General features: G+C 32.9%; 7 protein-coding genes and 1 non-coding gene across 8 annotated transcripts; 1 reads left to right on the top strand and 7 right to left on the bottom strand.

The window, feature by feature from the left end:
* Positions 1-7,991: 7,991 nt before the first annotated feature.
* LOC125058344 (circadian clock-controlled protein daywake-like) lies at positions 7,992-12,974 on the bottom strand. The gene is made up of 5 exons (XM_047662423.1): positions 12,820-12,974; positions 11,601-11,817; positions 9,642-9,775; positions 8,721-8,876; positions 7,992-8,393 (listed from the first exon to the last, which is right to left on the bottom strand). The coding sequence occupies exons 1-5, from the start codon at positions 12,878-12,880 to the stop codon at positions 8,239-8,241; spliced, it is 723 nt and encodes a 240-aa protein (XP_047518379.1). The 5' UTR covers positions 12,881-12,974; the 3' UTR covers positions 7,992-8,238.
* Positions 12,975-14,469: 1,495 nt separating this feature from the next.
* On the bottom strand, positions 14,470-17,837 carry LOC125058364 (circadian clock-controlled protein daywake-like). The gene is made up of 5 exons (XM_047662445.1): positions 17,706-17,837; positions 17,013-17,229; positions 16,074-16,207; positions 15,213-15,368; positions 14,470-14,867 (listed from the first exon to the last, which is right to left on the bottom strand). Exons 1-5 carry the CDS (start codon positions 17,764-17,766, stop codon positions 14,713-14,715), a joined length of 723 nt encoding a protein of 240 aa, XP_047518401.1. The 5' UTR covers positions 17,767-17,837; the 3' UTR covers positions 14,470-14,712.
* A 5,426-nt stretch (positions 17,838-23,263) lies between these two features.
* On the bottom strand, positions 23,264-27,746 carry LOC125058354 (circadian clock-controlled protein daywake-like). Its single transcript, XM_047662435.1, has 5 exons — positions 27,612-27,746; positions 26,946-27,162; positions 24,923-25,056; positions 24,014-24,169; positions 23,264-23,661 (listed from the first exon to the last, which is right to left on the bottom strand). Exons 1-5 carry the CDS (start codon positions 27,670-27,672, stop codon positions 23,507-23,509), a joined length of 723 nt encoding a protein of 240 aa, XP_047518391.1. The 5' UTR covers positions 27,673-27,746; the 3' UTR covers positions 23,264-23,506.
* Positions 27,747-30,755: 3,009 nt separating this feature from the next.
* Positions 30,756-44,830, bottom strand: LOC125058414 (circadian clock-controlled protein daywake-like). The gene is made up of 5 exons (XM_047662485.1): positions 44,709-44,830; positions 43,969-44,185; positions 32,344-32,477; positions 31,522-31,677; positions 30,756-31,233 (listed from the first exon to the last, which is right to left on the bottom strand). The coding sequence occupies exons 1-5, from the start codon at positions 44,767-44,769 to the stop codon at positions 31,085-31,087; spliced, it is 717 nt and encodes a 238-aa protein (XP_047518441.1). The 5' UTR covers positions 44,770-44,830; the 3' UTR covers positions 30,756-31,084.
* Positions 44,831-47,445: 2,615 nt separating this feature from the next.
* On the bottom strand, positions 47,446-50,534 carry LOC125058375 (circadian clock-controlled protein daywake-like). The gene is made up of 5 exons (XM_047662455.1): positions 50,402-50,534; positions 49,560-49,776; positions 48,992-49,125; positions 48,206-48,361; positions 47,446-47,855 (listed from the first exon to the last, which is right to left on the bottom strand). Exons 1-5 carry the CDS (start codon positions 50,460-50,462, stop codon positions 47,701-47,703), a joined length of 723 nt encoding a protein of 240 aa, XP_047518411.1. The 5' UTR covers positions 50,463-50,534; the 3' UTR covers positions 47,446-47,700.
* A 6,270-nt stretch (positions 50,535-56,804) lies between these two features.
* Positions 56,805-77,408, bottom strand: LOC125057714. The gene is made up of 11 exons (XM_047661551.1): positions 77,352-77,408; positions 66,471-66,606; positions 64,370-64,586; positions 63,248-63,381; positions 62,601-62,756; positions 61,027-61,172; positions 60,117-60,216; positions 59,183-59,399; positions 58,427-58,560; positions 57,527-57,682; positions 56,805-57,160 (listed from the first exon to the last, which is right to left on the bottom strand). The coding sequence occupies exons 1-11, from the start codon at positions 77,391-77,393 to the stop codon at positions 57,009-57,011; spliced, it is 1,590 nt and encodes a 529-aa protein (XP_047517507.1). The 5' UTR covers positions 77,394-77,408; the 3' UTR covers positions 56,805-57,008.
* LOC125063094 lies at positions 63,806-63,924 on the bottom strand. Its single transcript, XR_007119469.1, has one exon. It is a non-coding gene; the product is annotated as a 5S ribosomal RNA (ribosomal RNA).
* A 25,139-nt stretch (positions 77,409-102,547) lies between the features above and the next one.
* LOC125058331 (toll-like receptor 7) lies at positions 102,548-107,010 on the top strand. The gene has a single exon (XM_047662403.1). It carries the CDS (start codon positions 102,843-102,845, stop codon positions 106,734-106,736), a length of 3,894 nt encoding a protein of 1,297 aa, XP_047518359.1. The 5' UTR covers positions 102,548-102,842; the 3' UTR covers positions 106,737-107,010.
* The last annotated feature ends 17,726 nt before the right edge of the window (positions 107,011-124,736 follow it).

Genomic DNA, 124,736 nt, shown 5'->3' with positions numbered 1-124,736 from the left:
AATTTACTGTTTACGTTGGTTGGCGTTAGGCAATCTAATAATCATCAATCGTGACTTGTATAATACTTATTGTTACCTTTTACATCACTATTCGCTGTTCATGTATTTGTAAGATTAGCTTTTAAGTTTTTAGTTTGTTATTATTTTTTTTTTTGTATTACTTTAGATTAAGGATTCTCCACTTCTCGCACGCATCATGTTTCTTTTTTTAGTTTTTCTCTTAACTAGGGTTGCCTGGAAGAGATCGCTTAATATTAGCGATAAGGCCGCCCGTTGCATCCCTTATAATTTTTATGTATTGTGTTTCTGTTATTTGCAACGAAGTGTAAATAAATAAACAAAAAGTATACTTAGCGATAATATTAACGTCCCGGAAGTAGGTATTCTTTTAATCCTATCCAACCATCACGCAAATACGCGGCCTTGCCGTTTTTCACCGATGTTCTTGTATGGATGAATTTGCAAGGATGTTAATTTATTAACTTATTTTATCTGAATTTGTTTGCATGGAAAATGGGTTTCTTAATTATTTACATTTTCCTTGTACTTTTACGTTAATATGCACATTGGCACCGATATCCTTTAAATGGACAAAAATGCCTCGATGTATAATACGTTGTGTACAAGATATTTTTAAGACTCCTAAAGCTTGGAAGCTACAGGAATCGTAGAACTTTCGCCAAATACGCATTCAAGACTTGATTGAATCGACATTTAATACTTTAAATTACATTGATTTTTTAACAAATAAAACTGTGCTGAGTTTTTTAAATTCTCGTTCGCGAATTTGTGAGCCGCGTCAGCTGAAAAGCAAATATCTTGATATAAATACGTAGTTCTGCCAAGACTTAGTATTCTCATACTAATACGCAACTAATCACATTAATCAATATATTAATGTTAAGGAAGCATAGGAAGTAAACAATTTATATCTATGGCGAACTAATTTTGATTGCAATTTGCAATACATACTAAGTTTTAGCTGTTTTGTATATTGTTAGGTCAACGACTAAATTTTAAGTATTAAATAATATGCATCTAAAAACAATGATAGTAAAAATTCTATATAAGAAGCAAAATTAATAATTTATGTAATAAATCTCAGGTCTTCGTTTGAGGCTCCTTTACGCCTAAACAACTGATTGTATCGACATGAAACTACTGCCATCGATGCGAAATTTTTCCTAGATGGTTTATGGCTATTTATTTTTTAAATTCCAACGTTCCTTCATTTTTTTATTGCTGTTTTACTTTTATTAAAATTTATACATACGGACTTCACCGCGGAAAGGCTTCGGGGAGGCTTCCTAGAACCTCAAAACGTCTGTTAAAAACTCGACTTTCAAAGATTTTCAATTCTCTTAGCGGGAAGTTAAAAAGAAGAATAATAAAAATATGAAAATAAATAATAATAAAGAAACATAATAATTTTATTTATTTTCTATTTTTATTCGCCCAGCGAAGCGGGCAGGAAACGGCTAGTTAATAATAATTATTTTTTTGTAATAAATATTATCTTTAATTATTGCCTATGTAGACAAAAAAGATTTTATTTCATAGAATGGGTTTTCACAAACAATTCTGTGTGATTTGTGAATAATTGAATTGTGAATAAGTAATAAAGTTTAACTAAGAGTATATCATGTAGGTATATATATATATACTTCTGGACACATCTATTGGCCCACCTTGCATTTTCAGTTACTTTTGGTTATATATCTACCTAAAAATTTATATTAGGTCAAGTAAAAAGTTTTTATGCAGTTTTGAACCTGGCACATTCATAATTGCATTCAATATTTTTTTTTTAATTTCGAACACAGAATTTAAAGAAACAAAAGATAATTTGGAGCCTGCTCATTGATATCAAACAATCGAATATTAAGAAAACTTGATTTTATTGGTTTAGTTGGATTTAATTCTTGAAAGTGTGATTTTTCTCTTTTGTTTTGCAACAAACATTACTTATTCTTAACATTAAGATGAAGTTCTATCAATAACCTACGGATACTTCGCCTGAAGTCGCCGCCCAAGCTGTGGCCCTTATCCGGGCCGGACACATCCAAAGAATTGTGAGTGATCAACTTAATTTAAGTTGATCTGCGGTCCGAAACGTTTAAAATAAAAAAAAATAAAAAAAATATGTTTATTATGGAACATAAAATACATGTATCACTTATTCCACGTCATTAAATTTGAAGGCATCCCTACTCATCGGCAAAGAAGACAGAGGGGGTAGGCCGAGAGAAAAAGCCGGCGTAAAAAACTCTCGGTACTCTTTTAAAACAGCAAATCATCAAACAACACTTATTAAAACAAATATCGCAAATTAATTAGAAGTAGCCTGTCTAGCACTAGTCCCAGGCCCTTTTATCAACTAGATAATCGTTGACTTTATAGTAAGCCTTTTTACAAAGCTTTTCTTTAATACATTTCTTAAATTTATTGAAAGTCAGTGATAAAAGAGCCTCTGGGATTTTATTAAAGAAGAGTATCCCTTTCCCCAAAAAAGAATTACTAACTTTAGATAGTCTAGTACGGGGAAATTGCAACCTGCGTTTGTTCCGTGTATTAACATTGTGCGTATGTTCTAGTCTAGTAAACTTATCACTATTTTTGTATACATACATAATATTTTCATAAATATATTGCGAGGGAAAGGTGAGTATATTAATTTCCTTGAATTTATCTCTAAGAGATTCCCTACATTTTAAATTATAGATTGCACGAATAGCCCTCTTCTGCAGGATGAAAATAGTTTCGACATCAGCAGCATGACCCCATAATAATAAGCCATAAGTCATTAAGCTATGAAAGTAACTAAAATAAACAAGTCTAGCTGTATCGACATCAGTCAGTGAGCGAATTTTTTTAACCGCGTAGGCTGCAGAACTAAGTCTCTTCGCCAATCCGTTAATATGAGGGGACCACTGAAGTTTTGAATCCATGGTGATTCCGAGAAATACAGTTGTATCATCCAGATTCAATTCCTCACCGTTTATAATTGGTCTAGTATCCATAACCCTTGCATTTTTTGCACAAAATTTAATGCATTTTGTCTTTTTTGCATTAAGTAGAAGGTTATTCATACTAAACCAATGGACAATCGAAGACAGAGCATTGTTCACATCGTCAAAATTTGTTATTTGTCGTTTGATTTTAAAAATCAAGGACGTGTCATCAGCAAACAAAACTATCTGATGTTTTCTCTCTACCATGAAAGGTAGATCATTTATATAAACAAGAAAGAGGAAAGGGCCAAGAATTGAGCCCTGTGGTACCCCCATATCTACTGCCGACCCAGAGGACCTCTTACCATTCACTTCAACCTTCTGAGTTCATCCGTGTAAATAGGAAGTCAGAAGATTCAGTGCGGTATTCTTGATGCCATAGTGACGGAGTTTCCCGATTAAGGTCTCGTGTTGGACACAATCAAATGCTTTGGATAAGTCGCAGAAAACACCTAAAGCGTCATGCGACTCCTCCCAAGCCTTAACTATATATCTATATAACTCAACACCGGCATCGGCTGTCGAGCGACCCTTGATAAAACCGAACTGATTATTATGTAATAATTTGTTTACGTTAAAATGACTTACCAGTTGATTTAATACGTCATATATAATTCGTCACCTTACCTCCATTGAGATACAAAACCAACTTCGCGACTTCCATGGAGTAAATGTGAGCGCTCGAACTGTTCGGAGAAGATTAAAAGAAGGCGATATAGTACCGCACAAGCCAGCTAATGGCCCAAAACTAACGCGAGCCCACCGAATAGCTCGCCTTCATTTCGCGCGCTCGCACTTAAATTGGACTCAGCAGCATTAGAACGGTGTACTCTTTTCTGATGAGTCTAAAATTGCGTTACATGGCAATGATGGAAGGAAGAAGGTCTACCGACGTAAGGGAGAGCGTTTTGCACAATGCTGCTTTAAGGAGAGGGTTGCTTATACCGGTGGCTCATGGACTGTCTGGGGCGGTATATCCGCGAGCGGCAAAACTCAACTTAAGGTTGTTACGGGACCACGACTGCCAACATTAAATGCTGAAAGGTCTCAAGAATGTACCTTTCAGCATTTAATGTTGGCTTAGAACCTCACGTGATGCCATACGCGGACTATGTGGGCCCAAATTTCCTTTTTATGCATGATAATGCAAGAGCCCATACGGCCGGCATCGTCAGAGAATATCTTCGGGATGTGAACATCGCAGTTATGGACTGGCCAGCCAGAAGCCCAGATATGAAACCCATTGAGCACATGTGGGACGAGCTAAAAAGACGTGTTAGGGCTCGTCAGCCAGTTGCCCAGACGATACAGGAATTGAAAACTGCCATAGAAGAGGAATGGGAGATGATCCCTCAAAATTTCATTGAGCGGTTGATAAACTCTATGCCTAATCGTATGAGAGCTGTCGTAGATGCAACATGGAGGCAACACGCGTTATTAAATTAAACCCTTATTTGATAAAACACGTTTTTTATTTAAAAATCAACTGACTTCATCAAGGCGCATACCCGACTTGTTAGGCGTATCTCCATGTGGTGTCGTATTCTAAATTCAAATTTAAAACAATCCGATCGAAAAAGATGGTAAAATGTATCAGGTTCAAAACTGCATAAAAACTTTTTACTCGACCTAATATAAATTTTTAGGTAGGACCAAAAGAAACTAAATATGCAAGGTGGGCCAATAGATGTGTCCAGAAGTGTATATATTATATTGTTATTCTTTGACAAAATACATCGAAGTAAGCTTACGACAATTAATGGGAAGAAAGTTTAAATGATAAAAATTTAATTAAAAGTGCAATATGATTATAAAATAATGGTTGTAACTAATTTGTAGAAAATATTAAAACTAATACTTAAACTATAAAGTAATAATAAAAATAAATAAAATTAAAATTAAAACAAATTTAAAAAGTTTGGTTGCAGTGTACCTTTAACGCTGGCAGCATTTCCTCGCTGTATTACAAGACTTATTCTTTGAGCCAGGAAAGTGCTAGCTCTGCGGTCACCGGTACTATCTACCAGGCGCCAACTTAAATCTTTAATAAGCGCCTGTGCACTTGAACCCCACGGCCCAAGAGTCTCTACCCCAAAAGGAACAAAATTGAAGTTGGAGGAAAGACTCTTATATTTGTGCCGTTTGTTATTTTCTGCCTGCTCTGCGGCCGCGCCAGCTTTTTGGCTTGTCCGAAGCAGATGAAATGGGGCAAAGGTGTCTACACAGGTAGCATTCCATACTAAAGCCCGTCCCATTTTCCAAGGGATCAAAGACATTCCATCTGGCCGCTTGCCATCGTCTCTTGCGATGCCTGTTGGCTTCAAAATTGCTGGAACATTGACGGAGGCAAGAGAGCGGCGTATAATGTCGTTTAGCGCGTCATGGCGAGAAAAACGACCTGCACTCTTTTGGCAGTGTAGGTCATGGTGTCCAAGGCTACTTACTTCAAAATCACAGGGACACTTATGGGGAGTACATATGGGTACTCCTAAGCGGAGGCTGATGGCAATTCGAAGTGATTCAGGGTCTAAAAGGGTGCCAGTGTTTGGCGAAGGATAAGCATTAAGCCAATGTCCAGCTTCCCTAGACCCCACAGCCATCAACCTTGCACGGTCTGTTATTGGAATGTGACCTAATAACTTTTTGAATTCACATTTGCAAAGAGGATCATCCCAGCTCCTTTGAAAGTTGACGCTAGAAGGCAAACTCAAGCCTGGGTTGAATGCTATCCACACGTTTCTTGCATCTGTTAAATCCGCAATCTCGTAGTTTGTAGAATAAGATCTAAGTATTTTACCTACCAGACTGCTAGATTTGTGAGCAGATGAGAGAAACGCTGGAAGAGATACACTTGTTATCTTGCGTACTCCTAATCCGCCAAAGCGAACAGGAAGCGATGCTTGATTCCAAGAAGGTGTATCAAAACGAACATTTAAAATAGATTCCAAAGAAGTTTTTAAAAGATTATCCAAATCACTTAAAATAACTGAATGACTCCATAGAGGGCTACAGCGAAGTACGTAAGTTCATTTGGGAACAAAAAGGCAGAATTTTAAAATGAACAATGCTGAGTGTGCTGTAATATCCAGAAGACGGTGAGAAAGATCATTAAATTTTGATATTGTCAAGTTAATGTATTCTTCAAAACCTTCTTTGAAAATCGGTGCTCCTAAGAGGTACAGCGATTTTTTATTTATTATTTTTATATTTGGGGCTAAGGTATTAATTTTTTTTATTGTATGGTCGGTGTCCATATTCTCACCATGGAGATATATTTCACATTTATCAAAATTTAAAGTTAGACCCATTGAACTAAAATCTGATATTATCTTAGATAGATCTGAAAGTACTACATCTGCGTTACCTCCTAGAGTACCATCGTCAAGATACCAGACGTTAAAATTTGATTTTAAATTTTGTATGCAAGAATTTATTGCGAGACTAAAAATAGCCGGCCCAAGAGGATCACCTTGCTGACAACCAACTTCTGAAGAGAGTTCGTAACTCTTGTATGTTAATTTTGATGGCTCTGAGTAACACTGTAAAAGATAGTTATATATTTCTGGAATGTTTTCAAAAGACTTAGTCAGCAAGGTGTCCCTGCTGATTGAATTAAATGCATTCTTGACGTCAACTTTCAACAACACATCAAATTTTTCGTTAGAAAAAAGAGTGCGCAAAGCGTGTATAGCAGCTTCACAGCCGCTTTTAGTGCCAAAACCAAGTTGTGTTGGTTCCAAAATTTTGTTCAATTTACTAATTATATGTTTTACTGCAATTTTCGAGGTTAATCTGCGAAAAGTGCTACCTACAGCAATTGGCCTCACCCCACCATCTTTTTTGGTAAGAGCCACCAAGTTTGCCCCATATAATATAGGAGCAATAGCTTGGTTTATCTCCCCGCAAAGCATTTTATTGACGAGTTTTTTAAGAGCTTCTAAAAGACGAGCACCTGTATCACCAACACTGAATGAAGTTAAATCTTTAAGATGTTGGGGTGACAGCCCATCCAAGCCTGCAGCTGATCCTGGTTTAAACGAATTTATAGCGTTTAGAATTTCATCCGTAGACTGAATTTGAAGGCAGGCCTGGACGTCTGTGGGAGGGTCTAAAAAAAAAGGTGTGTCTTTAATGCTTTCCTAATATTTATTATACTCTTTGATTTATGACTATTGTTAAAATAATTGATCCATGCCATCGTAAAATACTATTGCTAATGATTACGATTGAATCTCCTTAACAGACAAACACGTATCTGCGTCCGTTTCATTGATATTTCCAGTAGGTGATATTTTTGTACGTAGGATTTTTCAAAGGTAATCAGCATTCTGTTTCTACCAGGAATCGAACCCTGGACCTCCTTAAATATAAGTCAAATTAAAAAGGTGGTATTATAATTTGGTTGTATTAAATTATCTCACCATAATAGACAAATATATTTTGACGATTATATTTGGTATAATTTGTAATATTCCAAATTACCGAACCGAATAACATTGCAATTAGGAAAAACCAGACCCTAAGTAAATCAATGCCTTATTTTTTACATGTCGAAGAGATAGTCCTACCAAGCACGAATTTCCAAGTTTCGTCTTAACTATTGGAGATTTGCTCCCCCGTTTGTGGCATAAAGTTAGATTGTACATTCCTTGTATCTAGACAAGAATTTAGACTACTATATAAGTTATTAAAAAACTTTTCAGGCTATTTATCTGTAAGACTGTACTGCGCTGGTGCGCACTATTATTCTCTAATTCATGAATAATTCTGATTATTCCAAAATATGACAATTCTATTTTTTTTTAAATTCGATTGCAGGCATGTAAATTTCCTCACGATGTTTTCCTTCACCGTATTACATACTAAATGTACAAAGAAGATTATGTCCCCTCATTATATTTATAAACTTTCGGTTGATATGCTACTTCTAATAATATAATCGTAGTTATATATTTTAGGTGTGTAATGAATAAGTACCAATGATAGTATATAATAGTTTATTTTTAAAGTAAAAATATAAAGAATATGTTTAAAACTACGGTCTTTTTCATATGAGCCCTTTAAGTTTAAAAAACCTACTATTATAGTGACTGATAGCCGAAGAATATTTTCATGTAGATAAGAAACGAAATACATGGGTTATACGAGTATATTCTACTAATGTATGTGTATTCATTTGTTACTACTAAAATATGTAACAAATGTATAGTATTTTTACTTTAACAACCTAAGGTGATATGAACATTTGATCAAGGGGTTCAGTCCTTAAGAGTTTGTTGCCGGTAGAAACGATTTTCTTGATGTTTTCGTTCCAAATAGGTTCCTGCAGGAGATGGAAGACCTGTTTCCAGTTCTGGTTAGCAAATGTGAGGACATTGTCCGCTGAAATTATTAAGTAATATATACAACGCCATAAAGCCAGTATTATCATGCACCCTAACATATTTTATTTCTTTACAAATATGTATATCTATGAAGAGACGATATATAAAATAAACTTGGTGGCACGAAAAGTTTTATTTGAATATATCGTAAAAATCAAAGGTAAAAAAGGTTTCACTTATTTAAGGCAATGCGATCACTGTATCTTAGTTAATCAAATATTTCTTTGGAAATTCATCCAATTATTATGATTTGGAAAAATAAGTAGTTTTTAAGTATTAAGTATCAGTAAGTTTTAAATATCAGAAAATTTAATAAAATTCATACCCTGATCCTTTTGTCCATTAAAAAGGTTTTTGAAGTCGAAAGAAATTGGAGCTGTTGCTTCGTTTTTCTGTTTGTAAGATTTGAAGGAGAGATATACTTTGTTGTCATCTCCAACTACAGTTTCCAAATCAAAATCGAGGATGATATTGTATGACCCTGAAAAATAGTAGGTAATTATTATATATTATTATGAAATACGACCAACCAGAACTTTTAGGAGTGGCGCTGTTTTTGGAGGGTTGGGCCTAGATAGTGGCCCGCTTGTGTAACCCAAGCCTAGGTAGCCGTTTACGGGGCTAACGTTAATAAAAATATATAAAATAATATTTTGACTCCTGCAGATATAATGAGATCTTTCAGAGATCGTGAAGACTCGCGATCACATAGAAATGTTTAATCAATATCTCGACAGAGTTTTACAGTTAATTATAATCACGATTTGAAATTTTTATAGGACTTGGCAATGTGACAACCCATTGTTAGTATTGAAGTATCTTTTAATAATGTGAACGCGAGAATTCTGTACTATTACCACTACTTACTTTAAATTTTAACAATTTCATATAATTCTCCCATGCATTGCCAGTTTTATCAGGTACTAAAAAGTTAAAAGCGAAACGCCTGCGTAAAAATGTAACATTTTATTCTTTACCTGGTAAATAATATTACTCTCGCCACGATAGACCAAAGAGTTGTGTACCTGGCTGGTATCATACAATAAGGTAAGTGCAATTTGACATCAGAATACATTTTTCTATTTATTATAATATCACTTATTACATGAACACATTACAGAATTTTCATAGAATGTATACGTACGTAAACCATTTCATATTATGTAAAACTTTCATCAAAGGATCTAATAGTGATATTGACTTAACTTTGATGTTGATGTTATTTTTAGATAATTTTCATATTCACCAGCAGAGATTTTGAAGTCTCCACTTCCCTCAATTGGTAAAGTGATGAGACGTCCAGAGATTTCGTATTTGCCAGTTGTTTCTAGATTCGGACAATCAAGCTCCTCGTGTAAGGTAAGTGCATCTAAGTTCATTCTGGAAATAAGAATAAAATAGGCTGGAGTATTTCTGTTCACATGGGTTCGAGCATTGTATTGATGCATGTGATACATGATTTGACTTAATCAAAAAGATATGGAACTTTCAAGTATTGACCCATGCTAATGCTTACTTAAGATGCCCTAGATTCCAATAATGGAATAATAAAATCATTACAAAAAATCAATTATAGAAATGACACTTCGATCTGATGAAGCCACGATAGCATATAGTATAGAGACAGTTCTAAAATATTTATTGATTGTGTATACATATTAAGCTTAGAGTTCAGACAAATTCTTACATTGTTTATTAATACTATTGTCTTTTTTTTTTTCTCAAGATAAACAATGCGCGAAAATAGAGGACACCGTGAGCCATTTCTGCCAAAACCCTCCATCTTTTAGTCGATACCAACCCCGAAATATATACAGATAACACAACTTTTTCTACAGCTGTGATACTTTTTGACATTCAACACCTTTTGTCTTCAGACACCGTGACCACGCACGCTGTAAAGCACGCGAAACGTCGGTTGAATTTAAAATTATGTAAAATAATTGTAAATTTATAATAAAACATAACTTCAAATCCGTTAAAAAAAGTGTTTTTCAATGTTTATTAAATCAGATAGCTTAAATCGTAAGATGAACGTACCTTACCGTACCGTATACTTGTTTTATTTATGTTTTGGCAATTTATATTGATTTGTTTTTATATAACAGGGGGCAAATGGGCAGGAGGCCCATGGACACTCATATTGCCAGAAGGCTCGCAATTGCGTTGCCAGCCTTTTAAAAATTGTTACGCTCTTTTTTTGAAAGACCCTAAGTCGAATTGGTTCGAAATACTTCTGCTTTACAGCTGGTTCCGCATAATAGTGATGCACGGCAAAAACTGCCTTAATAGTAGGGGAAACCAAGAGGGGATTTCGGGGTTTAGTACAGCGTGGCAGATATATATACACTGAGATGCCTTGTACCCGGTTAAGTGCCTCTACCAAATATGAGCCCCAAATATATGGCCCGTCAAGGATAAAGGATCAGATTAGTAAAAAATTATAATCATCAGACTTTCTCGAGCGCTTCAGATTAAGTAAAGGTGAGTTAATTACATGCTAAGAAGTGTATATTTCACTAATCTGACAATTTGCAAGTAACGTAAAGAAGCGAGTGTGGCTGATTTTTTTTTATTTTGAAGGAAATAATTCAAGGATGACTAAAAATATATAAGTCGTCGATAAATTGTATTCTGTGGCGAAACAACTTTGCAAAAATCAAAAAAATTACATTATAAATATGAGAGAAATTTTTAAATATATTAGAATATCGTCGAAAACTGGTTCTTCCGCTTTACACTTTTTGCTATTTTCAGAGCTTATCAATCAATTAAGTTCAATGATTAAATTTTTTTTTGTAATTATCATATTAGGCGAATCCCTCCAGATAATCGACAGATTATGAGACATCACGTCTAGGACATAAAGATGAGCTATATATATCTTAATCTGTCGCGCTTGAGTATGTCAAAATGGCACAGTTTTTTTCTTACATTTTTGAAAATTTATTGCCGCTCCCACCACCGATGAAAAGGTGTACATTTCTTTCTTATTATTATCCAAACTTCGCAACCCAATATGTCTCTATGACGTTCGAGTAAATCCCCGTTTAGCATCGTGGGCTCCTCTACTATAAGAAACGCTCTGTTGTGAAATGAAGGACGTCGAGGTGATACGGATGGAATTTTGTATTCTAACTCAGCTGCAGGTATTAAACCTTACTATAGATATATATACATTTTAAAATAAGTATAAATCACTTACTTCACATTTTTCACGACACATTTCTTGAATCCCGTAGTGATTGGGGAAATAAACTTAAATTTAATATCGGGCATGTCGCCCTCAATTAGGTCAAGTTTCAAGGGATCAGATGATTCGATCCCAAGAGCTTTGTTTTCAGAGAAGATCGCAGGCAGGGCATCGTTGATGGACTTCTCAAAACAGACATTGTCGTTACGATGGCATGGCGCTAATAATTCTGTAAAAAATGGAATACATAATTATGATTGTTAAAATATTTGGCTTGGTGTAAGGTCACCCATCGTTATGAGACAAAACTATTTGATACATATACTCCATATTCTACAAAAAAAATTATGTATTAGCTTGTGTTATAAAGCTTGATTTAGTTTTATAAATATAGTTCGATAAATCCCCTATTATTTTTATTATAGCCTCTTTATTTCCATAATGAATAATATATTAAACAAGCATGTGATATGATTAACTATTACATATGTGCATGCATTAAAAAACATTCTTATAATAATCCTTAAATTCCAATCATAATTTATAATTTCAATATATATAAATTTTAAATGATAAATAAATTAAAAAGAAATAATCACGTATACTCGGACGTAATAATGTATAATGTAACCTTATTCTTGTTTGAATAATTAATACTTTTAGTTTTTACGTTTTTACACTATTTTGAGAGACCTGTCAATTTGTAACTCAAATTATATGAAAGTATAATAAGTTTTTTCCTAGAAATATGAATAAATTCGACGTTTGTTATTCAAAATATTTCGTATTTTGGCTTACGTCCCTATTTAAAACTAAATCGCAATTGTCTATACTCTATTATGTTAATCTATTGTACCTATTTAAATTCTTATTTTAACAAAATTCAAATGTTAGATAACTTGATGAATATGTGCTAATTTCGAAGGATTAAACTTGTGGCTCTGTTAATGAAGCTTCATATTGATCCAGGTTTCGATTCCTGGGATACAGTAATATATAGTTTTGTAACGGACATGCTACTCCATGTTTAACAGAACAGTATTATATAAGAACACACTTATACAACAAATATTACATACGCATTACGGGAGTAAACATTGAGAGTTACCATTCCACACCTTATCCTTCAATTCCTTAGACTTAGTCCACTAAATTCAAATCAAAGGCTTAACGTGAAAATGCTCCAAGTCTTATAAAAAAGTCAACATAAGGTATTAAAAATAAAACTTACCACTTTGAGCGACACTAGCGCACAGTGTCGTTAAAGCTAATATTTCAAAAATCGAAAACATAATGGAATTTATCACAAGTATACTATTCCAGATGTAGCACTGTAGTGTTCACAATACGGTACTTCGTTGCATTTATATGAAATCTTTCGCGGTGATAATAAGTATTAACATTTATATTGCATATAAATGCTAAAAAATATAATGTTTACTAGTGGACCTGACAGACGTTGTCCTGCATGATATTTCAAGCAATTAGTAAAGCAAAGTATGAAAGTACCGACTGCAGCGCCATCTGGCGGGCTGATTTGTGAATCTAAACCATTTCCAGATCCCCTTGAACACACACAAATTTCATCAAAATCGGTCCAGTCGTTTGAGAGAAGTTCAGTGACATACACACTCACAGAAGAATTATATATATAAAGATAAGTAAAATGTTTTGGGAAGTTGGGTGATGCATATAATATGTATTATCTAATTCAGCGTTGAAGGGAAAACTAGTTTTCGTTGACAAAATAGTCAGTGAAATTGAAGCTCCTAATATTGTCTTGTGTACTGTACATTTCAAAATGTAAAAATTAATAGACAACTTAATCATATATGTATAATAATTAAACAATCGTTTATCTATACTTTCATAGTTTGCCCAGTGACTAAGATGTATTATGAAAACTTAACAATCAATTTATATTATATTCTTTAATATACAAACAATTTATTATTAAAACATCTCTTGCTCTTATCATGCTATGCTAACCTTTACCCTAAATGTTTATGTGAAAAAGAATGTTGAACTCACTGTCTGTGTTTTTATATACAATGTGTTTCATAGGTTATCACATTAAAATGATAACGCACAAGAGCTCAACGATATTAAACGATATTCAAAATTTTGAATTTAATCTGTTGCACATACAATGGTTAGTTCCCATTGATAATTTTTACAAGCAACGATGCCATTTTGTGTATATATTTTGTAAGAATAGCGTATCTGCGAAAGGTAAGGAAATATCATTCTATCACTTGCCCTGCCCTACTTACTTACCTATTGACCCTTCACTCGAATTATCGCTGTGACCGAAACTGATTATGTTATTTGTCCAAGCGCAGGTCGTCTGACGTCCTCTACATTAAGGTTCCGATGGAGGTCGTTATTGAAAATGTACCAGGGAGCATTGACCCTGAGCACTTTATTTACAAATATTATCTTCTAAACATATCTAAATAGATTTTAAACAAATTTAACTTTAAAGTTAATATGTACTAAGTATAGGTGCCAACTATTCCAAGTTTCGTATTAACTATTGGGGATTGCTCACCAGTTTGTCACAAGAATTAAGACTATTGTATAAGTTACTAGAAAAATGTTCAGGCTATATATCTGTGAAGCTGTAAATATATGTTTAACTGTAATGCGCTGGTGCGCACTAGTATTCTCTAGTTCGTGAAAAATTATATTTATTCCAAAATGTCACAATTCTATTCTTTTTTAAATTCGATTGCGTGCTAATTTCCTCACGATGTTTTCCTTCACGGGAAATGATTATTGATTATGCCCCTTATTACATTTATAAACATTTGATTGATATGCTACTTCTAATAATATAATCGTAATTATATATTATAGGTGTGTAATAAATAAGTGCCAATGATAGATATATAATAGTTTATTATTAAAATTAAAATATAAATAATATGTTTAAGACTACTCACTACGGTCTTTTTCATTTGGGCTCTTTATGCTCAAACCTACTATTATAGCGACTGATAGCCAAATAATATTTTGTCATTAATGTAGAAAAAACATGGGTTATTTGCAATTAATATATGTTTACATATTACATTACATACTAATATATGTTACAAATGTATAGTATTTTTACATTAACAACCTAAGGTGATATGAACATTTGATCAAGGGGTTCAGTCATTAAGTATTTGTTGGCGTTAAAAATGATTTTCTTCACGTTTTCGTTCCAAATAGGTTCCTGCAGGAGATCGGAGACCTGCTTCCAGTTCTGATTAGCAAATGCGTGGGCATTGTCAGCTGAAATTGTTACGTAATATATTATACAACGCCATAAAGCCCAATATTAGCATGCATTATTAGCATTTTATTTTTTTCAAAATTTTTAATGTTAAATAAAGGAAGATACCATATATATTACACATATGCTGGCATAAAATGCGGTTTTATTTGAATATATCGTAAAAACCAAAGGTAAAAAAAAGTTTTAACTTATTAAAGGAAACGAGGTCTTAGTAAATCGAATAATTCTTAAGAAATTCATCCAATCATTTGATAATTTGGAAACTAAAGTTGTTTTTGAGTTTATGTATTAGCTTTAAATATCAGAAAATAATAGAAAGAAAAATGTAATGTAATTCATACCCTGATCCTTTTGTCCATTAAAAAGGTTTTTGAAGTCGAAAGAAATTGGAGCTGTTGCTTCGTTTTTCTGTTTGAAAGATTTCAAGAAAAGATATGCTTTGTTGTCATCTCCAACCACAGTTTCCAAATCAAAATCGAGGATTATATTGTATGACCCTGAAGAATAGTAATTATTATATATTATGAAATACGACCAACCAGAACTTTTTTTAGAGGGTAGGGCCTAGATAGTTGCCTGCTTGTGTAACCCAAGCCTAGGTGGCCGTTTACGGGGCTAACATTAATCTGTTAATGAAAATATATAAAATAATAATTTGACTCCTGCAGAGATCTCTTAGAGATCGTGAAGACTGGCAAACACACAGAAATGTTAAATCAATATCTCGACAGAGTTTTACAGTTAATTACCATCACGATTTGACATTTTATAGGATTTGGCAATGTGACAATCCACTGTTAGTATTGAAACAACTTTATATATTGGGCACGCAAGAATACATAATACTTTATATATTAACATTTTCATATAATTCACACATTGCAAATTTTTTCAGGTACTAATAAGTTTAAAGCGAAACGCCTGCGTAAAAATGTTAATTATTCTTTAAAATCGCTGGTAAATATTATTAATATCACCGCGATAGACCAAAGGGTTGTGTAACTGGCTGGTATCATACAATAATGTCAGTGAAATTTGACATCAATATACATTTTTCAAAGTTTTTTAAAATTAAAATATAATCACATATTACATGACACATTATAGAGTTTTCATAGAACTTAAATACACCATTTCATATTATGTTAAACTTCCATCAGTGATATTGACTCATATTATTATTAGGTAATTTTCATATTCACCGGCAGAGATTTTGAAGTCTCCACTTCCCTCAATAGGTAAAGTGATGAGACGTCCAGAGATTTCGTATTTGCCAGTTGTTTCTAGATTCGGACAGACAAGCTCCTCGTGTAACGTAAGTGCATCTAAGTTCATTCTGGAAATAAGAATAAAATAGGCTGCAGTATTTCTGCTAACGTGTGTATGAGCATTGTGAAGATGCATGCGACACATGTGTATGATGCAGAGTTTTTGTCGAAGAAAAGGGAGAGAGCGCTTGAGACCGATTGAGAGAGAGTGAGAAGAAGGTGAAGCACCTCATAGAAAAACTATTTTTAAAATTAATATTTCGTAAAGAGAAAATATGAAATATTAGGATATTTTATTATATAATTTATTGAAATCGAAAAACGAATCGTAAATAAAAATTTCACGTATTTTTACTATCGAATATTAAATAAAAAAAATAATAATAATTTGTATAAAATTTCGACACTTTTTATATTTTAATGACAATTAAATTCATTAAATTGCTAACAAATCTTGCTTTTTCCCTCCCTCTAAGTCTCGGAAATCTAAAGTTTTAGAATTGTATAAGTATGAATGTGTACTTTGTACGCACACACTTTTTAATTTTTTTTTAAATAACAGAGGGCAAACGGGCAGGAGGCCCATGGTCGCTCATAGTGCCGGCTCGCAAGTGCTTTGCCAGTCTTTTGAAAATTGGTACGATCTTTCTTGAAAGACCCTAATTTGAATTTGTTCGGAAATACTTCCGTGGGCAGCCGATTCCACATAATAGCGGTTCGCGGCAAAATCTGCCTTAAGAATCGCTGTTGTGGAATGAAGGACATCGAGGTGATACGGATTGCATTTTGTATTCTGCCTTGACATCCTATCATGAAACTGAGCTGCAGGTATTAAACGTTTATACATTTGAAAATAACTAATAATTCACTTACTTCACATTTTTGACAATACACTGCTTGAATCCCGTAGTGATTGGGGAAATAAACTTAAATTTAATATCGGGCATGTCGCCCTCAATTAGGTCAAGTTTCAAGGGATCACATGATTCGACCCCAAGGGCTTTGTTTTCAGACACGACCTGAGGCAGGGCTACGTTAATGGACTTCTCAAAACAGACATCGTCGTTAAGATGGCAAGGCGGTAGTAATTCTGTAAAAATGGAATATATAATAATGATTGTTTAAATATTTGGCTTGGTGTAAGGACACCGGTGATTATGAGACAAAACTATTTGAAACATATACGCCATATTCTACGAAAAAAAATATTGTAACACAAGGTTGATTTAGTTTTATATTAAATCTTCTATACTCGGACGTAATAATGTATAATGTAACCTTATTCTTGTTTGAATAATCAATACATTTTGTTTTTACGTTTTTACACGTTTTTGAGAGATTTTGAGTGCTACTCCGTTTTTAAAAGAACAGTATTCTATAAGAATAACCTTATACATCACAGATTATGTACTCGTTAAATTAGGTACGGGAGTAACATTTAGAATTAGCATTCCACACCTTATCCTTCAATTCCTTAGACTTTATCCATTAAATTCAAAATGAAAGGCTTAAAATGCTACAAGTCTTATAAAAAAGTCAACATAAGGTTTTAAAAATAAAACTTACCACTTTGAGCGACACTAGCGCACAGTGTCGTTAAAGCTAATATTTCAAAAATCGAAAACATAATGAAATTTATCACCAGTATACTAATGCAGATGTTGCACTGTAGTGTTCACAATTCAGAACTTTGTCGATTTTATACTAAATTTTTCGCGATTATAATAAGTAATTAACTTTTATTATTATTGCTTATAAATTCTAGAAAAATATAATGTTTATCAGTAAAATATTGAGTGACGCATTTACGAATTACCTAATTCAGTGAGGGAAAAATTAGTTTTAGTTGTCAAGATAGTGAAATTGAAGCTCCTAATAGTCTTGTAATTATATAATTTTAAATTGGTAACGATCTTTCTTGAAATACCCTAATTTGAATTGGTTCGGAAATACTTCAGTGGGCAGCTGATTCCACATAATAGTGGTGCGCGGCAAAATAAAATTAAAAAATAAATAATTATTGTATCATTTTAAATTTTACCAATTTAAAATGATATAATTCATTGACAACTAAATCATATATTTTAGTGAAATGTTTAGAGTTGCGTTTATGGATTGAAGTAAAAAATTATAGTTAAATACCCGTTCTCTGATTTTTCATAGTTTATCCAGTTATTAAGAAGTATTATAAAAACTTAACAATTAATTTATATTATACCTAGGTTTTATTTTTGTTTTTGTTGTATCTGCTTCATGGCAATCTGCTTTCCAGCAATAAGCCACTTGTTTGTTTGATTTTACTCAGTTCATGTTTTCCTCAAGAGCCATACTTGTATGAAACTTTTCACACGACTCTCTTGATGTCAAGAGGTAAATCTTTTATATAGGCTCAGTATGTCCCTTCTCTTTAGCCGCTTATGCTGAAGACTGCCTTCTCCGCTCAGAGCGTGTGCCAGTTTATTTACATGGGCGGTCAGCTTCTCCTGGTATTTCAGGCTGTTTTGAGTTATTTCCTGTCGAACTGTTTTTAGGCCGAGGTCGAGGTATATGTATCTATTATTTATACAATGAGGGATGCCAAACATTGTTCTCAGAGCTTTGGTCATGAATCTCTCCAAGATATCTATTTTACTGTTGCTGGCCGTTCCCCATAGTTGTATCCCGCAAGTTTAGATTGGTTTTATGGTGGTTTTGTACACTAGCATCTTGCTGTTAGGATTTAGTTGTGATTTGCGTCCCAGTAACCAGTTCAGTGTCCGCAGTTTTCCATCTAGTTGTTTGCGCTTTGTCCAAATATGTTTTTGCCATGTAAGTTTCCTGTCTAGTTGCATGCCCAAGTATTTTGCGTTATATTCTTGAGGGATAACTTTGCAGTTTAGCGTTACCGGAGGACATACCGGAGAAGTTGAGAGGTGGCTGAAGCATTGGAAAATTAAAGCCAATGAGAGCAAATCGGTACATGTAACGTTTTTACTCTTAGGAGAGAAATACTTAGGAGAAAAATACCTAGGTAATACTGAAAATGTTTAGAAAACGAAAAACGGCTTAATGTAGAAAGTTGTCAATACTTTTATTGTTTTTCGAAGTAATGTCCGTTCCTCTCCACACATCGTCGCATTCGATGGAACCACAGAGAAAAGCAGTGGGCCCATTCTTCTCTAGGGGTCTCGTCTATGGCATTTTCGTACGCTTTCACCGCATCTTCAGGGCTCGTAAAGCGAATACCTCGAATTATATCTTTAGTTCTTGGGAATAAATGAAAGTCGCAGGGCACCAGGTTAGGACTGTATGGCGGATGACTCATTATCTCGACACCTGCCATAGACAAATATTCAACAGTCCGTTTTGCTGAGTGCGCTGAAGCATTGTCATGGTGAAGGAGGATTCTGCTTCGAGGGCGCTGCTATCGAATTTTTTTCCAAGACAACAGGCAAAGAGTGATTGACATACAAGTCTGCAGTAACTGTCCCTCATCTTCTAGCACAACTGTCGCGAAATGATATTTCCGACCAAAGAATGAGGCATCATCTTTTTTCTTTGACTTCTTCCTGTCTTTACCTTAGTTGACCGATCCTCGAAAGGAAACACCAACTGAGCTGATTGTCTTTTGGTTTCGGGTTTGTAGCAATATATCCAGCATTCATCACCTGTGACAATGTCAAATACAGCATTTGAGTCACCGCCTTTGAACTTATCTAACATTTGGCGACACAAGTCCATGTGAAAGTGTTTCTGGGCTTCGGTTACATACTTCTTCGGCCCCATACTTTATGGGGAATCCATCTGGTACAAAGCTTTCTGACGCCTAAATGTTCGTGTAATATTTTTTGAAATAATACCAATGCCTAGGCTTGCCCGTATCTGCTGATAGGTCACTCTCTTATCTTCCTCTAACAAGCGTCGCACATCACTGATGTTATCTTCAGTAGTCGCTGTTAAAGAACGTCCCTCGCGCGGATCATCATTGAGATTGCTACGTCCACGCTTAAACTTGTTAAACCAATTGTAAATAGTGGCACGAGATTGGGCTTCATTTACAAAAACCATCACATAGTACTATGTAGTAAAAATACAATGGTTAGTTCCTATTGATAATTTTATACAAGCAACGTTGCCGTTTTGTGTTACCCAATATGAATTAATAAGCGATGTGATAATAGTACCTTAAAAACTTAGTAATAGAAAAACCCAATTAACTGTAGGTACAAACCAATACAAATTTGCTAACAACAAATAGAATTTTCTTAGACATCACTAAAAGTAAACCGTTAAACTGAAGTGCCGAAGAAACAGCAGTACGTTTCTTACCTTAATATTGTATTTAATTTTATTTCAAAGACGCTTACATTTTCTTTAACAAGAGCTCGTACTTCATAAAATAATAATTTCCATACACAAAATAATCGTCGTACATGCAACGTTAAGTAGATTGAGTCATTTGTTATGATAGGTTATACTATTTATTATAACAAATTTTAAACAATGCACAAAATTCTTTGGTGTGGCCGACAGCTCTAGTTCATAGCTTGCCGCTTCATGCTTTGCACTTACACCTAAGACTGTAAGATCTAAATTACCATATTGTGCATATGGTTTTCACATTAAGTTTAATAACGTGAAATAACCCAATTTAATCAAACGTGAACCTATTTAATTTATTACAAAGATACATTTATCATAGGCTACATGGCACATTTAAGATATAGTTGAGATTTATTGAATAACTAGCGGACCCGACAGACGGTGTCCTGCATGATATTTGTAGCGATTAGTATATTAAACGAAGTATGAGAGTACCATCTGCTGGGCCGATTAATGAATCAAAACCATCCAGAGCGCCACCCAAATGCATACAAAAAAAAACATTCAAATCGGTCCAGCCGTTTAAGAGGAGCGCACTGACACACGTTCAGCAGAATTATATATTCTTCTTCTTATAGTGCCATCTCCTTGCGAAGGTTGGCGATCATCATGGCTTGGAATTATATAGGTATATATATAATGATATTATGTATCTACATATTAGCACATACAGTTTCTTCTTGTCTCCCTTTCTAAAAGTTTTTTGATTTACTGTGCTGATCTAGTTATAAGAATACATATTTTACCCTTTTTTAAATAAATTTATTGATTATTATTTTATGTGTGTTTTATCAATATAATAACTCCATTTGTTTTAAACGATATTCATTTTTTTTACATCCTCTTTGACGATATTTGCAGCACGCATTCTGTCAATGTTATGTCCAACGCCATAAGGTTACATCAAAAAAGTTTGAAATTTGTGTCTGGTTAAGTATTCTTACATTTTCTAATTTTCCTCGCAATTTTCTTATTTCTTTTTTTTCTCCTGACAAAAAAAGAATTATCGAAATCGGTCCAGCCGTTCAAACATGATGCCGTGACACTTCTGAACATGTAAAAAGTAAACAATGGTGTCCCATTAATCATAATTTGTTAAGATTTCGACACAAATGAACTTAGCGATAAAAATGAAAAATAAATGAGGAAAATGGGTTTCTTAATTATTTGTATTTCCTTGTACTTGTACATTAATGTGCACATTGGCACCGATATCCTTTAAATGGAAAAAAATTCTTTGACGTATAATACGTTGTACATACAGGATATCTTAAAGACTCCTAAAGCTTGGAAGCTACAGGAATCGTAAATACCCATTCAAGACTTGATTGATCGACATTTAATACTTTTAATTACATTGATTTTTTAACAAATAAAACAGTTCTGAGCTGTTTAAAATCTCGTTCGCGTATTTGTGAGCCACGTCAGCTGAAAAACAAATATCTTGATATAAATACGTAGTTCTGCCAAGACTTAGTATCCTCATACTAATACGCAACTAATCACATTAATCAATATATTAATGTTAAGGAAGCATAGGAAGTAAAAAAATTATATCTATGGCCAACTAATTTTCATACTAAGTTTTAGCTGTTTTGTATATTGTTAGGTCAACGACTAACTTTTAAGTATCAAAAAAACAAGTGTCAAGCTCAATTTACTATTAATTTTAGGTCAAATTTACCTTTTCTAATAGGCAAGTAGAGCAGCGTTCTTTGCCCGACACCCGACATCAACTCTTTGGGTCTCTCATGCTCTCACGATTTTTTCCTTACAGTATGAGCGTGTGTTAAATACGCACATAGAGAGAATGTTTAATGGGGTACAGGCGGGAATCGAGCCTCAGAAATGGAGTCGCTGAACCCACTAGGCCAACACTGATCCTTGTTCTTATAAAACATGATCCCATACTTTAAGGCGTTATTTTGCTAAAGAAAACGTTATAACATACAAAAGAAGGTAGGTATATTATTTCTTCGAAGTCATGTGTTATATGTTAAACATACATAAATACGTTTTACTAAGAATTAAATAAAGTTATATTATGAATCTACAAACAATTATAGTAAAAATTATATACAAGAAGCAAAATTAATAATTTAATTTATAATTAATTAATAATAATTAATTTTTATAATAAATATTATCTTTATTGTGTATGTAGACAAAAAAGATTTTATTCCATAGAATAGATTTTCACAAACAATTCTGTGTGATTTGTGAATAAGTAATAAAGTTAAACTAAGAGTATATAATGTATATAAATATTTTGCTATTCTTTGACAAAATACATCGTAGTAAGCTGACGACAATTAATGGGAAGAAAGTTTAAATGATAAAAATTTAATTAAAAGTGCAATAGGTATTAGTATAAAATAATGGTTGTAAATAATTTCTAGAAAATATTTTAAAACTAGACATGATTGAGATAATATTTCTAGTAAATCTAATCTTTAATGATTCCCTAATATTTATTATACTCTTTGATTTATGACTATTGTTAAAATAATTGATCCATGCCATCGTAAAATACTATTGCTAATGATTACGTTTGAATCTCCTTAACAGACAGACACGTATCTGCGTCCGTTTCATTGATATTTCCAGTAGGTGATATTTTTGTACGCAGGATTTTTGATAGGTAATCAGCATTCTGTTTCTACCGGGAATCGAACCCTCGACCTCCTTAATCAAAGTTTTATTAAATTATATTACCATAATAGACAAATATATTTTATAGGTGTGTAATAAATAAGTACCAATGATAGACATATAATAGTTTATTATTAAAGTAAAAATATAAATAATATGTTTAAAACTACGGTCTTTTTCATATGAGCTCTTTAAAGCTCAAAAAACCTACTATTATAGTGACTGATAGCCGAAGAATATTTTCATGTAGATAAGAAACGAAATACATGGGTTATACGAGTATATTCTACTAATGTATGTGTATTCATTTGTTAAAATATGTAACAAATGTATAGTATTTCTACTTTAACAACCTAAGGTGATATGAACATTTGATCAAGGGGTTCAGTCCTTAAGAGTTTGTTGCCGGTAGAAACGATTTTCTTGATGTTTTCGTTCCAAATAGGTTCCTGCAGGAGATGGAAGACCTTTTTCCAGTTCTGGTTAGCAAATGTGAGGACATTGTCCGCTGAAATTATTAAGTAATATATACAACGCCATAAAGCCAGTATTATCATGCACCCTAACATATTTTATTTCTTTACAAATATGTATATCTATCAAAAAACTGTAATGTTAATAAGTGAAGAGACGATATATAAAACACACTTGCTGGCACAAAAAGTTTTATTGGAATACATCGTAAAAATCAAAGGTAAAAAAGGGTTTCACTTATTAAAGGCAATGCGAACACTGTATCTTAGTTAATCAAATATTTCTTTGGAAATTCATCCAATTATTATAATTTGGAAAAATAAGTTGTTTTTAAGTATTAAGTATCAGTAAGTTTTAAATATCAGAAAATTTAATAAAATTCATACCCTGATCCTTTTGTCCATTAAAAAGGTTTTTGAAGTCGAAAGAAATTGGAGCTCTTGCTTCGTTTATCTGTTTGTAAGATTTGAAGGAGAGATATACTTTGTTGTCATCTCCAACTACAGTTTCCAAATCAAAATCGAGGATGATATTGTATGACCCTGAAAAATAGTAGGTAATTATTATATATTATTATGAAATACGACCAACCAGAACTTTTAGGAGTGGCGCTGTTTTTGGAGGGTTAGGCCTAAATAGTTACCCGCTTGTGTAACCCAAGCCTAGGTAGCCGTTTACGGGGCTAACGTTAATCTGTTAATAAAAATACATAAAATAATAATTTGACTCCTGCAGATATAATGAGATCTTTCAGAGATCGTGAAGACTCGCGATCACATAGAAATGTTTAATCAATATCTCGACAGAGTTTTACAGTTAATTATAATCACGATTTGACATTTTTATAGGACTTGGCAATGTGACAACCCATTGTTAGTATTGAAGTATCTTTTAATAATGTGAACGCGAGAATTCTGTACTATCACCATAACTTACTTTAAATATTAACAATTTCATATAATTCTCTAAGTTTTCTAATAAGTTAAAAGCGAATCGCCTGCGTAAAAATGTTAATTATTCTTTAAAATCCCTGCTAAAAAATATTACTATCGCCACGATAGACCAAAGAGTTGTGTTTGACTGGTATTAAACAATAAGGTAAGTGAAATTTGACATCTCATCATTTTTATATTTAAAATAATATCACTTATTACATGAACACAATACAGAATTTTCATAGAATGTATACGTACGTAAACCATTACATATTATGTAAAACTTTCATCAAAGGACCTAATAGTGATATTGAATTAACTTTGATGTTGATGTTATTTTTAGATAATTTTCATATTCACCGGCAGAGATTTTGAAGTCTCCACTTCCCTCAATTGGTAAAGTCATGAGATGTCCAGAGATTTCGTATTTGCCAGTTGTTTCTAGATTCGGACAGTCAAGCTCCTCGTGTAAGGTAAGTGCATCTAAGTTCATTCTGGAAATAAGAATAAGGCAGGCTGGAGTTTTTCTGCTAAAATGTGTTCGAGCATTGTGTAGATGCATGCGATACATGTGTTTGACTTAATCAAAAAGATATGGAACTTTCAAGTATTGACCCATGCTAATGCTTACTTAAGATGCCCTAGATTCAAATAATGGAATAATAAAATCATTACAAAAAAAACAATTTTAGAAATGACACTTCGATCTGATGAAGCCACGATAGCATATAGTATAGAGACAGTTCTAAAATAATTTATTGCTTGTGTATACATATTAAGCTAGAGTTCAGACAAATTCTTATATTGTTTATTAATAGTATTGTACTTATATATTAAATTATTATTAATTTGTACTTTATAATAAAACATAACTTCAAATCCGTTAAAAAAAGTGTTTTTCAATGTTTATTAAATCAGATAGCTTAAATCGTAAGATGAACGTACCTTACCGTACCGTATACTTGTTTTATTTATGTTTTGGCAATTTATATTGATTTGTTTTTATATAACAGGGGCAAATAGGCAGGAGGCCCATGGACACTCATATTGCCAGAAGGCTCGCAATTGCGTTGCCAGCCTTTTAAAAATTGGTACGCTCTTTTTTTGAAAGACCCTAAGTCGAATTGGTTCGAAATACTTCTGCTTTACAGCTGGTTCCGCATAATAGTGATGCAAGGCAAAAACTGCCTTAATAGTAGGGGAAACCAAGAGGGGATTTCGGGGTTTAGTACAGCGTGGCAGATAAATATACACTGAGATGCCTTGTACCCGGTTAAGTGCCTCTACCAAATATGAGCCCCATATATATGGCCCGTCAAGGATAAAGGATCAGATTAGTAAAAAATTATAATCTTCGAGACTTTCTCGAGCGCGTCAGATTAAGTTAAGGTGAGTTAATTACATGCTAAGAAGTGTATATTTCACTAATATGACAAATTGCAATTTGCAATCTCGACATTCTCGAGTGTGGCTGATTTTTTTTTATTATGAAGGAAATAATTCAAGGATGACTAAAAATATGTAAGTCGTCGATAAAGTGTATTTTGTGGCGAAACAACTTTGCAAAAATAAAAAAAATTACATTATAAATATTAGAGAAATTTTTAAATATATTAGAATATCGTCGAAGTAAACTGATTCTTCCGCTTTACACTTTTTGCTATTCAGAGCTTATCAATCAATTAAGTTCAATGATTAATTTTTTTAATTTAATTTCAGATTCAGATTAGGCGAATCCCTCCAGATAATCGTCAGATTTTGAGACATCACGTCTAGGACATAAAGATGAGCCATATATATCTTAATCTGTCGCGCTTGAGTATGTCAAAATGGCGAATTTGTTTGCACATTCTTTTAATGACCACGAGTTTGCGTCACATCCAAATTGTCAGATTATTAGATGAGACCTTTTTTTAGGTTCCCTTAGAACATCTGATGCGCTCGATTTTTTTTTTCATTTTCAACCTTTACGTACGACCACCCCACCATTCAAACAATCAGATTAATATACGTACATTATTAAAAATACGTAGGACATGGATACTTTCAATATCTGACGCGCTCGAGTATGTCCATGGCACAGTTTTTTTCTTACATGAAAATCTATAGCCGCTCCCACCACCGATGAAAAGGTGTACATTATATAACATTTCTTTCTTATTATTATCTAAACTTCGCAACCCAATATGTCTCTATGACGTTCGAGTAAATCCCCGTTTAGCATCGTAACCCCCCTCTTACTATAAGAAACGCTCTGTTGTGAAATGAAGGACGTCAAGGTGATACGGATGGAATTTTGTGTTTTTGTGAAACTCAGCTGCAGGTATTAAACGTTACTATAGATACCTATATATACATTTTAAAATAAGTATAAGTCACTTACTTCACATTTTTCACAACACATTTCTTGAATCCCGTAGTGATTGGGGAAATAAACTTAAATTTAATATCGGGCATGTCGCCCTCAATTAGGTCAAGTTTCAAGGGATCAGATGATTCGATCCCAAGAGCTTTATTTTCAGAGAAGATCTCAGGCAGGGCATTGTTGATGGACTTCTCAAAACAGACATTGTCGTTACGATGGCATGGCGCTAATAATTCTGTAAAAAATGGAATACATAATTATGATTGTTAAAATATTTGGCTTGGTGTAAGGTCACCCATCGTTATGAGACAAAACTATTTGATACATATACTCCATATTCTACAAAAAAAATTATGTATTAGCTTGTGTTATAAAGCTTGATTTAGTTTTATAAAATGAAGCTTCATATTGATCCAGGTTTTATTCCCGGGATACAGTAATATATCGTTTTGTAACGGACATGCTACTCCATTTTTAACAGAACAGTATTATATAAGAACACACTTATACAACAAATATTACATACGCGTTAAAATAACGGGAGTAAACATTGAGAGTTACCATTCCACACCTTATCCTTCAATTCCTTAGACTTAGTCCACTAAATTCAAATTAAAGGTTTAACGTGAAAATGCTCCAAGTCTTATAAAAAAGTCAACATAAGGTATTAAAAATAAAACTTACCACTTTGAGCGACACTAGCGCACAGTGTCGTTAAAGCTAATATTTCAAAAATCGAAAACATAATGGAATTTATCACAAGTATACTATTCCAGATGTAGCACTGTAGTGTTCACAATACAGTACTTCGTTGCATTTATATGAAATCTTTCGCGGTGATAATAAGTATTAATATTTATATTGCATATAAATGCTTAAAAAAATATAATGTTTATAATGGGGCTTCTAAACGGGGCATGTTTTACTGCAATTATTGGCTGCACTGTTGGCAACTAATTGCCCGGCCATTACAAAAATATTTTAATGCAGCTGATGGACGAACAATCTATGGCTGGGTAATGTGTTGCAATATGTCTGCAATAGTATGGCCCATGATGCAGACTCCTAAACGGGCTACACAAACCGGCAACAATGGCCAACGAAATCACACTTGTCGCAGCAGCTTATATTGTTTTAAAAAAGAAACAGAAAAAGAAGAGATTGTGGATTCGACCTTACTTAAATAGGCGTGAAACTGTAGACAATTTGAGTTTAGAAATAAGCCTTGATAATAAATTATTCAAGAACTTTACTAGAATGTCAAAAGCAGTCATTTTTACGTAGTTACCTAACGTCAAAATGCAGCTGATCGCAAAACACAGAATATAGCAACAGGCAAACTTCACTCATAGCAAACTTCATGTCGCGTAGAAAAGGATACACTGTGCCATAACAAAGAGAGTGACTGAAACAACAATAGAACTGGCTGTGCAATATTGCAGTTGAATTCGATCGTCCGGCAACCCATCGGGGCAACATCGGCCATATGTGGCTATACAAAACATGTTTGGATGTATGGCCGGAACATTACTGCAATATTGCATAGTGTAGCTGCTATTGTTTGCAATGTTGCCGGGCCACAGTGTTGCAGCCATCAATTGCAGCAAAACATGGCCCGTTTAGATGCGCCATAAGTAAAATGTTTTGGGAAGTTGAGTGATGCATATAATATGTGTTATCTAATTCAGCGTTGAAGGGAAAACTAGTTTTCGTTGACAAGATAGTCAGTGAAATTGAAGCTCCTAATATAGTCTTGTGTACTGTACATTTCAAAATGTAAAAACTAATAGACAACTTATTCATATATACTAATTAATTAATCGTTTATATATACTTGCCTTGTTACTAAGAAGTATTATGAAAAATTAAAAAATTAATTTATATTATATTCTTTAATATATAAACAATTTATTATTACAACATCTCTTGCTCTTATCATGCTATGCTTAACCTTTACCCTAAATGTTTATGAGAAAAAAATGTTGAACTCACTGTCTGTGTTTTTATATACAATGTGTTTCATAGGTTATCACATTAAAATGATAACGCACAAGAGTTCAACGATATTAAACGATTTTCAAAATTTTGAATTAAATCTGGTGTACATACAATGGTTAGTTCTCATTGATAATTTTTACAAGCAACGATGCCATTTTGTGTATATATTTTGTCAGAATAGCGTATCTGCGAAAAGTAAGGAAATATCTTTCTATCACTTGCCCGGCCCTAATTACCTATTAGGGTAGACTCGAATTATCACTTTGACCGAAACTGATTATGTAATTTGTCCAAGCGCAGGTCTCTTATGCGCGCGTATTAATTTTAAGTCTAACGATTAAATAAGTTGTGATTTGTAAGTACCCAATATGAAATAATAAGCGATGTGATAATATGGCTTAAGAACTTAGGAACAGAAGAACCAATTTACTATAGGTACAAAGAAATGTAAATTTATATATGCTAGCAACAAATAGAATTTTGTTAGACATCACTAAAAGTAAACCGTTGAAGTAAAGTGCCGAAGAAACAGCAGTACGTTTCTTACCTTAATGCTGTATTTGATTTTATTCTAAAGACGTTTACAATTTATTTAACAAGAACTCGTTCGTCATAAAATAATAATTTCCATACACAAAATGACTCATTTGTTATTATAGGTTATACTATTTATTATAAAAAAATTTGAACACTGCACAAAATTCTTTGGTGTCGCCGAACGGCTCTAGTTCATAACTTGCCGCTTCGTGCTTTGCACTTTACACCTAGGAATGTAAGATCAAAATTACCATATGATGCTACAAATGGTTTTTACATAAAGTTTAATAACGTGAGTTAACCCAATTTAATCAAACGTGAACTTATATAATTTATTACAAAGATAAATTAATCGTAGGCTACACATTAGGTATAGTTGAGATTTATTGAAATACTAGCGGACCCGATAGACGGTGTCCTGCGTGATATTTCAAGCGATTAGTATATTAAACAAAGTACGATAATACCGACTGCAGCGCCATCTGCTGGGCTGATGATTTATGACTATTGTTTAAATAATTGATCCATGCCCTCGTAAAATACTATTGCTAATGATTACGTTTGAATCTCCTTAACAGACAGACACGTATCTGCGTCTGTTTCCTTGATATTTCCAGTAGGTGATATTTTTGTACGTAGGATTATTGATAGCTAATCAGCATTCTGTTTCTTCCGGGAACCGAACCCTGGACCTCCTTAATCAAGGTTTTATTAAATTATCTTACCATAGACCAATATATTTTGCGGTCTATTATATTTGGTATAATTTGTAAAATTACAAATTACCAAACCGAATAACATTGCAATTAGGAAAAACCAGACCCTAACTAAATCAATGCCTTATTTTTTACATGTCGAAGAGATAGTCCTATCAAGCACGAATTTCCAAGTTTCGTCTGAGCTATTGGAGATTTGCTCCCCGTTTGTGGCATAAAGTTAGATTCATTATATCTAGACAAGAATTTGGACTACTATATAAGTTATTAAAAAACTGTTCAGGATATTTATCTGTAAGACTGTACATATGTTTAACTCTACTATGCTGGTCCGCACTAGTATTCTCTAGTTCCAGAAAAATTCTGATTATTTCAAAATATAACAATTCTATTGTTTTTTAAATTCGATTGCAGGCATGCTAATTTCCTCACGATGTTTTTCTTCAACGTATTACATACTAAATGTACATGAGAAAATTATGCCCCCTTATTACATTTATAAACTTTCGGTTAATATACTACTTCTAATAACATAATCGTTATTATATATTATAGGTGTGTAACAAATAAGTAACAGTGATAGATATATAATAGTTTATTATCAAAGTAAAAATAGAAACTATATGTTTAAAACAAACGTCTTTTTATATGAGCTCTTTAAGCTCAAAGCACAAAACAGCTACTATTATAGCTACTGATAGCCAAAGAATATTTTGTCATTCATGTGGAAAAAACACGAGAGTGAAACAAATCATTTAATATCTATTTGATGCTTACAGTACATGAAAAAGAGAGTGATATATTATTAGATTATATGTCCTACTAATGTATGTGTAAAGTGTTTTTTTTTGTAACATACTAATTTATATAACAAATTTATAGTATTTTTACTTTAACAACCTAAGGTTATATGAACATTTGATCAAGAGGTTCAGTCATTAAGTATTTGTTGCCGTTAGAAATGATTTTCTTCATGTTTTCGTTCCAAATTGGTTCCTGCAGGAGATCGGAGACCTGCTTCCAGTTCTGGTTAGCATATGTGAGGACTTTGTCCGCTGAAATTATTAAGTAATATATAAAACGCCAAAAAGCCAATATTAGCATTTTATTTTTTCCAATTTTTTTTAATGTTAAATAAAGGATGAAACCATATAAACAACACACTTGCTGGCACAAAAAGTATTATTTAAATATATCGTAAAAACCAAAGGAAAAAAAGGTTTAACTTATTAAAAAATTTAAAATTAGTAAATATAATAATTTCTTTGAAAATTTTAGTAGAAGTATCAGTAAGCTTTAAATATCAGAAAATAATAGAAAGAAAAATTTCATGTAATTCTTACCCATATCCTTTTGTCCATTAAAAAGGTTTTTGAAGTCGAAAGAAATTGGAGATGTTGCTTCGTTTTTCTGTTTGAAAGATTTCATGGAGAGATATGCTTTGTTGTCATTTCCAACCACATTTTCCAAATCAAAATCTAGGATGATTTTGTATGTCCCTGAAAAATAGTAATTTAAAATTATGAAATACGACCAGCCAGAAATTTTAAGGTTCCTACTTTGTGGCGATGTTTTAAGATGTTTGTGTAAGCCAAACCCAGGTGGGCGTTTACGGAAGTAACATTAACTTGTCAATGAAAATAAATAAATAATAATAATTTGACTCCTGCAGATATAATGAGATCTCTTAGAGATCGTGAAGACTGGCAAACACATAGAAATGTTTAATCAATATTTCGACGGAGTTTTACAGTTAATAACAATCACGATTTCACATTTTATAGGATTTGGCAATGTAACAATCCACTGTTAGGTTTGAAACAACTTTTAATAAGTTGAACGAGAATTCTGTACTATCTACATTACTTACTTTATATATACTATTTCATATAATTAATCATATAATTCACCCATGCATTGCAAGTTTTATTAAGTCAAAAGCGAAACACCTGCGTAAAAATGTTAATTATTTTTTTAAATTCCTATAAAATATTACTATCGTCACGATAGACTTATTACATGAACACATTACAGACTTTCAAAGAATTTCTACACACTTGAACCACACTTGAACCATTTCATATAATGTAAAACATTAATTACAGAAACTATTAGTGCTATTGACTTTTATTATTCTTAGGTAATTTTTATATGGTAATATTCACCGGCAGAGATTTTGAAGTCTCCACTTCCCTCAATTGGTAAAGTCATGAGACGTCCAGAGATTTCGTATTTGCCAGTTGTTTCTAGATTTGGACAGTCAAGCTCGCTGTGCAATGTAAGCGCATCTAAGTTCATTCTGGAAATAACAATAAAATAGGCTGGAGCTTTTCTGCTAAAATGTGTTCGAGCATTGTGAAGATGCATGCGATACATGTGTTTGATATTGTTACGAGCTAGGGGATCGGTTAGAAACGCCGTATAGGGTCAAAGGTTTATTTTTAAATAAATCAACGAGGACTTTGTTAACACTAAAAAGCCGCAAATTACGCGTATAAATACACTAATTGCCACACACAAAATCGGTCACTAAATACTTCAATTACGCGCACTTCTCACAATACTATTCGCACTTTGTCTCTTAGATGTTAATCTCTTGTAATCGCACTCGAAACTGAATCTGAATTGGTTGCGTTTTTGCTCGCTTATATGTTCCTGGGAATAATCTTGAACGACATTCGAGAACTTTCTAGGCAGGAGTGGAACTAAGTAGCTGGTCTATCTTTATAGCACAATTCTCGAACGTGCCTTTATCTCTTTCGCACATTACTCCGTCTTTGTCGTACGGCGTTCTAGAATGTTCTCTTTGGCTTCGAGAAGGTTCCGATCTTTCCTCTCTTTCGCGTATCATTCCGTCCATGTCTCACACCTAGAAAGTTCAGTCTTGGATATTCCTTTATCAAAGGGGTATAACCAATCCTGAAAATGCCTGAAAACTGTCTCACGACTACACTTGTTCTGAAACGGTCATAAATCCACATTTCAGCTTGCCGAACACGTCTCTAACTTGTGGTAAAATTCAGAAATATTTCATTCAACCCGTCTTCGTAACAATATAATCAAAAAGATATGAAACTTTTAAGTACTGACCCATGCTAATGCTTACTTAAGGTGCCCTAGATTCTAATAATGGATTAATAAAATCATTACAAAAAACTATTTTAGAAATGACACTTTGATCTGATGAAGCCACGATAGCATATAGTAATGAGACAGTTCTAAAACATTTATTGCTTGTGTATACTAAGCTAGAGTTCAAATAAATTCTTACTATGTGTGTTAAATCAAATGGCTTAAATCGTAAGATGAATGTATGCGTTTTATAAGTTTCCCCTTAACCAATTAACCATGCCTAAGATTGATATACAAACATATACTTGTTTTATTTATGTTTTGGCAATTTATATTAATTTGTTTTTATATAACAAGAGGCAAACATGCAGGAGGCCCATGGACACTCATATTGCCAGAAGGCTCGCAAGTGCGTTGCCAGACTTTTAAAAATTGGTACGCTCTATTCTTGAAAGATCCTAAAAAAATACTAAAATATAGTAAATGCAGTAAAAATAATTCAGTGGTGCCCGGCAAAAACTGCCTTAAGAAACGCTCTGTTGCGGAATGACAGACGTCGAGGTGATACGGATGGCATTTTGTATTCTGCCTTGACGTCTTATCATGAAACTCAGCTGCAGGTAATAAACGTTAATATATATATATATATATATTATATACATTTTAAAATAAGTATAAATCACTTACTTCACATTCTTGATAACACATTTCTTGAATCCCGTAGTGATTGGGGAAATAAATTTAAATTTAATATCGGGCATGTCGCCCTCAATTAGGTCAAGTTTCAAGGGATCAGATGATTCGACCCCAAGATCTTTGTTTTCAGACAAGAACTGAGACATGGCATTGTTAACGGACTTCTCAAAACAGACCATGTCGTTAAGATGGCATGGCGCTATTAATTCTGTAAAAAATTAGAATATATAATTATGATTATTAAAAATATTTGCCTTTGTGTAAGGACACCGGTTTTTATGAGACTAAACTATTTGAAACATATAAGAAAAAATTAATGTAACACAAACACATTTAGTTTTATATAAAATCTCCTATACTCGGACTTAATAATGTATAATGTAACCTTATTCTTGTTTGAATAATAAATACATATTGTTTTTACGTTTTTACAGTATTTTGAGAGACCTGTCAATTTGTAACTCAAATTATATGAAAGTATAATAAGTTTTTACCTAGAAATATGAATAAATTCGACCTTTGTTAATCAAAATATTTATTTCGTAATTAAATCGTAATCATCTTATATTTTAATATATTGTATTAAAATACTTATTTAAGATAATTTAATATTTGGAGAGTTACCATTCCACACGTTATCCTTCAATTCCTTAGAGTTAATCCATTAAATTCAAATTCAAAGGCTTAACGTGAAAATGCTACAAGTCTTTTAAAAAGTCAATATAAGGTATTAAAATAAAACTTACCACTTTGAGCGACACTAGCGCACAGTGTAGTTAAAGCTAATATTTCAAAAATCGAAAACATAATGGAATATATCACAAGTATACTAATGCAGATGTAGCACTGTAGTGTTCACAATACATATTTCGTCCAATTTATATTAAATTTTTCGCGATGGTAATAAGTAATTAACTTTTATTATTATTGCTTATAAATGCTAGAAAAATATAATATTTATATGTAAAATCTTAAATGACGCATTTATGTATTATTTATGCGACGGAAATAATAGTTTTAGTCTTGTATACTGTACATTTTAAAATGTAATGATTCATAGACAATTTAATCATATATTTTAGTGAAATGTTTAGATTTGCGTATATGGATTGAAGTAAAAAATTATAGTTAAATAGACGTTCTTTGATTTTTCATAGTTTGTCTAGTTATTAAGAAGTTTTATGAAAACTTAACAAATTATTTATATTATATTCTTTCATATATAAACAATTTTCACAATAACTTATGCTTATGCAAATATAGCCGTTCTAAAACTACCATAACTGACCATTCATCTGTGTTTTTAATACGATGTGCTTCATGGGTAATCACATAAAAATGTTAACGCACAATATCTCGACGATATTAAACGATTTTCAAAATTTGAATAAAATCTGTTAAGCCGTTTGGTCACAATAATGTTCTTTTGTTTTTCTACAAAAAACATCACATAGTATGTAGTATACAATTTAATTCAAATGTTAGTTCTCATGGATAGTCTTTACAAGTAACGTTGTTTTTTTGTGTTACGCTATTGTGAAAAGTAAGGAAATATCTTTCTATCTCTTGCCCTACTTACCTATTGACCCTTTACTCGAATTGTCGCTGTGACCGAATCCGGTTATGTAATTTGTCCATGCGCAGGTCTCTTATGCGCGCGTATTATTTTAAGTCTAACGAATAAAGAAGTTGTGATTTGTAAAAACCCAATATATAATAGTAGCTTAAGAAATAAGGAATAGAAAAACAATTAACTATTGGTACAAACAACTGTAAATACATATTTGCTAGCAACAAATAGAATTTTCTTAGACATCACTAAAAGTAAACCGTTAAAGTGAAGTGCCGAAGAAACAGCAGAACGTTTCTTACCTTAATTTCTTTATTTTACTTGATTTTATTTCAAAGACGATTACATTTGATTTAACAAGAACTCGTACGTCATAAAATAATAATTTCCATACACAAAATAACCGTCGAACATGCGACGTTAAGTAGATTGACTCATTTGTTATGATAGGGTATTTAATATAACAAATTTTGAACAATGCACAAAATTCTTTGCTGTCGCCGACAGCTCTAGTTCATAGCTTGCCGCTTCGTGCTTTGCACTTTCCACCTAGGAATGTAAGATCAAAATTACCATATAATGCTACGTATGGTTTTTACATAAAGTTTAATCCAATTTAATTAAACGTGAACCCATTGAATTTATTACAAAGATACATTTAACATTGGTTTCATGGCACAGATTAGGTATAGTTGAGATTTATTGATATAGTAGCGGACCCGACAGACGGTGTCCTGCATGATATTTCAAGCGATTAGTAGGTATATTAAACAAAGTTTGATAGTACCGACTGCAGCGCTATCTGCCGGGCTGATTTATTAATCAAAACCATCCAGAGCGTCACAAATGCATACAAAAAAAATCAAATCGGTCCAGTCGTTTAAGAGGAGTTCAGTGACATACACATGTTCAGCAGAATTATATATATATAATATATATATATATATATAATTATATAATTCTGCTTATAATTTATATATATATATATATATATATATATCTTAATATGCATAAATTACGTGTCACGATGTTTGTCTGCTATGGACAAACATCGTGTCATATGCTCCTAAACTACCGAACCGATTTCAATCAAATTTGCACACCGTGTGCAGTTTGATCTAGCTTAAAAGATAGGATTACATCTCAATGTATACCTACAATATTATTTTATTTCCAAATATTTGTATCAAATAATAAACAAATATTTTGAAATAAAAGTCACAATTCACAATTCTAACGGATGGCGCTGTGTTGAAAGTACCAACGTTTCACATAAGATACAATTTAAACGTATGAAATTGGCGTATTTCGTAATGGCCACTTTAATCACGATTTTCTCCTGTTTGGTAAGGAATTCCAAATTCAAATTTGAACAGCTATTTACTCATGTATTTGTGCTTCGATGACAGTCATTCATTTGTTTTTTCTTCTGTTTTTTTCGATTTGCGTCACTCATTTTACAAAATGGAAAACTTAAAGTATCGCATTATTTACGAGTACAAGTTCCGCCGTGGCACTAGTGCTGCGGAAACGACTCGACGGGTGAATTATGTGTATGACGGTCATGTTGCAAAAGAAAACACAGTTCGTTTGTGGTTCCAACGTTTTCGTTCTGGAAATTTCGAACTGCAGAACAAGCCCCGTGGACGGCCTGAGACCCAAGTTGATAATGAAGTATTGAAGGCTATTGTTGAAGCGGATCCATCGCAAACCACGTACGAGTTAGCTGCAGGCTGCGGTGTTAATAATAAAACTGTTTTAATTCACTTGAAGCAAATTGGGAAGGTTAAAAAGCTTGAAAGATGGGTACCTCACGAATTGACTAAAGCAAACCGGCAAGTACATTACTGAACCGGCACAATAATGAAGGTGTTTTAAACCGAATCATTACCTGTGAAGAAAAATGGATTATTTACGATAATCGGAAGCGTCCAGCGCAATCCTGGCCAGCCAGCCTAATCCTGCCCCAAGCGAAAATTAACCCCAGAAAAGTTACTTGTAAGCGTTTGGTGGACTAGTGCATGTTCAGTGGTATTGTTCATTGTTCTCATCAGTTTTCTCAAATCTGGCCAGACTATTACGCCTGATGTCTATTGTCAGCAATTGCAAACCATGATGGAAAAGCTAGCGGCTAAACAACCTAGGCTGGTCAATCGCTCCACGCCACTGCTACTTCACGACAACGCTAGACCACACACTGCACAACAGACGGCTACCAAATTAGAAGAGCTTCAATTGGAATGTCTAAGACATCCTCCGTACTCCCCGGAAAAAAAAATCGCCTTCACAGTTTTTTTAGTAAAGGGATCAATGAAATACCTATGAGATGGCAAAAGTGCATAGAAAACAATGGTTCATTCTTTGATTAATTAAATATATTATATTTAAAAATATTCGACATTTTGTTCCTCCCATACAAAACGCCAATTTCATATGTAAGGACCTAATATTAATGTAAAGGAAGCATAGGAAGTAAATAACTGATATCTATGGTGAACCTATTTTAATTTCAATACTGAGTTTCAGCTGTTTTGTATATTGTTAGGTCAACGACTAACTTTTAAGTATTAAAAAAACAAGTGTCAACCTCAATTTACTAATAATTCAGGTCAAATTTACCTTTTCTAATAGGCAAGTAGAGCAGCTTTCTTGGCCCGACACCCGAAATAAACTTTTTGGGTCTCTCATACTCTCACGATTTTTTCCTTACAATAAGAGCGTGTGTTAAATACGCACATAGAGAGAATGTTTATGGGGTACAGGCGGGAATCGAGCCAGCTTTCTCAGGAATGGAGTCGCTGAAGCCACTAGGCCAACACTGATCCTTATTCTTATAAAACATGAACCCATACTAAGTCGTTATTTTGCTAAAGAAAACGTAATAACATTTTTTTTATAGAACAGGGGGCAAACGGGCAACAGGCTCACTTGATGGTAAGTGTTACCGCCGCCCATAGACACTCTCAATGCAAGAGGGCTCGCGAGTGCGTTGCCGGCCTTTAAAGAATTGGTACGCTCTTTTCTCGAAGGACCCTAAGTCGAATTGGTTCGGAAATACTTCAGTGGGCAACTGGTTCCAAAGTGGTGGTGCACGGCAAAAACTGCCTTGAAAAACGCTCAGTTGTGGAACGGCGGACGTCGAGATGACGGGTAGAAATTCTGCCTCGACGTCCGATGATGAAACTCAGCTGCAGGTATCAATCCGAACAACTCCATGGTAAATGCGGTAGAAGATGCAGAGTGACCCCACATCTCTATGCAACGCCAAAGGATCAAGCCGCAAACATACAAAAAGAAGGTATATTATTTCTTCGACGTCATGTCTTATATCTTAAACATACATAAATACGTTTTACTAAGAATTAAATAAAGTTAATTTAATTAAATAAAGTTATAATATGAATCTACAAACAATGACAGTAAAAATTCTATAAAAGAAGCAAATTAAATAAATTTCATATTTTATTATTGTGTATGTAGACAAAAAAGATTTTATTCCATAGAATAGATTTTCACTAACAATTATGTGAGATTTGTGAATAATTCAATTGTGAATAAGTAATAACGAGTATATAATATTTCAGAATCTTTAAAGTCATAATTATCTAATACGAGTATTTATTATATTATTTAATTTCTGACTATTGTTTAAATATTGATCCATGCCATCGGAAAATACCTACTATTGCTAATGATTACGTTTGAATCTCCTTAACAGGCAGACACGTATCTGCGTCCGTTTCATTGATATTAGTGATATTTTTTTACGTAGGATTTTTGATAGCATTCTGTTTCTACCGGGAATCAAAACCTGGACCTCCTTAAATATAAGTCAAATTAAAAAGGTGGTATTATAATTTGATTTTATTAAATTATCTCACCATAGTAGACAAATATATTTTGCCAATTATATTTGGTATTATTTGTAATATTCCATATTACCGAACCGAATAACAATGCAATTAGGAAAAAACCCTAAGTAAATCAATGCCTTATTTTTTACATGTCAAAGAGAGAGTCCTATCAAGCACGAATTTCCAAGTTCGTATCAGGTAACTATTGGAGATTTGCTCCCCCGTTTGTGGCATAAAGTTAGATTGTACATTCCTTGTACCTAACTAAGAATTTGGACTACTATATAAGGTATTAAAAAACTGTTCAGGGACACTATTTATCTGTAAAACTGTACATATGTTTAACTGTACTGCGCTGGTGCGCACTGTTATTCTCTAGGACTAGTTCGAGAAAAATTCTGATTATTCCAAAATATGACAATTGTATTTTTTTATAGAACAGGGGGCAAACGTGCAGGAGGCTCATCTGATGTTAAGTGATGCTAATTTCCTCACGATGTTTTTCTTCATCGTATTAAATACTAAATTTACATGAGAAGATTATGCCCCCTTATTACATTTATAATCTTTCGGTTGATATACTACTTCTAATAACATAATCGTTATTATATATTATAGGTGTGTAATAAATAAGGACCAATGATAGATATATAATAGTTTATTATTAAATTATAAATAGAAACTATATGTTTAAAACAACAGTCTTTTTCATATGAGCTCTTTATGCTCAAAGCACAAAACAGCTACTATTATAGCTACTGATAGCCTTAGAATATTTTGTCATTCATGTGGAAAAAACACGAGAGTGAAACAAATCATTTAATATCTATTTGTTGCTTACAGTACATGAAAAAGAGAGTGATATATTATTAGATTATGTCCTACTAATGTATGTGTAATGTGTATTCATTTGTTACATACTAATTTATATAACAAATTTATAGTATTTTTACTTTAACAACCTAAGGTGATATGAACATTTGATCAAGGGGTTCAGTCATTAAGTATTTGTTGCCGTTAGAAATGAGTATACCTCAGCTCCTACCAATAAATCTATTTTACCTGGTACAGTATAACCTGGATCAGCTAATTCTAACGTAGAAAGTTCCTTCCAATCAGGTAAATCAATTCTATCACAAGGCAGCATATCAGTGAGTGACCGTAACACATAAGCATTAACTCGAATTAAACATTCTGGATTATGGCGAGATTCTAAATACAATATAACTAAATATTTTACATGCATTTGACCATCTCCCAGACCTGAAACATTACTATTAACAGATAATTTTTTTAAATTTAATAATTGAGCAGCTGCTTCTGTGATAAACGAAGCTTGCGAGCCTTGATCTAATAACACCCGCAATATACTCCTATTTCCACTCCTGGACTGCGCCTTGACAACAGCTGTTGCCAGAAGCACTGGTTGATTGTGCCCTTGACGTTTTGCAAAATTTGCTACAATCGATGTACTTGGCACCGGATTCTCTTCTCCGTTTTGAACTTCCTCCAATACATTATTAATGTGTGTGTCACTTCCTTCCCTCTCAATATGCAGCAAAGTATTATGTCTTCTGCCACATTTCTTACAACATGTCGGTTGTCGACATTTATTTACTACGTGAGTCGTTTGTAAGCAATTGTAACAAAGTCCTTTCGACTTAGCAAAATCTCTTCTTTGTTGAACAGTACGAAATCTAAATTGCTTACATAAATTAATATAATGACTTTCTCCGCATAAAGGACAACTAAATTCCGTTCTTTTATTATTCTCTTGAACTGCCGCGTGAAACGTTTTAGGAACATGTTTTTTCACTTGAAAACTAGGTTTAGGTAATTGTTTTCCAGTCTCAACCATCTCTAGACTCCTAAATCTTCCCTCAAGAAACTCAACAAATTGCGACCATGTTGGCAAATCATCTGACAAATTATTTATGTGATTTTCCCACTGTTTATGTGTTTCTAAGTCTATTTTCGAGACTGTCAAATAAATTACAATAGAATCCCAAGAAGCCGTAGATATGCCCATATTATCCAAAGCCTTTAAACAAGAAGTTGTTGTATCTAATAATTGTTTAATTGCTGATGATGATTCACTTATTGTTTTCTGTGAAAATAAAGTCTTTAGGATTGCATTACTATTATATCTTTTGTTGTTATATCTTTTTACTAATTGATTCCACGCTTCTTCATAGTTGAGATCTGTGGTCGAATAATTTCCTATTAAGTTTAAGGGTTCTCCTACTATACTACTTTTTAAATAATGCAATTTCTGCGCAGGCGATAACTTTTCATTATTATGAATAACAGAACAGAACAAATCATAAAATGTCTGCCATTCACTATATTTTCCAGAAAATGAGGGTAGTTGTATCCGTGGTAATTTTATAACATCTACAGAATGAGCCTTTGCTTGATTTTCCCTACATGTTGAACTCTCAAACTGTTCTAACTTTTCTTTTAAATCTGTCATATATTCAGTATATATTTCTTGAAACGAATCACAAATGTCTTCTTCAAAATACGGAAACGACTTTATTTGTTCTGGAACAACTATTTGTATCAACTGCTTATGATTATCCATAAATTCCTTCAGTAACCCATCTAAAGTATTTATACGTGTTTGGACATATGCTTTTGTTATTCTCACTCTTGGACTTTTCTTATAATTTGAATGCGCCTTTTGTAGCCTTGAATGTAAATCCTCTTGATTTTTTATAATGTTAAAAGCCATTATTTCAATTTAAAATTACGTAAAGTCTATTAATTCAAATCACTAATGTATTAATTATTTAATTTACAACATTTTTTTTTTAATTAGTTCAAGATTTGTTGAAATTATTCTAAGTCCAAGATTGGTTAAAATTATTCTAAGTCCATAGTCCATACTAATTACTATAAAATTTTACAAGTCCAGTTGCCACTAATGAATAAATATTCTAAGTCTTTTGCATTAACTCACGAGTCCAAAGTCCATCTCGGGTTTCGGCACCATGAACAAAAACCTATCACGGAATGACACACACAACACAATTTCACTGTTTATTTATTACTTAAAGAGAGGGACACTTGATTTATACTATAAAAACTTCAAAAACTTCATTATATTAAATAAACCTTAAATCCTATATAATACCAATACGTTGTTACGCCATCGCGTTTTAACACACACCTAACGCCATCTATTACTTAAACAAATAATTAATTTAGACACTTTAGACTTAGATGTTAATCTCTTGTAATCGCACTCGAAACTGACTTGATTGGTTGCGTTTCAACTCGCTTATATGTTCCTGGGAATAATCGTGAACGATATTCGAGAACTTTCTAGGCAGGAGTGGAACTAAGTGGCTGGTCTATCCTTTTAGCACAATTCTCGAACGTGCCTTTATCTCTTTCGCACATTACTCCGTCTTTGTCGTTCCGATCTTTGTTCTATTTCGCGTATCATTCCGTCCTTGTCTCAAACCTAAAAAGTTCAGTCTTGGATATTCCTTCATCAAAGGGGTATAACCAGTCCTGAAAATGCCTGAAAACTGTCTCACGACTACACTTGTTCTGAAACGGACATAAATCCACATTTCAGTTTGCCGAACACGTCTCTAACTTGTGGTAAAATTCAGAAATATTTCATTCAATCCGTCTTTGTAACAATATAATCAAAAAGATATGGAACTTTTAAGTACTGACCCATGCTAATGCTTACTTAAGATTCCCTAGATTCTAATAATGGATTAATAAAATCATTACGAAAAAACTATTTTAGAAATGACACTTTGATCTGATGAAGCCACGATAGCATATATCATAGAGACGGTTCTAAAATATTTATTGCTTAGTATACTTAGCTGGACTGGACCTACTGGAAAGAGATGTATAGGACGACAAAGGAAAAGATGGACCGATGACATTGTAGAACCAGCCGGGGAAAACTGGATGAATGTTGCCCAAGACATAGAGAAACGGAAAAATATGGAGGAGGCATTTACCCTAAAAGGGGCCATACAAAAACTAGACCACTAAAAAATTAAAATAAATCTAACTTAAATTTTGTTTAAAACTCATACTAACTTAACTAATACTATTTTCTAAGGAATGTAATCTAACCAATTGTTGTATGTATTAATAAAGCTTTAATAATAATAATAATACTAAGCTACAGTTCAGATAAATTCTTACAATGTTTGTTAAATTAAATGGCTTAAATCGTAAGATGAATTTATGCGTTATATAAGTTTCCCCTTAACCAATTAACCATGCCTAAGATTGATATACAAACATATACTTGTTTTATTTATGTTTTGGCAATTTATATTAATTTGTTTTTATATAACAGGAGGCAAACGGGCAGGAGACCTATGGACACTCATATTGCCAGAAGGCTCGCAAGTGCGTTGCCAGCCTTTTTACCTTATGTATGTGAGAGAAGAAAATAAAGATTATTATTATTATTATTACTTCAGAGGGCAGCTGGTTCCACATAATAGCGGTGCCCGGCAAAAACTGCCTTAAGAAACGCTTAGTTGTGGAACGACGGACTTCGAGGTGATACGGATGGCATTTTGTATTCTGCCTTGACGTCTTATCATGAAACTTACTTCACATTTTTCAAAACACATTTCTTGAATCCCGTAGTAATTGGAGAGAATAATTTAAATTTAATATCGGACATGTCTCCCTCAATCAGGTCAATTTTCAAGGGATCACAAGATTCCACCCCAAGGGTTTCGTTTTCAGACAAGAACTGAGGCAAGGCATTGTTAACGGACTTCTCAAAACAGACCATGTCGTTAAGATGGCATGGCGCTATTAATTCTGTAAAAAAATAGAATATATAATTATGATTATGAAAAATATTTTTGTGTAATATCTTTGTGTAAGGACACCGGTGTTTATGAGACTAAACTATTTGAAACATATAAGAAAAAATTATTGTATTACAAGCACATTTAGTTTTATATAAAATCTCCTATACTCGGACTTAATAATGAATACATTTTGTATTTACGTTTTTACAGTATTTTGAGAGACCAGTAAATTTGTAACTCAAATTATATGAATGTATAATAAGTTTTTACCTAGAAATATGAATAAATTCGACCTTTGTTAATCAAAATATTTAGTTTTTTGGGTTAAAACTAAATTTTAATCATCTATTATTTTAATATATTGTATTAAAATACTTATTTAAGATAATTTAATATTTGGAGAGCTACCATTCCACACGTTATCCTTCAATTCCTTAGACTTAATCCATTAAATTCAAATTCAAAGGCTTAACGTGAAAATGCTACAAGTCTTATAAAAAGTCAATATAAGGTTTTAAAATAAAACTTACCACTTTGAGCGACACTAGCGCACAGTGTAGTTAAAGCTAATATTTCAAAAATCGAAAACATAATGGAATTTATCACAAGTATACTAATGCAGATGCAGCACTATAGTGTTCACAATACAGTATTTCGTCGAATTTATATTAAATTTTTCGCGGTGATAATAAGTTATTAACTTTTATTATTGTTGCATATAAATGCTAGAAAAATATAATGTTTATAAGTAAAATCTTAAATGATGCATTTATATATTATTTATGTGAGGGAAAAAATAGTTTTAGCCTTGTATACTGTTCATTTTAAAATGTAATAATTCATAGACAATTTAATCATATATTTTAGTGAAATGTTTAGATTTGAGTATATGGATTGAAGTAAAAAATTATAGTTAAATAGACGTTCTTTGATTTTTCATAGTTTGTCTAGTTATTAAGAAGTATTATGAAAACTTAACAAATTATTTATATTATATTCTTTCATATATAAACAATTTTCACAATAACTTATGCTTATGCAAATATAGCCGTTCTAAAACTACCATAACTGACCATTCATCTGTGTTTTTAATACGATGTGCTTCATGGGTAATCACATAAAAATGTTAACGTACAATATCTCGACGATATTAAACGATTTTCAAAATTTGAATAAAATCTGTTAAGCCGTTTGGTCACAATAATGTTCTTTTGTTTTTTTACAAAAAACATCACATAGTATGTAGTATACAATTTAATTCAAATGTTAGTTCTCATGGATAGTCTTTACAAGTAACGTTGTTTTTTTGTGTTACGCTATTGTGAAAAGTAAGGAAATATCTTTCTATCCCTTGCCCTACTTACCTATTGACCCTTTACTCGAATTGTCGCTGTGACCGAATCCGGTTATGTAATTTGTCCATGCGCAGGTCTCTTATGCGCGCGTATTATTTTAAGTCTAACGAATAAAGAAGTTATGATTTGTGAAAACCCAATATATAATAGTAGCTTAAGAAATAAGGAATAGAAAAACAATTAACAACAACAGTATATTAAACAAAGTACGATAGTACCGACTGCAGCGCCATCTGCTGGGCTGATGATTTATGACTATTGTTTAAATAATCGATCCATGCCATCGTAAAATACTATTGCTAATGATTACGTTTGAATCTCCTTAACATACAGACACGTATCTGCGTCCGTTTCATTGATATTTCCAGTAGGTGATATTTTTTAACGTAGGATTTTTGATAGGTTTCATTCAGGCATTATGTTTCTACCGGGAATCGAACCCTGGACCTCTTTAATCAAGATTTTATTAAATTATATCACCATAATAGACCAATATATTTTGCGGGCTATTATATTTGGTATAATTTGTAATATTCCAAAGTACCGAACCGAATAACATTGCCCCAAGTAAATCAATGCCTTGTTTTTTACATGTCGTAGAGATAGTCCTATCAATCACGAATTTCCAAGTTTCGTATTAACTATTGGAGATTTGTTCCCGCGTTTGTGGCATAAAGTTAGATTGTACATTCCTTGTATCTAGACAAGAATTTAGACTACTATATAAGTTATAAAAAACTGTTCAGGCTTTTTATCTGTAAGACTGTACATAATAGGTTGGGGAAAAAGTTTCTTCGCATTTTTCAAGAAAATTCACAACATTTTTTAATATAGTTTATTTACATTTAACTAAAGTATGTAGGTACCATTTTGTTCGATAACTTTTTGCCATCTTGTAGGTCCCATTATCCCATATGATCCCATTGCTATAGAAATTTTTGGGCTTCTGATCAAAATACCGCGACAATCGGTTTTGGCAGTCCTCTCGTGATGTTAACCTGACACTGCCTAAAGAATTCTGAAAAGACCGAAACAGGTGGAAATCTGAAGGTGCAAAGTCAGGTCTATACGTCGGATGCATTAACACCTCCCAGCCAAGCTCTCTAAATTTTTGCTGAGTGACTAAAGATGTGTGAGGTCTCGCGTTACCTTGATGAAAAACCACACCCCTTCTGTTGATTAATTTCGGCCGCTTTCTGTCAACTCCTTGCTTTAATCTCATCAGTGTTTCGCAGTAGAGTTCAGAATCGATGATAAAAAAAAAAAACAAAAAAAAAAAATTGAAAAAGCTTAAACGAAATTTGTGCTACTCTCACAGACACTGCCCTAGGTCCATAAACATTGCAAAATTTTTTCGCGGCTTGCGTTGCATATTTACCTTTTTTGTAGTAAAATTGTAAAATGTATCGAATTTCTTCATTAGATTCACTTAATATCTTGACGGTACGAAAAATAAATAAAAATCTCACACATTATCCTAATATGAATTTGGAATTATCTTCTTTAAAATCTCAACTTTCAATGATAACAAAAACAGGCAAATACATATAGTATAGCCAAAGAGATTTTATTACAAGTTCATACATAGTATAATGCGAAAAGACTTTTTCCCCAACCTAATATGTTTTAGTTTAACTGTACTCCGCTGGTGCGCACTATTATTCTCTAATTCATGAAAAATTCTGATTATTCCAAAATATGACAATTCTATTTTTTTTAATTTGATGTCAGGCATGCTAATTTCCTCACGATGTTTTTCTTCACCGTATTACATAATTAATGTACATAAGAAGCATATGTCCTATCATTATATGTATTTATATTTTCGGTTGATATGCTTCTAACTACTATTTCTACTTCTAAGAATATGATGGTAATTATATTTTATAGGTGTGTAATAAATAAGTACCAATGATAGACATATAATAGTTTATTATTAAAGTAAAAATATAAATAATATGTTTAAAACTACGGTCTTTTTCATATGAGCTCTTCATACACAAACCTCAAAAGAGCTACTATTATAGGTACTGATAGCCGAAAAATATGTTGTCATTCATGTAGAAAAAACACGAGATACATGGGTTATATATGCTAGTAAAGTAAGCGTATTCATTTGTTTTAATGTGATATATGTGACAAATGTATAGATTTTTACTTAAACAACCTAGGGTGATATGAACATTTGATCAAGGGGTTCAGTCAATAAATATATGTTGGCGCTAGAAATTATTTGCTTCATGTTGTTGTACCAAATAGGTTCCTGCAGGAGATCGGAGACCTGCTTCCAGTTCTGGTTAGCAAATGTGAGGACTTTGTCCGCTGAAATTGTTAAGTAATATATACAACGCCATAAAGCCCAATATTGCATGCATTACTAGCATTTTATTTTTTCCAAAAAAAAAAATAATGGTTAATAAAGGAAGATATCATATACATATATAACACACTTGCTGGCACGAAAAGTTTTATTTAAATATATCGTAAAAACCAAACGTAAAAAAACAGGTTTAACTTATTAAAGGAAACAAGATCTTAGTAAATAGAATAATTCTTAAGAAATTCATCCAATCATTTTATAATTTGGAAACTAAAGTTGTTTATGAGTTTATGTATTAGTTAGCTTTAAATATCAGAAAATAATAGAAATAAAAATGTAATGTAATTCATACCCTGATCCTTTTGTCCATTAAAAAGGTTTTTGAAGTCGAAAGAAATTGGAGCTGTTGCTTCGCTTTTCTGTTTGAAAGATTTGATGGTAAGATATACTTTGTTATCATCTCCAACCACATTTTCCAAATCAAGATCGAGGATGATATGGTATGACTCTGAAAAATAGTAATCAATATTATGAAATACAACCAGACAGAACTTTTAAGAGTCCAACTTTTTGGCGATGTTTTTAGAGGGTAGGGCCTACTTGTGTAACCCAAACCCAGGTAGCCGTTTACGGGACTAACATTAACTTGTCAATAGGCGGATCCACACAGAGCGAGCAGCCTCAAGCCAAAAATGCCTCACGAGGAAACTTATCGCGAGGCGGCCGCGCGCGGTAAGTCCTCGGCCGAGGCAAGCGTGCATGTTATAAATTAAGAATTTCATATAATTTACCCATGGATTGCAAGTTTTATCAGGTACTAATAAGTTAAAAACGAAACGCCTGCATAAAAATGTTAATTATTCTTTAAATCCCTGGTAAATAATATTACTATCACCACGATAGAGCAAAGAGTTGTGTACCTGGCTGGTATCAAACAATAAGGTAAGTGAAATTTTACATTAATATACATTTTTCAAAGTAGTAAAATAAAACCACTTATTACATGAACACATTACAGACTTTCATGGAACTTATACATACGTGAACCATTTCATATTATGTACAACTTTCATCCACGGAACTATTAGTTATATTGAATCATATTATTATTAGGTAATTTTCATATTGTAATATTCACCGGCAGCGATTTTGAAGTCTCCATTTCCCTCAATTGGTAAAGTCATGAGACGTCCAGAGATTTCGTATTTGCCAGTTGTTTCTAGATTCGGACAGTCAAGCTCCTCGTGTAACGTAAGTGCATCTAAGTTCATTCTGGAAATGAGAATAAAATAGACTGGAGTATTTCTGCTAAAATGTGTTCGAGCATTGTGAAGATGCATGCGATACATGTGTTTGATATAGTCAAAAATATATGAAACTATTAAGTATTGACCCATGCCAATGCTTTCTTAAGATGCCCTAGTTTCTAATAATGGATTAATAAAAATAGCATATAGCATAGAGACGGTTCTAAAATATTTATTGCTTGTGTATATTAAGCTAGAGTTCAGACAAATTCTTCCAATGTTTGTTAAATCAAATGGCTTAAATCGTAAGATGCGTTTTATAAGTTTCCCCCTTTAACCGTGCCTAAGATTGTACCATGCCTAACACATAATATACTTGTCGTATTTATTTTTGGTATTTTATATTATTTTTTGTTTATTGTAGAATGGTACCTTAATTTTGTTTTATAACTCACTTACTTCACATTCTTGATAACACACTGCTTATATCCCGTAGTGATTGGAGAAAAAAGTTTAAATTTAATATCGGGCATGTCGCCCTCAATCAGGTCTAGTTTCAAGGGATCAGATGATTCGACTCCAAGGGTTTTGTTTTCAGAGAAGACCTGAGGCAGGGCTTTGTTAAGGGTCGCCTCAAAACAGGCCATGTCGTTACGAGGGCATGGCGCAAACATTTCTGTAAAAAATGGAATATATAATTATGATTGTTAAAAGGCTTGGTGTAAGGTAACCATTGGTTAAGAGACTGTTTCAAACATATATACAGTATTTTGTCAATTTTAACTCAAATTATAGGAAAGTTTAATATGTTTTTATCTAGAAATATGAATAAATTCAACATTTGTTAATCAAAATATCTCGTATTTTCGAAAATATTTAAAACTAAATCGTAATAATCTATTATGTTAATCTATTGTATTTAAATTCTTATTTTAAGAAAATTCAAATGATGGCGTAAGATAGCTTGATGAATATGTGCTAATTTCTAAGGATGAAACTCATGGCTTTATTGGTGAAGCCTCATATTGGTCCTGGTTTCGATTCCCGGGATACACTAATCGCTATAGTTTTGTAATGGACTTTCTACTACATTTCTAACAGAACAGTATTATATAAGAATAACCTTATACTTCTAAGATTATGTACTCGTAAAATTACGGGAGTAAACGAGAGTTAGCATTCCACACCTTATCCTTCAATTCCTTAGACTTAATCCATTAAATTCAAATTCAAAGGCTTAAAGAGAAAATGCTACAAGTCTTATAAAAATGTCAACATTAGGTATTAAAAATATAACTTACCACTTTGAGCGACGCTAGCGCACAGTGTAGTTAAAGCTAATATTTCAAAAATCGAAAACATAATGGAATTTATGACAAGTATACTAATGCAGATGTTGCACTTTAGTGTTCACAATACATACTTTGTTGAATTTATAGTAAATCTTTCGTGGTTTAAGATAATTAACTTTTATTGTAATTGCTTATAAATGCTTGAAAAATATAATAATTATAAGTAAAATCTTTTGAGAAGTTGAGTGACGCATAATATGTTACCTAATTCAGTGTTAAAGAGACAAAATAGTTTCGGTTGTCAAGTCAGTGAAACGAATTCAAGCTCCTAGTCTTATTATTTATACTGTACATTTTTAAATCTAACAATTCGTTGAGACAACTAAATCATACATTTTTGTGAAATATTTAGATTTGCGTTTATGGTTTGAAGTAAAAAATTATAGTTAAATAATAACTTTTATTTTTCATAGTTTGTCTAGTCATTAAGAAGCATTATAAAAACTTAACAATTAATTTATATTATAATTTAATTATTATAATAATTCTAAATTTATTTAACAAAATGTTTTTACAATTTTATTATCCTCTATTAAGCTGCAATTATGTGTGTGTGAAATTCTATCTCATCATTTCATCATTTACCTATTCGAAAGAAATATTTTATCACCGAGGATGCCAACTGAGTCATAACTACGGTAGGATATAAAAAAATTAATAGGAATATGTAATATAATAGCAATTTAAAAGTATTTATTATATTTACCAATTTAAATCAAACAATTAGATAGAAGGGTATCTTTGAGACGCCTAAAGCTTGGAAGCTACGGGAATCGTAAAACTTTCGATAAATACGCAAGATTTGATTTTTATATTTGCATAATTTTTTATAGTTTTATTTATTATTTATTAACACTTCGTTGCATATACATTAATATAGTACAATTGACATAATTAAATAAAAAGGAGAGCAACTGGCGGCCTTATCGCTTTCGAGCGATCTCTTCCAGGCAACCACTGTGAGAAAAGAAAAAAAAAGTATTAATTTACATAAGGTAGGCAAAAATACATGTATTACATATAGTGGTTCAGAAAAAGAAACTAAACAGGAATAAAAAAAAAGTAAACTAATAAAGGATACATGAAAAAAAATAAAAAAAAAAAAAAAACGTGCACATTATAATATAATTTAAGATCAGTCTCACGTCAGTTAGTAGGTATTATTAGGGATACGATATGGACAGGTAATGTTTGTACAGAAGAAATTTAAAGGAAGATACATAGTTAAGTTAATGAAGTTAGTAATTTTAATTAAAATAAATTAATTGATGAGAGATAAGAGAAGATTAAGATACCCTGGACCAGTTGCAAGTATCAATGAATCATCCTATACTTCTAAATACATATATCTAAATTAATATTAAGGAAGTATAAATTAAAAACTTATATATATTATTTTGATTCTAATACTGAGTTTTAGCTGTTTTGTATATTGTTAGGTCACTGACTAACTTTTAGATATTAAAAAAACAAGTGTCAACCTTTTAGGTCCGGGCCTCAGGTTAAAGTATCTGTTTCGTGATCATTTCTGATCAAAGAGCTCTGTTGAAGGTGATGTGTTTCAAGAAGCGGACTTATTCAGATTTATATAATTTAAGCAATCTTCTTACCATCCGCCAATTGTTTATCCTTAGATGTAACATTCCCTAATGGACTTTAATAAAGCACTTCTGGAAAGGCTTAGGAAGGACCTAGTGTACCTCAATGTAAAACTAAATTAACTAAAAAAATTAAAAAAAATTAAAAAATTAAAAAAAATATAAATTACTTTCTTTGAGTACTAGGCGTAATTTGACAGACTGTGTCACTATTATAAAAATATGTGTAAATGAAATAACTTGTTCCCATCTTCTCGAACTGATACCATTTAATGTTCCTGCCAGATCTCTGAGCTCGCACAGAACTTTTAACCTTCCGACTCCCAGAACCAACATTGGGTTCCGTGAGCCTCTTCACAGGATGTGTTCCACCTTGGATTCTATCACTAACATCGACCCTTTTTCGCACTCCTCTACTGCTTCATTTAAGAATAAGTTAAAACTCTTAATGTTTTAAGCTTTGTATCTTCCTTGTATTTTTTTATAGCTGCTAGTTTAGTGTTAAATTTTGTGCTGTCATGTTTTGTCTTGTTTTAATTTGTATTGTATTTTTTATAAGTGAAACTTTTTTTGTGGATATGTCCAATGTGTCTATTTATTTTATGTTTTACTTTTATTTTATTTTTTCTGTATAGTGATGTATCTGTTTAGTTTCCTTAATAAATAAATAAATTCTCACACCGCCAATTTCCTTATCTATCTAGTCAGTTATACAATAAACTTAATCGGATCCTCAATATTAACCCTAAGTTATTATACGAAATTAAAAAAAAAAATTAAGTAGTGAGTTTGTGCACTAAACTATGAAGAAATTGATTCACTAGTTCACTCTTTTACACTAGCACTTGCCACCTCCCATCTCATCCATCCCTCTCCTAACATTATCACAGTCATTCACTTCTGGTGTGTCAACAACAAATGTCTCAACCATGTAAACCTGTGTCTTTATTTTAGTAATAAGTCTTAGCTTTCTTTTCTTTGTATAGTATTTTGGTAACAATTGTTAAGTTACAATTTCATTAAACCGTTGGAAGAGCGGAATACACTTATATACAGCCTTGCGATTCTGTAACTCGCTTTTCGAACTCACACAGCGGTTTTCACAGCGGCGGTCGCGCTCAAATCAGTCGTGAAGCAGTAATTTTATGATTTAGCATTCTCATAAGGAGGGAGCTTGTAGTTTATTGTTGTGAGTTACAGAATCGCAAGGCTGGTCTCCCTAGACTTAGTTCAGGCGCTCCAATATCTGCTTAAACAATGTAACTTGTTATTGAATAAAGAAATTACGAGTTTTGAAAATTTTTGAAATCTGCCTTTTCTTATATGCAAGTAGATTATCTTTCTTTGCCCGACATCCGACATCAACTTTTTGGGTCTTTGGCATACCGGTTCTCGGCGTGGTGATCAGTCCATAGAACGCCTTGTCGTCCAGGGGAAGGTGGAAGGCACTAGACCGCGCGGAAGGTCTCCTACGCGTTGGACTGACCAAATTAAGTCTGCCGTAGGAGACTCTCTCAATCAATGCAGCAGGATGACCACTAATAGGCAACGATGGCAAAACGTCGTGAAGCGCATCACATCTGCCCCTACTACTACAACTACTTCCCAGCGATCACGACCGCTCTGTCAAGAGTGCAACTGATAGGAAGAAGAAGGCATACCGGTTCCCACACGATGATTTCCTTAGACAGAAAGTCTATTGGGGTAAAGATGAGCATCGAGCCTGCTAAGGAATGAGAATGAGAGTCGCTGAAGCCATTAGGCCAACACTGATCCTTCATATTAAAAAAACGTGACCCCATACATTAAGTCGTTAGTTTGCTAAAGAAAACGTACGAAATAAGGCGTATTATTTCTTCGGCGTCTTGTCTTATATCTTAAACAAACATAAATAGATTTTATTAAGAACGAAATAAAGTTAATTTAATTAATTCAAATTATAATATGTATCTGCAAACAATGATAGTAAAAATTCTGTATAAAAAGCAAAATACATAAAAAAAGTTTTACTGCGAACTCTATGATCGTTGGTATAGGTTAAATTTAAAGTTATTTTTTGTTGGTACATGTTATTTTATCCCCATCAAACTTCATAAGCAATATTGTGGTCGCTTGATTTAACATAGTTATTTGGACTTAGGTTTTTTATATAATCCAAAGAAATAAACAGTCAGTACTTACCGTTTTGTAACAATTTCGATCGCGATTATGATTTCAACTTGTTATTGGAAAAAATCTAATTAATTAAATTTAGAAGCAATAATAATAATAAATATATAGGTTATGTTATAATCAAATAATTCTAAAAATAATTCAACTAACTTATATAATTAATCGCTAAGCCTATTCCTACAATAGTTAAAATAAAACCCTTAGCTTGCATAATCTTACATATCACAAATTTAAAACGACTTTGAACCATTGTCTTGGTACACTCAAATACAAAAAAACAGAAGCACTAAATCCTCTATTATAAATTTTTCCTTCACGCATGTTTTTCATACACACTTTCACTTAATTTTGATTTGTCTTTCAATCACACACACAATCACACAGTCATTTTTTTTATTATTTTTCATTACCCTCGTTTTAAAACCAATTGTGTTAGTTATTTTGGTAAAACATTGTTAGTTAAAGATGAACGAAGAATCCCTGTCACAGGTCTTTGAATTACTAGGGAGGAGTTCTAGAATTTTCTATCTGTAAATAATTATTGAATTTAAACTATACACTACATAATAAATTTGTGAAAAGCACGTGTTTATATGTATAATATAGCACTTACTGTGTTTAAGTCTGCATGATTGGTCATGAGTTCAATTCCCAATGACAATTCATATAAAATAATAGCTTTGAAAGCTAATTATGGAACATGGGGCGTTTGCTGAATAGGTACTTGCACATTTAGCTTTAAGTCATATCCATCATGTGCGTGCGACCCACAAACAAGTCCGACAGGGGTGCATCTCACTATAGAATGTCCTATATTATGAGCCTCCAGGTGCGATCTGGAGCAAGAAATCGATATAAAGGTAACTACGGAACATTTACCCGAAATAAAAAGAAGCTTCAGATCGCAACTGGAAGATTTCTGCATTAAAATAGTGCGTCACTCACTGCAACAAGACCGTAGCAGAGGCGAGATGACGGGCTCCCACTCATCTATGAATATAAAATAGGATTAGTAATATATATGTTTATATATATATTAGGAAATTTCTTAATATATATATCTCGACTTAATATGTGTATAAAATAAGGTCCCGCACCAAAAGAGTCCGGGATATTGGGAAATTTATAAAAACTAATAAGTAATTTAAATCTAAACTAATTTACTATTAAGGGTATTTAAATAAGATAGTATCCAATAATACTACTTACAGTCTCTATCATAGGAAACACACTCTGTTCTTGTGTTCAATTTTTTTCACTTACCAGTGTTTAGTACTTAAGACTAACGTGCACTAATACTAATTCAGTAGTTCAAATTGTTTTTTTTTTCGTCTTCTCACTAGGCCCGTGGTGTCAAGGAGTAGAATAGCCTCGATATTCACATGATGGTGGAGCCTATGCTCGTGGGCTCCAGCAGTCTTTTTTATTATATTTGCGACGTCCTCTACATTAAGGTTCCGATGGAGGTCGTTATTGAGAAAGTACCAGAGAGCATTGACTATTCCCCTGAGCACTTTATTTTGGAATCAATACGAATTAATGATTATAAATATACTCTTCTAAGCACAAGTAAATAGACTTAAGCGAATATAACTTTCAAGTTAATACTGAGTGTAGGTGCCAACTATTTCAAGTTTCGTATTAACTATTGGAGATTTGCTCACCCGTTTGTGGCATAAAGTTAGATTGTACATTCCTTATCCATTGTATCTAGACAAGAATTTAGACTAATGTATAAGTTACTAGAATACAGTTCAGGCTATATATCTGTAAGACTGTACATATGTTTAATTGTACTGCGCTGGTGCGTCAACAATAACTATTTATTCTCTATGACAATTCTATTGTTTTTTTAAATTCGATTACAGGCATGCTAATTTCCTCACACTTCACTTCAGGTTTACATACTAAATGTAAGAACATGAGAAGATTATGTCCCCTTATTCTATTTATAAACTAGTGACCCGCCCCGGCTTCGCACGCGTGCAATGCTGATACTAAATTCAAACTGCTCTGTAATATCTTCGAAAATATTCATTTAAATGATATCCTGTAAAGGGCCACATAAATCTATATTAAATCAACAATGTATTTAATTTGGATAAGTATTAAACTTTATCGGTTAATATCGCTTCGAAAATTACCCATTATTTGTCGTAAAAAGTAAATGACAATTTTTTTATGTGGGATATCCATAAGAGATAGACTTATTATACCATCGCGGAGTTTTCTGTAGACCTTTTCAATGAATACAATACTTAGTACATTTAATAAATCTTGTAGGGTTCAGCCTGCGTTTGCAATACAAGCGGAAAAAATTTAATTATTTACGACATCAGATTAGAAACCTCAAAAATATCATTATTTCTTCACTATTTAATGAATGTTATTATACATATAAACCTTTCTCTCCAATCACTATATCTATTAATAAAAACCGCATCAAAATCCGTTGCGTAGTTTTAAAGATTTAAGCATACATATTATACATACTTTGTAGTGATGATATTCGGTTGATATGCTACTTCTAATAATATAATCGTCATTATATATTATAGGTGTGTAATATATAAGTACCAATAATAGATATATAACAGTTTTTTATTAAAGTCAAAATATAAATAAAATGTTTAAAATTACAGTCTTTTTCATATGAGATGGACTGATAGCCGAAGAATATTTTGTCATTTATGTAGAAAAACTCGAGAATGATACATGGGTTATATGTGCTACGAATGTACACATGTACATATATTAGTATGTAATAGTATTTTTACTTTCACAACTTAAGATAAGAAAAGTTTATCAAGGGGTTCAGTCATTAAGTATTTGTTGATGTTAGAAATGATTCTCTTCATGTTGTTGTTCCATATAGGTTCCTGCAGGAGACCGGAGACCTGCTTCCAGTTCTGGTTAGCAAAAGTGAGGGCATCGTTCGCTGAAATCGTTAAGTAATATATACAACGCCACAAAGTTAGAATTAGCATGCACCCTAACCTAAATTACTTCTTTACAAATATATCTTTTCAAAAATTGTAATGTTAAATAAATAAAGATACCATATATATAACATACTTGCTGGCATAAAAAGTTTTATTTGAATATATCGTAAAAAGCTTTGGTTTTTGCGATAAAAGGTTTAATTTATTAAAGGCAACGAGATCACTTTATCTTAGTAAATCGAATAATTCTTTAGAAATTAATCCAATTATTATATTTTGGAAACCTAAGTTGTTTTTGAGTTTATGTGTCAGTAAGCTTAAAATATCAGAAAATAATAGAAAAACATTAATGTAATTCATACCCAGATCCTTTTGTCCATTAAAAAGGTGCTTGAAGTCAAAAGAAATTGGAGCTGTTGCTTCGTTTTTCAGTTTAAAAGATTTGATGGAGAGATATGCTTTGTTGTCATCTCCAACCACAGTTTCCAAATCACCATCGATAATTATATTGTATGATCCTGAAAAACAGAACTTTAATATTATGAAATACGACCAGCCAGTACTTTTATGAGTCTTTGTGGCGAGGTTTTGAAAGGGTAGGACCTAGATAGTTGCCTGCTTGTGTAACTCAAACCCAGGTGGCCATTTACTGGATTAACATTAAATTGTCAATGCAAATTAATATTAAAGAATATTTTGACTCCTGCAGATATAATTAGATCTCTCAGAGTTCGTGAAGACTCGCGAACACATAGAAATGTTAAATCAATATCTCGACGGAGTTTTACAGTTAATTACAAGACATTTTATAGGGTTTGGCAATGTGACAATCCTCTGTTAAAATTGAAACAAATTTCAATAATGTGAACGCGACAATTCTGTATTGTTTATATATTTTCATATAATTAAACACATAATTCACCCATGCATTGCAAGTTTTATCAGGTACTAATAAGTTAAAAACGAAACGCCTGCGTAAAAATGTTAACTATTCTTTAAAATCCCTGGTAAATAATATTACAATCGCCACGATAGTGCAAAGAGTTGTATACCTGGCTGGTATCAAACAATAAGGTAAGTGAAATTTGTCATCAATATACATTTTTCAGAGTATTTTTAAATTAATATGATGAACATTTTACAGACTTTTCACAGAATTTATACACACGTGTACCATTTTATATTATGTAAAACTTTCATCAAAGAAACTATTAGTCATATTGACTTATATTATTCTTGGGTAATTTTCATATAATATTCACCGGCAGAAATTTTAAAGTCTCCCTTTCCCTCAATTGGTAAAGTGATGAGACGTCCAGAGATGTCGTATGTGCCAGTTGTTTCTAGATTCGGACAGTCAAGCTCCAGGTGTATTGTAAGTGTATCTAAGTTTATTCTGGAAATAAGAAGAAAACAGGCTAGAGTTTTTTGCTAATATGAGTTCGAGAATTGTGAAGATGCCTGCGATACATGTGTTTGATATAATCAAAAAGATATATAAGATATAAGATGCCCTAGATTCCAGAAGGCTCGCACGTGCGTTGCTGGCCTTTTAAAAATTGGTACGCTCTTTTCTTGAACGGCCCTAAGTCGAATTGGTTCGGCAATACCTCAGTGGGCAGCTGGTTCCACATAATAGTGGTTTGGGGCAAAACTGCCATAAGAAACGGTCAGTTCTAGAACGACGGACGTCGAGGTAACACGGATGGTATTTTGTATTCTACCTTGACGTTCTATGATAAAACCATGCTGCAGGTACAGATACCGGCAAAATTCTTGAGTTAATGCCCAAGGGAGCATCCCCCACTCCCTTGTGGGGGATGCTCCCTCCAAGTTTGCGCATCGTACGGAACGCGCGGGACACAAACGTAAACTGATTTACCAACCACGCGGTCGACACGCCACTCCAGTGTTACCTAAAAATCGCTTCTGCGCAGACAAGGACATTTGTTCAAGATGTTTGCCGGTATCTATATTAAAGATTAATATACATTTAAAAATAAATATAAATCACTTACTTCACATTTTTCGCAACACACTTCTTGAATCCGGTAGTGATTGGAGAGAAAAATTTAAACTTAATACCGGACATGTCTCCCTCAATCATGTCAACTTTCAAGGGATCAGATGATTCGACCCCAAGGGCTTTGTTTTCAGACAAGATCTGAGGCAGGGCATTGTTGATGGACGTCGCAACACAGGCCAAATCGTTAAGATGGCATGGCGAGAATATGTCTGTTAAATTAAAAAAAAAAAAATATTATTGTAAAAATATTTGGCTTGGTGTAAGGACACTAGTAGTTATGAGACGAAACTATTTGAAACATAGACGCTATATGCTACGAAAAAAATATTGTCAAAGAAGCATGATTTAGTTTTATATAAACTCTCCTATACTCGGACGTAATAATGTACATATAACCTTATTCTTGTTTAAAAAATTAATACATTTAGTTTTTATAGTATTGTGAGAGAGCTGCCAATTTGTAACTCAAATAAAGTTTTTTTTGTATGAATAAACTCACCTTTGTTAATAAAAACACTTCGTATTTTGGTTTACATCCCTATTCAATACTAAATCTTAATATAAATTGTATTATAATTCTAATTTTAAGATAATGCAAATATATGACACATAAAACTCGTGGTTTTTCAATACCTCGTCCAATATAAGGCTTCACCAAAGCCTTATATTGGACGAGGTATCGATTCCCGGGATTCACTAATCGCTATAGTTTTGTAATTCTAGCACAGTTTAATATAAGAATACTCTTATACATAACAGATAATGTTCGCGTTAAATTACGGTAGTAAACAATAAGAGTTACCATTCCACACCTTATACTTCAATTCCTTAGACTTAATCCACTAAAATCAAATTCAAAGGCTTAACGTGAAAATGCTACAAGTCTTATAAAAAAGTCAACATAAGGTATTAAAAATAAAACTTACCACTTTGAGCGACACTAACGCACAGTATTGTTAAAGCTAATATTTCAAAAATCGAAAACATAATTGAATTTATAACAAGTATTCTAATGCAGATGTAGCACTGTAGTGTTCACAATTCAGAACTTTGTCGAATTTATATTAAATCTTTCGCGATGATAATAAGTAATTAACTTTTATTATTTTTGCTCATAAATGCCATAAAAAATAATGTTTATTGGTAAAACCTTTTTTTTTGGGAAGTTGAGCACATATATTATATATTATCTAATTCAAAGTTGAAGGGAAAAAATTGTTTTCGTTGTCAAGTTAGTTAGTGAAACGAATTCAAGCTCCTAATAATATAGTCTGGTATACATTTTAAAATCTAACAATTCATTGATAAATTATAATATTTTTGTAAAATGTTTATATACGTATATGTTTTTATGGTTGGAAATAAAAAATTATAGTTAAATAATTGTTCTTTGACTTTTCATAGTTTGTCCAATTATTAAGAAGAAAAAAAAAATCATTTATATTATTTTTTTTCTAGAATATAGAATTTTGATTAGATTTTAATAACCTCTATTAAGCTGTAATTATGAGTGTGTTGAATTTTAAACTGGTTTACAAATTATTTCTGATTTACCAATTCGAAACAAATATTTTATCACCGAGAATGACAACCCAGACTTAACTACGGCAGGATATAAAAATTAAATAGGAATATGTAATAGAATAGCAAATTAAAAAACGACTTGATTTTTTAACAAATAAAACTGTAATACATTGCTCATTTTTTTTTTATTAAAAACTTTTTTTTATGAGAGATAAGAGAAGATTAAGATACCCTGGACCAGTTGCAAGTATCAATTTATCATTTGATTATAGTTCTTTGAGTCATTAAGTCATCGAAAATGCAAAATTATGCAGTAAATATTTCCTCCAGTGGTGCAGTTTTTAAGTGTTTGTTGAAATGGATAACCAGTTGCTTTAACTGCGCGTAATACACAGGATCCTGCACCAGATTAGCTACTTCCTTCCAGTTCTCGTTCGCGAATTTATGAACCGCGTCAGCTGAAAAACAAATATCTTGATATAAATACGTAGTTTTACGAATACTAAGTACTCTCATACTCATACGCAACTTCGCTAATTAATCAATACATATATTAATGTTAAGGAAGTAAAAATCTTATATCTATGGCGAACTAATTTTGATACCAATACTGAGTTTTAGCTGTTATGTATATTGTTAGGTCAACTAACATTTATGTTTTAAAAAGTGTCAACCTTTTAGGTCAGGGTCTCAGGTTTGAGTATCTGTTTCGTGATCATTTGCCTTTTGTTGAATACGCACATAGACGGAAATTCTATTGGGGTATAGTCGGGGACGGAGCCTGCGACCTCAGGAATGAGAGTCGCACGCATAACCGCTGATCTTTAGTCTTATAAAACATAATCCCATACTTTATGTCGTTAGTTTATTATTTCTTCGGCGTTCGGCGATAATTACACTTTATTAAGAATAAAATAAAGTAAATAATTAATTAAAGTTATAATATGTATCTCCATTGGAGATACATATGAATGATAGTAAAAATTCTATATAAAAACAAATCCCAAATTTAGATCTGGTGTACGTAGACAAAAAAGATTTAATTACGTATAATGGATATTCTCAAACACTAAATTATGCCTTTCTCATGAATAAGTAAGTAATAAAGTTAAACTACCTTGGTTTTCGGAAAAAATATTTTATTATCTTTAATTACTTCCATGTTTATTATATTATATAATTTATGATTATTGTTATAATAAGTATACCTATTCCATCGTAAAATGCTGTCCGTTTCATTGATATTTCCACTAACATTTTTGTCCGCCTTTTTATGAATGGAAAATTACAAATTACCGAACCGAAAAACTTTGCAATTAGGAAAAACCATAAGATGAAGTATGATTGCGACTTTGGTGAATTTTATTGTAGAATGGTAAGAAAAGCCGAGGAACCTTACCCTACCTTCCTGAAAATCTTAGTTTACTATTGTTAAAGTAGAGATAAGCAGCGTCGCTCTTCCATAACGCCACATGGGAAGGATTTCATAGAGAAGGGTGGTGCAGGGAAAGGGAACAGAGCTCGCGGTTGGTCCATGATGTGGACTGATCAAATCAAGAATGCGCTAAACCATCCTCTCCATAAATGCACATGATTGGCGCAGGGTTGTCAAGAATAGAGTTACTCCAAAGAGTCCTTATTGAGAAGATGAGGAAAGCAGATCGCAGACCTTGGTAAATAAGAGAAACAATGCCTTATTTTTTACTTGTCGAAGAGTTCAAGCACGAATTTCGTTATGTATTTTTGAATATTATTTACGTTTTAATATTTCTTTACACAACAAAATAAATTGTAACTTATTAATTATGTGTTATAATGCATAAATTCTGTGTACATTGAGCATGTTAGTTAAAAACCAACGGTATAAAAAAAGTTCAAATACTTACACAAATCTTTTTGTCCGTTAAATAGATTTTTAAAATCGAATACTACAGGTTCAATTGCTTCGTTCTTAAGCTTAATTTTTTTAATTGCGAAGTATGTTTTGCCGTTTTTATCTCGCACTTCCTTCAATTCAGCATTGACAGCTATTGAATATCTTCCTGAAAGATAATTGATCGTTATTTTCAGATATTTAATAACTAATTCGGCACTTATGTCTTTTTTCATCATCTCAAATAATAATATAAAATCGTCATATATCAAGATAAAAAAATACTGTATCTTTTACATCCATTAAATTGTGTGAATTTATTACGGTATCATAGAAAAGTAGTACGAGTACCCACAAATTTTATGGAACCTGAAGCATTCCGTAGAGAACATATTTGGAACAATAAGCATGCTGTGTTTGCATCTTAAAGGGTGTAATTAGTTTTTGATTTTTGTTTGTTTCAAAATGATCGATTTTATTGTAATGGCCGTTGGCAAACCTATTCAAATAATCAATTAAACTTAACGGAAATTAAACGAAATTTCACTTAGAAACGACGCATTCGAGTACGAGCCATAGGTATCATAAAGTTCTTGTACAGATTTGTACTTTTAATAAATTAGGATAAACAAATTGACCTAATAATAGTTGTAATGATACCTGTGGTAAGTCGATATTCTCCCTTCCCTTCAACGGGCAAAACAATGAGGCGACCTGATACTTCATATTTGCCTGTAGAGTCGAATCCTGGACAGTCCAACTCAAAATATAGGGTAAGGCTGTTGAGATTTGACCTGAAAATAGAGAGAAATATTAATGAAAAAAAAAAGGGTTTATAACCTTTATCATAATATGTTTTTACTAATCGTTGTAATACAATTTAATGATAAAGAATAAATTAAAGTTCCTTATCATTAGTACTGCATTGCCTGGAGTTTCGGGGATAGTCTTATTAATAAGTCTTGAAAATAATTAATCAAAGTATAGATATGAGATACATCGTACGGGAAATTAAACAAACTAAGATTAAATGTGTAATTTCAGTTATTTCTTTTGAAAGAGAATAAATCAATTTTACCGTATTAGTATAAATAAAAACTTTAGAGGTGTCAAGGGACACCCGGATGGAACGAAATTCCTTTCGATTAATTTATATGTTAATTGGTATCATAACAGTATGATAGATTTTCTCGACACCAATCTTACGACGAAAAAAAAAGGCAACATCACGAGGTGTTCCCAGGCAGTCACCCATCCAAGTACTGACCTCGCCCGACGTTGCTTAACTTCGGTGATCGGACGAGAACCGGTGTATTCAACGTGGTATGGACGTTGGCGATAGCTAAATCGAAAATGTAAAATATAACAACTATAGCAAAAAGTGTCGTTACAACTTTTGGTCTTAATTTATTCCGTCTAGCCCCCTTTCGCAACGCTCGATAACTTCGTTCCAACAAGACTAATTTAGTTAAGTGATTCCAAAAATAATTTTCATCCCTACAAAAAAAAGCCAACATCACGAGGTGTTCTCAGGCGGTCACCCATCCAAGTACTGACCTCGCCCGACGTTGCTTAACTTTGGTGATCGGACGAGAACCGGTGTATTACAATAGCAAATAGCAAAAAAGTGTCGTGACAACTTTTCGTAAGAATTTTTTCCGTCTAGCCAAGTCCAAGCCAAGCCTAGCCAAGGGGGGGGCCTTTCACAACGCGCGATAAGGAACTTCGTTCCAATAACAAATAATTAATTTAAATAACTACACAAATATGTATCAAACTCACTTTACATTCGTAATAGAACAATCCTTATAACCTTTGACTGTCGAGTCGAATAATTTATACTTTAATATCGACAGGTTTCCATCAATCAAATCGATGTGTAGAGGGTCTGATGGCCCAATGCCTAAAGTACTATCCTCAGATAAAAGCTTGGGGAATGCATTAGTAAAAGCTGCATCAAAACATTTCGAATCGTTGGTTTTGCAGGGTGAAAAAAGAGCTGAAATATAATTGTAAAATAGAATATGATAATCGCTATTCTCTAATAGCAGCGTTGGCCTAGTGGCTTCAGCGTGCGTCTCTCATCCCTGAGGTCGTAGGTTCGATCCCCGGCTGTGCACCAATGGACTTTCTTTCTATGTGCGCATTTAACATTAGCTCGAACAGTGAAGGTAAACATCGTGAGGAAACCGGCTTGCCTTAGACCCAAAGTCAACGGCGTGCGTCAGGCACTAAATTATCATGAAACAGATTTAGAAACCTGAGGCCCAGTCCTAAAAAGCGTGTATAGTCTAGTCGACAAGTTGAAAATGGAACAAAATAGAGATACTGCTCTTAAAATTATGTGCGATAGCTCATTGGATCCGGAATGACGTCTAGAAAAATGTGCTAAAAGCGTGTATTAGCACATAAAAAATTGCAAAAGTTATAGACCATTAAAGATGAAAAAAAAATGGCTTTTAGTTTTTTGCCAATATTTAATAAACTATTAATATTTAAGAAAGATATGGTTGTTTTTGTTAATTTTAGAAGTTTTAGAAAAAAAATAAACAAAAGTTGAATATTTGTTTATAACAAATTGGTAAGTTAATAAACAATAGAATTGTTGATTGAAAAAAAAAAAATTTTCTGTTACTTTATAGAGGACTGTCAATTATGATTTTTAGAAAAAAAAAATTTCTTAACTAATTATTTAAACAATAGAAAATTAAAAAAAACGATTATAAACAATAAAAAATTGTTATTAAGGAAAAAAATATTTTTAAAAATCATAAAATTTTTAATGTAATAAAGTTGTGTTAAATTTTAAAAAAAAAATATTGATTTAATCAATTTGTGTAAAAAAAAATTATCAACAAATGGCGGGAATTTTTTTTGTTGCAAATCAATAAATATCTTGTATTAATATAAAAACGATTATATGATGATTTAGAAAAAAATATTTTTTTTTAACAACATTACATGGATTTTTAAGTTTTTGTTTAAGTAAAAAAATTGTTATAAACAAAGTATAAATATTTTTTTAACTTTTATGGCACGATCTTGTTAAGTATGTATGTAAGAAAGGCTCTACGAAGCGAAATATTTTTACGACCATTATTTAAACATTTTTTTTCACTTACAATTAAGACGGTCGTTCGAGAAAATTTCGTTAGTTAACAATTATTTAACTTGTTGAAAAATTAACTTTAAGTAAAATTTTCAACGGGAATAAATTAATTATAGTGTTCAGAACACACCATAATTTTTTTAAATTTAAAAAAAAAAAATTCAATATCTTAAATAAATTAATTAATATGCCGTAGTCGCTTTTGACGCCACGCGCGAATCCTAAATATGTCACCCGCAGACCTATTTTCAGCGTTAAATTAACATTATAAATAATGGAGATAGAGTTCTGGGAGTCAGGAGTTTTTTATTGGAAATTTCCTCCTCTTTCAGAATCTTGAAATTTCTTAAATATTAATAGTTTATTAAATATTGGCAAAAACTAAATGCCATTTTTTTTTCATCTTTAATGGTCTATAACTTTTGCAATTTTTTATGTGCTTATACACGCTTTTAGCACATTTTTCTAGACGTCATTCCGGATCCAATGAGCTATCGCACATAATTTTAAGAGCAGTATCTCTAATTTGTTCCATTTTCAACTATTCGACTAGACTAGTAGCGCCATTGATTTATTTTATTTTATTATCTAATAGAATATCTTCAACCCAGACAAGATCAGCTAGCCTAGTCTAGACTTTGAGCCAATATTTTAAATATGTTTGTTTTATAAATCATTTGCAAATGAGAGCCTCCATTGTGTACACATCCCCAGGAAATGGGACTACATATTAAATTCCTTTATCGTTTAAATAAATACAATATATATTCTTACCACAGCGACCAATATTCACACAAACCGCAAAAAATACTAATATTTTAAATGGTAATAACATGTTGCCTTTTTGTGATCGTAACTGACCACAACCGAGCACACTGTCCGAGGGAATTCTTATGAAGCTAAGGAAAATCTGTTAGGTTTATAAGTTGTGTTTTTAAAATACTAAAGCACTAAGAAACTATTATGTTGGTTCCGTATAAATGTAAAAACAATAAAAGTTAAAAAACACGCATAAATATAAAATACAAAAAATATAATGGAGAAGTCAAATATTAATAAATAAAAAAAAAACTAGTTATTTTAATATAAAGCCTTTTTTACAATTAAAGTAAATCTAGTGAATTTAAAAAGTATATAGTCAGTAATGTTACGAAAAAATATTCTGCATACATTGCATACATTTGATAATCATATTTATTGCCTGACAGTAAATTAACAATTTTAAATTAATTAACTTAAAATCTTTAGTAGAAGCTTAATACTAAATGCTACGTGTCCATATTGACCCAGTTATTCTGATGAGGTTATCCTATTATTATCTGTTAAATGAGTTATTTCAATAATTTCTTATTTTGCATTTAAAAAAAATATGTTTACTGCGTAATTTGTTGTAAGTATAAAACGAGGCATTAATTATAGCAATCAATACTAATAATACAATCAGAAGTCAAGGATATTCTGTAACACACTGTTTTTAACGTAAATAACAAGATTTTCAAAGCAACAATGTTGGTTATGGACAAATATGAAAGCCGTGTTTTAACTTTATAGCGATGTTACATGTGATACATACAAAATGAGTATGGATGCGCGAAATTGCGCAATAGTTTGCAAACAAGATTGTTCCAATATTTTCTTACGACTGTGAAGTAAAATAAGTTTCATTTAGATCTCAATACTTAGTAATATAACCCCTTTTCACATTACACAGTACACATAACTGGAGCCGAGACGTTAAGGATAATTTTAAATTATTTATTTTGAAATTAGAATTGTAAAATGTGTCCCGAATTTTAGCATGTAGGCAAAGTGTGCGGTAAATTGTAGTTTGTTTATTAGGATATATGTATGAGTATAAATTGTCTTAAAAAACGCAATATTAAATTGGAGTTAAAGTAATAAATAAATAGGTACAATTTGGTTTTGATCACTGTTATGTTTTTTTAAGACTATAACTGATTAACATACATTCATTGTCAAAAAGAGGGACGTTTTATGATAAAATGATTTATGAGTTATTTTCGGATTACTAACAAACACTAGAAAAAAAACAAAACAGCTCTTAAATTTTTATTTTGTAGACTTGACTAAGCATTTCTGAAGCTTCTCACAATCATGGTATTAATCCTTATCCATAATAAATATGTAATTTTGTATAAATTAGGTATTTCATTTTGGGCGAAATTGCACTAAAAGTATTTGATTTCAATAATAATTCATAAGGTCCAACATAACCACGCGCATTACTATGGCATACTTTCTCATTAAGCCTAATAAATTGCGATGAAAAATAAAGTTTTCCAATAAACTTATACAAATAAGTCTTGCGTCCGTAAGATAAAACTTCTAACAAAATGGATTGGGAATCTCATTTAAGATTTGTTTGACAGACGTTATCGCTGAAACTTTTTGCGATATTTTAATTTTAATTAAATCTTTTTCCTTCAGAAAATTGATATTGGAAAAAACTTTTTAATGAGTCGAAAAAAATTTAAATGTATCTTATGTAACTCCTGGTGGCCGGTTTGCAGCCGTTTCGTGAATTTAGCGAGGAGTAGAACAAAATCTATAGATGAATTAAATTTAAATCTTTAGTGGAAAGCTATGGGTCGACATAAGATAAGCGCTTTCAAAATCGGAGGGTTAATCACTGGGCTCACTGTTCTTTTGTTATTTAAGACTTAAATATTGAAACTACTGTAGTGTTAAACTTTAGAGGAAAGCTATGGTTCCACACATGATCATCATATACACATATGAACATCGGAAGCTTACTACAGACCTAACATTTTTCTTCTAATATTTTAAACTTTAATAACCTTATTGTTTTTAACGCCATCTGTGAGTTGAACCCTTAACTACCATATATTAAATTGTACGTAGCATAACTTGAACTACGTTATTAGTATAGTACCGTTTAAGTACATCTCTGGAAGTTTCAGGATCTATACAGGACATATTTAATTTATGTCATTTCTTTTCTTATCCTTTCTTATATGATTCATCAACCTAAAGACTACTTTTTATTTTTTAATTATAAATTCTAGATTTGTAATTGTAGAATTCTAGTGTTTCTTGTAATTTTATTTATGTTAATTTAGTTATGGTTTATTGCATTTCTTTTTTCTTAACCCTTGCAGGGTCGCCTGCAAGAGATCGGTTGTTGGCCATAAGGGCGCCCGTTGCCTTCCTATATTTATGTAAGCACCTGTTTTAATATGTACTATTAATGTAACGTTTTAAAAAATAAATAAATTGGTCAGTAAATCTGTCGATTGCGTGCTTGTTGCCTTGCTATACGAAGAAGCGTTGGTGGATCATACTCATTTCCACCATTTATTCCACATATAATGTATTTACGAAATTGTTTATTCACGATTTATATTTACGACACTTCAATCCATAAATTTTGTAGCGCGATATCAGTGTTAACAAGATTTCACCATATTAATTGCAAATTTAATTTAAACAGGCTTACAAAGAATTTATTATTAAATCCGGGATCCCATTAAGTCTACAAAAAGTGTAGTGAGTGTGTGGCCTGCGCTTGCACATATTGTTTGGCAATCCCAGTGGGTTGTACCATTTTATTGTACAAAGTACAAAAAATGTGGGAACTGTGTGAAATTTATTTAGGGATGTGACTAAGTCGATTGTAATTTTTTAAAAGTTCTTTTTTACTTATACAGTTATCTCGCGCGATTATGAGCAGTGTTGGCCTATTGGTTTCAATGAGTGACTATCATTTGTAAGGTCCACCCCAATCACCAATGGTGGGCAATTAACACTATATATAATAGACATGATCACAGGACAAATACAGAAATCTGGGGCCCTGGAAGAAGGTCGTGAACCATTCCATCGTCCTATATTCCCCCCTATCTTCCGTCTACCTCTTACCTTAACATCAACCTTAAGTCGGTACAGCGAGTAGGGGGTTGGCCTCGGGGTCTCATGCCTTCTACTTTACCGGTCACCACAACCTTCTCCATGTTATTGGGACTGCGTGCTATATGTCCAAAGAAGTTTAATATCTTTTTGTAACATAGTAAATAAAGAAATAATTGGTAGAAGCCATTGGTATATTTATCTATATATAATTCGATCACGAACAATATTTTAGGCAAATGATTTGGAAGATCGCTTTACTGTTGAAAGTTGCTTGAAATATATATTCAGTATTTTATGATGATATACGTATATGTATTGTGTTAATGTAGAGCTTACCAGGCAACTACAGTTGCGTTGCGTTTACTGCGTAATGATAAATTTCGAAAGTTCAAAGTCTTGTAAAAAATACAACTACATTAAGTTTGGTTATTAGACAAAGGAATTAATGCTTTGTGTGATGGAGTACTAATAATGGCGAACTGACAAATATATGTTTATAAAGATAACCATGGAACTGGTTTAAGATAATAGCGGGGCTGGTTATGGGGAAAAAAAGGATCTTAATATTTTTTATAGTCAAGTCAAGTGACAAAAATATATAAATGTAATTGAACTATAATCACGACCTCTTAAAGCTGGGTTTTCGTCTCTAAAAATAATCAATTAAATCTATCGACAACGCAACCCATCACTAAAGCAAACCTGTCTAGAACATATCGCATCCATTCCCTGACAGAATAATGATGCGCCCACGGTCCTCCATTCAGGCCCACATTGACAAAAGCGTGGCAAATGGCCATTATTATTAACATTGCAACCTCTATTAATATGATAGACTTCGGCAGGCGTTTATCGACTATTCTACTAAAGTTTAATGTTTCGTACTGTAGAGTAGTTCGTATGTCGATAATATTTTAATATGCATTTTATAGAACCCTTTATTGCTTACTGTTTGTAAAAATAGTGGTTATTGTTAGACAAGTAGGCGATCAGCTTGTGCATGAGGTTAATTTTTGGGACTTTGGGCACGTGCAAATGTTTAGTTTATAAGATATATTATTCTGACAATTAGGTACTTCAAATCAAAGTATATCAAGATTTATGTATTCATATTGGCATTGTGCACGTATGAACTTCAATATTTTACAAGAGGAAGGACTAAAATTACATTTACTAATAGTTCCCAGATAAAAGGCGTAGAAAAACTGGCAAGACATTCTCGGACATTCTTTTAGATCTTCAATCTGATCTGATCTGATCAATTTCGCGCGTTTTATTGCAAAGCCAAGTATATCTTGTGTTAACTATTGTACCTGTATTTACTAAATTTTGACAAAAAAATTGTCATATATTTTTTAAAGACCAGGAGTCAAACGGCAGTAGGCTTTTAGACACTCACATTGTCAGAAGGCTCGCAAGTGTGGTGCTGGTCTTCGTTTCTTAAAGGACCCTAAGTCGAATTGGCTTGGAAATAATTCAGTGGGTAGCTGGATCCACTTAGTGATGGTGCGATATATAGATATCGCTAATGATATCTAATCATTAGTGTAGTAGCAATCCTTAACATCGAAACTAAATACCAAATAAATAATTATTATTTAGGTACTAAAAATACGGAATAAAAATGCTTAACATATAAGAGATTCGTCTGTTATTAGAAAAAAATTCTGCTATGAATATAGCTATAGACAATACACACTACTGTTGTCCTTTTGCAACATTTCCAAGACCTACACGATAATTCTGAGTTCTTTGTCTCATTAAAATGTAGACTTTTCTTGCTATGATAATTGACATACATTAAGGTGAAACACATTTTAGCCTCTTTACCAGTATTACATAATTGTTCACTTTAATAACTTGTGGATCAAATCAAACGTTTAGTTTGTCAAAAGTGGGAAACAACTCGCAAATCACTTTTTCACCCTCAATTGTGCGAATGCTATAAATAAAACACGCCTACTTCTAAATTGTTCCGGATACAATTGCTCAACGTTTTTGTCAATATTTTTCTTTTAATACATGTAGAGAATAAAAGGGGCAGCTTGATTTAACTACCTTTTATTATTAAAACTTTTTGCCAACAGAGAGTAAGTTTTATAAAGGAAGTATTTGTTTTTTTCTTGTTTATATTAATATTATTCATGATTTCGTATGTAAATCTAAAGGTAGACAGGTATATAATTTTTACTCGTTTTACCATGCTTGAGCAGTGTTGGCCTAATGGCTTAAATGTGCGACTCTCATTCCTGAGGTCGTAGGTTCGAACCCCGACGGTGCACCAATGGGCTCTCTGTCTATGTGCGCATTTACTATTAACGCGAACGTTGAAGAAAACGTCATGAGGAAACCGGCTTGCCTTAGACCCAAAAAGTCCACCGCGTGTAACAGGCACCTACTCACCCATTAGATAGACAAATGATTTTTTACCATACTTAAACGTAAACAAAATAATTACTTTAAATTATAATTACTTTAGTAATTACTTCAAACAATTTGCAGTTTTAATACAATTCTCGTGATGAGTTTTATTTCAGCTGCGTATGTTACTTTTATTACACAACAAGGAAGTTAATGGTATTTTTTAACTCTTTCAGGGTAAACAGAAAAGAAAGATTACACTGTTTTAAGAAACTTAAAACTCTTTTAAACTCTTAAAAAAATTACGGAGTTGACATAAACCTCATTTTTAGTTATATATAAATACTAGCGGACCGGACAGACGTTGTCCTGCATGATGTTTCAAGCGAATAGGATACTAAACAAAGTATGAAAGTACCGACTGCAGCGCCATCTGCCGGGTTAATTTATGAATCTAAACCATTCCCAGATCCCCTTGAACACACACAAAAAATTACATCAAAATCGGTCCAGTCGTTTGAGAGAAGTTCAGTGACATACACACTCACAGAAGAATTATATATATAAAGATACCAAACCACGTAGATAGTGAATAATCATATGGGCAAATAGAATAACAAAATCCCTAAGAATACATTTGAAAGGAAGTTTATTTAAGAGTCCTTGAAAAAATCGCGGGGACCCAAAGCTTTCTGCAGTGATTAATCCAAGCGATAAGCGGTACAAAGGCTTACAAATGTGTGCCGAACAGATTCCAGATCTAAAGAGGATAAAGTCACTTTTAAGGCAGAAAAATGTTTTTTGTTGGAGTTATCTACGATCTTTGTGGTGTTGTGTGCACGTGTTTTGACTAGAGATTATATTGTACAGGCGCTCTATGTAGCCAATTGCTTACATTGCGATGCTATCTTGTTCGCCGCATCTGCGGTTATGAGGCAAAACGTCAAATGAAGAAATTGTTTAGCTCTTTATAACAGGAGTCTAATGAGGTGATTTTGTATTTATAAAGCATTTATTACAATAATAGTTTTCTTGCTGTTTCACAGAACATGTTTTAAATTGTACTTTAAAAAGTTTTTATAGGTAATGTTTACTAACAAAGGCACATACTACTACTCCTATAACGAAAATATCAATAAGTAGATGTTAAAGACAGCCGATTTAGTAAAGGGTTATAGTGGATTTTTCGATTTATTTTTGACCATGACCAAAATGTCAGTTTCTAATATTACACATAAAACATGATAGGAAAATTATTTAATTGCAAAGTAAATTCCTTAATACTTATAAGTAAGTAGTTCTCACAATATTACGATTTTAATTTGTTAAATAGTTAATAGGCGAGCTTATTTTAGAAACGGGTTGGATCTACTTTACTGTTTATAGCAAACGGGCAGGAGGCTCACCTGATGTTAAGTGATACCGCCGCCCATGGACACTCTCAATGACAGAGGGCTCGCGAGTGCGTTGCCAACCTTTAAAGAATTGGTACGCTCTTTTCTTTAAGGACCCTAAGTCGAATTGGTTCGGAAATACTTCAGTGGGCAGCTGGTTCCACAAAGTGCTGGTGCGCGCCAAAAACTGCCTTGATAAACGCTCAGTTGTGGAACGGCGGAATCTATTATGATGTTTTTTCCTTTGGATCTAATAATCATTTTCTGTGTCTATTTTAAGACCACATTTTTTTAAATTAAAATGGGTTTCGCGGTCGACACTAAATCTAAATATCATGACAGTCATAAAACAAGTGAAACCATGACCCCCGCGAACCTTAACATACCATTCCTGGAATATGGTTCTAACTATAAGGGCATCGTGTGTGGTGTTATACGTCATTGGACAGTGATTATAACCCAAAAACTTAGTGAGCGTTATAAAATTCCCAAGATTTAGTCACGACGTCATTATACGGTATATCCTTACGGCCTCAAAGCCTTTGATGCTATGAATTAATGACTCAGGTCAACCGTAATAAAATGTTTATAGTTGACATTGAATGTTTAAAATTTACATTTACTGTACTTCATGACATTTAAGTCATTATTTATTGCAGATTATGAGGACATTAAAATGTTTATTCACTTCTAAAATAAGTACAATTTGACACAATGTACAGCGCAGATAATTATGCAACTGTCTATGTACTAATGAAGAATTGTGATGGCTACAGCGTACGACGTAGGTTCGATCACCGGCTGTGCACCAATGGACTTTCTGTCTATGTTCGCATTTGTTATTCGCCCGAACGGCAAAAACATCGTGAGGAATCCAGCTTGCAGCTTTGAAACCAGCCAGCAGCTTAGACCCAAAAAGTCAACGGTGTACAACTACTTTACACTATTTAAAGGGTCTATCGCTAAGTTTATAGTTACAATTCGGAGGAGGAAGGTTGGTGAATGCTGGACGATTTGGTGAGTTGGAACGTTTACATGGAATGCCTAGTTAAAATATTATTTACATACATTTATCTAAAACCAATATAATTAAGAGCGCTTCTAAGTGGATATTTTTACATTAAATACTAGCTGATCCGGCAAACGTCGTTTTACCATGTATATCATTTATAATAAAAAATAGGGGTTGATCGTAGAGGGGTGAAAATTAGGGGTTGTATGTATTTTTTAATGCTGTATCATATTTTTTTTTAAAATCTATATACCTATTTAAAAAAATAGGGGGATGAAAAATAGATGTTGTCCGATTCTCAGACATACCCAATATGCATACAAAATTTCATGAGAATCGGTCAAGCCGTTTCGGAGGAGTTTAACTACAAACACCGCGACACGAGAATTTTATATATTAGATAGTATATAATTACTTAAGAAAGACTTTATTAAAACAATGTGGTTGACAAAATTAACTATAACCTTGTAAACGTATCAAGAAAACTATGTGGAATGACATTCGGAGCTAAAAGTGGAAAAACATATGCAAATAAAGCACAACAGACATCAAAAACAAATGACTGTAAAAATTTTACGTGATAATAGTGAAATCCACACATCAAAGAAGCGATTAAAGCTGTCATTGCAAATCTAACATTCCATCTGTATAAGACTAAGTAAATAAGGATTCTCAAGACTCTTTTGTTATTAAATAAACAATTTTTGCTTGAAAAGCAACTCATTGTGCTGAGCCGTGCGAGTGACAGAGTATAAACAGTCCCCCGGTGCCTATTGTGGAAACTAAGACAGTCCTTTAATCCGATGGAAACAATTTCGCACGAATTGTTGCGCTTTGTAGACGTTGTTTGGACTTGTTCAATCGCTTGTTCAATATTGAGGCCGCTTTCAAGATATTAAGTGATTAATGTATATAATTTTGAAAATTTGGTAATAATATATAAGTCGCAGATTCAACGCGATTAATAATTCCAAATTGGTGTCACTACCGTCGTCCGACATTATCACTTAATATTTAAACACAGTCAGTGCTCACATCCGGCGCAGGCGTCGATCAGAGAGCAACTCTTACTCTACTCAAGTACTCAACGATCGATTCTACGCACTACTGACAAATTGACTTTGACACATTGACATTTTACAACCTGTAAGATGTCTATGATATTGCGAGGTGTTGCCATTCCAGTAAAACAAATGACATCGTGTTCTTTAATAACATAATCTCTGACATATATTTGGAATGTAAGGCATTTATTTCGCTCCATTATGCCATTAATACAAAGAGCAAAACGATGGGTGACCAGCCTTCAAAAGTCTATAGATTTTTGTATTGGATGGTCAAAAATTTTAGACTGATGCACAGTTGTGATTCGTAGGCACGACTTTAGACAGTCGCACGCTTAAGCTAAAAATAATCAAAATAATCATAACATATTTGTCCCTGTATTAAGACCTCAACACAGATCTAATTACATTGAATGAATCGTATTCGATGCACGTACGAGAATTAATTGCAGATGCGTCTGGTTGGTTCATTAGAGAGCACAATTGTGTTGCACAGATAGACAAACACATAGCATATTAACTGTATGTACGTTTTATTAACAATTGTATTTACTTGGGGTGTTCAATATTTGTTTGTGTTCTTCAAAGCAATCTAGAGCTAAAAGAGTTTTGTCTTTAGAATACAAAATAGGCTATTTCAACATTTTAGTACTAACTAATACAAATCATATATTTATTGGTATTCGTGTGACTTTTGTAAGAGTGATGTGTTAGTGGCTTCAGCTCCCAAACTAGAGATTGAGTCACGGCTAATCTAAAGGATTTTACTTCTTTGTGCGCAATTAGCACGTACTCCTACGATGAATGTACGTACGGAAATCAGCATGTCTTCTACTATATGAGTCAGGCACAGAAGTCACTTACTACTCTATAAAATAATATAAATGGTCAAAATAAAATTAAAATGGGGAAGGGGGGGGGGATCTTATGCACACGCGTTATACTTCTTTGGCGTAACAAGATAAAAATCTTTTCAAAATTTTTATTCTACGATTGAAATAGAGAATCTAACTCGAGAAATTATGTAATTCTAGAAATCACGACACTAACAATGGAAAAAACTAAAATGTTGACTATAGCTAACTTGATGGTGTCGGTTTTTTGTGACGGTGTGCGCGCTCATCGTAAAAATTTACTCTCATCATTTTCCATAACGCGCCAAAAGAAGTATAACTTCAAAAACGCAATGCAATGATGCCTAGACCCACACACGTTTAGTAGCGCCTCTGGATTATTACTTTTAATAAATATGTAATGAACTCATGAACAAGTTCCAAAGGTAGGAAATTCATGTTAATTAATTGATGTTTCTTTATTAGATTGAAAGTTGCACTCAATAACTTACACGCTTATCTACAGTTGTTTTGTTCTATCATTTTATTACACAAGTTACGACTGCTCGTAATAAGTCTACGCAACATTGTTTTAAGAAGTTTCTGATTAGTTTCATGATTATGTTTTCCTTATGCCTTAGTAACTTATTTCTGTAAAGATCTTTTGAAACGCGTTTCCAACATGGTTCATAATATCTGAATGGTATTGACTTTTGGAGTAATAAATTATAAAATCTAAGCCGTAACTTTATTGTGAATGTGTTCTTTGAACAATCACTCGGTGAAGACTATATACATTGTAATTAATCAATAAAGCCTAAATCTTTGGGATTGATTTGCTCCAGTTCAAACAATTTGTATGACAATACTTGACGATTAAAAAGAGTGGCGGAAAGTTTCTTGCCATTTCTTATCCGCTCTACACCCTTGACTTGCGAACTGGTAGTAAATGTAAATTTACAATTAATTTAACTTCTTTCTGACAATTCATAAGTGTACTTGTTTACCTACATGAATAAATATATTTTCAGTTTGAGTTTTGAGTTTATAAGTGAGTAAGCGGTGTTACAAAGAACGTAATCAAAATGAAGTACTAGTACCTGCACTATTTCCCATCGAGATGATCCGTCACTCGGGTTCATTGTTTGAAGGCGCGGCCCGAATATTGTCACAATGGACTGGCGAGCCTGAGGGACAAAGAGCGTTATAATTAATGACTGAGACCACGAAATGTCGTCGTCTCGTGCCCGAGAGATGGCATATCAATGGTGTGGAGTATTTGTTATTTTCTTTATTTTTCAACAGTCTTTTCTTATTAAAGAAATGTCAACTTTTAAATTTTGTCAATAATTCTGAAATCATAAAAATAATATTACTAGTAGAAGCTTAGCTGCTGCAGAGATTTATTTATTAAAAAAAAAACATGTTATGTGGCACTCCGGGACTGCCGCGGTACAGCTATTAAATAGCTTTTTTTATCAACTTATGCAATTATAATTATTTATTTATTTTATCTTTGATATTAATTCAATCTACCACTCTAACAGACTCAGACGAACACGCCTATATAGTATATAGTCTGTCTCACTATAACGGCACCGGCCGTGCTTACGTAACGTCACCGATCTCGTCAGAGAGATGTGAATACGCAGTATGCGTTCTGTCCTACTCTAACGAACCTGTGCTACGTCACCGATCACGCCAGACCGATGTGAGACGCAATATGCGTCTATATTACGTAATCGTGTGTTAGGTTATTTTCGTTACGGAATTTCATGACTCGGTCACCGCGCTGAAAGCCCGCGATAAAATCTGTACAATAGCTTAAAAAATACAAAAACATGTCCAATAATATGCAATAATTTACACTAAAGTGACCAAAAATCAATACAGAGATGCACTAAGTCCAGTATTTTTAATAATAATAGAAAATACTAATAAACGTAACATTGAATTTGTAATCTGTCCTTCGAGTGTAATGATTTTTAAAAAGTTTTAAAATAACACATATAAATTCGACTCCATCCCTTCGTTGTTCATTATAATCCCACACCAACGTTTATATCGTTAGATTGAGATAAAACTAAAACAATAATCCTTTTCATTACATCTAGAGATCTCTCTACGGCCTTATTTCGGGTCTTCATGAATAGAGTAAGGGTCGAACTAAGAATCTTTTGTATCAAATTATATGAGAGTAATGAATTATATTTGAAATCTTATACAAAGTTAATTAGTACCCATTTTAAAACATTTGAAGATTTATACTTCGCGATAATTACGAAGAACATCAAAACTTATTTGCTACAAAACAGCTTTCAAAGGTAGTCTGAAATTGTAGCCTTTTGATCGCTATTTACGCCGCGGCTTCTTAATAAACTAAAGGTGTTTAATTGGCCGACAAACTGCTCGCAAAGCAATTACGTCGCGGCTGGCACCGGCGCGGGCGTCAATCTAGGGTAGTTCCCGCTCGGTTTAATGGCTAGAATATGATTTGAACTTAACGGTAATTTACTGAAGGGCTAATGAGGATCACCCCTATGGTAATCAAACTGTCATGCACAGGCTGCTAATTAGGTTTACTTTTGTCTACTGTCTAACTGAAATTGGTTTGGGGCTCGCAAAATAGTATTCAATTTTTTTTTAATGCACTTAATTCTTCTTCATCATACGATTAAACAAACTAAATAAATCGGATGTTTCTCGTTGTATATTCAAAAAGGACTTTCTTCAATCTATTGAGATACATGATTCAATGAAGTTTTGAACTTGTAGTCGAAATTTATGGCATTGTAAAGTTAAGGTCAGACACAAATCCTTTGGCGTAAACCCACGCGTTCCTTAGATAAAATACAACCTTAAAACCCGAATAAATGAATTTTAGAAACCGTATATATCCTCACTTTATAGTGCTAATTTAAAATAATAAAAGTTAAAAAAGTTTAAGCTTCCCTTTGATATTTCTTCACTTTTATTCACCTAATAGACAAGCTTTAAACGGCATTTTAAGAATAGGTACGCTCTTTTCTTGAAAGACCCTAAGTTGATTAGATAGATTAGATATTGGTTCGGAAATACTGCAGTGGGCAGCTGGTTCCATATAATGGTGGTGCGCGGCAAAAACTGTTAAGAAGCGGTCAGATGTGGAACGACGGACTTCGCGGTGATACGGATGGTATTTTGTATTCTGCCTTGACGTCCGATGATGAAACTCATTTGGTTACCCAACTACAGTAATTATAAATTATATAGACTGATTTTAAATGATTTATATAATGAGATGTAAAATAATACTTATAAATGATCATTAGGTATAGTTTTTACGTTTGTTTAAACATAAATCATCGTTTTATTTAATAGTGATAAGTTATTGTAATGGTAAACAATTTTTCAAACCTTTTTTTTTTTTTATAAACCATTTAAGATCGTTTTTATATATCGCTAAAGCATCGATAAACACAGCAATCCTTACTTCGCGTAGTACCAAGACAGAACAGCTTCATAGCGTTGTGGTAAACTAACACCGTGCTAAGCAATCGGTTGCATTGTTCACGCCCCTCGCCGCAGCAGCCTTCAGCTTCGATTAGTTCTACGCCGCACTCAGATAATTGCACTGACTTTTATTGCGAAACTTTCAAAAGATTTCATGCCTGACGTTGGAAATTTCAATTGATGTAGTCAAGCGCTCTTCGCTTTTCTTTATGAGTACTTGTTATATTTTCTTATCAATTGTTAAGTCTTATTGTTACTGACCTTAATACAGTTTAAATATAGCTGTGAATTAATAAGTCAATTGATTTGTGATGGATATTGAAAAAACATTTTTAGCTGTTCACAATGTAATTTTCCTTCACCTTCAAACCCTGGCTGGTATTGACTAATTGAATTTTCTTGTGAAGAAACTCACCGTAAAGGCACTATAACCAAACTGACCGAATCTTAGACCTAAAAATCGACCAGACCGACCTTGAAACGCTGACCACTTAGCATTACCAACTTAACATCTTGCATAGCTTCTGCAGTTGTGCTCTTTTCTGAAGATCGTGCTAGTAGCACCGAACAACTTCCCCAGTCTCTCCTGTCTTCGGCAAGCCTCTATACCTTGCTAATGGTAGGACTTTTAAGGGCCTTCAGTCCAGTCCAGCGTGTAGGGGATAACCCTCGAGGTCATTAACCTTCTCCCTCCACTCTCCCAGTCACGATAAGTTTTCTCATAAGAAATACATAGTTTTGTTTTAAGAGATTAACTCGGGATCGACATTTTACTGGCATATACAAATCGTCAATTAAATTGATGTAGACATGCGAGACAGTGCATAAGAGCAGTGGTGGCTTCAGCGTGCGACTCTCATCCCTGAGGTCATAGGTTCGATCCCTAGGTGTGCACCAATGGACTGAGGAATGTGCGCATTTAACACTCTGAAAAGCCCAAGAAGTCGACGGTATGTGTCAGGCAGTGAAGCTTGATAACCTACTGGCCTATTAGATAAAAACAAATGATCACGTAACAGATGCAGAAATGTAAGACCCAGACCTCAAAAGGTTGTAACACCTCTGGATTCCTTTTTTAATTTAATTGTGAGACCATAATATTATATAAACAACTCTGGTAAAATAATTATTAATCACCCGCATGATACGCATGATATAGCACATGATAAAAGTTGTTTAGGTGGATGTAATTAAAATATTGGGCTAACTTTATTCCTCATTTATTCCTGCTTCTCGGAAAGCCTAACCTGGATATTAAGGGAAAATATAAATATTAATTAAGATATTCCAGTCCAATGGGTATATAGGTGATACTTGAAATACATAACTGATTTATGAGGTTGTAAATTACAATGCGCGGTCACGTTGATAATGCTTGGTCACGTAATTATTTCTCGTATAATATCCGTTTATGAAGGGAAATTATTTGTAACATTGGATTTACAATACTCTGAGGGGTGTTGACTAAGCGTGTTCTCATCACTCAAGGTTGTATGTTCGAATCGCACAAATATCGTTTAAAGCCGATAGCGTCAGACAGGCACAGAAGGCTGGAAAGATTCGGAAAGGTCAGGCCGAGACCGAGGGTCATAACGCCACAAAATTCGTTAACAAAACAAAAGTCCGTTACAAAATAATAGTTTTTTTTTTGAAATATAAGCAGATGTGTTGAGAGCTGTTAGACGTTCAGAGCAAAATCTCCATCGAGACTGCTCCTCTCTTTCAACCGTGTCTAACAAGACTTAGGATTTGTCGCCAAAATATTAGTTAATGATAACCGTTATATTTGTCTTTTTATAAATTAACATAACGAATAAAAACTAAATACATAGTAAATCTAAAATTATTCTGACATTACATACACATATTGGCCGAGTTAAAAAAGATGAAGCTTCTCAGTTCATTTAATCCGTTCATGTATCTTCTACGATTACATATAGAATTTCAATTTTTGTTTTAAAATATTAATAATATTCGTCTAATATTATCTATAATTTTCCAGAATAAAGAATCTGAAGATTCAAAATTTAAGAGGGTGTGTTGAAGGTTGTTCGTTTTTTATATTTAAAACACCTCCTTATAACGACAAATTACAAAACTCTATTAAGTGCAATTTTACATCAGTAATAGCTTTAAAACAATAATTTTGTATATATCGCTTGAGGCTATTCTAAAAATATCACTTGTATTGCCTTTGTCGTCGTTAAAGAGGCAGTTAGCAGCGAATAAGAGTTTTGTCAACATAATTATACTATTTTAAAGCACTTTACAGTTTACTGCGAATTATCGCCACGAAGGTGCTGATTCTACTTTAGCCGTAAAATAACTATTTACGACTCGTAATTAGTCAGGTAAATGCTAGTATTTTACTGCCTGTAAATGTTTATAAAATATCCTCTAAGAATGCTATAAAGTATTACATATACCAGGGTCGGATGAAAACGGCATTTCAAGTGATAAATTATGAGTTTTTAACATACAGTCCATAAATTGTACAATAATCAAATTTCATATTAAATTTTAATCTTCACATATATCCGAAAAAATATGCAAAGGTCCTCGATATTATACGATATTTTTTTATGACAGGCGGCAAACGCTGGCAGGTCGTCATCTTGTATAAAGTGTTAACCACCGCCCATGGACACATGAAACGCCGTGGGGGTTGTGTGTGTGTGCCATCTTTGTGGGAATGGCACGCTCTTTTCTCAAAGACTTAAGTCGTATCGTTTCGGAAATACCTCTACTCAACCTTTAAATAATCAATCAAAGATATTAATACATAGTTAATTATAATTAATGTAATTCGAGAGACATTTTATCGTTTTATAATTTTTGAGGGAGGTAATAATCAGACATGACTTCCTAGCACTACGTATCTACAAAAATATGTATTGTTTCTCTAAGCATGGTTCAACATTAATGTCTGAATGTTTCAACAAGGAATACGCTAACTGCTGTACGCTGCTTAATATAGAGTCGTTGCCTGAAAGAGATCGCTCGAAAGCGATAAGGCCGCCCTTCTTTTTGCATATTTTTTTTTATTGTACTGTATTTTTTATTACTGCAACGAAGAGTTAATAAATAAATTAATATATATATATATATATATATATATATATATATTATTTAAACTTATGTCAAAATGGCCACCTTAGCTTGGTGTTTATAACAAGGCAATACAAACTTAACACTGTGGTTGGTCGTTATGTATTGACGTATATCAAATCGAGATACGGTTATAGGTACAGGATAAATATGACTTGTTATTTTATGATTTACTTTCGATATCGCTAGTATTAAATTGGTTGGCAATTTTATATGACAGTTTTTCTTTGGTAATTGCTTATAAATTTTCTAAAGGTGCTATTTGTATTAAAGACATACTAGCGTGCGCTTCATTTATTTGCGATGTTTTATTATGTTTCAGTTGTATTTGATATATGTAAGTTGATTTTAATTAATGTTTAAGAGCTGTGGTATTTTCATTACTGGATGAACCGGTGAACTCCGTATCACCTACATATATTTAACACAAATGAAACACACGTTACTGAAGGCAATGTAAAAAGGCATCTTTATCTATAAATCATCTTTAATATAAAAAAAAATATTTCTAAAAAGACAAAAGACATCAATCATCGTACCAGCTAGGAACTGTTTTTATTGAAAAATTCATTTGTCATTTCAAGTATTTTGCTTAGTTATTATTTATGTTTCACATCGTTTAAACCTTCCCCGAACTTCCACAAATTTTTAAGATTCATAATTAGCCAAATCGGTCCAGCCATTCTCGAATTTTAGCGAGGCAAACGAATAGCAATAAATTTTTAAATATAAAGATTATTATTATTATGTATATTGACATACAGGTATAAAACAAGTAGGTAAAGAAATTTGTAGCAGCGAAGACAATGAAAAGTAGACCGTGAATAAGGAAATCAAAATATAATATCGTCGTCGGTTTTATTATAATCAAAATGTTGGGATTGGTTTATCAAATATAGAAACATGTACACTTCTATGTTGACTTATCAAGCATCCTTAAAACCCTCAATTTAGTAATTTCAGATTTTTCTAGCTCAAACGCACCAAACTCTGTCTTTTTACGTTAAACTCAAAAACTATTGCATTCATTTTTATGCGAATATAAATAACTCACTAAAGAGAAAGCTTTAGGTATACAAAAGTTTACGGGTTTTTATTATCTGAGTATTATATTAACAGACATACAGTATAATTGTAACTTTTTTAATAATAGAAATATATTGTATAAATCAATACGAAAACAATTCCAAATTCAAAAAAAAAAAAGTAAAAGTATCGAGAATTTCCAATAATCGGCAGATGTCAACAAAGACGGCAAACTTCCGAAAGAGTTGGAAAGTAATATGGAGTTAAGTCAATAAGGGGTATTTGATACACTTGTAAACTAATAACCCCACCCTATATTCGCTGTATTAAAACAATAGAGGGTGGATTTTGTTTCATTATTGACAGATATAAATTTTCTTCATCTATGCTTGAAAGATTTTTTCGTGGGGTAATGCGTTACGTATACCCTCTCACCACGCGTCAGCAATTGAAATCAAGGCCCCTATGGGCCTCCTATATTGAATGGAGGGCCATACAGGGCTATACTTTCATCGGACCGTGCTTGTAACTACTACTCTCACAATGTTACCAAGAGTATCATCCTCCTCGCCCAGTAGAGGCCTCCTTTCCACCTCCCATGCTGGGCAAACCTTTAGAGTGCGGAGCGTGTCATCGAAAATGCCGGCGTGACAATGGTGGTAGGTTGGTACCTCCTCTGCAAATAGCTGCCGAAACAGCCGTGTCCGGACATCTGCACGAGTGGTCCGACGACCTGGTGCAGCTGGCCAGCGGTACTTGGAAACAAGCCTAAGAGTTGGAGGAGAGCCTTATCTTGGCGTTTCTTCATTAAAAAACTAGAGTTAATAATTGGAAATAAAATACTTCATAATTGCTTGTCGTATTAATTTCATTAAATAAGATTAGTTATTACAATCGAAAAATCATCTAATTACGTCAACGAATAAACTCCAAATACTTTGTGATATAAATGTTAAAAAATCGAGAATGTATTTACATTTTAATTTATTCATCAATGAGTCAGCTTATTTATTAAGCACGACATACATAATATTGTATTTTAAACTATATACTAAAACATCGGAACTCTGACGCATACACGCTTTACAGTTTTTTAATAAATTATTTTAGGGTTTATTAGTATGTACTTCATTTTATATTATTATTCTTCATCATAGACACAAACCGTTGTAATTTTTAAATCGTCTAGTTGTCTATAGTAACATTTCTTTCTTCTCAAAAACAAACAATAGTTCACGGATGACGGGACAGCGCGTAATTATTTACGATCCGACACGCGATCGAGTATCACTAAAGACTATGACGTGAAATCTCATTTCCTTCGCCATTGTCAATGAAAGTAAACAAAGGAATCCTGGAATAATCCAAACTGCTCATTTTGTAAATTTTATTTATGTAGTACATCGGGCATGATATTTCTTCATTTACGTTGTATATAAACATGGTTACAATTAAATGAGTACTGAAGTTAATTAATATATAATAACTATTATTTAATTATCCGTCAATTATCGATAAAGTTAATAAACTTATATTGAAAGAGAATGAACAATAATAAGGAAGCCCAAAATTGTTAGTAGGCTAAAAAACTACTACAGAGAAACAAGAATGTAACGTAGAATAAAATATTTAAATTGAACTTATTCGCTTACAAAGACTGGCTGTTAAGATTCCATTATTTTAAAAACATAAATAATTTAAATTTCGAATGTCCAGCCTCGCGTGATTCGCTCGCGTGTCGTCGGCCTCAAATTAAAACGGAGCCGATAAGACACGGGCTCTCACGACAGAGGCGTCTCTTTTAATTACGCACCCTACACCTCCTCACTTATCTACCCCTTCGAATTTCAAATTATTTAAAAATTAATTATATTTCTTTGTTGTCTTTGTCATTGAAAAATTAATTTTACATTTAGAAGGCTTGTAATCAAATATTTTCAACGTTAAATTGTTTAGAATACATTTTATTTCAAAGACGAATTAATGGATGGCTTTAAATTATTTTTTATTAAAAGGCTAGAATAATTAATTAAATGTCTCCAAATTGGTTTTGGATAATTTTATTATATTACTATTTTTTATATTATGATAGTAGATAAAGTTTTCAATCTGTGATACTGTAAAAATAACAAATGAAACAAGCTTACCGAGATCAATATATTTTAATCTATAATAATAATGTATATTTCAGAGCAGTGTTGGCCTAGTGGCTTCAGCGTGCGACTCTCATCCCTGAGGACGTAGGTTCGATCCCCGGCTGTGCAGTGTGCACCAATGGACAGTCTTTCTATGTGCGCAATTATCATTCGCTCGAATGGTGAAGGAAAACATCGTGAGGACACCGACGTGTCTTAGACCCAAAAAGTCGATGACGTGTGTCAGGCACATAGCTTACCTACTTGCCTATTAGATTTAAAAATAATCACGGAACAGATTCAGAAATCTGAAGCCCAGTCCTAAAAAGGTTGTAAGTGCCACAGATTTTTATATTTCAGAGCAATTCTTGATATTAAAAAATCTGTATTATTTCATCGAGTATAATATACAGTGTAAACTCTTTATAACGCCAGACGTTGTTACGAAAAACTCTCTATAACGTCAAAATGATTGAAAATTATTTGGTTTAACCCAATACCCATACATTAATGCTTATAAAAATTATAACGAATAAAAATGCTCGGTCCCTTGAAGTTCGTTATAAAGAGTTTACTCTGTAGTTTCGAGTAAGCGAATCGCCCCGACGGCCAGAGTTAATAAAATGAGCAGCATTGATAAACTCAAAAGATCGCGTGAGTGATTCAGACACTCTGGGAGTCGGTGTGTCAACTTTAATTGGGCCACAGCTCTTGTTACGATGGAGACGAGATTGCTCCTTATTTATGTGGGGTCACGAAATACGAAAATATAAAAAAAATCCTCACAAGTAGTTAATGCAATTAGGATTATAATGACTTCATGGTTAGGGAAATTCCTTGACAATATAAGAGATGAAAATACCAAACAAGCAGGCTTACCGCCGCCCATGGACACTCGCACTGCCAGAAGGCTCACAAGCGCGCTGTCGGCCTTTTAAGAGTTGGTACGCTCTCTTCTTGAAGGACCCTAAGGAGAATTGGTTTGGAAATACTTCAGTGGGCAGCTGGTTCCACATATAGGTGGTGCGCGGCAAGAACTGCCTTAAGAATCGCTCAGTTGTGGAACGACGACGCACAATTTCTTTTATTAATAAGTATCAAGATGAAGTATGTACTTAGGGTACATACATCAATATATCCTGGACTCGAACCTAATAACGGAAAAAGCCACATAATTGTCAGTCGTAAACGGGACAATTAATATATATACTTTCAGTACAAACACAAATAGTTCACAGCACGCACAAACGAAATAAGGGCGTAATTAATAATAATATTGTCAAATATCGAAACAGGTATAAGTGCGTCTAACCAAATGATATAACAATGCAAAAGAGAATGCGAAATCAAAGACGGCGATCGGCCGTGTCAAAAACTATACTACCATAAAAAAAAGTTTTGAATAATATATGTTTATATTATTATATAATATCACATATTAACATATCTGAAGTTGGCATATAAAATGTAACGATCTAATTTCATGCCGCTTGCTCCGTTCAACGGTCGATTACGGAACAGAAAATTGCATCATCAATTTCTTTAAGAACGTCTCTGGAAGCTTATATTCCTTACTTTTAATTTCTTTAAAGAGTAAGCGTCTGAAATAAGGTTTCATTTAGACAATCATATAAATTACATTTAAATTTATTTATTTTTATTAAGGTAGCTAACTGCTTTTATAAAAATTACAAAACAAATGTAACAAAGAATTGCCATGAGCGGCCTACCCGTTGTACGTACGTGTTTATGTGTGCGTTTGTGTTTGTTAGAGAGTATGTGTGAGTATTTACTTAATAAATTATTTTTGTAGGAGGCCTTTGGTGTATTAAAAAATATAATACTTTGTATGTTTGTAACGAATAAAATCACTCTGGACCGATTCCAGAAATTTCACCAGAATGCTACATATAATTTAGTTATTTCCAAAATATTTCAATGAAAGTCCAGCCGTGCGAGCCGGAACAGGCTGATTGTTCTACTTTAAGGCTAAATCGAGGCATAGTTGTTATTGCTTTAAAGACTATTAGTAAAAAATAACAGTTAAAAAAAAAAATATTGGTTGTTTGTAAAGTAGGTTTACGATCGAGATGTTTACGTGATAACGTCTTATTGGTGATATAAGTTTTTGGGAAGTAAGTAATTAATGAAGATAACAATTTTTTCAAATTTTAAATTACATCTATCGTTTTATTCACACTTTTGATGATAAATTTCGGGTGTAAAATGACAAGTTTACTTATTCGACTATGATATACATTTTTCTTCATACATACATTCATACAAACATACTTTTATACATTTATGAGACGGGAGATCGGTCCGTCTCTCTCTCGTTATACCTGCGATCGCGCTCGTGAGGTTTTGGTCTGACACAAGTTTCTGAACATGTCACCCGACTAAAACGATTTCAAAGACGTTATCACGTCAAAAAATTTGTTTAAGTGACAAATTGGAGAGTTTCTTTAATCAAGAAAACAAGGCATACTTTTATAGATAAAAAATCTTATATACCAACTAAAAAATATATATATTTTAATGTTTAGACACAAGTTCCGTTGATTTATAATTGAAATAACTATTTAATTTTACCTGATTGTCTTTATATAGATATAAAAAGTTGAAATGTCAATAAAAGATAATAACCGAAAAATTAGCCGTTGATTGAATTTTTATGATTCTATCATAATCAAGCCTGATTAACCGTCAATAACAATGTTGTTATAAGGCAATCAGTTAAACAAATAACTCTTTGATAAATGAACAAAAACATAGTATAGTATTGCACATTCAAAATACAGTTTAACAAGGCACTGCATCTACAAAAGCGAACCCGTGACGACAATAACAATTCAAGTTTAATTGTCTTTGCTTACAAGTAACATCTAAGGTACATATATTCAGTATTCGTTTATTTGAGCTCAGTGAGTCGATACCAGTGTATTAAACACTACATACATGTAAACACAATAAAAAGTAATAAACAATAATGTATTACTCTAATTTACTCCCATTATCCGAACCTATCCCACTCCCATTCCTTTCAAATACTAACCGAAAAAATGTATTACGCTTAACATTTTAGTATAACAACCATTTTGATGTCGATAGTTATTTGAAATACTCTGCATACGCACATTTTGGTAGTATGTTAGTTAACACAACTATCTCGAGTGTTGAGTCTTTATCCTATATATTATAATGTACTATGCCTATGGTCGAAATTAATTAATATAAAAATATTTAAAACTCTATCGAAGAAACATATTGGTATATAGTTTCATTTAATCGACCAATAAACGATTCAATTTTTCTAAATGATTTGAATGGTTAGTGATACTCAGAGAAATGTTCATATATACCATTGAGACACAATACTGGTGAGAAGCAGCGAAGCTTATTTTTAAACAACTTCAAACCACGGAAGGAGGCTGCATTTCGATGTATATTTTATGTGTATGTTCAAGCATAGCTCCTTGTCAGTGTACCGATCTGGTTGATTAAGGTGCCTAATGATTGGAATTTCCAGGGAATAGGTCCTACAAACTTTCAAACATTTATACCCCTTTAATATAATTAAGTAATTAACACTATATACGTAATATTACTAATACGTCAATCTATGCAAATAAAATAATTTTTATTTAATACTTTTATTGAATTTTGGAGTCAAATATTCTTTTTTTGTTGAGAATAAATTTATGACAAAACAAAAAATTTCATTAATATTCTTAGGCACTTATACTTTGGAGTATCATTTCGCGTTAGCTAATCAGATCATTGTACATGCAAATCCTCGCATGATGAAACAGGGCCGGAAGACATTAATCATAACAGCGGATCTTGGGGTGCTGTATCAACATGTCGCACTCGTTATACTGCCACTTCATATAAGATACGATTTTTCATTAACATTTATTTTTATTGTCCCTTGCATTGAATATAGGTTTCTGCATCCATTCCACAGTTAGAACTGAGATATTAAGTCATCAACTGACCATTTTTCTCTAAGTTCCAGAAGTAAGAGCCAATGTTTTACGTATAATAATAATAATGTTTTAAACATGTACCACGGAATAGCTGTAGTCTAGTTTTCCACAACATTGGGCCCTAGTGTGGCGACATTTTTTCGTGGGCAATGCGTTACGAATCCGGCGGCACGGTTGCCTGGTGATGAAGGATTATGTGGGACTCGCTGCTGTGCACACCCACAAAAACCCTACGGCGCCACCAGCAATCGCCCAAGACACGGTAACAGCGTTAGAACAACTTTGTCACAACCTTATTTTGTTTTAAATAAATTTTATACGCATTATTTTTCTTAAGTTTAGTTTTTTTTTAATTTAAAATATTACTATTTTTAAAAGTCTTCTTATTTTAAATCATGCAACATAAAATCGTGACCCATGTGAAGATTCCTTAGAGAGTAAACGCGTCATTAGCACAGTAGACCTACCTTACCTACATCGAAGTTTGTCATTCACGCGCCGTCATTCATCGCTTTGTACAGGACAAAAATAATAAAAGTTCATTAGCTTCTACTAATGTGATGATGCTGAGTGCTTGCTATATTTTTACTCGTACACTGCTGCACAAAACACCCAAATGGTTTGCTCACAGTACTTATAGCGTAAAGCTGTTGATATAAAAATAACTTTTAATACCAATAATAGGTTTGCTGTTTTGGTAGACAGGGACATTGGGAGGTGCTGGCAAAATGCTACGGTCCACCGACCCAAGAGGGCCCCTGCCCAAGAGATATTATGTTCTATGGATGAATGGGACGTCTCCATTATGCATTGGGCTAGCGTGGCGACTACAGACCATTCCCTCTCGCCTTAGAGAGGAGACCTATGACCATTAGTGGGACATATACAACGTGTAATTCAGTACGCTAAAAATCTCGAAGTTTATTAAAATTAAACTGAGTACAACGTGAGGATTTTTGCTGATTGGGCCCCATTAAAAAAAATTGCCACCGGCCCCAGATGGTAAAGTTACACCAGTGGATTGTGGAGTCTTGCAATATATGAAACTGAAGGCCGACTCTTCTGCTATAAATATATAACATAGAATTATACAGTTTCTTTTATATAACTCTAGTTTAATTATAATATTATTACTTGCTTCAATCATTCCTAATTAGTATAAAATGGGTTAATAGTATTGTCTTTGATTGACATAACCTTTACACATTTAAAGAAAAAACTTTTTAACCGGATTAAAGTTATGTATTATCATAAATTTACAATTATTTAACATAATTTTAAATTTATCCGACGTTTCGCGTGCTTTACAGCGTGCGTGGTCAAGGTGACTGAAGACAAAAGGTGTTGGATGTCAAAAAGTATCACAGCTGTAGAGAAAGTTGCATTATCTGTATTTATTTCCCCGGAGTTGGTATCGACTAAAAGATGGAGGGTTTTGGCAAAAATGGCTCACGGTGTCCTCTATTTTCGTGACTACGCACGCTGTAAAGCACGTGAAACGTCGGATAAATTTAAAATTATGGTAAAAAATTGTAAATTTATAATAATACATAACTTTAATCCGGTTAAAAGTTTTTTCTTTAAAATGGGTTAATTCAAGCAGAAACTATAGGCCGCATCTCACTTAACATCAGGATTACGTTCAAACGTCTGCTCAGTTCTGTATAAAAAAACTATTCAACGGTAATTTATAAAATATCATCGTTTATTTTCTGTAAACTTAACCTTTTTTTTAGTTATATAAACTTTTGTCTTTTTCTGTCTAGTTTACGATGATATAACAAGCATAGAGGCGCGTGCCTAAAACGTGGTAGTCGTGACGTGCGTATCGGACCCAACGATCTGATAAACAAAATATGACCTAAAATAGCTACGTACGTCTAATGGCATGTAATTGTCGCAGAGATCTGGGTGGCAACTCCATTAAGTTTCTCTTTGTATTTACCATACAATAAACTATGTATTTGGGAGACATTTTTGGTATTATTTAATTGATGTTCAATTTAGCAAGAAGGAAGAAGATTTCTTCCTTCAAACAGCTTACCTTTACAATACAGTTTACCTTTTCGTAAACATTAGATTGTTAAAGAATTCTGTTATATTTGATAAATTAATAAACATTCCCGCCATTGAATATTCTGCATTTTTCAAAGAAAAAATACGTTTCTATCAGGATATTAAAAACATATTTTATATATTTCTTGTTCTCATTTCGACCATCGCAATATAGCGAGAACCTATTTATTTTTATGTACAGCTTAGATTATACATCTAATATATTTATCTATAAAATTCTTCTGTCACGGGGTGCGTAATCGAACTCCTCCGAAACGGCTCGACCGATTCTCATGAAATTTTGTGTGCTTATTGGGTATGCCTGAGAATCGGACAACATCTATTTTTCATCCCCCTAAATGTTAGGGGTAGTCCACCCCTAAATTTTTATTTTTATTTTTTAGACAAAATTTTTAATTTCTATTTTTTTATGATACAGCATTAAAAAATACATACAATCCCTAACTTTCACCCCTCTACGATCAACCCCTATTTTTTTATTATAAATGATATACATGGCGAAACGACGTTTGCCGGATCAGCTAGTTTCAATATAATATTATGTTGCGATAGGAGTATTTTTACATGGGTCTAAAATATTATCTTAATGCAAAAATCGTTTTTGTTCACTCAGATATTTCGATAATAATAAAAACAAAGGCGTGTGGTTGTAATTAATTTAAAGCGTACGTGTGGTGGAAAGATTTGAGTGTTGATAGAAGGAGACGTGACCTAAACGGAATGACTCATGCACTAGTGTTATTTATTTAATATAATTTTGAACAAATTCATGAAATTAGTTAACATTTTGTTGTTGATGAATGATTCTATAGTATGACAAAAGCTGCGGTTGGTAATATTTTTAGGTGCATGTTGTGGTATATTTTCCTTTTTAATGTAGTTTTTATAATAATTCGAGCTGGATGGACGCTTTTAATGTAAGCGGAGTACTAAAACCTATAAAATACAACAATAATATTGTATATACGTTTCTTTTTAAAAAAAAATCTCAAGACATTTTTATTTCACTGAAAATATAATCTTCCAGCATCTTCGTCTTTCTTAAAATTATTTATGTTTATTTTATAATTGCCGATTTATTTACTGTATATGAGCGGACTACATAGTCTTGGGCATAAGAATTCACAAATCCGATATCATCCTAAACTACTAAAAATGCTAATAAAAACCGTCAAATTAATAAAGTCTATCGCGCATTTCTGTTTGAATTGTTTCATAAAAAATGAACCCGTATTAAATTTCCATATTCAGCAAATCATCGTAATAACTTTAAACTATGCACCCCATTGTTACGTTGACAAATTCAGCTTCCAAAAGCTTCCAGTATATAAAAATGATTCAATTAATCAAACAGACGCGGCATGACGCGAAGATTTTCACGAATCGAGGACATTATTACTCTTCCCTTGTAAGAACTCATTGGAAGGCGTATTTCAATTTCACCTAATGCAAATTTAATACGACCCCTGAAGCTCTCGAAGGGTACAAAATCGAGTTTCTTTGTTTACCCTCTTTATTCCCTAACGTCTGTTTTGTAAAAAAATACACGTGATTGCTGCTTGCGACCTAATTACCATTCTTTGGGGCAGTGTTAAATCGTCAGCTATTAATCTTGATTAATTAAAGCGACGCTCCCTGAAACTAAACTAATTGTTTACATAAATATAGTTTTAATGTTTGCGTCGAGTAGAATTGTGATAGATTTTCTTGTGAATTTATATATTATTAAATAGAAATACCCGTGTATTTGGTTTTTGAAGTGAAACTTCTTTATCGGGGTTGGAAAAAAATTAGTGTAACATTTTTTCGTTACGCGTCACATTTTTCGGTTACGCGCCATGTTGCTTTTTGAAGTCAAACTTCTTTATCGGCGTTAGAATGAATTTTTTATCGACGTATGGGAGAAATTTTGTAGCAAATCGTCACGTTTTTCGGTTACGCGCCATCTTTTTCTTGTCCCTATCACGGTTGATCCGAAGAGATTCGAAGCCATTAATAACAAAAATATATAATAACGATAACAATGATAGTAATAATTCTATTACAATTAATGAAATTCTGTAATAATCTTAGTAGTAATAGGGTAAAATGAAATAATTGTATTTGTATTCATGTCTATGATAATAAAAGCCTTTTGTTAAACTTTATTTAACCAATTTCGTTAAGTTGCATATAGTAGATCATTTTTCGAAAAATAAGGTCATAAAGAAGTTTCACTTCTTACGTGTGTACCTAGTACACGCACACATTTTTTTTATTAATTATTCTTATATATCAAGTTCTTCTCTACGTTGGCTCACTTGTTACGGTCCTGACAAATCTCGTTTCATCAACGTTCATGACATTCCATACTCGTTATGGGTACTTTTGATCTGTTCCTCTCTAGTATGTCCTGGATTTTGTCCAGGTATGTATGGCAAAGCCTACCCAACTCGACCTCACCATAGATTTTTATGCTATTATATAAATATAGTATAAATATTCTAGCAAGAATGCTAGAGCGCGGGACAACGACAAAAAAAAGATGGACAGATGACGTAATAGAACTAACGGGGAAAACTGGATGTTGCTCAAGATAAAGAGAAATGGATAAATATGGTGGAGGCTTTTACTCTAAAAGGGGTCATACAAACTAGACCACTAAAAAATAAAATAAATAAATTAATCTAGTTTTTTTAAACCTATACTAACACAACTAATACTAATATTAAGGAATTTAAACTAGCCAATTGTTGTATGGATTAATAAAGCTTTAATAATAATAATAATATTAATATTCTATCTAGATGGTTTATACAGTAAGTTGCTCTAAGTTAGATATCGGATAGCATGATAGGACTTTGCCGCACTGATCAGCTTACCTAGAAATTTTAAGTATTAATTGCGAAAAAATATTATTTTCATTTTTTAATTATTGAGCTTACAGTACGCTTTGTACGTAGGTATAGATTTAAAAAAGAGCTAGTGGTTATCTGTGTAATCAACACATTCGCGACATAGGGTACATAATAAAAAATAGCATTCAAAGTAACTAAAAATAAATCAATGGTAATTTAAGTACCAGATATTGTAGCAGCGCAGAAACTTGTATTAGTTGGTACACAATAGCCAGGCATTATGACGTTATTTATTTGTATACGGCGTATGTAATCTCTTTGTAAGGCTATAGTCGAAACAGGAAACACTACCGAAGATACGAGGACGCTGCTAAGTGCTAAGTATCTGTGGAGAGAGATTTTTATTCATCGGGTATATCCTATTAGTAAAGTGTCTACGGGTACCTGGAGAGATCGCTTAATTGCGATAAACCCGCCTGTTGCACGATGTCATGGTTTTATTTTTATTAAATAATTTGTGAATCGTTTTTGTATTGTGCGATAAAGTGTGAATAAAAGTTATTATCGTAATTGTCAAAAATTACCAAGCAGCATAATTCTCTAGGCAAACATAAATCAACAATGATTTATAATTATGATACATATTTTGACATTTCAACGTCTAATTCATATAATATAAGTAAAATGATAATAATAATTAATATAATATAATAATCATTTTACTTATAACTGTAATTTAACGGAAATTGTAGAACCAAACTTTTTGTTAATTGAGTTATGGAGACGGTTTTATAAAATAAAAGTTATAAGTAAATAAAATCTCAAATATAGTTTTAATCTAAAAAACTACTATAACTGAGAAAAGAATAAATTTATTTTTTTTGTTAATAAATCCACTGTGTAAATTTAGAATAGTACAATAGGTATCTATTGCTTAATAACTATAAGTTCAATACAAATAAGTAACAATATTATTTATACGGAAACCAACCAGTAAACAATCCTTTGTTCTCCATTGAAACGTTGCTCATTGCTATGTTTATTTACTTTAATATCCAATTTGCATAAAAGTTATTAACATCGCTTCCGAAACACACAATGAAGCTCTCAATTATTCCGTGTTTAAATTCATAACTAGATAAAGTTGAGTTTCATCCGAAAACTTCTCTATACAAATTTAGCTTACACTCAAACCAAACTGGGATCCTATCTGCATTGTCAAGCTCTTATTGCTAGTATATAATGATGTCAACACATTACGCCTGTGCTTGGGTATGTAATAGACTCCTGCAATGTTTATTTGATACTTGTGCACTAAAACATTGTTTGATTTTATTTGTCCTGCCTTTAAAACACTGTGGATGTATTACAATTAAGTGATATCAATTTATTTTTGTGATTATCAAGATTCTATCCTGTTTAAGCCTATTTTCTTTCTGTGGTTTGCTGGCATGTGTAATGTGAAGAGTTCTTGCTTTGTGTAAAAGAGAAAAAGAAACTTTAAAATAAATTTAATCTTCATACAAATATAATAATTAAGTCTTATAATAAATTATTCTCTTAATGTAAGTTGCAATTTCTAACACTCACTGCTCAGACTATTATTTGAAACGCCATATTTTTCTAACGAACAAAACTTTTTTCATTGTGATTTCTGTTTCAGAAAATGAATAAAACTTAACTATTTAACAGTAGGATAAACCTGACTTAAAATATCATATTTTTATTTAAATACATTTTCTTTTTTGCTATTTTTGCAGTCTATTATCACGTAAGCGTAATTAGAACTCAAATTAAATGATAAATATTTATAAAATTATTATACACGTTTTTACTGTCTCGCTTTTTCCATTCAAAAAGTTCCAAAATCCCGACGTGGCATAAAAACCTGGCATCGCTGAATTGAATAAATGTCCATCGGATTCTTTAAAGTACATAAGTTTACAAAGTACCTATTAAGTTTATTTATGTATTGAGATTTTTTGTACATATTCGTGGATTTGGAAGTCAACTTAAATCGTTAAATAATTACTTACCAGAAATCAACGCGTGATAATTCTGTTTATCGTATATTTTAAAAGTTAGTTTAAAATTTGAAGGTTTCGTGAATTCTACCAAATTCCTGATAGTGATAACCATATCAGAACTTCATCAAATTCCATGAACTATATTCACGTTGTAATGTTTCTGGGAATTTTTCGATCAGAAAAAACAAAATCGGAACACCAAATGTTGTAGTGACAGCATACCTTTGTACTAAAGCATTCTTTAGGTCATTACATTTTTTATTTTAACAATTGTCGAAAGGGACGCGTCCTTTATGACTCATAGAGACAGCTAAGATAGCGCTCGATTAGGCCAAGAATTCACAAGTAAAACGCATCCCTAGCGCGAACTTAACGAAAGTAAGATTAAAAGATTCATTAATAGATCACTTACATGAGAAAAAAATAAATAAAAGTAGAAAAAAGGTAGGTATATCATGCCACTATCGTACGCATTTACCACTGAGAGCGTTCAGAGGAGTTGGTCGGATTAATACCTAGCAGCTGAGTTTCATCATCGGCAGGTCGAGGCAGAATACAAAATTCCATCCGTATCATACTCCACATATTCCACGTTTTTAAAGGTAGTTTTTGCTGCGCACCACCATTGCATGGAACCAGCTGCCCAATGAGGTAGTTCCAACCAAGGAACTACTTCAGTGGGCAGCTGCATCCCTACCTTCAAGAAAAGAGTGTACCTATTCTTAAAGCCAACGCAGTTGTGAGCCCTAAAGCAGCGCTATCACTTAACCACAGGTGAGTCTGCGCCTTGCCCTGCTATATAATCCAAATCCTCGCAGACATATTTGGAACAAGTCCATTTCCCGTATCTCTGCAGGCAGGCTGTTGTAAAGACTCGCTCCGAAATAAGTTGTGGTTCTATCACTAGCATATTATTTTTTTTAATTAAGATTCATGTTGTGTATTTCTGAGAACTGATAGTAAATTTAAATTTAGAATCAATTTAGCATCTTTTCTGTTGATAAGTGAACTTACATATATGAATAAAGTTATTTTTATTTTATAAAGCTTATAATAAAAAAGGAGTAATTTATTTAATTTGTATAATTTAACACAGTACAGCGTACTAGTTGACCCATACCTTTATAAAATATAATAAATGTGATTTTATAGATTTCAAATTTCGTCAAGCATTCATAAGCCAGTACAATGATCTCATTTTCTGAAAGCTAAAAACTATTTTAATTGTGTAATGTGTATTCTTTCATTTATTTGCATCCACGCCCACGGAGCGCTGCCCAAGTACTACAATACTACAAGTTTCTCACTATACTATTACGTTAGATATTCTATTACGTATTGTTCGTGCTAAGAAATGGTTTAAAGAAAACACCGGCCTAATCCTTCTAAAGACGGCTCAGCCAGGCTTTCGGCTTAGAACGGGTCGGCTAGCACGAGTGATTCATCCTGCGGTCGAAAAACAATAGCTTTTTCATAGAAGTGCTAATTGAAGGTCAGATAAGCTATTCCTAAAATATCGTAACACCGGATGCAAGGTTAACTATTTGAAATTCGAATTATCAACTTTCAAGAATATAGTTAATGTTTATCAGTGTGAGAATCTTGACTATTTGTTTTTTTTACATGTCTTTCAATGGTAGCTTCTAATGAATTTTTATATAACTCTCGGAACTTAATGCTATTACAAATGTTATTACAATTTTATAATAATATACGGTAACAGAGATTTAGTTAGAATTATATTTAGCCGTCAGTTTAACAATAACTATGAAATTTATGTGTTGCTTTTAAATATATGTACTGCATACTAAATCCAGTGGGGCTACAACCCTATATGTTTTAGTCTCAGAGAGCATCCGTTTCTTTGATAATTTTTGTTTCATAGTCGGTGATCAGCCTTTTGTCTGACACAAGTCGTCGGCTTTTGGATTTTAGAATTGAGACGTACGTCCTGCACATCCGTAAATCGTACCTACGACCTCAGGAGTGACAGTCGCACGCTGAAGTCTAGGGCAACACTACTTCATACGAAACAATACAGCTTTATACTGAATTCTTCCTAATGCAGTGATTACATAATTTAGTATAATAAATTAGGAAGTCGCAAGTTTTCTTGAAAGTGTCTCGTTCTGCGGTTTGGTACATTAATACGATTAATGGCACCTTAACACGAGACTGCGACATCGACTCCCCAATTAGTAACCTAATTTAAGCAGTTCAAATTAAAGGAATTGCTTTATTGTGTTTATGTTTTATCGAGTTAATAAACCATTGCCGCCTTTTGGATGCCGCCATTTCACTTATATTACGAATTTAAGCATTATTTTCATTATTAATAATGATAATACATAACGTTAGTTTAAGGTACTATTTACAAATATATATAGGTATTTCCTTTTTGGTTGCATATTCCAGTAATGATCCAGCTTGAAATCTAATTGTAAATGCATATTTTACTTGGGACCAACCTTTATTTCCATATGTTTCACAAAAGTTATCTTTCCAATCTAGGCACTGTTTTTCGAGATGTTTTAAAATCTCAATTTTCTCATCATTTTGTATAATTTCGAATCTCCCACATTCACTCTCAAATTCACTAATCCATTGGTCAGCTTTATTGTTTTATTTGAAGATTTTTCAATCAAAAATCTATCAGCAATTTTTCCTATATTATTTTGTTCTAGTGCATTGCTATTAGTGTTGTTGTTTGAGGACATTAGCTATTTGTAGCAGTATTTTTTCTACGACAAAGGGTAAACGGGTACATGACGTTACGTGATGGACCATGGATACTTACACCATTGCGCGCTAGAAAGCTTGGAAGTGCGTTGGCGTTTTAGAAATTAATACGCTCTTGAAGAATCCTAAGTCGAATTAGTTTGAAAATACATCAATGGCAGCTGGTTCTACATAGTGGTGGTACGATGTAAAAAGTGTCTTAAAAACGCTCAGTTGTCAAGCTCAAGGTGTTATGGGTGGGGTTGTATATTTTGATTACAGGTTTTACAAGCCATGCAGATTAACCAGTAAGCCTCAAAGGCTAAGATACTATAAGAAGTAAAAATAACAAAAAATCAATTAGACTTATCACATATATTGATTGAGTAACATAGATGCTAGCAAAAGAAAATCAGCGTGAATTTCATTTGACACTGGCCATCAAAATTGTCATAATCTCTATATTAATATCCTTTATCTATTGAGATATGTCGAGTTCTATAAAAGACTAGCGACCCGACCCGGCTTCGCACGAGTGGACATTTATTTTTAAACATTTTATGTAGATATTGATATGTTCTTTAATATTGTGGAACATTTTTTTGTTCTATCATCAATAGTTTTCGCAACGCATGCGACTTGATTCACATACTTGGGTAACATGATTGTAGTTTTAGTAGGGATCCTTATTTTTTTTTCTTGCAATTAAATAGCCAATTAATCAGTGATAATGTAGCGTGCAAATGGTGAAAGAACTTTTAAAATCGGTCCAGTACTCTTTAAGCCATTTCTTTACAAACATACAAATCTTTTCCCTTTATAGCATTAGTATAGATTGTGTTAACCACCGAGCTACGATTTTGAATATGAGCAAGCTAACATAAATATATATTTCCGCAGTCTTAAATATTACGTAACCCTTTGTGTCCACTTATGGTGTACAAATCCCTTGGAACAATGTATCCCACATTTTCATATAAGCCGTATTTGGGAAGCCCTCTTGGATCATCTACTATTGAGCGTTTGTTTATATTAAGAGTTTTATCTTTACATATAAAATATAATGTTTTCTACGTCGAATTGTAAATATGTAGCATACAAACTCTAGTGATTAACCCTCAAACTAAAAATTTTAGTTTTCTGTTAAATTATCTCCAATTTAGCATTATTGAAAAAGTTACACTGAAAATGAATACATTAAATATATAGTTCACGTCCAATAATAGATAATGGTATCGATAGCTATGCGTTAAATTATATTAACTAACCAGTTTGCATAATAATACTCGTTTAACACACAATAACCTAGACTTTTAACAAATTTATATTAATTGTGCAGTTCAGGTGATTATTTATAAGCGATCACTCATATATAAACCCCAGAATCACATCAAAAACACTATCTAATACTAAATTTAGAGAAAACTTTTTAAAAGGCTGGCAACAGCCTTAAAAACATACGTTGTAAGTCCAGAACAGATGCCAGTAAGAAAACATATATATAACATAAAAAAATTATATAAATCTAAATAAATGAATAGAATAAAAAACGTAGGCAACGTACAGCTGTTATAAAAAACAGGACATCATATGCGCAATATTTAATGTAATATAGTGGTATTATAGATTTAAATTTTTCAGGATAATACCTAGATAGGAATATCAAAGAATGAGTGAGATTTGAAACCCCTAGTGCGTCTCTTTCGAATCTGAAAGCATCTTGATAGCTTTTATGAGCACATTGAAGTGATTTATGTAAATGTTATACAGCAGATACCCGTGTTTCCTCAGAAAGACATTTCTCGAATGGGATGATTGACTCAAAAGTGTTATATTGACATTCACATAATTATATTTAAGTGGATGTGGATATAAGAACGTTTATATGCCAAAATAAATATTTTCACTAAGCAATCGGTTCGCTAAGACGGTTCTTGTCTTTTTTAGTATTGGTTTGAATACTTGTCGATGGACAGCAAAGCAAGAAAGTGGACTTACGTGACAAATAAACGAAACATATATAAACTTTAATTTTTACTTGCAATAAAATAATGATTAAAAAAATATTGAAAAAAAATAATTAAATTCAGTAGATCTGTTATAAGTCTCGGCAGGAGAAAAATGAGCTAACGCCATCTGTTGACAAGTAGCAAAAAAGAGTCAATGTTAACAGAAAAAAATTATAATTCTGCAGTCAGCTTCTGGATGAGTTATACTTATGATCTAGTGTTTTTTTTAAAAAATGGGAGAAAGTAACAAAACAATTAACTGTTATCAATATGATTTTATGCAACTTGAATATCGATATATTGTTTTGAAACTATCATATAATTACTGTTTCATAATTCGTGAAATATTACAATGGAATACATAATAAATAAATACAATGTCAAACTCATACTTATATGATGTTTAGAGGTTTGAGAGCTTTGTAGTCCTTCTAATATAAAACTGTATCTATTATAATTGACTTGAATTTGAATTTTTATATATATAATGTTACCACTTTATTAGTTGGATAATACTGAATTGAAAAATCAAATCTACAATAAAATCACAACTTAAAACGCTTGAAAATATAATAATTAATTGCAATGTATTTGTTTTATAAACATTTCATTGTCTTTATTCATCTGTTGCTATGAGTCGGCAAAAAAGTCCTTTCTGTTTAGGAGCACGAAATATTGGAGTCAACGCAAACTCATTGTCCAATGCAGGTAAAAGCAGATACAAAAAAACGAGTCACAATATCGCGACGACAATAAAAAACCGCTTGGCTACTTCTCACTAGATGGCAGAACATGTCCGTTAAGTATGAGCTTTTGCGGGAGGCGGGGTGAAGAGCTTCCTTGTCCGTTCTCCGTAGTACTTCGAAGTGCTAAGCGCTTTGCTTGACAGTCACAACGCAATCGCGCCAACGAGTGGTCGCGTCACTCAGCGTATTAAACTCGCGTACACGCTATTAATATTTAATAACACAAAACTGTCAACTATCAACCTCATACATATAAATAACATTTTAAATAATAAGAACTGTTCTTGAACAAGAAAATGGACTTCAGTGAAGTGAATTGTTTTTAAGTTTTAATTTTTGCTTCCACGGACTTAGTTTCGGAAATGGTGGTATCGACCCACGGGGAGTGTTTATGAGACGTTCTGTAGTGGAAGAAATTATCTGTGATAATGAATAGTGTTGCGGCTGTGCTGTGTGCGCTACTGCACCTGGGCTGGGCAATATTTCCTCATGGATCTGACAAGTGTCTTCGAGTGAACGACAGAGGCTCTGAAGGTAGTGCGTTGTGCAAAATACGGACTCTTGAATCAGATGGAACCAGTATTACTACAGTTTCTTCAGACGTGTATCGCCTAGCTATCGAATGCAATCATCTTTTATTATTCGAAAGCACGCTAAGGGCACATTATTTTAGTTCTGTGGCTGGTCTCACAGAATTGTCAATTAGCAACTGCAAATTACTCCAGATACCGAATAATACGTTCCACGATATAAAAAAGCTGAGAAAACTGAAGATTCGTTCGAAAAACTTTGAGTGGAGTCCTACCAAGAATTTGGAGCTATCTTTAAACTCGTTCAATGGATTATCGGAATTGCAGGCGCTGGATCTCGCTCAAAATAACATAAAGTTTGTTCCTTCCGGCGTATTCTGTTCTCTAGAAAACTTGAGCACTCTGAACTTGACGCACAATAGAATAAGGACTATCGGCCAGATTGGATTTGGCCAAGGATGTGGATTAAATCTGCTTAACTTGGATTTAAGCCACAATGAAATAAAATCACTGCCTGCTGAGTCTGAACTTTTAAAACTAAGAAGTTTGCAGCATTTATATTTACAACACAATAATATAACAGACATATCTAGTGAAGCTTTTGATGGCCTTGTGTCAATGAGGGTTTTGAACATATCACACAATCGTTTATATACCATTCCCGAGGGGATTTTTGCAAATGCTCGAGAGCTCAGGGAGATCTATTTGAATGACAACTCCCTGTTTGAACTTGCAAGAGGGATTTTTAATCGCCTCGAACAGCTGATTTTTTTGGATTTATCGAGCAATCAACTTACCAGCAATCATGTTGATGATGGAACATTTCTCGGTCTGATTCGTCTAATAGTTTTGAATTTATCTAACAATGCGTTAACGAGGATTGATGGGAAAACTTTCAAAGATTTGTTTGTTCTACAAATATTAAACTTGAAAAACAATTCAATTGGATACATTGAGGACAACGCGTTTTTACCTTTATATAACTTACATACATTAAACTTGGCTGAAAACCGGCTTCATACCATCGATGAAAACTTATTTAATGGATTATTTGTTCTTGGCAAATTAACTTTGAATAATAATTTGCTGGTCAATATTGATCGAAAAGCTTTTAAGAACTGCTCGGATCTCAAAGAACTGGATTTAAGCTCAAATCAACTACTCGAAGTTCCTAATGCGCTGTGGGAACTGCCTTTCTTAAAGACCTTGGATTTAGGCGAGAATCAAATATCGGACTTCAGGAATGGGTCTTTTAAGAATCTTAACCAATTAACTGGATTACGTCTTATCGATAATCAGATTGGTAATTTGAGCGTCGGTATGTTCTGGGATTTACCAAACTTGCAAGTGCTAAACATAGCCAAAAATAAAATCCAAGCCATAGAAAGAGGCACATTTACCCGGAATGGCCAATTAGAGGCTATAAGATTGGATGGAAATTTTTTAACAGACATCAACGGTGTATTTTCAACACTTTCCAGCTTGTTGTGGCTTAACTTATCTGAAAATCATCTTGTGTGGTTTGACTATGCGTTCGTTCCTGGCAAGTTAAAGTGGTTAGACGTTCATAGTAATTTTATAGAACACTTGGGAAACTATTATAAACTGCAAAATGAAATCCGCATAAAGACTTTAGATGTTAGTCATAATCGTATAGTGGAAATCTCACCTATGGCGATACCTAATAGTGTAGAATTGTTGTTTATAAATAATAACTACTTAAATAGTATTCATGTGAATACGTTTTTTGACAAGAAGAATTTGACTCGCGTGGATATGTATGCGAATGAACTAGTGCATCTAGAATTAAATAGTTTACGTTTATCAACAGTGCCCGTAAACAGAACTCTACCAGAGTTTTATGTCGGCGGTAATCCGTTTCAGTGCGATTGTACAATGGAGTGGCTACCTATAATAAATAATATGACCGCTATGAGACAGTACCCGCGAGTGATGGACTTAGAAAATGTTATGTGCAAAATGACAAATACACGTAGTGGCACCCATATACCACTACCTAATCTTAAGACATCGGACTTTTTGTGTGAGTATGAAACACATTGTTTTGCAATCTGTCATTGTTGTGACTACGATGCTTGTGACTGTGAAATGACTTGTCCTCAAAATTGTACCTGCTACCATGATCCGTTATGGAATACTAATGTCGTCGATTGTTCAGGCCAATCGTCTATGGAGATACCTCAAAAAATACCTATGGACGCAACCGAGGTATTTTTGGATGGTAATAATATTAAAGAATTACAAAACCACGTATTTATCGGTAGGCAAAAGATGAGATCTCTGTATGTTAATAATAGTAATGTAGATAGCATACAAAACAGAACGTTTGGAGGACTGACCGCTTTAGAAATATTGCATTTGGGTAATAACAAGCTTAAGGAACTCAAAGGCTATGAGTTCCAACAATTAAATAGTTTAAAAGAATTATTTTTGCAAAATAACTTGATAAGTCATATCGCAAACATATCGTTTTTGTCTTTGAAATCCTTAGAAATGTTACGACTAGATGGTAATAGATTAGTAGACTTTGATGTATGGTCTTTTAGTAATAGTCCTCATTTAAAAGCATTGTCATTAGGAAATAATCTATGGTCTTGCAAATGTAGATTTTTACAAGAACTTACGTCTTATTTAGCTGAAAATGCACAAAAAATTGTAGATATAACTGATGTATGGTGCTGGAATGGTGACGCACGCCCACCTCAGAAAAAAGAGCTTAATTTGAACGGCACTGCCTGCAGCGACTATTACGCTGATAATAACTCAGCTATTGGAAGTATGTTAGTCTCTAATTATGTTCCTATGATGGTATCAACTCTCACTGGATTCATGTTAATATTGTTAGCCCTTGTGGTTCTGTTCCTATTTAGAGATTCACTCCGGGTCTGGTTATACACCAATTGTGGTATTCGAGTATTCGCACTTAACGGGACATTTGAAGAAAGCGAGAAACTGTATGATGCATATGTGTGCTACAGCCCTAAAGACGAAGAATTTGTTGTACAGTCACTGGCAACTGAATTAGAAAATGGAAATCCATCGTACCATCTATGTCTTCATTATAGAGATATACCTCACCACGGCGCACAATACATGCAATGTGCGCCGCCGGTGGTCGAAGCGGCGGAAGCATCTAAACGAGTAATACTGGTGCTAACAAGAAACTTTATGCAAACAGAATGGTCTCGGTACGAATTCCGACAAGGGCTGCACGAAGCACTAAAAGGATGCATTTATAAATTAGTACTAATAGAAGAATGTTCTGTTATTGCGGATGCAATGTGTGACCCCGATTTACGTCCATACCTAAAAACAGGGACGCGCTTGAGATGGGGACAAAAGAGATTTTGGGAGCGACTCAGGTATATAATGCCCGATGCGACGCACCCTCATCACAAGACACGACCGCACAATTATAGAAAAAATATTAATACGTATACTTTAGATTCATCTGTACCTGGTAGTGGGAATAGAACCCTACAATTTCCTAATAAATCGCCTGTAATAAGTGGTCCTGTTCAAGATGCTTCTGCCCCTCCTGAGTATAGTACTGAAGTGAGACAGTCTCCCTCAGCGATAAGACAATCGCAGGGAGTAGCATATGGTCCTGATGGAAGACCAATATCAGATCATATTTATTCATCAATAGATTCTGACTATTCGTCTTTGGAACATGGCATGGCGCCGGGAAGAAGACGAGACCATAGACAATGGCCCCCTCCGCCCCCCTTAGTTGATACAGGCAATGCCGTTCAAGCTTACCTAGTCTAGGGTTTACGTCCCCTTCCAGTCATTGTAAATATGTAATTAGATATTTAAACTTTCTGTAAATATTGTAATTATTAGAAGTAAGTGCTAAACCAAAATTTATTTAAGTGATCTTATTATTGCCTATTTGTTATTCTGTGCATAGGTTTCGTAATAAATTTATAAAGACTGCTGTAGCATATTGTAATATTGTAAATAGCAAAACCAAGTGATGATATTACGTGAAATATAATTGCGTTATTTATACATTAAAATAAATTAATGATGATTTATAAAACAGTATTTTATTCACAACCTTATCGTACTTAACTTTTATTAGGTTAGGTAAATTATAAAATCATACTTTATGAGGAAATATTTAGAACTGAATATTAAAATAATGCAAAGCAGGCGGAAAATGATAAACTGCTCAAATATAATAATTATCTTGAGTTGAATAAAATTATTGACTGGCTAAATAAAAATTTTTCAGTGAATATTATTACTTTTTTTCGATATTTATGAATATGAATAAAAAATATACACAATCTTATATTTATATCGCTATCAGGTCTTTTATATGAAGGCAATTTTCTTACAACTGTGTGGCTCAGTACAATCCTAAATTATTGATCTCATGATATCTTAATACAATAATCCTTACGAACTTATGTTCTTTACTGAACCTTTTATCTTATACTGATACATTTTCGCCCACATTGCAGATCATTGCTCATCCAAAAGTGTAGTTACCATAATCGGAAATTCAATTTGGCTCCAATCCAGGCTCTATCATCCTACTAAATTGGTATTTATTTAGTTCTTAGAAGTTTCATATGACTCTAGTCTTTATTAATGTTTTGGTAGCTCTATGGGATGTAGTTAAAAAGGTAAAACTTACCTACGTATTTTAACATATTACATATATAGATAATATAATTCGTGTCTAGTAGGAAAAGCCATAGAAACACGAACTAATTAAAATTAAGTAACAGTTTAAACTATGCATGTTTACCAGACTACATCAAGTTTTGTGACAAATTAAAAGCAAGACTGAATTCTTTTTTTAATAAGTGTTTAAGAACCACGTCACTTATACAAAAACTATCCGACTTCCAATGGCAATATGTCTTCGTATAAAACAAAGTAGAGCGATAAATTAATTAGTATCAAATCATGTCACAGTTTTTCCACGAAATTGTATCGTTCAAATTTCTTGTTACCAAAGCATACCACGGCGATGTCGCAAGTTGTATTATGTAAAAAGTGCGTCAAATCGCGAGCCTAGTCAATAAAGTGGAACAAAGGGACTTTTTACTGATCTCCCGTGTTCTCGGCGGTATTACTTCTCAATTTCTTTAATCGGTGATTGATTTTAAATGGCCTTTATAGCTTCGAAATAATTTTGGTGGTCTTTATATCGTTATGTTAACTAGTAACTTGTTTGCGTTGAATTCTTTGTGTTCCAGTACTTTTCTATGAAATACCGTGTTTTGTTATTACAAATATACAGCCTTTAAATTTGTTATTCAGGGATTTATTATACATATTAGCTGTGCCCACATATATATTAATTCGAACTTCCCTAAAATAAAGCTTACCATCTTATTCTAAATTTTCAATTATTTCTCTTTAATTAATGAAGAATTACATATTTTGAGTTTCGTATGATTCAACTTTTATTTAATTAATTTTTTTATCGCGAAATAATTTGGTAGTTTTTTTTATCTACTGATGTAAATCAAAGGATTAGCGATGACATAAACAGGAATAGATACTTTTCTCAACCGGACGCGGTATCCGTTGATACACGTGACCAGAGTCGGCTAGTCGGCTAAGCTTGCTTATTATTCTATACTCAACCTTTATAAGGCCTGACTAACAATGAAGGAATATGACTGTTATGTCTAATTGTGAACTTTTGTTTTTAAAATACAAACTTGTTGTACGCGTATGATATTGGACTATAGATTTTTCATATGCCTCCACATCATATTATGTATGTTTACTTTGGAAGTAATACTACAGAGATAACATTCATAAGATATTTTAGGTACACTGCCATAGGGACTAAACTTGTTTTAATTTTCTCTTTATTAATTTTAATTATTTTCATTATTACTGTGTAGGTTAAGAAAATTGTAAATACTGTATTTTTGATTATGTTTAGGTTTTAATAAACGATTCTTAATTTTAGGCTTATAGTAAGTTTTTAATTATTGGGTAGGTAAATGTAGATGTACATTTGTATCGAAATGTGATAAAGTATTTTTAATCAGGTTTTAATATATTCTAATATTATTATAGTGAATGCAAAATATAGTTTGTAGTAGGTATTGTCTTTTATTGACATAACTTTCACACCGTACGCGAAACGTCGGTTAAATTTAAAACTATGAAAAATAATTGTAAATATTATACATGTACATGTAGTATAATAGTATTAAGTCCGGTAAAAAATTGTTTTAGAAGCAAATATAGTTTGTTTTGTTAGATAATTTCCGCTGATATTAAAAAAAACTTAAAAATAGATAATATTTTATTATAATAAAAACCATGTTTTTTACCTTACCAAACAAATGGTACAGACAAATAAATTTATACATAATAAAATAATTTATAACATAAACAACTATACAACCTTTTTAGTTAATAAGAGATTTTTAAATCAATTTGAATTGTATCAAAAACACTCTAAGTAGTAACCAGACACAATGCTGTGATTTTTTCGTCCCAAATAATTTAAAAGCTAAACACGTGTCGAACCAATTTTGACATCTGCTTCTTCGTGAGTCGCCGCGAATTGATTTTTTGCGCTGATAAAATAAAATTAAGATGGCTGCTACCACATGTATTAGATGTTAGGAATAAAATAATACAAGTTAAAATAATATAAATAATTAAAGTGACGAGCCATGGCGTAGAATTTTCTTATTCGGTTAACCGAAACGAATGATGTTCACAGTACATAAATTATTGTAATAATTACAATGAATAAATGTGTTTTTTTACAAAGATTACTTGTAGTAATAAATTTTTGTAAAAATTCAAAATGTCTGCCAAGGTCATTGACTCTCTCAAAGATCTCATTGCAAATTTCCTTTTACGAAATACACTAAGTATAACGAATCCTTGCAATCTCCAATTAAACAAGCGTTAATAAAGTCGGTTTGTTTAGCCAATCATTAATTTTCAGTGCGACAGGCAATTTCAAATGTTTGCAATAAATTACGAATGTCGAAGTTTGTCCACCAAAGCAAATAAACCGGTGCACTGAGAACGGTAGAAAGTGTCAATTATTCAGAACTAGTTATAAACGTATTACATGGAAACAACACGTTGTTTAAGAGTCTTAGTGCAATGGTTAAAAAGCGATTCTTAACTCTGTCGTGGCTTCGGACCTCGGCTGTGCACTTATGATTTTTTTCTTTATTTGTGTGAAATATTGTGACCTCTAAAACTTATGAAATATCTATATTACATATACAATATCATTCAAACATGTTATCTGATTTCTGTATCTAGACTGTACCAACTAGATTATTATTTCATACTTTTTAAGCCTCTACTGGCAGCTGATTCTACAAAGAGTTGGTGAGCGTCAGAAAGTGCCTTAAAAAGCGCTGTGTTGTGGAATGCCAGGCGTCGATTTCGCATTCTGCCTCGATATAGCCCGTACAATTCTTCAGAGTACTCCCCATGATAAATGCGGTAAAAGATGATGAGGGAACAAATATCTCTACGCAAAGTCAAATGAGCGGAAATACAGCCGAAGATATACAGCCTCTTTCTTCTTATTTTGCTTCTTCGGTAAATGAACTAAAGCATAAATAATTTTTCACTTACCTATAGCTACCCAATCAAACTTTATCTGTAGAATATTAGTAGGTACAGATGTATAGATTTAGTACTAATTCAAACCTTCGATTGCATTCTTTACTTAGAACTCCGATTGCACAGAAAATCGGTAAGCCATTGTTAACTCAATGCTAATGATGTTAATCTAAATGCATTTACGCCTTCACAGTAAATCCGATTTTTGGTATGTTAACAATTTGTTTCTCACTTAATCTCACTTAGCTTTTTATACAGTTTTTTTAAACAGTCCAAAAGTTGGTAATTGAATAGATAGCTATATAAATCTATTAAATTACTCAGATTTAGATATACTAAATTCAGTTCCATTCAGCTAGAGTTTGTCTTCATTAGTATTTAAAAATGTATCCAAACCACATTGTCAATGTAAAAAGTTATGCATGTATCGAAAGGCTCATCTGATATTAAGTGATACCGCCGCCAATGGACACTCAATGCCAGAGGGCTCGCGAGTGCGTTGCCGGCCTTTTAAGAATTGGTACGCTCTTTTTTCATGGACCCTAAGTCGAATTGGTTTGGAAAAAATATATAAATCCACTATTTTAATTTAAACCATGGATCAGTAGTCGATGGGATTCTTGTATTATTGTTATACACATTGTCGTGTGTTCAGTATAAATGGTTTCAAGTTAATCACCTATCCATAGAGACAATGTCGGTAGCCTCATTGTAAGTTTATGGATATTTGGTTACAATAGAACTTTCTATTATATTTAAATTACTGTCTGCTCCGATTTCCTTAAATTACTTCAATTTTTTGCGGTACATTTATGATGATTTTGAGACACTTTCGAACATTAGATCGCGTGTGCTACGGTATGTTTTTGTGCACAATTTTTAAGGCTTTCTCTCTGCGGTTTAAATTAAACGATCTGACCACTAATGTAAGTCATGCGCATTACCTTTTAGATTTAAATGCATACAATAAAATCATTCTTTTGATTCATCGACATATCAAACTAGGTGTGTTTTAAAATGAAATTAATGGCTGTGTTGTCGTTTCCTTAGACCTTTCCTTGCTAAAACTTGCTTATAATTAACCATTGAACAAAATATTAAAATTTCTAAATAAATGTAATAATCAGTTTACTTAAGTAAACCTAAGAAAAAATAAAATGTATTGTGTTATCGATACGGGTTTCATGACACGCAGTGTTAAAATGGTCACGTGACCAGGTTACATACTATTTCGGGAAGTTCATATTACGATACCGGATCACGCCTGCTTCAACGTACTTGTGGCCGATGCTCTATGCCCGTCATTGCAAGACCTATAATATTATTTATTTACAAAATTATGTATTCGTCATATTTGGTTTACTAATTGTATTAGGATATGAACTCATAACCATGCCGATCAAACATCAAAGCACGTAGGTGGGATATAGATGAATCGAAAGCTCTTTGAAGCTCAATCATATAATAAGCTCAATAAGCATAATCAAATTACATTAAGTTTTTACTCCACTACATCCGAGTCATTGCGCGTAAAAGCAGTAATGGCATGACGGTCATCTTCCCATTACTTTCTAGTCTTACAATTTTATACTTTCATTAAGTAATTGTGTGACCTGACGTTCACTTAAAGAATTCTCAGCCATTCAATCGTAAAGAAATTCGTATGTAGTTTTGTAAATTAGCGAGAGGTTTGTGGAAACGTGAACAATAGTCTAATAATAATAGAAATTGTCTTTTAATGTGGAAATAACTATGTGCCAAATACCTGTGGCGCTACAACCTTGTTAGGTCTGGGCCTCAGATTTTCGTATCTGTTTCATGATCATTTGTCAATCTAATAGGCAAGTAGTTGATCAGCCCCCTGTTCCTGACACACGCCATCGACGTTGTGGGTCTAAGGCAAGTTGGTTTCCTCTCGATGTTATCCTTCACCGTTCGAGCGTATGTTAAATGCGCACATAGACATAAAAGTCCATTGGTACACAGCCGGGGGTCGAACCTACGACCTCAAGGCTGATAGTCGCACGCTGAAGCCAACATTGCACTCAGCAATACCAAACGGTTTACAAGTCAAATTCTGCGACACAAAGGAATTTACCTTAGTGGCATACTTCGTATGCCGAATATTACATGCAAACCATACTTTTAATATTTGATTTGATTCATATACCTAAAAATTTCTGGGTATTGTTTTAGAATCTTCGAATCGCAAACGGCCCTGTTTGGGACTATATAAGTCCTGTGGTAACATCTTACCGACCTGCCATCGCCGACAGAAAATATACAAAAAACATGACTACATACTAAAGAATAACTAAAGTAATAAAGAAAATAAAACTAAAGCATGGCTGGTTGTGGGTATGTGAATACGTTTAAGGATGTGTGCATTAAACTCAACTTTTAAGTCAACAATGATATTTAAATACTAATTATTTATTTAAAAAACAGAAGCGTTACAACGCTTAGATATATACGATTATACGTATGTTTCCTGCACTTTACAAATGTTGTTTAGCCGGGGTTAAAACGCACCTCAGGATTAGGATTCGTGAATATACTCACAACATTACATTATCTAGCCCACATTAATATTGGTTGTAACATAGTATTGACAGTCGCTAATGTGTGAATCGCAATAATATCACTAGACAAACAGCACATAATACACAATATCCGCAATGACAGTACGAGCATTTCCGGCGAGGAAATTGAATTCATGATAGTTTGATTAAATGCTATATTGTATTTACCTATAGTTTATTACTTAACTAACAGATATCTGGAAAACATCTTGTTGGATTAAAGCTCTATTTATTAAATTATAAAATCGGAAATAACTGTTTGCGACGACGGTGTTTTGCGTATTCGCTTCAATGGAGAACTTTTTATAAGATCCTTGACGATACCAAAATCATGGTTGGGTCTCACCGAATAGTGGATGACAGAACCCCATGATCCTTACTGAACTCACAACCTACGTTGGTGGGATGGAGTTGTCAAGGACCTCGAAACAATAGGTGTTCAAAGTTGGACACAAGAAGCACAAGATAGTTTGCGATGGCGAAATATAGATGTGGAGGCTAAAGCCATGGATGAAAATAATGGGAAACATATAATGGCCCCAATCGTGAATTTTAATAACTGTAATCTATCGTCCGTTTCTGCTTTTTCCGCGTAAATTCTTTGGTTACAAGTTACTACACAATAGGTAGGCTATCAAAGGTCAGTTGTCTATCTTATAGTGAAAATAACTGAAATTCTGCCTCATTACGATACAGGACAGATGAAGATCTACTTTCTTATGAATTTACGTAATTGTTGTAACTTCCTTTATAAGAGGTACCTGTTTTTTATTTGTCTATATCTAGTTTTATAACGAAATTTGATACATTTCACGGATTTTATCGCGTCACGGCTTTAAAACTATTGAGTCATAGGCTGGAAAGTATGTTTGTAAAGCCGCTTCACAGATCATGGTTCATTTGAAATTAATGCCATGATCGAATAGTAATTATGTAATAAAATTGTTAGTATTTCTTCTAGACTGTATTTTTTTTATTATAACCTCTCTGTGGATAAATTATTATTATTTAGTAAAAATTTCAATTTGTGTACATCTAACACTAAATTATTATATAGTTTAGTGTTAGAGGTACACAAAATGAAAACCGAAAATAGTATTCACTGTCTCTATTGTCAGCACTGTCTTACATGGCGGTTTCAGGGCTACTCTGATGACCCTGGAGTCCTTCTTTTGCGCGACGTGGACCTGCTCCTGTAGCTTTGGTAGCTGCGACTCCTGGGACGTCCTCGATCTTGCACCTCACTACGGAGTGCCGCACCTTCAAGGGTGAGCTTGTTTAATTGCTGCACGAGCCCTGTGAGTGTATTTGATACAGCGGGAATCTGTTGTGCTGCTGATGGTGCTCCGGCCATGGCTGCGATTTCGCCGGTCCTGCTGCCCTTTATTATCTCGTCGGCGATGGCTGCGAAATTGTCTATTGCCTGGTCCTGGCACGCGGCTATGACTGCCCTGGTGAGTCATACATATTTTTGTGAATCGCCCAGCCCTATTTTGATTTTTACCTTTGTTTACTTTGATTCACGTCGGGAGGTCACGACAACAGTTAGTTCCGGGATTCAAAAGTACAGAAAAGTTTTTTTGTTGACGTCAAGTTTAAGCTAACATAATAATCAGTAAATACATTTTCTTTTAACAAATTTTCATGTAAGAAAATGGCACTTTCAGTTTATTCCCAATCAGATGAATTCAGTCGCACAAAGAAGCCGCATCGTCCAATATATTTTTTGTTTTCAATTCACTTAACATCATGTTTTTAAATTTCGACTTTTTGCTACCTAAGACAATTGACCATAAAATTGTACGTGACACAAAAAGAGAAAGCAGCCGTCCATTCTAATATTTCTTAGAACATTATGTCTTATTTAAGTTGGGAAAAAAATTGTAAAGAAATACCAATAAATCCCGACCCTACTTAAGACAAAAGATTGTATAGCTTCTGAATGCGTTTGCGTTGTAAACGTTTCTTTATTGCCACTGTTACGCTTTTATAAAAACACTCTTTCAAGGAGGACGGTAGCTGTTTTGAAACTTGCTATTGTGTTTTTATTGATGTTTTCAATTAAACAACTATGAGCAACGATGAACGAATTTCTCGGTCGAAATCAGGGTAATTAAGATGCAGGATTGTGTTTAAGTGTAACGGTTGATTTTCGAGGATGCTTAATATAAATAATTAAATAAGTTATAATACTACATTGCAGCATTAATTATACTTACAATGTTTTCTTTTGTATGGAATGTATTTTTTTTTATATAATAGGGGAGCAAACGAGCTTGCGGGACGACCAAAAAGGGCAGTCTACGCAGCCCATAGACACCCATTTTTAGTGGGTGCGTTGCCGGCCTTTAAATGTATACGTATACCTATGTTTTTATATAGTTTTGACATTAAGTAAATACCTATTTACATATATCTATCTAAACTCGGAATAATCTATTTATCTAGAAAAGCTATTTACAAAATTACTCTTCCTATCAAATTGTGTTAATGCTGCGATAAAAACAAAAAGATAAGTACTAAATAGTTGTAGCTAAGGTTATTAAAGTTGTATAAAAATTAATATACCGAAAATTCTGCAGATAGGGGGATGGCGCCGTTGATAAACAGAAATCCACGATCATTCGAGGAAAAAAATTAAATAAATTGCGAAGTTTATTTACATTCGCCTCTTTACAACATAAATATTTAGTGTAAATAATATTTTATTAATTTCATATTTCGGATCCAAATCATAAAGTTTTACATTACTTTAGAGCTTTCGAATGAGTAATAAAACTTAGCCTAGTTGTAAAACAAACGATTTTCAAATTAAAGTGTTGATCGTTCTCAAATTTCTCTTTTAATGTGTTTATTGCTTGTATCTTAAAAGAAAATGTTTCTTGTGAGGTGATCCTTAATACGATTTCGATTAAAAGAACGCGAGGTTTCAGGTCCTACCACTTTCAGGGGTTATTGGCGTTAAACATTAACAACTTCTGAAACAAGAGCATATTAAAATCGTACACTGTTTTATATATGCAACCAACAAACGCGATGCGATAAATAATATAAAGTAGGGAAACCTTTGATTCTCCTTATACATGTGCAATTAAAGCTTTAATAATAATAAAGGTTCCATGCTGGAGGTTGCATGTGTTGGTAATTGACGCTTAATTACACAAGTCTATGAGAACTTTTAATGTGAAATATCTATGTAATAAACAATGTTAAGGGTTTATAATTTTTCAGAAAAACCACCTCTTGCTTCCGTTGCAATTTCACACCCGTCAAAAGAATTTCAGACATTCAAAACAACTTCAAAGATAGCGCTGATAATTACAGCACATACGAAGTTGCTCGTTTTTTGTTATGTACTGGACCCTTACTAGTGGTTTTCTCGATCGAGTAATCGCTCAACGAGTATATTCTTAAAATTCTCATATAGAAATTTAATATATTGATTGAACAGCTATGAAAAATCCTTTGATATAAAATTTATTTCGTACCAAACTCAAAATGTCTGTTTTAAATATTTAGAATAATATACACATTTGTAATCTAAAAGTAAGGTAAGGTAAAATATTTGAAGTAGCTACATTAGACACATACTACAGAAAAACAATAGGTAAGTGTTATTATTGTTTTTGACACCAAAACTCTTGCGCGTTCTAAAATTCTAGTTATTACATTATTCATACTAATTACATACATATATCTTGTAGAGTTCAAAATTAACTTTACGATGTTTTTTTATATTTTCAAAAATATACACGTGACACCTTCCGTATACACAACCAAACGAAATAAAAAATAAAGATAGTAGTGGTTCTGTCGGCATTACAGATGTGGAATCAGCAGACCAAAGCCGATCCAAAGCATAGACATGGGGTTTTATTGCGCGGTAACTTTGTAATGTTCTGTTTATGTCAAAATGTTTTTCTCCCCTTCCGGTATAACAGAATAAAATTTACCCTTTGCACAATAGTAACCGAAAAAGGTCAAACTTTGTAGCACATTTTTGGACCACATGACTTTCCAACTGTGCTATTAATTTAAACTAGTTTAATTCTTAGTGATAACATTTTATTTCATTTATTCAGTCCAATTACAAAGTTTTAGTAGTTTTACATGCCTTTGAGACCAAATTATTCTACAGCATAATTCTAAGGACAAGCAAGAATTTCGACATACACTTGTCTAATACATACAACGTTGCATAGACATATAGAAGGCAATAAAAGCACGAAGTTTTACTAGGAGTATTCGATCCCTGTGGCAATAAGAACCACTAGGTTTTAGCCGTCGACTCTTCAACGTCTATTCTAAAACGTAATAAAACATATTTACAACCATCTGCTACCAGACTGCACATTTACATATAAAACAAAACTGTGAACAATACGATTATAAAAATATGGTAATAGCGCTATCTATTCATAGTTCATTTGAAAAGTTTTAGGCAATTTTGTCCCGGAGCTGCCGTAAATCACCGTCTCTCCTGTTGTGCTACCGAACTCGGACTTTTCGTTTTATGATTCTTTTGTTTAAAACTTTTATTGGCCGAACCGTTCCGGAAACTAATTCAGAAGTTCGGATAACCTTCGAAAAAACGTCTCAATTTTACGATTTTCGCACTTTGTTTAAATCGTTTATCGATAGGTATTGGGAGAAATACTTCGGCTGGATTACTTTAATTCGGATTAATTTTAGCAAAAGTAATTAGAGTGGAAATCTGAATCGGATTCATTCGAAGCTCTTTTGTCGTAACTTCGAAAGAAAATGATTACATCAGTTTAAAGGTAGATTTAAATATAAAACTTTTTTGACCGGATTGAAGTTATGTATTATTATAAATTTACAACTATTTAACATAATTTTAAATTTATCCGACGTTTCGCGTGCTTTACAGCGTGCGTGGTCACGGTGACTGAAGACAAAGGTGTTGGATGTCAAAAAGTATCACAGCTGTAGAGAAAGTTGCATTATCTGTATTTATTTCCCCGGAGTTGGTATCGACTAAAAGATGGAGGGTTTTGGCAAAAATGGCTCAAAACCCTCCATTTTTTCTTATCTCTTATCACCACGCACGCTGTAAAGCACGCGAAACGTCGGATAAATTCAAAATTATGTTAAATAGTTGTAAATTTATAATAATACATAACTTCAATCCGGTCAAAAAAGTTTTTTATTTAAATGTGTAAAGGTTATGTCAATCAAAGACAATACCATTTAAATATATGTATTTAAAGGAGATCATGAATGCTAACGAATAAGTATCGCAAAATAGCGAAGAAATGCTACCAGCATTAAAAATACACTATCACAGACACTATTTTTTTTTAATTTATATTAGTTTTCGATTTAAATCCACTTTTATTTATTATCTTTAAATAAAAATATTTTAATATTACAGTCGTATGAAGATGCTAGTTGTTCTTCCAATTTAATATTTTCTCAATCTTATTTCTGATGGTCGTTTAATTTATTTTTGCCATATTAAATAGGTCTCGTCTCAACGTCTCTTTGCGAACATTGGAACCAGATTAACCTTACTATATTTTCATGACGTCGGTATTCCGGTAATATTGTATTGTGTAGTGGTGTCGGCGAAGTACGTAGATTTCTTCTAATAAAAGTACATACGCACACGATACGGGTGAAACAACCACGTCTTGCAAAGTTACGTGCTTATTACCAAAGATTGTATGTATTTATATTATGTTCTTTTTATTTACAAAGAAGGTATATAAAATATTAGCACATAAAAAATACAATACAAGATTTAATGCGATAAGCATCCGGGGAGCAACTATGATATGGACATGTTCTAGGAGTATATATCATGTGATACCTCTGTACATATATCACATTTTGATGAAGTGTAATAATAATTACTCTATTCTTAATAGCCAGCTTGTGTACAAATTGCTTCCTAAATTTTAAATGACTTTCAAGTCATTAGGCCAAATCATGTTTAGAGTGAGGCTTAATGTAATAAATGATGACTGTAATATAATAAAAAAAAGTTTCTTCGCTTCATTTATTTTTATATGTAATCTGTACTTTTTAAAATATCGATGTTTATTTATTACTATTATATAAACCTATAACATTAATGTTTTGTCCTAATCACTCTAGATTCCTTTTGAAAATAGACAAACATGAAGTCAGAAAAGAAGAAATAAAGAAGTAAATCTTTGTTTTTGTTTTGTTTATAGAAATACGCTATTCCATCAAATGAATTTTAAAGTAACTTTGAATGCTTATAGTTAATAGTCCTTCTTCCGGCTACTAATAGTGAATAAAGGAAATCACTAACATCCATGTCCACGCATACATATTAACGGTAGCACTTTAATATTTAAAATCTTAAGGCGGCTTTATTCGAGGGTCTATAATTTATAAATTCGACGTAACTTTTAGTTACAATAATGTATAATATCTGCCTTTATATAAAAACTTTAACGTTCAGTTCGAGAAATAAATATCTATTGTTTACAAACTATATACTTCTACAGGTAGACACTTTTAATTATTTTCGCAAATAAACAAAATCAATGATTTAAACAGAATGAGGGGAGAGTCGAAATCTTCTTCATAAGTACAAGTGAAGCTATAAGTAAATTCAATTAAAAAATCAGTGGCGCTACAACCTTTTTCTTCTCTGGCCCTCAGAATTTTGTGTTTGTTTAATGATCGTTTGTCAATCTAATAGGTAAGTAGGGGATCAGCCTCCTGTGCCTGACACACGCCGTCAACTTTTTGGGTCTAAGAAAAGCCGGTTTCCTCACGATGTTTTTCTTCACCATTTAAGCGAATGTTAAATGCGCACATAGAAAGAAAGTCTATTAGTGCTCAGCCGAGGATCGAACCTATGACCTCAAGGACGAGAGTAGCACGTTGAAGCTACTAGGCCAACACTGCTCATTAAATAAATTCAATAGTTATATAAAAAACAACTGCTGCCATATTTCATAATAAGAAGTAATCAATAGTGAACGGTATTAAACGATAGTAGGTACGCATTCATTATTGAAAATTTCAACATATTAAGATATTAATTTACCGAAAAATAACCATTCACTAATATGACAGCTAAATTGCAATTTCAAAACATTTTCTCACAAATAAAACGGTATATAAATTGAAAACACGTCAATCACAGCTAATCAAGTTTCGAATTGTTACCGAATACCTCGACGCGTATTGGTGTTTATTTCAATGGATTGACAAGTATTAATCATTTGTGACTTACCGTTAGGTGGCCCATGATTACTGTGAATGCCTTACGAATAGTTCAGCAATAGGTCCTTCACAACTTTTTAGTCTTATAAAACACATTTTTGAAGTTATACTTATTTAGGCGCGTTATGAAAAATTTATGAATGTGAAATTTTACGATGCGCGCGCACCGTGACACAAAATTATCAGTATGGGCGCCGAGCGTGCGCGAGCGAGATGGGAATAAGACAATCTACAAGTAAAAAGAAATAGAATATGCGTGACGTTAGCAGCTATGCCAAGAATTTTGAATGACCTTTTAAACAAATAAAGGAGTTTTAATTATTTTTTCAAAGAAATTTAGCAATGCTTTTTCACAAAGACGTATTGTTACTTAGTTAAAAGCTTATGAAACCTACCTAGTTATTAAATTGAATTAATAATATAATAAATAATAATTATTATTCATATTAATTAATAATTGACAAATATACTAAATATTAAATATTGTTAAATTATTAACGCTAAATATTTATTATTAATTATTTAATATTTAAAAAAAATAAACAAAGCCAAAGAAGTATAACTTCTTACGCGCGTACATAAGTACAAGCACCATTTTTTTTGATAGCATTCAAAACTTATAATGCATTACGGTCGTTACAGAAATAGTTTAAATATAATTATTAAATTGATTATATAGGATTTCGCTGCTAACGGTACTTCTTTCACCTTTGTGTGTAAGATAATTACCGTCTTTCTACAATATTACATAAAATTAGTGGCGATACAACCTTTTAGGTCTACGCCTCAGATTTTTGCGTCTGTTTCATAATCATTTGTCAATCTAATAGGCAAGTAGATGATCAGTCTCGTGTGCACGCCGTCGACTTTTTGTGTCTAGGGCAAGCCAGTTTCCTCGTGATCTTTTCCTTCACACGGTGAATGAAAAGATGATGCCACTAGGCCAACACTACTCGTGCAAAATATAATATAGTGTTGATAAATAATTTAGTACTGCTTGTTTCTAATTCGGTTTTTAACAGATCAACAATTTACGATTCGTTCAAAAAACGATCCGTTAACCCGGTGAACGTTTAACTCTTTATCAATCATCGCTTACGAAATGGTTATTATTATTTTTTTATGGCTCTGGCACGGTTTGTGCATTAGCCAGCGTCAAGTATAAGATTTTTATGATTCGTGCTTTTCCTTAGAAATTCGACCATGTCCTCCATGTACGGTTTAAGCACTCGCCCGGTACCGCAAAACCCTCCCACAGGCCGAGAACAAATTTAAATTAAATTAAAAATTGCCCTCGAACCGGGAATCGAACCCGGTACCCCTCACCTAGCTGCCACTTAATAAGACCGCTAGGCTATGAGGCCCCTAAATGGTTATTTAATGTGAAAAAAATAGAACTATATTTTTCTAAGTTCTGCTTGTGAGTGTCTTAATTACCGGTTTACTATGATTTATTAACATCGGAATAATTTTGAACTCGGAATGAATGTCTTGGAACAGGTTGGCCCGCGGCGTTACGGTGTTGGGAATTAGGGCATAGAAAAATAAAACTTTGACAGTTTAAAAACGAATCGATGTTTACACCTTGAGCGGCAATTAAATGTGGCATTTGGATAAAAAATAGGGATTTCGTTTTGATTCGAGAGGGAAAGGATAGTATAAGCCGGAAGTCTTAAATTGATGTGTTGATTAGTAAAAAAAAATAAAACCGGAATGATAATTTTCTATTGGTTACTTATACCTGTTGGAATCAATGGGTGGAAAAAGTTAAACCCCTTCAGTTAAAGTTTCTCATAGAATATTACCTTATCATAATAGTAAATATATATAATACATGTATTTTGGTATAACTTCAAATTTTCGTTTAAAAATTATAATATAATATTGTTCTTGGTATACGTTAGTACTACAGATTAAAATAGAACTTTGCAATAAGCAAATTGCGTAAGAATTAAGTAGAATATTGCTGACTTAATTAATAATTATCTGAAGACTTGATTGCAGGCTATCGATGACCATAAAGAAAATAATTAAAAAAAAGAAGTCTATAAAAAAGTATTTATATTTTATACCATATCTACATTTTTATTCTTTGTTAGCGCATCACATGCGCATGAGACCACTTCTAACTTATAAATAATACTATAATAATAAGAAATTATCCTCGAGCATGTCAGTAATTTTGCTTCTTGCATAGCTTATTACAGTGCTAGACCTATTTTCATATTCAAGATTTCGAATCATTATTGATCACTACTTGTAAAAGAAAATTGCTTAGAACCTGTTCTAATCAAATTGAATATCGTGTTTCTAGCTTTGTGATATTAGAAATGAAAGTTTTGCCATGTATATCATTTATAATAAAAAGGGGTTGATCGTGAATGAAAATTAGGGGGTGTATGTTTTTTAATGCTGTATCATATAAAAAAAATATCTAAAAAAAATATGGGGTGGAGGACTACCCTTAACATTTAGGGGGGTGAAAATAGATGTTGTCCGATTATATAGCGGGTAAGAGGAACTGGCAAGAAACTTTCCGCCACTCTTTTAATCGCCAAGCATTGAGTCATACAAATTGTATGACCTGGAGCAAATCAATCCCAAGGATTAGGATCATGTAAGTAATTCTATTATGTACTTTCACTACTATATATACTTCCACATCAGACGAACACATTCCACTAACTCAAGATCCTTGCATGTGTTAGCGAGGGTTTGAACGCACCACTTCAAGTTTGATAAGCACTATAACCTATGGCTACACACTCCTAACGCTACCAGCGTAAATGTTTCTATTAATAAATGAAAAATACTGCAATGTCATAAATTTTTATTATGTTTTTAATAGGCAATAATTATTCTACTTTTACAGCATCCATTAAATGAGTGATCTGGATAATTAAACCATTAATGGAGAGTCAGACATATTTATTTATAGTAATAATTATGATATAAGACAAATCAAACAGGAGTACAAAATGAGGTCTGGATTTTATAAATCAGACCAGTGTTTGGAATGTTTGACGAATAAGTATAAATAAATCAGTGGCGCTACAACCTCGTTAGGTCTGGGCCTCAGATTTCTGAATCTGTTTCAAGATCTCAATCTTATAGGCAAGTAGGTGATCGAACTCCTGTGCCTGACACACACCGTCGATTTTATGGGTCTAAGAGCCGGTTTCCTCACGATGTTTTCCTGTACCATTCGAGCAAATGTTAAATGCGCACATAGACAGAAAGTCCTTTGATGTACAGCCGGGGATCGAACCTAAGACCTCAAGCCACTAGGCCAACATGCTCTAAAGACGAATAAGTAAGTAAAAATATATTCATGTATATACATTATATACGTACATAGTAATACGCCTTATTGACTAATACTACTTCCAGCCAAAAAGCTTCTGCATTCATATGATATAACATAATGCCAACATTTTATGTAACACGATTATTTTATCATTAGAATAAAATCAATTCAAAAGGTCGGCAACGCACTTATCAACCTCCCAGCGGCGGAATCCCTTAACATAATATAAGCCTCCGTTTACATACCAAGGCCAAGTTACATAATATGAATGTGTCATACACGGCTTCTGAAGATAATAAATTCTGATAAGTACACAATACACCAGCTGGGCTCAGCGAATAAATTACGAACAAAGAAAGCACTAAGACCGCTCATAATTAAGAGGAATAAACAATTGACGATTGTTTCGTTAGGAATGAAGCGCGTATAAAATGTTATGGTATAAGAATGTTATCAGGTATACTCGTATTTTATGCTCTGCATCAGGCAAGGAGACCAATTCCAGTAGGCACCGATATACATAGTATTCAGTATATTACAACACGTCAATTTATCTATGTAATGATCGAGGGTCTTGTTTGTGGAGTTCTAGAGAGAATCTATATCTGAAAAACCTTAATAAGCGACGGAATAAATTTCCATGTAATAAAAAATGTGGCGTTCCTTTTCTACTATGTACTGTTCATACATGAAAGCATACCTCATATTCATGTATCATACAATATGACGTCAGATCGCACAAGTGGATGATATTTATTGAACAGAAGAATGGTAAGACAATGCTCATAAGCCGGAGTTATCGTTAATTACGGACTTGGTCACGTGACGCGCGGTTCTAATGAACGCTATGTGATCGTGTAACAGATATTTAATCCAACCTAATGATACAGCCTCTATGATTTATATACGTAAATAATTATTGATGGGTCAACACAAAAATGTACAGTTTCTTTAGGCCGTTGGATTTGGTACAGGGTATACCACTACGTACGTGTCCATTGTAGTGCAAAGTCAAAAGTCAAAAATAATGTATTTATATAGGGAACACAATGTACACTTATGAACGTCAAAAAA

The sequence above is a fragment of the Pieris napi genome, chromosome 2, assembly GCF_905475465.1.
Source record: "Pieris napi chromosome 2, ilPieNapi1.2, whole genome shotgun sequence".
Lineage (NCBI taxonomy): Eukaryota > Metazoa > Arthropoda > Insecta > Lepidoptera > Pieridae > Pieris > Pieris napi.
Note: the sequence above shows the minus strand (reverse complement) of the source record. Positions and strands in the feature narration are given on the sequence as shown.

Coding starts and splice junctions, on each gene's coding strand:
- LOC125058344 (XM_047662423.1), bottom strand. CDS start 12,880: ATGTTTTCGATTTTTGAAATATTAGCTTTAACGACACTGTGCGCTAGT. Junction 9,776..11,600: donor TGTGTCGTGAAAAATGTGAA/GTAAGTGATTTA, acceptor TCTTATTTCCAG/AATGAACTTAGATGCACTTA. Junction 8,394..8,720: donor TAATGGACAAAAGGATCAGG/GTATGAATTTTA, acceptor TAATAATTTCAG/CGGACAATGTCCTCACATTT.
- LOC125058364 (XM_047662445.1), bottom strand. CDS start 17,766: ATGTTTTCGATTTTTGAAATATTAGCTTTAACGACACTGTGCGCTAGT. Junction 16,208..17,012: donor TGTATTGTCAAAAATGTGAA/GTAAGTGAATTA, acceptor TCTTATTTCCAG/AATGAACTTAGATGCACTTA. Junction 15,369..16,073: donor AGACTTCAAAATCTCTGCCG/GTGAATATGAAA, acceptor ACTATTCTTCAG/GGTCATACAATATAATCCTC.
- LOC125058354 (XM_047662435.1), bottom strand. CDS start 27,672: ATGTTTTCGATTTTTGAAATATTAGCTTTAACGACACTGTGCGCTAGT. Junction 25,057..26,945: donor TGTGTTGTGAAAAATGTGAA/GTAAGTGACTTA, acceptor TCTTATTTCCAG/AATGAACTTAGATGCACTTA. Junction 24,170..24,922: donor AGACTTCAAAATCTCTGCCG/GTGAATATGAAA, acceptor ACTATTTTTCAG/GGTCATACAATATCATCCTC.
- LOC125058414 (XM_047662485.1), bottom strand. CDS start 44,769: ATGTTTTCGATTTTTGAAATATTAGCTTTAACTACACTGTGCGCTAGT. Junction 44,186..44,708: donor CGCTAGTGTCGCTCAAAGTG/GTAAGTTTTATT, acceptor ATTTTTTTACAG/AATTAATAGCGCCATGCCAT. Junction 31,678..32,343: donor AGACTTCAAAATCTCTGCCG/GTGAATATTACC, acceptor ACTATTTTTCAG/GGACATACAAAATCATCCTA.
- LOC125058375 (XM_047662455.1), bottom strand. CDS start 50,462: ATGTTTTCGATTTTTGAAATATTAGCTTTAACTACACTGTGCGCTAGC. Junction 49,126..49,559: donor TGTGTTATCAAGAATGTGAA/GTAAGTGAGTTA, acceptor TCTCATTTCCAG/AATGAACTTAGATGCACTTA. Junction 48,362..48,991: donor AGACTTCAAAATCGCTGCCG/GTGAATATTACA, acceptor ACTATTTTTCAG/AGTCATACCATATCATCCTC.
- LOC125057714 (XM_047661551.1), bottom strand. CDS start 77,393: ATGAACCCGAGTGACGGATCATCTCGATGGGAAATAGTGCAG. Junction 59,400..60,116: donor CGTTAGTGTCGCTCAAAGTG/GTAAGTTTTATT, acceptor TTAATTTAACAG/ACATATTCTCGCCATGCCAT. Junction 57,161..57,526: donor TAATGGACAAAAGGATCTGG/GTATGAATTACA, acceptor TAACGATTTCAG/CGAACGATGCCCTCACTTTT.
- LOC125058331 (XM_047662403.1), top strand. CDS start 102,843: ATGAATAGTGTTGCGGCTGTGCTGTGTGCGCTACTGCACCTGGGCTGG.